This window comes from Adiantum capillus-veneris, chromosome 2 (assembly GCF_014529385.1).
Source record: "Adiantum capillus-veneris isolate H3 chromosome 2, ASM1452938v2, whole genome shotgun sequence".
Classification (NCBI taxonomy): Eukaryota; Viridiplantae; Streptophyta; class Polypodiopsida; order Polypodiales; family Pteridaceae; genus Adiantum; species Adiantum capillus-veneris.
The window spans coordinates 127,531,220-127,675,398 of NC_140932.1; the positions used below are offsets into that span (position 1 = coordinate 127,531,220).

At 43.7% G+C, this 144,179-nt stretch overlaps 1 protein-coding gene, 1 non-coding gene and 1 pseudogene across 2 annotated transcripts; 1 reads left to right on the forward strand and 2 right to left on the reverse strand.

Annotated features, from left to right (window-relative positions):
- Positions 1–29,318: 29,318 nt before the first annotated feature.
- Positions 29,319–30,102, reverse strand: LOC147463588 (reticulon-like protein B2; annotated as a pseudogene).
- Positions 30,103–34,108: 4,006 nt separating this feature from the next.
- On the forward strand, positions 34,109–34,255 carry LOC147463589 (U4 spliceosomal RNA). The gene has a single exon (XR_015186151.1). It is a non-coding gene; the product is annotated as a U4 spliceosomal RNA (small nuclear RNA).
- A 2,113-nt stretch (positions 34,256–36,368) lies between these two features.
- Positions 36,369–111,523, reverse strand: LOC147463590 (uncharacterized). The gene is made up of 17 exons (XM_086489704.1): positions 111,434–111,523; positions 109,717–111,025; positions 109,373–109,633; positions 42,162–42,217; positions 41,913–42,038; positions 41,496–41,635; positions 40,754–41,384; positions 40,284–40,525; positions 40,159–40,194; positions 39,819–40,044; positions 38,208–38,408; positions 38,035–38,115; positions 37,793–37,944; positions 37,605–37,710; positions 37,353–37,520; positions 36,939–37,275; positions 36,369–36,858 (listed from the first exon to the last, which is right to left on the reverse strand). Exons 2-17 carry the CDS (start codon positions 110,993–110,995, stop codon positions 36,680–36,682), a joined length of 4,221 nt encoding a protein of 1,406 aa, XP_086345830.1. The 5' UTR covers positions 110,996–111,025; positions 111,434–111,523; the 3' UTR covers positions 36,369–36,679.
- Between the last annotated feature and the right edge of the window lie 32,656 nt (positions 111,524–144,179).

Below are 144,179 nucleotides of genomic sequence, written 5' to 3' on the forward strand. Positions count from 1 at the left end.
TGTAGCCTTGAGAAAGCATAAACTTGTGGAATTTATGGTACCATGCCCTCGGTGATTGTTTTAAGCCATAAAGACTCTTTAACAACTGGCATACCCAATCTTCCTTGCCTTTCTCAACAAACCCTTCTAGCTGTTGCATGTAAATTTCCACATCTAAATCACCATGCAAGAACGCTGTCTTGACATCCATTTGGTGCAACACCAAATCTAATATGGCAACCAATGCAAGAAAGCATGTCAATGTAGTCATCTTGACCACCGGAGAGAAGACTTCATCAAAGTCAATGCCTTGTGCTTGCTTAAAGCCCTTGGCAACAAACCTTGCTTTGTACTTTGGCTGACTATCATGAGCGGTGATCTTATACCTGTAAACCCATTTACAGGGTAGAGCCTTTTTGCCCCGTGGTAATTTAACTAGCTTCCATGTCTGGTTTTTATGCAGAGCTGTCATCTCTGACTGCATGGCCAATTGCCAATTCCCGGAGTCCTTCATTTGCACTGCTTCCTTGTAACATGAAGGCTCATTGCAATCAGTCAACATGACATAGTTCATAGATGGAACAAACCTATCAGGAGGTCGCGTGACACGTCTAGATCTACGCACAATAGGTGGCTCAGGCTCAGCCACAACCTGTGGTTCCACTCTATCCTGTCCTTGCTCCTCTTGAGCCCTGACATTTTGTCTTGCACGTGCAGGTCCATCTTCTTGGAAGACAACTCTTCTAATCTCCTCAACCCTCTCTGGTTTAGAATGATATTTGGATTCATTAAAGTGAACATCATTGCTGCGGACAACCTTTCTGGATTCGGGATCCCAAAGTCTGTACCCCATCTCACCAGAATTACCATAGCCTAGAAAGATGCACTTTCTACTCTTTGGCTCAAGTTTGTTCCTAAATTCCTTTGGAACGTGAGTATATGCCTCACAACCAAAGACTCTGAGATGCTTGTATGAGGGCATTTTGCCTGACCATACCATCTCTGGCACTGAATCCTTCTGCAAAACCTTGCTAGGAGATCTATTTACAAGATGAACAACTGTTGATACAGCTTCAGCCCAAAACCCATTTGGCAGTTGTGCATTAGACAACATACTTCTGACCTTCTCTTGTATGGTCCTATTCATCCTCTCAGCAACACCATTTTGAGGAGGATTGTAAGGAGCAGTAAGTTCACGTTTTATACCTTTTGACTCACAAAAGTCCTGAAAGGCCTTTGAAACATACTCTCCACCAGTGTCAGTGCGTAAGCATTTAAGCTTCTTGCCACTCTGATTCTCCACAAGTTTCACAAACGTTTTGAAAACACTAAAAGCTTCATCCTTGTGCTTGAGAAAGTAAACCCATACTTTCCTCGAGTAATCATCTATAAATGTCATAAAGTAAGAAGCTCCCCCTAGAGATAGGTTAGGCATAGGTCCACACAAATCACTATGAACAAGTGCCAACTGTGTATCTCTTCTACTGCTTCTATGCTTATGTGGCTACTGTGTTTGCTTACCATACAGACAATGTTCACAGAATTCAAAATCATTAAATGAAAAGCCAGGCAAATAACCAGAACGAGACAAGATTTCCATTCCCTTCTTGGACATATGTCCTAACCGGCTATGCCACAAAGAAACGTTCGGCTGCTCGGTTACATTGATTACATTTTTAGAGACATTTGATACATAAATCATGTAAAGTCCTCCACACTTTACTCCATGTGCTACTGTCATAGAACCCTTGGATATCTTCCACATGTTCTGTCCAAAAATGGTGACGTAGCCAGCATCATCAAGTAAACCTGTGCTGATCAAGCTCTTTGTAATTGCGGGAACATGTCTCACATTCTTCGGCGTGAAAGAAGAGCCATTCTGAAACTTCAATTGAACATCTCCAACACCTAAGATCTCACATGTCTGCCCATTGCCTAGCCGAACATGATCTTTAGTGGTCACATAAGAAGTAAACCGCTCCTTGTTTGGAGACACATGAAGTGATGCCCCTGAGTCTATAATCCAGTCACTCAGTGCATTTCCATCAAATGCTGTAAGAAGAGCTGAATCCATTGTATTCTTCAAGAAGTAGATGTCTCCTGACACTAGATTGTCATCCTCTGCAACAGTGTTTGTCACATTTATTTCTTGAATCTTCACTGAGGACTTGTTCTTCTCACCATGGTCTTCAGCTTTCTCTTTGCCTTTTTCTGCTTTCCATTCTCTGCAGCCTCTTTTCACGTGACCCTTCTTGCCACAATGGTAGCATTCTATGTCACTCTTGCCTTTAGCACTGCGGGACTTGCTACGAGATTGATTCCTCTTTCCACCTTTGTACTTTTCTTTGGTCCTTCCCCTGACAACTAAGGTTGTTCTTTTGCCTTTGTCCATTGTCTTTCTATTGGTTTCTTCAGTAAGCAGACTTCCTTCTACACCTGCTATGTTCAAACCATCTGGAGGTGCAGAATTACTCAAAACTGTGCGAAAAGTGTCCCAACTTTCCGGCAATGTGATCAACAAGAACATAGCTCTAACAGGTTCATCAAACTTGACACCTTGAGCTGACAACTGACTATAGATTGTGTTGAATTCATTCAGATGATTGGACATAGGTGTCCCTTCTTTCATCTTCAAGTCAACAAGCTTCTTAAGCTAGTATACCTGTGAATTTGCACTCTGCTTCTCATAAAGATCACTCAACTTTAACCATGCTTGATAAGCCGACATCTCGTCTGCTACATTGAAGTAAACGCTTTCTGCCAAAGTCAGCATAATGGTAGAAAGTGCCAATTCATCCATTTTTCTCCATTCATCTTCGTCCATATCTTCTGGTTTTATCCCCTTGAGCTTTATAGGTTTTACCTGCTTCTTTTGTACCAACATGTGCCAAATCTGCTTCTTCCACAATGGGAAATTGGTTCCATCCAGCTTCTTGATATTGTAAAGAGCAGTGTCCTGTGATCCAGCCATAGCTACGCTTCACAGTAGTTTACTTTTCTGGGAAAAATTCGGCAGAGTTTCCCTTGTAAACTAGCCTCTGAACCAATATCAACCTGTCAAATGAACCAAGAAAGCTTCAGATTCTGCAGAAATTTTGGCAGAGTCTCCTTTGTAAAATGGCTCTGGTGTACAAAAAACAGCTCAAAAAACACTGTCTCTCTGACATTGTAAGCTGCGGGTAAACCTGTCCTGCACCTATACTGTCTCTCACTGTCCTGTCACTGTCCTATAAGCATAGAATGCGACAATGCCTCAACGGCAGTAAAGCAAAGATGCAATCCCAACTGTCTAACTCACAGTCAATACATCCTAACTGCCTATCTAAGGGTGCTCGAGGGATCGATCCAAGACCTGTATCACCGAAAGGATCTCAACATTCGAGAATCCCCCAACTCAATAAAACCTCACTCGACCCTCAACAAAGGCTGCAGTAAATCTGACAGTACATAGACTTCCCACAAAGTCATACATCCACAAATTTCCCACTGTATGCTGTAACCGTTGCGGCGGTTGTTTGCTGCGTGACTCACAGCTAGCAAACCCTCAACAGACATACATCATCTCTGACAATACATCCCATGTGGAAGTACCTGCAATGTCAGGATGAAATCTGGAATATCAAGCAGCAAACACAAGCTACCTGATGAACTAGTGGATGTCGCCTACAGTCTGTGTGTAGATGCGCCCGTGTCGTATGTGACACGCCTCCAAGAACTGTGAGCCGTCCTTCGATGTGTAGACATCCACAAATCAACACTCTGGGAGTGTCGATATCCTCAGCACCTGCAGTCGTAGGCCGAAAACCCCAAATTTGCAGAGTCAAATCTGCACCCGTCGAGACCACGTAGTCGAAAATGGCCTGCGTAGACCTTTGTCGAAGCCGAACGGTGACCGAGATGACCTCAGAATGAAATTCTAACAACACCAAGCCCTTAGGGCTTACCCACGAGATTTGGGGCCGTGTCTTCGCTTGTCGAATTTCACTCCAATCTGAGTTGGTGACTCTAGCCTCCTGCAGTGCTGCCCCGAGCCTCGATCTGAGCTCTGATACCAGTTGAAGGAGTACGAGCGGAAGTGCGATGCGAGCGGAAGTGTGAACTCGCTCTACTGTAATGTGTAGAGCAAAGTGAGTTCTTATTAGGTTTTTACAAAAGAATATGTGTACATACCTGGCGGCCCGCCCACTTACCTGGGCGACCACATTGGGCTTTATGCCCCAACATCTACCAACCATCGTAGGAGGTCATGACTCAATATGGGCGATGGTAGATAGGTTGACTAAACTTTGTTTATCTCTCTCACTTTCCTCCTCTCTCTTCCCATTTGTCCCTTGACGCATCCCCTCTTGATCTCTCTCTCCACCCTCGTGTTTTTTCTCCTATAAGTTTCACTCTCTATCCCTCTATTTTCATAACTCTCCTACACTTTAAACATGGTCTGCCTACATTTAGCTACTCATAATTCTTGAAAGGTAGGCTTGTTTTTTCTTTCTCTTTGCTCAATTTCTTGCTTTGTCTTACATCTATTTGATACTTGTAGTTTTTTTGCATACGGCCCTCTTTTGATTTTCTTAAAAATGAAAATCTGTTGGAATTTTATTGTTGCTTTATACTTCTCATACTATAGCATTTCTCCACTCTTTACGTAGATTCCTTGCCTTCGGACAATACCTTGGTGTGATCCTTTTCCCAAGGTCCTACTACCTTTTAAATTCTAAAAAGAGGGCTTGTCTTCAGATTATACCTATTGAGTGGAGCTACCATGTGTTTGGTTAAATTTATGAACCTCTACACTTTTGTTCTTCTAGTGCTCACAATCTGTGCATCCATGAATATAGATGCTATATGCTGTGGGCTTTTGACTTGCACAATGCTTTTCTACCTAATGCTTGGGTATCTTGACTAATATGGAGATGGTTGGTGAACTAGGCTTTCTTTATCCAACATTGCCTTTACCAATGCCGTGATGGTATGCTCATATGCTTTCTTGATTTGCTATTGATCCTATTAAGTATCTTTTTTCTACCCTCTCTTGTTTTTGAGTCTATGAAAGGGTCACTAAATCACAATACAATTATGAGCTCATTCATTTCTAGTGTACTGACAACAACAACACTAGTTATGACCATGGTGGGGTAGTGGTGGGATGCATGCCTCTTCATACTTCCCTCCTTTATACTCCCTTTGTGTCGTAGTCGTCTTCCTCATAGTTGTCGTTGTGGTTGATTTTCATGTCATCATCTTGGTTGATGTCCTCTTCATCTTCAACTTCATATTCATATTCATGTTGGTTAAATTCTTTGCGTTGGTTGTGTTCATCTTCTTCTTTGTTTTTTTTTTTTCGTCAATATTTGGTGATTTCTTTTGATGATACCTCTCTTTGCTTGAAGTTCCAAGGAGCTTAAAGTGCTTTTGTGTGTGTAGCCTTGTGCAAATGCCTTGAGAGATGTTACATACGAATCATACGGAGCTTTAGAGCTTGTGGACAAGATGGTTGTATGCAAGGGGGTCTTACCAAGGACTCATTGGCAATCTCTTTCCCTTTTGACAATAATAGAAACACTTTGGTAAGTTGATACTACATACATTTTAATGTTTTGAAGCATTCACTACCTAAGTGTCAAGGCTTTGTAGGAAGCTCCTCTAAATTGTGGCCAGTGGGAAGTCTCTCTTTTCTTTTGAGAAACATCTCTACAGTGGTTGGAGCTCGAGACTTCCTTGAGGATGATAGTTGGGGATAATGGGATCAAGTGGTCATGGGATGGAGCTCTTAATAGGAGAAACCAAGGCCCTTTGGGGTAGGCAAGCCCATGGGAAGGGGACCTCTTTGAGGTGGACCCAAAAGGATTATTAAGAACTCTTAAGCAACTTGGGACAGTCGTCGCCAGTCAGACAGAGTATAAGCACACAACACCGATCATGGCTAGGGACCCAAAAAACTTGCCGAACGGGGTGTTGAATGGCCTTGCAATGCAATCGATCAAGTTTGGTCTACTCGGACCCAAAACGGCATTCTAAAATGGTTGAGTATCCTTTTTTGAAATTTGCCTTGGGTGGCTAGCTGCGTAAGCACCCTTTTGAGCCTTGCTCCTAAATAATGGAATTCTCACCAAGAAATGCTCGCAAAGGGTGGTTGTGCTAAAAAAAGGAGTAAGCATTAAATACTACAAGAGTCACACACACACACACACCTTTTGAACTTCAGTTCTACAAGGATTCCAAAAGCCAAGAAAATTACTAATCTTGCAATACTTAATTGATCAATTAAAGCTCGTATGGAACCCAATTATAGCAAGTGGACAGTTGTCAGCCAACAATTCTCAATACGGATTTTGGAGATGAAGATTTCTCGAAATCTTTAAAGCTTTGAAATGTCTCCATGCATTCCCAAAAGTGAGTACATCAACAATGAGCAAGCCTACATGCTCAAGGTGAAGCTCCAAAGAAATGGAAAGCTTTGAGGATTACTATTATGAAGCAATTCCTTACAAAGTGATGACAAAGACAAAGTTCTCATGGAATGGCAGAGCTTGAAGATGGCCCCATATGAGTCTATTCAAAACTATGTGGATAAGTTTTGGGAGTTACATGTCAAAGCCATTGTCTACAAGAAGATAGACTTTGCAAAACAAAAGCAACAATTTTGTGATGGCCTATCAACTCGCAAAGACCTAAAACTATCTTGGCGGTCATACATCACACTGTGGTTTCCTCGAGGATTCATTTCTACCAAGGGAGTAAGAAGGGCTCAAAGCCAATGAAAGCTAACGAACCTGCTAGTGTGGGCTCACCCTAACAGCTCTAAAAGAGAAAGGCCATTGGAAAGGAGCACCACTCTCTTATGCTTGGGGAAAAGTAAGAGAGCATGATGCTTTCATACGATTTGATCATGGATCCACCCACAAATTTATTTCGGTTGAGCTAGCTATTAAGCTAGGAATTCATGACTTTGAGATTGAGGATATGGTAAAATCAGACGGAGCTTTCAAAGGGAAAGAGGCCTCAATCACTCCATTGATTAAGAATCTAAGGCTTTGTGTGCAAATTTATGTCAACAAACTCAAGCATAAAGATGTTATCCTAGGGGCACCATGGTTTGATCGCATGGTTGCCACTATAAAGTTTCTTCGAAAAAAAGTCCTCTTTTTCTATAGATACAAGGACGTTGCACTTGATGTAAATAGTGAAGGCAACACCATACCGCTTGTACAGACTCAAGCTTTAGACAAATTAATTAAAAGTTCTCTTTCTTGTTACATGGTTTTTGTCAAGGAATCTAAGAAAGATGCATGTGCTCCTAGCGAAGTCAAAAATGAAACTAAAGAGGAGTTAGAATTCTCTAGTTTCCTAAATGAGTTTCAAGATGTGTTTAGGATTACATTCCTAGGGAGATACCTCCCAAAAAGAGGACAAGATGGTCATTCCATAGAGATTCTACCTAGTAGTTCACCTCCTAATAAGCCTCCTTATTGAGTCTCACTTGCTCAACGAGAGGAAGTTATGAGGCAAGTGAATGAGCTTGTGGAAAAAGGGATGGTCCAGACAAAGTTCATCTCCATTTTGTCAGATTTTTGATTCGGGCTCATTTCGGCCTCCGTTTCCACTACAAGCAGTATTGCACAGGCTATTTTTCTATTTTGTGTAGAATTTTTGTCAGTGCCTTTTTCTGCATAACAGGTCCTTTACAGTCTTCTACGGTTTGTCCTATTTAGCACGTGTTATTCTCACTTTGTTTCTCCTCTTTTCGGGCAGTTTTCACATCAGGTGCATGCATTCGCAATGGCCGACAACAACACAGATGTGTTCAAGATGTTTATTGATGAGGACAGATTGGATGGGGACAATTACCCTTTGTGGGCTTACATGATGCAACATGTTCTTATGTCAAAGGGCACCTGGAATATTGTGTAGGGCATTGATGTATGTCCTGGTTCTGAGGATGTAGGCAATGTTGAGGATGTTGCAAGCCTTGGTGCAAGGATTGTTGTTGTTAGAGTTGTTTTGCCTATGATAGAACAAGGTCGTTGGGATGTAAAGGATGCGCATGCTCATGCATTGATTGTGTTGTCTGTGAAGTGCACCATTACTCCTCACATTCGTTCAACGAAATTTGCAAAACAGGCTTGGGATATTCCGGTTGGTCTTTATGCAAGCCACAATAAGGCAAAAAATGTATTGTTGCGTGTAAAGAGTTGGAGTCGAAGATTATGCATGAGGAAGATGATATGGATACTTTCCTTGCTGGTGTCAAGGATATCAATGAGCAAATTATTTTTGCAGGTGAAATCATTTCAGACAGTTTCCTTGTGCATACTGTTCTTGATGCCTTACCAGATTCTTACCAGACTTTTGCTAGTACTTGGAGACTTATGACCCAAGGAAATCCTGAAGTTGTCAAGTTTGATACAGCGTGCAGTTGAACAGGCTTTTATTGTTGCTCAAAGAAAGGATGGTAACAGTAATGCAGGCACTTCTTATGGTTCTTTTGCGAGTGAAAAATCACCTGTTCCTAATGCTTCTGCTAGCAGCAATTTCTTTGGAAATTATGGTGATAAGGGCAAAAAGAAGAGACATTGCCATTATTGTAAAGATAATGATCACATGATCAAGCAGTGTCCTAAGTTGAAGACCAAAGAGGCTAAGAAGAAAGAGGGTGATTCCACTGCAAATGTTGGTTCCACTACAAATGCAGCCATTGTTGAGTCTTCTGTGAAAGGAGACTATGTTGTTGAGGTTGATGCAGAATGGTCTTTTAGTGCAGAGTGCACTTACAATCCTGTTGTCCATGATGCATGCATGTCAGTTGCTGTAGATTCACATGTGTGGTATTTAGACAGTGGTGCTACAAAGCACATTACCTCACATCGTGAATTGTTCACCTCTCTCGAGTCTATCCCTCATGGGAACTTAGTCACTTGTGCCAACAATGTCTCTTATCCGGTTCAGGGAGTTGGAAAGATTGTGCTTACTGCTGCAAATGGCAGTTCTTTCACACTTGTTGATGCACTCTATGTACCTGGGATCAAGAAGAATCTTTTGTCTGTATCTACACTTGCTTGACTTGGACTGGTAGTCAAATTTGTGGATGACAGATGTACAGTTCATGATCTCGGTTTTGGTGATGAAATCGTTGCATCTGGCCTTTTGTGTCGTGGTCTATATAAGCTCACTTTGTATGACAAGTGTGGACAAAATTTTTCAAATGCAGTTGCAGATTCAAGGGCTGTTTTAGATGCAAAAATGTGGCATGTACGTTTTGGGCATCTGAATTTTGTCAGTTTGCTGCGTTTGTAGAAATCTGATATGGTTGCTTCTTTGTCGGCTCTTGAAGCACATGTCAACCATGTTTGTGAAGGTTGTATTTTGGGTAAAATGTAGCGTTCTAAGTTTCCAAAGGATGGTTCAATTAGGGCCACATGTAGGTTGCAGCTTGTGCATAGTGATGTTTGTGGACCCATGCAAATTCCATCCTTGAGAAATTACCTTTACTTCGTGACTTTCATTGATGATTACTCCAAGCATGCATGGGTATTTCCGCTTAAAGCAAAGTCTGAAGTCTCTATGTACTTCAAACAATTTCTAGCTATGGCTGAAAATGTCTCAAAATGTACTATGGGCACCCTCCGTTCCGATCGAGGGGGGGTATAGGTCTCATGAATTTAATGCATTTCTAGCTAGTCGTGGGATAAAACACCAATGTCCATTGCCTTATACATCTTAGAAAAATGGTGTTGCTGAGAGGAAAAACAGGTCATTTACAAAAATGGCACGATGTATGGTCAAAATTCAAGCTTTTTCGTATTCTTTTTGGCTTGAGGCCATCATGTGTGTGACTTAAGTACTCAATAGGTGTCCTACAAAAGCTTTGCACTCTATTACTCCATATGAAGCATGGCATGATAGAAAGAATTCTATTGAGCACATGCGTGTTTTTCGCTTTTTGGTATATGCTTTAGTGCCACAAACACAACACAAAAAGTTGGATGAGACAGCTGTCAAATATATATTTGTTGGTTATAGTCCTGAAAGCAAAGGTTACAGGTTGTATCCACAAAAAAAGTGTTTTTTTGTTTCACCGGATGTTGTGTTAGTGGAAGATTCTGTTCAGTCCTTGTTGTCATGTACTAGAGTCAGTAATGTCAGCTCACAAGACATTTATGACACTTTGTTGCCTCTTTGCAGTGGTGGAAGTTCGAATGTAAATTCCAATGTGGCAAATGTATAGCCTATGGGGGTTTCTAAAAATGTCACAGATCAGCCTATTACCGATACAAATGTACATGATGTACTTTATGAGGAAAGAGTTGAAAATGAGCAGGCTAGAGGTATGCCAAAATGGTTGGTGCATACATTGCGTGACAATAAATTGGATGCACCTTTGTCTAGTCACACTCGTTCAGGCTCTCACCATGCATTTTATGCATGAGATTGTTATGCTTTAGCTGTGTCTAGCCTACATGATGTTGAGGAACCTCTGTCTTTTGATGAAGCACAGAATTCAAAAAATTGGATGGCTGCCATGCAATCAAAATACGATGCAGTTATAGAAAATGACACATGGACTTTATGTGATTTGCCTCTTGGCAAAAAGGCCATTGGTATGAAGTGGGTTTACAAGTTGGAACACAAGCCGGATGGTGAGATTATCGCGATAAGGCTCGACTTGTTGCAAAGAGTTATGCACAGCAAAAAGGCATAGATTATGAAGAGACTTTTACTCCACTTGTCGTATGACTACTGTGCGTTTTCTATGTGCATTGGTAGCTCATTTTGGTTGGGATGTACATCAGTCAGACATTCTTACTGCTTTCTTGAATGGTAGCATATTTGAGAAAGTTTATGTAACGCAACCTCATGGTTTTGTCAAAAAAGGACAAGAGGATAAGGTGTGCAAATGTACCAAAGCTTTGTATGGGTTGAATAAATCTCCTCGTGCTTGGTATGAGAAGGATGACACTCATTGGGTCAAACAAGGCTTTCGTAACAGTCCAACAGAAAGCACATTGTATGTCAAGCGTGAGGGCGATGTACTTCTCATTGTTGTTCTTTATGTGGATGATTTGTCGATCACTGATCCCAATGAGGCACATATTGCTGAATTTAAGGCTGATTTGAATGATACTTTTGAGATGAAAGATTTGGGGCTATTGCATCATTACTTAGACATAGAGTTTAAGCAATGTGATGGTAGTATTGCCTTGTGTCAGAAAAGTTACATAGAGACATTGCTATGTAAGTTTGGACTTGAGGATTGCAAACCTATTGCCACTCCCATGGAAACAGGTTTGAAATTGAGTCTTCATGATGCTGGTGATCCTGCAGATGTCACTCTTTACCAAACTGTTGTTGGATGCCTCATTTATGTATGCAACACGAGGCCGGATATCAGTTTGCAGTCTCACAGGTCAGCAGATTTATGCATAGCCTAGGGTCTAAGCATTGGCAGGCTATCAAGAGGATTTTCCACTACCTTAGTGGCACTTTACATCTTGGCTTGTTTTATCCCAAGGGGGGATCATTGCCGCCAGACTTACATGCTTTTTCGTACTTAGATTGGGCTGGTTGTTTTGACATGCGAGCATCCACAAGTGGTTTTTGTTTCATGTTTGGCAGTTCATGTATATCATGGTTGAGCAAAAAGCAACCTACTGCGACCACTTCTAGTTGTGAGGCTAAGTACAGGGTATTCTTCACAGCTACGGTTATGTGTGTATGGCTCAAACTCCTTATGGGTGATTTATGTGTTGGACAGGACACTGCCGACACTATCTACACTGACTCCTTATGGTTGATTTATGTGTTGGACAGGACACTGCCGACACAGCTACGGTTATGTGTGTATGGCTCAAACTCCTTATGGTTGATTTATGTGTTGGACAGGACACTACCGACACTATCTACACTGCCAACACTATCTACACTGACAGTCAGAGCGCATTGGTAGTTGCGAGGAACCTAGTTTTTTGTGTTGGCACAAAGCACATTGAGGTGCATTACCACTATATCTGGGAGAGGCTCTCAGCAGGAGAGATCAGCTTGGCTTATGTGCCAACACAGGGCAACCTTGTAGATCTTTTCACAAAGGCATTGTCTTGTGAGAAGCTCGAAGCTTTCCGCAAAGCTTTGGGCTTAGTCCCCTTTGTGGATTGATTATGTCCTCAGGGCATGGCACTTCCCTTTACTCATGTTCCAGTTCTCTTCACCGCATCCCTCCAGGGGGGATTTGTTACCATATACATGTGGTAGTGATGTGTGTGAACACACTAAGATCGGCGGGGTATTTTTCCCCTCTTTAGGAGGTTTTTCTCCGTGCATTGTGTATACGGCCATCACTCTAGTGCTATATATCTTTCCATTGCACACTAAGTAATACACTCTCCATTGTGTGCCTTGAGCTTCCTTCATCTTCTCCAAGCTGTGTGTGTTTTCCTGCAACCCTGATTTCAATAGCCGAGCTACAATTGAAAATATGCTTTTGAAATTGCAATGGATATCCATGGAATGTGGGGGTTGGCATTGATGAACTAACAAGCAAATTCGATGTTGTACTTCTTGTTGAAACTTGGGAGCATGATACACAAAGGATTAACGGCTTGAAGGATTACAATGTACATTCTTTGATGTGGTCAAAGAATCTCAAGCAACGAAGATGGCAAGGAGGGGTAGCATGTATGGTTAAGAAACGATTGGAAGATTTTGTATCATTTGTGCAAGATGACAAGTACAAACATTATGTATGGGTGAAAATTGTCACACCAAAAAGAGCACCCATTTTTATAGTCGGTTGCTACATTCCTCATCATGATTCCCCCTTTTATGCTTGCATGGAAAGAGATCATCCATTTTTTTATTTAGAAGAGGACATTGCTTATTTCAAAGGCGAAGTTGACATTATTGTATTTGGGGATATGAATGCTCACACAAAAACATTGCAACATGATACTCAACAATTTGATATGCCATACATTTCAAGGGAGTTGGAGGAAGTTTATCCATTCAAATACGATCATACCAGTGAACTTCCTCCAACTCCCTTGAAATGTATGGCATATCAAATTGTTGAGTATCATATTGCAATGTTTTTGTGGATCATTCATATTTCCAAATACAATAACATCACCTTGGCCTTTTAAATAAGGAATTTTCTCTTGTAAATCAAAAAATGGATGATCTCTATCTACGCAAGCATAAAAGGGGGAATTATGATAAGGAATGTAGCAACCGGCTACAAAAATGGGTGCTCTTTTATTTCAGCCATACATAACGTTTGTACTTGTCATCTTTCACAATTGATACATAATCTTCCAATCCTTTCTTAAACATACATGCTACCCCTCCTTGCCCTCTTCGTTGCTTGAGATTCAATGACCACATCAATGAATGTACATTATAATCCTCCAAGCCATTTATCCTTTGTGTATCATGCTCCCAAGTTTCAACAAAAAGTACAACATTGGCTTTGCTTGTTAGTTCATCAACTCTTTAGGAATTCCACAGATAACAATATTCTTGGAATTCGCTCCCGTTCCTTCAACTCCTCCACATCCACATTCTCAACATTCTTTGTTTGAGCCATAGCTTGCATGAGGGAGGAATTAGGAACCACATTGCTACCACATACATCATCCCAAGACTTGTTTGTGCATACAATTTTCATGTCGCATACATCTCGGCTCATGGTATCAAATTTATCCTCTTTCAATACATGGCCATGCTCTACTTTGCTCATGCGCTCCTTCAAAGCATTCAAGTCCGCAAGAGAGCATTTACATTCCTTGACTTCAACTTCAAGTTGCATCAAACGTGTTGTTTGCATCTCAAGTGTCCTCTTGAGAGTTGCATCAAACGTGTTGTTTACATCTCAAGTGTCCTCTTGAGATTCTCATTTTCAACCACAAGTACCCTTAGCGTGCCATTCTTCATTGCAAGTGCTCGTAAGTCTTTACCTTGTTTGTTTACGATCTCTTGCAATGATACCAAGTATGCCACAATCATGGTTTTTAATGTTGTTGGTTGAATGGTTGTGTTGATATCTCCACACTTAGGAGATTTTGGATCATTCTCTACAATGGTATGGACCTTGTTGAAGAAGAAGAACCCTTGCGAGAGCCGGAAGACATTGTAAAATAAGAGATGAGAGTCAAATTTTGTAAACCTGTTCACTTCAAAAATATTGTTTTAGAAATGCCTTCCATAACTCTGAAAATTTTTGTCTTTATACCAATGTATAGAGGGTATTCTGCTCTTCGATTGAGGCTATAGATCACCCAAATCGGAGTTTGGATAAAGAAGTTATGATCAAAAGAGTGAACTGATGTCTTCCATAACTATGAACATTTATGTCTTTACAACAATGTATAGAGGGCGTTGTGCTCTTTGATTGAAGCTATAGATTGCCCAAATCAGAGTTAGGATCAAGAAGTTATGATAGAGAGAGAGAGAGAGAGAGAGAGAGAGAGAGAGAAAAGAAGAAGAAGAAGAAGAGAATTTTTAACGTTGTGGGAAACTATCCCAAGAGACCTCAAAAATCTAACCGACGAGAGTTGAACTCAAGACTTGTTATTCAAGACTGAAATGCCATAACCAATCTACCACACTTGGGTAATAGAAAGGTTGTACCATTTTTCTCTTTTTATTAACACACACACACTTGAGAAGAAGAGAGAGAGAGAGAGAGCACATGATATACGTGGTTCACCCAAGTGTGAGATATATCCATAGGAAAGCAACCACTAAATGGCTTTGCACTTCAATCTAGAAGTAGATTACAAAGGGTTTAGCAACCCTTAATGAAACTCCCACCTTGTTTCACTCTCTTAGACCAACTCACACACTTCACCACTTTACCACCTTCAATTTGTTTCGTGTGAAGAAGAGGCCTCCTTTCATAGGCCAAAATGGGTTGCCCTCTCTCATGAGAGACACTCGTGTGTAGCTACCCTTATGTAGAAAAGTTCAAGTAGAACTCTCCCATGTGCCCATATGTGCCCAAAACTCTCCCATGTGCCCATATGTGGCCATCCTTAGGTAGACAAGTCCAATTGAAATTCGGCCACCGGCCATAAACTTTCGACTACCGCGCACCGATCGGGCGTTTTTCAATCACTTTTTGGCCACAATCCCACCACATTATTCTAGCATAGTAGTCATACGACAAGTGGGAGCAAAAGTCTTTTCATAATCTATGCCTTTTTGCTGTGCATAACCCTTTGCAACAAGTCGAGCCTTATGCGATCGATCTCACCATCCGGCTTGCGTTTCAACTTGTAAACCCACTTCGTACCAATGGCCTTTTTGCCAGGAGGCAAGTCACATAAAGTCCATGTGTCATTTTCTATAAGTGCACCATATCCTAATTGCATGGCAGCCATCCAATTTTCTGAATTGTGTGCTTCATCAAAAGACAGAGGCTCCTCAACATCATGTAAGCTAGACACAGCCAAAGCATAACAATCTGATGCATAAGATGCATGGCGAGAGCCTGAACAAGTACAACTAGACAAAGGTGCATCCAATTTACTGTCATGCAAAGTGTGCACCAGCCATTTTGACATACCTCTAGCCTGCTTATTTTCAGCCCTTTCCTCATCAAGTACATCATGTACATTTGCATCAGTAATAGGCTGATCTATAACATTTTCAGAAACCCCCATAGGCTGTACATTTGCCTCATTGGAACTTACATTCGTATTTCTACCACTGAAAAGAGGCAACAAAGTGTCATAAATGTCATGTGAGCTTACATTACTGTCTCTAGTACATGACAACAAGGGCTGAACAGTATCTTCCACAAACACTACATCCCGTGAAACCAGAATAGCTTTGTTTGCGGATGACATAACCTGTAACCTTTGCTTTCAGCACTATAACCAACAAAAATACATTTGACAGCCTTATCATCCAATTTTCTGCACTGTGTTTGTGGCACCAAAGCATATGCCAAACAACCAAAAACAGGCATGTGCTCAATAAAAGGCTTTCTATCATGCCATGCTTCATATGGAGTAATAGACTGCAAATCTTTCGTAGGACACCTGTTAAGTACATAAGTGGCACACATGATGGCCTCAAGCCAAAAAGAATGCGGCAAAGCTTGACTTTTGACCATACATCGTGCCATTTCTGTCAGTGACCTGTTTTTCCTCGCAGCAACACCATTTTGCTTAGGTGTATAAGGCACTGTACATTGGTGTTTTATCCCACAACTAGCCATAAATGCATTGAATTCATGAGACATATACTCCCCCCCTCGATCGGAACGGAGGGTGCCCATAGTACATTTCGAGACATTTTCAGCCATAACAAGAAATTGTTTGAAGCACATAAAAACTTTGGACTTCGCTTTAAGCGGAAATATCCATGCATGGCTGGAGTAATCATCAATGAAAGTCACAAAGTAAAGGTAATTGCCCAAGGACAGAGTTTGCATGGGCCCACAGACATCACTATGTACAAGTTGCAACCTGCATGTGGCCTGAACTGAACCATCCTTTGGAAACTTAGAACGCTGCATCTTACCCAAAATACAACCTTCACAAACATGTTTGATAGGTGCTTCAAGAGGTGGCAAAGAAGCAACCATATCAGATTTCTGCAAACGCAGCAAATTGGAAAAATTCAGATGACCAAAACGTGCATGCCAAAGTTTTGCAACTAAAATGGCCCTTGGATCTGCAACAGCATTTGCAAAATTTTATCCCTACTTGTCATACAAAGTGAGCTTATACAACCCACGACACAAAGGCCAGATGCAACAATTTCATCACCAAAACTGAGATCATGAACTGTACATCTGTCATCCACAAATTTGACTACAAGTCCAAGTTTAGTGAGTGCGGATACAGACAAGAGATTCTTCTTGATCCCAGATACATAAAGTGCATCAACAAGTGTGAAGGAACTGCCATTTGCAGCAATAAGCACAATCTTTCCAAGTCCCTGAACCGGATAAGAGGCATTGTTGGCACAAGTGACTAAATTCCCATGGGGAACAGACTCGAGAGAGGTAAATAATTCACGATGTGAGGTAATATGCTTTGTAGCACCACTGTCGAAATACCACACATGTGAATCTGCAGCAATTGACAAGCATGCATCATGGACAGCAGGATTGTAAGTGCACTCTGCGCTAAAAGCCCATTCTGCATCAACCTCAGCAACACAGTTTCCTTTCACAGAAGACTCAACAATGGCTGCATTTGTAGTGGAACCAGCATTTGTAGTGGAACCACCCTCTTTCTTCTTAGCCTCTTTGGCCTTCAACTTAGGACACTGCTTGATCAAGTGATCGTTAGCTTTACAATAATGGCAACGCATCTTCTTTTTTCCCTTATCACCAGAATTGCCAGACAAAGTGCTGCCAGTAGAAGCATTAGGAATAGAAGTTTTGCCACTCGCAGTTGAACCATAAGAAGTGGTTGCATTGTTGTTACCACCCTTTCTTTGAGAAGCAATAAAAGCCTGTTCAACTGCGCATTGTCTAGTTCTGTTTTTTCTGGAAAGTGACTCTTGCAACAGTAATGTGCATAATGCATCAAACTTGACAACTTCTGGATTTCCTTGGGTCATAAGTCTCCAAGTACTAGCAAAAGTCTGGTAGGAATCTGGTAAGGCATCAAGAACAGTCTGCACAAGGGAACTGTCTGAAATGACTTCACCTGCAGAAATAAGTTGCTCATTGATATCCTTGACACCAGCAAGGAAAGTGTCCATATCATCTTCCTCACACATAATCTTCGACTCCAGCTCTTTACGCAGCAAAGTAATTTTAGCCTCATTGTGGCTTGCATAAAGACCTGCTAGAATATCCCAAGCCTGTTTTGCAAATTTTGTTGAATGAATGTGAGGAACAATGGTGCACTTCACGGAAAACGCAATCAATGCATGAGCATGCGCATCCTTTACATCCCAACGAGCTTGTTCTGACGTAGGCAAAACAACTCTAATAGCAGCAATCCTTGCAGCAAGACCTGCAACATCCTCAACATCGCCTACATCCTCATAACTAGGACGTACATCAATGCCCTGCACAATGTTCCAGACGCCCTTTGACACAAGAACATGTTGCATCATATAAGCCCACATAGGGTAGTTATCCCCATCCAACCTGTCCTCAGCAGCAAACATCTTGAGCACATCTGTGTTGTTGTCAGCCATGGTAAATGTTGCACCTGATGTGAAAACTGCTCGAAAATAGGATAAACGGAACGGGAACAACACATGCTATATGGCACAAACCGTAGAAGACTATGAGGCACATGTTATGCAAAAAACGACACTGACAGAAATTTTTCACAAAACGACGAAATAGCCTGTGCAGTACTGCCTGTAGTGGAAACGGAGGCCGAAATGAGCCCGAATCAAAAATCTGAGCAGACTGAGCTCTACGAGCTCACCTGAAATTTTTGTCAACCTGCGAACGCTTGCCAAAGCTCATTGAAATCGAAGAAAGTGAGCAGGCGTGTGCTAGAGCAGTTGGCAACTAAGCCCGAGAGGACGCAACTTGCTCTGATACCAATTGTTGGAATTAGGGTTGCAGAGAAACGCACACAGGTTGGAGAAGAGGAAGGAAGCTCAAGGCACACAATAGAGAGTGTGTTACTTAGTATGCAATGGAAAGATAGATAGCCCTAGAGTGATGGGCGTTTATACAATGCTCGGGAGAAAAAACCTCCTAAAGAGGGAAAAAATGCCCCGGCGGTCCTAGTGTGTTCACACACATCACTACCACATGTATATGGTAACAATTTACCATCTTACTAGTTGTAATTGTGATTGGAGATCATTTATCAAGTAAATTTCTTGAGACTATCTCACAATCTTAGGCTAGCTTTTAATGATTTGATTATCATATGAGAGTGAGTATTGAATTGAAGTGCACATTGACATTTTTCTTTAAAAGCCTAACCAGCTCTTGCTACCTTCTTTTCCTGAATAGGTCTACTATGTCCCTTGTATATGGAAATTAATGTATGAGATTGCAATAAGATTAGAGTGGAGTTAGGGACACCATTTAACACTTTAGCCAAACACATGCAAAGGCCTCTAGCTACATGAATTCAAGAGAAGAGCCCTATTGAATTCCTAAGAGTTTGAGTTCTCCCTCTTTTAATCACTTCCCTTATCTCTGAGTCCTTGCTCTCATTCGATACACTTGGCTTGGAAGCCCCTTTTTATAGCTCCATGGGTGCTATCTAAAAGAAACCGACTTGGCTTTTTCTTTTAAAAACCTCCTTGCATGGAGAACAATCTTAATGATGTGGTAATTCATATGTTCAATTGTGCAAAATTCGATGCTTTTGGTGCCAAAAATATTTTGCCCAAGCACGTAGGTCCTTTCTCACTTTTGTGGCCATGCCATCCAACCCTTGTAGTGGCCGAGTGAGCTCAACAATATCCTCATGCTACCTTCTCTGCTACCACATGTTACTCTTTGTTTTTTACATTACTCAGTGTACATTGCTTATCCTCAATTTTATTAATGTGTGCCCAATAGAGTGGTCAAAGTTGGGCGACCATCACTTGGTCCCAAAGACCAAATACCTTGAGTTTTAAAATTGTGCATAGCCCAAATATTGGGCCCCACAAATTTGGCCCAAAGCTCAAAGACCAAGTTCCCTTAACATTGGGTGGCCTCTCTTGTAATGCCCACAAATGAAACACTGAAACCTCTTCAAGTCCTTCATTATCCCCAATTCCAGTACTATATCCATGGCCAAATCATGTATCCTAGAAAAACCTTAATCCCTTTGAGTCAATCCAAGCAATATTCTTCCTTTTCAATCCCCTCTAAGTCGGCTATCTTGAATTTCTAACATGCTCAATGCTAAGCGGAGACACAACTTTCTCAAACACTACGCCAATATCTACCATCTGTATTAAATCCTAGCTCAATTATTAGCTCTTAGATTATTGTATTTATTCCAAAAACAAGATTAATTGGTGAGATTAATTCATGTGTAACAAATGCATAAAATTTTCATTTAAAATCCATACATCATTTGCTTACACACATGCATTGATAGAAAGAAAGAGAGAAGACTTACACAGATAGAGGTCCGAATTTATGGAGCTGATCCCCTTTCAAAAAATAGATTCTCTCACAAGAGAGCTTGTAATCAATACACTTGTCTGCTTTGTAGCCTTGCTCTTCTGAGAATAAGGAGATTAGTTGCTCCCTAATTCAACATCATAATAGTAGAAAAGAAACTCTTTGGAGATTCTAGAACTCTCAATCTCAAGGCCTCAAACACTCACTAATACTGAGACATGCGGATAATGGGATAGTGTAAAGAAGGAAGAAATATGTAGCATTTATACTTAGTCACTACATAAATATATAGTTTTGCATAATGTTGCAAAGTAGAGCTTCCATCGCTATGGAAGCTTGAAAGGAGATGACACTAGAGAAGAAGAGCCCTAGCAGGAGCCTGCATGCAAGAGAAAGTGACCAAAAATTATCTTGTATGCACCTCCCTCTCTCTCTCTCTATAGGGCAACTAGGCATGCAAAAGTGCAACCTTTTGAGTGAATTGGAGCTCCTTTTGAGGCTATGGAGGTCGCTCGTGAAGCACTCATGTGGGAGGGTGCCCATACTTGCCCTTTTTTCCACTCTTCGCTCCCCTCCAGATCTACTTGGTGACTTGTAGCTCAAACCCACTCATTAGACTCTATTTTTACCTCTATCAGCCAGCCTTCAAGCTCATTTTTGGATGCATTTTCAACCCATCTAATTCCATCTTCTTTGGATAAAAACTTTTTGGCATCCATAAGGAATTCCTTGGGCCCTTTTGAAGATGTCATTACTCTTTTGGCACACCTAGGCCATTAATGCACCTCTTTTGCCGCATTTGCATTGTTCAACCCTTTTTCCTATTTTCACTATCTCTCTTTAGAATGGCCAATTCTAGAGAGAGAAAGACATTACCTTGCCCTTGAAATCATAGTCGTCCTTAACTATGCCATATACAAAAGGAAAGGAGCTAGGTCCATTAACGTTTAATTGTCATTGGTACATGGGAGATAGAAGTATGTAACGTTTTTGGGTGCATACACTTAAACTTTAAAACATTAATGAAGAATGTTGCAATGACAAAAGTAAGAAAGAAAAAAATTCTAGGAATTTCATTAAAACATGTAAGGGTTTTCATTAAGTTGATGGACATAAATCATAGTAAGTATGTACAAGAGGCATGTTATCTTTCAATTGAAGTTCCTGCATCCAACTATCATCTTCAAAAGGATAATTCCTTAGCTAGAAAGTATCTCTTCATCACCTTCAAATTGTAGAGGATCTTTTACTATAGGCTTTATTGGTGGTGTACCCTAGTAAGCCTTAAGCAAGCTAACATGGAATGCATTGTGAATTTCTCAATGGGAAGGTAGCTTCAACTCAATTCCCTTTCATTTATTGGCCTTAAAATGTACTATAATATATGTGTGTCAATTTAGCATAATACTATCAATGCCTTATTAACTCTCCTTGCTAAATTTTGTTCGTTGTATGCCTTGGATGATCTTTGGGAAATTTTAAGAGTACCGAGTCACCTTCTTTGATTTGAAGAGTTCTTCCATGCTTGTCTTTTTCTTTTGATGTGCAATGGATATACTTTTTTTTATCTTAGTGAAAGCATTATTGTGTAAATTATGAATGTATTCATTCACTACAAAGATCTTCCCAGGCACTTTCAAGATAAAAGGGATTCTTTTATTGCATCTAGAATATGGACGTTGTCATTGTACGCATACTCAACAAGAGGTAAATACTTTTCCCATTGGTTACATTGACCTACTTCCGTTACATATGCTTTTAATTTATCAAGTACTATGGAATTCACAATTCACTTTTGCCATCCGTCTGTTGAGGTTGGAAGACCAAAGAGAAATTCAAATTTATACCCAAATTCTCAAATAATCCTCACCACCAAAAACTAGCAGTCATTCTAGGATCTCTATCTAAAACACTTGAAGTTGGTAAACTATGATATTAAATGAAGAGAGTTGCCATGTGATGTGCCTTGATAGTCTTCTTAATAGGTATAAAATGAGCTTGTTTCCTAACTATCATCCATATTCTTGTATTCCCATAAATTGATTGGGGAAGCCCAAAGATAAAATCCATAGCTATACTTTCCCATGGAGAATTAGGAACAGGGAGTGGTTGTAATAAACTAGGTTGCTTTTGTCTATCATACTTTATCTTTTGGCATGTAAGATGTTGAGACATATATTCTTGAATGTATTTCTTTATTGTGGGCCAATAAAAGTATGTCTCAATTGCATTCATTGTAGCTTTAATTCCACAATTCCTAGCATAAGGTGGAGCATGTGATTCAAATATAACCTTCTCCCTTCAAAACTGAGTAGCACATAGCCTTGATCCATAGAGAAGATACCCATCTTATAATGTATGCGGTTCTCTATCTTCTATAATGCTATGGCTGACATGACATCTTTAAAATCTAAATCAATAGTATATTCACATGTCATAGATGTGAAATCATTGAGAGAAGCTATAGACAAACATTAGCATGTGATCTTTGTGACAGTGCAGATCAGCTACTTCATTGTGATTCCTTAAGATGTGAGTAATATATAAATTAAACCGCGAAAGAATATTTGCAAACCTCATTTATTTATCATTTAGCTTGGTTTGTATCATGAAGTACTTGATAGTTTGAATGATGAACGAGTCCCAAGATGATAGTGCTTCCATGTATCCAAGGCATGTAAAATAGATAAAAGCTCTTTTTTTTATATGCCAAGGGTACCCTCTTCAAAGTACAAACAACAACTCTCAAATGCAATACATTGTCTCTCTTGAAGAAGAACTAGTCCAAGACAATCAAACCCATCACAAACATCACAATGAACCTCAAATGGCTTTGAGAGGTTGGGTAACACTAGCACAGGTTGAGATGTGAGTTTTTCATTGAGCATAGAGAAAGCATGTTGCTCCTTAGAACTCCATAGATAGTTAACATGTTTCTTGGTTAAGTCATGGAGTGGATTTTCTATGAAAGAAACTTCTCAATGAACCTTCTATAGTAGGAGCACATGCCTATAAACCTTCTTAGCTCATGTAGATGCTTTGGTTTAGCCCAAATTTTTATTACATCATTGTTTTGAGGATACATATGGATTCCATACTTTGAGAAAATATGACCTAAGTATCGAATCTCTTCTGGGAAGAATTCAATCTTCTAATGATTGATGTAAATATTGTTATCTCTCAAAGCTTGAAAGATTGCTTTGAGGTGCTTCATGTGCTCTCCTAATGACTAAGAGTAGACTATGATAACATCAAAGAATACTCTCGTATAGGTCCCATGTTGCAATTCCACCATTCTATTGAATGTTTTTGGAGAATGTGTTAGGCTAAATGGCATAACCAAATATTCATACAGACCAAAAGTGGTACAAAAGATTGTCTTGTGAATATCTTTTGGTATGATACGTAGTTGATGGTAGCCGTTTTTAAGGTCTATTCTAAGTGGAAAAGTTAGATCCTTGTAGCTTATCAAATAGATTCTCTATCCTTGGTATCAAAAAATGGCTCTTCACTTTCATCCTATTTAGTGCATGATAGTCCACACTCATGCGGGATGAACCATCCTTCTTTTGTACTAATACAATAAGAGAGAAAATTAGTGAAGATCTATGTCTTAAAATACCTTTTTTCACAAGTTCATTGACTTGCAACATGATTTTTTCTTGTTGAGTAGAGAGACTCAATAGGGAGGCTTAGGAGGAGAGCTTCCAGGTAGAAGCTCTATCATATGATCATCTCCTCCCCTTATAGGAGGAAAATCTCTTGGTCTCTCATCTATTATAAAATAAAATTTTCATCAAGAAAACAATTTAGATCTAAATCCTCTTTTGATGAATGAACGTCATTAGTAGAGAGAGAGTTAGCATTGGGAGAATCTTAAATCATGTAAACAAAAATAAAACTCTTTGTTGAGTTGTTAAAAGCATCATGAGATACAATTGGTATAATTTATCCTTTCTCATTTACTTGGAGACTCATATATCTTCCTTTATGATGAATTTGAACAACTTTGTCTGGGAATTTGATAGATACTGACATACAATCAAACCATGGAGCTCCTAGCAAAACTTCTTCATGTTGGAGCAGAGAGATAAATAAATCTTCCTTAATGTATCCTTGCAAATGAATTCCAAGCTTCATGGATAACTCCACAGAAATGAAATTGTGTGTAGAGCCAGGGTCAAGCAAGATTACTGCATCATGCTCACTACCTTCTCCATGCATAGCATAGGGGTGCTCCCTTTGGATAGCCTTCTCTCTCAAACATGGACTTGAGATACTTGAGGAGCTATCTTCTTGGCATGCTTTTGAGGACATGCATGATATGCATGACCTTGCTTCCCATGTTTGAAGCATCAATTCTCTTTGCGATATTGCTCCATCTCTTCAGAAGAGAGCTGATTCTTACCTTGGGAGCCCTTCTTGTCCTTTGACTTATTGTTCTTGGGGGAGACATTGTTTTTCTCCCCTTACTTTGAGAGCCTTAATTGGACATTTTTTTCCTTATTTTCCTCGTCTTAGAAATTAATCTTGGAACCTACCATAGTGTGATGGATAGCTTGTAGATTTTCCTTGGTCTTTGAGCATTAGCATATACTGGCATATCTTTTGAAAGTCCCTCACAAAACTATTGCTTTTGCTTGGAGAAGTCTATCCTTTTGTAGACATTAGATTTGAGATGAAGATCTCAAAATGTGTCAACATAATTTTTAATCTACTTATCCCTAAGTCAGCTTAAGGATTCTCCATGCAATTAGAACATCCTTGGCCTCCCTTGAAAGACATTACTTCATGTTAGCAATTCTACATTTCTGAAGCCTCTCCTTTGGATTGAAGACTTGTCCACCATTGGTGAGCTATTTTTTGGAGGTACATAGACACATGGTGAAGCTTTGAAGATTCCATAGATTCTTCATCACCAAAAGCAACATCAAATTGCTAGATGAAACTGAGAGCCTTATCCGTGTTGCCAAAAGTTCCATCATAGGAGAGAAAGTTTATGCGTTTTCCTCTTTCTTTGAACTTCTTCATGTGGCAAACTATTTTCCAAGCATCATGAGAATGGTGATTTCCTCTATGTTTATGCTTCTCAGAATGTCGCCTCGGAGATGATTCACCTTCATAATCCTATGAGTTTGAAGACAAGGAGACGAAGATGGATAACTTTTCTCCTTCCTTCTTTTTTGAGGTTTCTTTTCTTCTCCCTAGTCATCATGAGGAGGCAAATTGGGACTTGGTGATCTCTCTTTTCTTCATGGGGAGAAGGAGATCTCTTCTTGCAACTTCATCATGGATGAACATTCTCATCATTTGAAGGCTCATAATTTTCATCATTTGCCACAAGAGTTCTCTCTCTATTTTTTAGAGAGTTTGTCCATTTTTTTGGAGATCCATTTGCCTTCTAGGAAGGACTTCTTCCTTGTCTCTTAAGAGAATCTCTCTCCTTCTCAGAGGTCTCTTCAGTATAATCAGGTCAGTAACTATGTTTTTAATTCCATCTACAAAGCACGAATGGCCATAGCTTCTTGCAATCATTGGACAAGAAATTTAACACTCCAAACTTCTTCGGGAGTTGTTGCATCATGATTTAAATCAAGATTAGAACTAACAATCATTTTCTCCTCTTCTCAAATGCTATTAGCCATGGTGTTGATGCTTTGTGGATCTAGAATTCTTTGTGAATGCAGATTATGAGGATCTTGAGTATGCTTAATCTTTCCTAACGTTTGTTCTTTCTTGAGAAAGAAAGAAAGAAAGAACAAATGTGCTTTAATACCAATGTCATATTGTATTTTTAGAGAAAATAAGATGAATTGGTAAGATTAATCCATGTGTAACAATTGCATAAAATTTGCATTTACAATTTATAGGTCATTTGCCTACACACATGCACTGATAAAAAGAGAGAGAGAAGACTTGACACAAATAGAGGGCCGGGTTTATGGAGACTACCCCCTCCAAAAGGATTGCATTAATAGACTCTCTCATAGGAGAGACTTGTAATTAAAAAACTTGTTTGCTTTGTAGCCTTGCTCTTCTTGAATTAATTGCTCCCTAATCCAGCCGCATAACAACACAAAGAAGCTCTTTGAAGATGGAGGAACTTTCAATCTCAAGGAATCTCCAACACTCGTCGAGCCAATAGACATGTGAAGAATGAGATGATGTAACAAAGAAGAAATATGAAGCCAAATATACTTAATCACTGCATAGATACATAGTTTTACATAATACTACGTAGTAGAGCTTCCACGGCTATGCAAGCTCGAGAGGAGAGGAGAGGAGAGTAGAGAAGGAAAGATTTGAGAGGAGCATGCATGTGAGAGAAACTGACCACGGATTAACATTCATGCACCGTCTTCTCTCTATAGGGCAACTGGGCATTCAAAAGTGCCACCTTTTGAGTGAGATGGAGCTCCTTTTGAGGCTTGTGGAGGTTTCTTACGGAGAACTCAAGTGGAAGGGGTGCCCTTATTAGCCCTTGTTCCCAGTCTTCACTCCCCTCGAGCTCTACTTGGTGACGTGTAGCTCAAACCCACTCATTAGCCTCTAGTTTTACCTCTATTAGCCAACCTTCAAGCTCACTTTTGGATGCATTTTCAACGCATCTGATTTCATCTTGATTCGATAAAAAAAATTCAGAATCCATAAGAAATTCCTTGGGCTCTTTTGAAGGTGTCATTAATCTTTTGGCACACCTAGGCCATTAATGAACCTCTTTTGCCGCATTTGCATTGTTTTGCCCTTTTTCCTATTTTCAATATCTCTCTCTAGAATGGCCAATTTTAGAGAGAGAATTGACACTTGAAAAGTGGAGTTTTGAGACAAAAGGTCTCGAAAGTGCCTCAAAGGATCCCGCGAGCAGTTTCCAGATGGAATTTCACAATTTTGGCCACATGGTTGCGTCCAGAATGGTTGAAATCCCTAATTTTGCCTCCATAATACTCGTTCTCAGGGTTTTTGGCCATCTTGGACGCAACCATGTGGCCAAAATTGTGAAATTCCATATGGAAATTGGTTGAAAGGGTCCCGCGTTAGTGTGGGACCCTTTGGCTTTTGGGGTAGTTTTGGGACCTTTTTTGTCTCGAAACCCCATCTTTGGGTGTCAAAATGAGGCATATGGGCAATTGTTTCTAAGGTTTTGGGGCGTTCCGGATGCAATGGTGATCAAAATTGTCAAATTTTTAACAACTATAAAAATTTAGATAAGCTCAAAGCTATTTTTAAGCTTTTTTCTTTATAATAAAATTTATGGATATTTACTTTTAAGGTTTTCAGGACATCTCAATACCACGGTCTTTTCTAGGATCTATGGGCATTTCAAACACAGTGCCAGATCAAATTATCAATATTTATCTCTCTCACATAATATTGTAATAATAAAAACTATATGATTTGGGAGTATGATTTGTCACAAATACGTTGCAAGGTTTTAGGTCATGTCCACATTTCTTTCGTTAAGTGTTAGAACAAAGTGTATCCAGAAAATATAAAAGTGAGATCAAAGTTATAATTTTCTATTGTTAGTTTATATTTCACTAAAAATTGAAGTAAAATATATTTAGAATATACTTTTTTGCAAATTGAATTCTATATTGCAATCTTTACTATCTCTAGAGAGATGGCTTGTAAGTCATTATGCTAGGGATCTCTTCAATGTTAGCACACAAATATAATAGTACAAGTAGTCTCTACTCTCCAAAAAGCAAGCTTCATGATTGGGTTTCATGTCATGATCTCGCAACATCTCTTCAATGGAAGAAATGATCATAAAGTAAAATTGTGTTATATACACCATCTTCCTTTTGTAAAAAAGTGGGCAAATCACGTTTTTTAATCAATCTTTTCCTTGATTAGATGTATGGTTCGCTCAGTATTTCGTTTGCTTGGAAAAGTTTGCTCGATGTTTGGTAAAACTCCGTTGAGCACACATAAATGAGTACACACTTAACACAACTGTGCAAAAGGTGTTCTTAAAAACACCTAACTTAGAACTCTATTATGTCATATTTTTTTGAATATAATATGTGAAATGAAGTTTTATTCAAAGTCATGCAGCATCCTCTAAAAATTTGCAACATCAAATCCTTGCAGGAATAACCATAGAAGGAGGACTCTCATTTGCATCCACCCGAACAAAAGGACATTTGGTTAGCCATGGACATGTTTTGCAAGTGCCAATAGACCCATGAGTTATTATCCATATCACCATAACTAATCTTTATTGATATGCAAAAGGGTTTTTTACATTGTGTCATGTGTTCTCCATCATATCTATTTTATTTTTCCCACAGATAATGTATGGAGCTACCTTAGGATTCCAATATATATATGTAAAGAATAGTATCCTTATCCACATTTCAAAAGTTATCCAATAAAATGCTTGTCTAGGTTTTGATTTTAGTCGGTTAGTTTGAAGAAGATGCATCTTCTTCACAGAGAGAGTGAAAGAGGAGAGGGACAGGAAGAGTGGACATAGAAAGGGAGGGAGAGAGAGAGAGTTGGGATAAAGGTGGTGTTGAGGCAGGTCTACGGAGGATGCAGTCGAAGGGTTGCCATGGCTAGCGTGCAACAGAAAGAATTGAAAGAGAGAGAGAGAGAGAGAGAGAGAGAGAGAGTAGTCGACACAGCAAAAGAACACGCTTTTTGATTGATTAATTGATTGTAATATTAACCTTACATATAAAGGCAAAAATGACATGCATGACTTAACTTACCACTATAAGTGACTTGCATGCTATAGGGCTTGTACCCACGAGCTAGACACCGGACAAGTGGGCTTGCATACCCAACAGCCCCCAAGTCTATGGAGTATGCAGTCGAAGGGTTGCCATGGCTAGCGTGCAACAGAAAGAATAGAACGAGAGAGAGAGAGAGAGAGAGAGAGAGAGAGAGAGAGAGAGAGAGAGAGAGAGAGAGAGAGAGAGTAGTCGACACAGCAAAAGAACACGCTTTTTGATTGATTAATTGATTGTAATATTAACCTTACATATAAAGGCAAAAATGCCATGCATGACTTAACTTACCACTAAAAGTGACTTGCATGCTATAGGGCTTGTACCCACGAGCTAGCATCGGACAAGTGGGCTTGCATACCCAACAAACCCCCCCCTCAAGTCCAAACGACAATGGACTTGACACAGACCATGGCAGAGTTCATTCACCTGAAACCATGAGTAGAAGCCCCCCCCTTGACTATAGCATAGGTGTGTGTGTGTACTTCCCTCAAACAACCATCAGTGTGAGACATACCAGAACTCGACCAAACAACAAGGGCGGTCTTACCATTTTATTTCATGGTAGTGTCTATAACCCGTACAAAATTGACAAGATAACTAACAGTATAAAAATTGACATAGAACTAGGACAAAATAGGTAACGACGTTGACAATCGGCTTTGGAAACCAAACATGCCGATGTAGACTCATCTCGAAGCAAATCCATCTTTGTTGTTGGGACCTTCGATATGTCGTAATCCTTGGACAAGATAAATATTTGCATACATACCAAGACGTGTAGGCATAATACCCACATAGTCGCAAGAGTCCCCACAACACTCCCATGACCTTCACAAATTGCTTGAAGCCCTTTCCAAGTGATATATCATGTGCAACCACCAAAAATCGGTTAACTTCCACTCGCAAAGCTAAGGTAAGGCTGTTGGCTACCTCCTCAGACACATAAAGGTTAGGCAAAGGGGGAGGAGGCCTGTTCAAGAAGATAGTAGCATTGGGCCACACAAACAATACGACAAAGGTCATGAGAAGAAGGTTTGAAATGATTGCCAACAGAGTGTAGCCAGAGTGCTCCAAAATGAAGTACACAATTGTGGCTCCAGCCAGTATTCCCCCTGCCATGAGCTTGTCCTTCCATAAAAGTGTATCCGTAGCTTTTCCACCACCAAGTAAGTCATGCAGCGACCTCTATCTGTTGAAAAGGCATGATTTGACAGGATGAGGAGGCTTGTCAACAGCCTCCGACGGTGTTGAAGCCGGCAAATCACTAAAATTTTCAGCTACCGCGTTCTCAACATACTCCACCCCACTGACATCAGACCCCTCTGACGCTAACATTGAAATGAAGATCAGATTGAGCTATGATGCCATTTGTTGAGGCAGGTCTATGGAGGATGCAGTCGAAGGGTTGCCATGGCTAGCGTGTAGCAAAAAGAATTGAACGAGAGAGAGAGAGAGAGAGAGAGAGAGAGAGAGAGAGAGAGAGAGAGAGAGAGTAGTCGACACAGCAAAAGAACACGCTTTTTGATTGATTAATTGATTGTAATATTAACCTTACATATAAAGGCAAAAATGTCATGCATGACTTGACTTACCACTAAAAGTGACTTGCATGCTATAGGGCTTGTACCCACGAGCTAGACACCAGACAAGTGGGCCTGCATACCCAACAGGTGGCGTGCCTCTTACTCCGATCGGATGCGCTAGAGGTGCTCGACCACCCATCACTTGTACCCACCTTATTCTTTACTAGATACATAATAAGGGACTCTCTCACACACACATTGTGGTTGAGTTGCTCCATCCACATTCTATGTTCTCTCTCTCTCTCTCTCTCTCTCTCTCTCTCTCTCTCTCTATCTCTCTCTCTCTCTCTCTCTCTCTCTCTCTCTCTCTCTCTCTCTCCTTCTCCTTCTCCCTCTCCACGCACGCACTGCACTTGCGCACTCACAATTGGTATCAGAGTCAGAGTGAAGACCTTGCATCATTGCAATGCCATAGTAGAGAATGCAATGAAGCTACGAAATTACTAGATAAAGAATAAGGGACTCTCTCACACACACATTGTGATTGAGTTGCTCCACCCACATTCTATGTTCTCTCTCTCTCTCTCTCTCTCTCTCTCTCTCTCTCTCTCTCTCTCTCTCTCTCTGCACGCACTGCACTTGCGCACTCACAATTGGTATCAGAGTCAGAGTGAAGACCTTGCATCATTGCAATGCCATGGCAGAGAATGCACTGAAGCTATGAAGTTTCTAGATTTATTTTGTAGAAGAGATTTGATTGAGCAATAAGATGTTTTTCAACTTGGTTCCCTTCATCCTTTATGCAGACGATGTATGCATATTGTTGTGATTTAGAGTGCTTTTGGAGATTATTTTCTACATCAAGAGAGCTCAGATTGGCTTGATTTTTCACTTGGATGTGGTTTATGGTTTGAGAGTTTACATTATATAACATTGCTTTAGACGCATGAGGCAACGACATAGACGTATGCACCGTTGATATGCTAGTGATTGTGATGTCATGTTTACCTCTAGTATTCCTCTTGATTTTATGTCTAATATAGATGTCACTTGATTTCAATGGATGTTGATAGATGAGTATACAATGTTCCACAACTCATCACGTCATGGGGGGTTTAACACTTTTGCTATTAGGAGCCTTGGTCATGTGCATCTAGCTGATAGATCAACATATGACATAGAAGGTGCAAGAGATGTATGCTTGTCATCACCCATTGGTGCATCTTATATGCTATGACATGTGCGTATGTTCACGAAATTGTACAGAGCTTGATCTCTATGAGTCGCTTGAGGGACAATGGATGTCGAACACTGCTAAGAAAGTAGTTCTTTCAAATGTGTTCGGTTCACTAGTCATTGCAAGAGGAGCCATGATTGGCTTGGTCTACCCTATGCATGTAGATGAGGTGCAAGACGACATGGTCTCAATTACATTACAGTCATATCAACGAGAGACTAGACATATATCTTTTGTGAATGAGCTCCAGAGGGTTGTGCATGACATGCTTGTAGATGCAGAGATAGAGCGGACATACTTTAATGAGACATAGCAGATTGGTCCTGATGACTTCTACCATAAAGATGACAAATATGGAGTTTTTTGACATGCTGATACTAGAGGCTGATACAGTGATGCCAAGACATGTGGATACAATCCCTATGAACGATGAGGGAGTGATGACTACCTTGGAGTCAAGATTGACACGTCCATGCGTGACTAGTTCTGGCGGTGATGCAACGAGCGTTCAGACACCTACTACAAACAGATTGGCAGAGGTCACTACACATGGGATTGATGGGATTGCCACCAATATGCTGGCAGAGATTACTCATTTGTCATCAACGTTTGGAACTCTCATGTACAATCTCTTAGTGTCGAGACCCGATATAGTAGCTGCAGTGGGAGTATTTGCAGTTGGGATTGTCAATTGTGTGATGACTAACATGCCAGAGGCGTCCGACTACCCATCACTTGTACACACTTTATTCTTTACTGGATAGAATAATAAGGGGATCTCTCACACACATCGTGGTGTGTTTATCTCTTTCACCTTCTCCCCCTCCGCACACGCACCACATTTGCACACTCAAAGAGAGAGAGAGAGAGAGAGAGAGAGAGAGAGAGAGAGAGAGAGAGAGAGACTTAACTAATTACATGGCAATCCATGTGGACTTTGAGTAGATAGATTTGATTGGAATATAGAAATTTGTATTTGGAATGAGATGCCAAGCAAAGAGGGAGAATTTTCATATATTATATTTAATTAATCGCTACTCATATATTTTCTTGTCTTTACAAGTTGAAAAACGATCAAATTGACATAATGTGGCAGTGTTGGTTTTTTATCAGTCTTTGAGCCATGCATGGTGGTTTCCCTTGAGCTATGGTTGTCATGGTGCAATGCATCCAAAAGAAGAAAAAATGATCGAACCAATGATTGAACTAGGTGTAAGTCACGGGCCATGGTAGGCTAAAAATAGTCAGTTATCACTTGTAACCACAATATATGTACATATACATGTTTCACAATACTAAATGATGCAATCCAAAGGCCTGCTCACAAACCCAAGACGCACAATCTCCAAAAAGAATCACGTCAATTGAAGTCGTTTGATGATGGCTCCGGGAATCTCAACACAGCTTCTTCTTTTGCTGCTCCAAGCTCCTCGGACACAATCAAGCTAGAGATAGATAAGGAGAGATCTTGAGCTCTTGCAAGCACACACACATGTAGAGAGATGAAGGCAACCCTTCTACTACTTCTTCTTCTTCTCACTAGCTCAAGATAAGAAGTCTACAAAGCATAAAAGGGAAAGTACAACATAAGTGGAAACTAGTACAACAGTCTAATGTGAACCGCTAGTGAGTGATTTGGACGGATAAGTATGCCATCACTCCAATAGGTAGACCATGTCGATGTAGTCCAATTGTAGTGTCACTGGCCAAGGTTTGTGTATCCACCAAGCCACTCCAGTGATGATGACTGTTGGTGATAGTCATCCAAAAGTAACACATGTTGAGCTTAACATCTCAACAAAACATCTAGACATGTAGGATTTCATGCATGGTTCTCTTCAATCATTACTCGATTATTATGTATTCACTTGGAAAGCATTTGTTGGTGCTTCTTTGCATATATAATTTCTTTTTTTATATAAGTTGTTTGTTGTAAATTTTCCTTGACATTCAAGAAAGTCGAGAATGTTTTTCAAAGCGTTATTGGAGAGAGCGATCCTGAAGCATATACCGGTAGTTAGCAATGATCTTCTATTAAACTCTTAAGTCGGTTTCACACACTACTACGATGTCTTTACTAGATCAACATGGACAATGGTAAGGATCACACTTTTCTCCATGAGAGCTTTTACGGGGATGTTGTTCACATGGAGACAGGGCAAGGTGATCTTAAATAGATGGATAATGGGGTCACTAACAATAGCCGATAGTGTGGGTTGTAGAGTTCATATTGCAAAATGGCTCGAGTGACTACTTGCTACCTATATTGCATGTCATCAAGCCATCCAGCCTATTGCCTGGTGATCAAAAACTCTCTAATGAAGGGTAAATGCTAATTACCCCTTCATCTGGCTATATTAAGGTATTATTCGAAGGGCTACTAAATTCAGGTTTTTTGAAGGGCAATATTTATTCCGCTCTTCTTTGAAGTGTAAAAGTGCCTCAGAAGCCGTCAAAAGCAGGAGCTTTCCGACTTCATTGACCTTTACCACGTGTTCTGAATTCAGGCAACGAAATATCCCACATAGAAACAGGAAAATGTAGACAAGTATACAAACGAGCGGTAGCGGCTGATGTAGGTATCTTTGCGCTTGGGGCAATGACGCAGTTAGTGAGGGTGTCCCGAGACGCGTCAATTGCTGGTTGAAAACTATTTCCAAACCCCCTCCGCGGTCTCCTCTCCGAGGGGACCTCGGAGAATTTTTGGAAGGCCTGCTACCACGCAGGCCTCACAATCAAACAATGTTAATGATGGCTTTGTTCATCCATGCACCATGAAGAGCCTGTGAAACAACTTCCTGGCAAACAGTCTCAACATCTCAGATAACCCCCTTATGCCCTTTCCACCCCCTAGTAATAGTCAAAACCTGCAACCATAAAATCTCAGATAAAAAGGCTATGCCTTCCTCCCAATCCCCCCTTCTGCCCCATCCACTCACTACTCGTAGTCAAAACCTGCAACCCCAAGAACGACAGACCGTTTACTAATATGGGCAGAGGCAGGTTGTGCTGATGACTGAGCGACTCTCCTCACTTTTAAATCATGCTGTTATATGTGCAATTATGAGAAGCTTTGTGGGCTTTCATGTCCTCAATCCCAGAGTCCTTTGTATTGAAATCCTGTGTTCAGATTAAGAACTCACTGTCCTTTTCATTATTAGGAATCAATGGGAAGAACATATAGATATGTGTGTGTTACATAGGGGGAGAGAGAAGGAACGAAAGCAATACGTATAAGAGGGATGAGGGTGGAGCTCTAATGCTAATGGATGTGGAACTATATGCAAATGTGAACACAACCATGATATGCAAAGGTCTAGCTAGCTCCATCCAATACCAAATTGGAGGTGTAGCATGGCATGCATAGGTGGATAAAGAAGCTTTCCCTATGTATAATCTTCAGTTGGATCTCCTACGATTTTACTCTTTGGGCCTGGTATCCTAGTGCTCTGCTGTGTACAGGCTCAAACTATCTCTACCTGCTGCAATGTGACCCCCCTTTGAGAGTCTGCAGGTGGCACTAGGGCAACCCTATAAATAAGTCCTTTGGGACCGCCCTCGATTGGTGATTGGTGTTCGTGGGTGATTGAAGTATGTCTAACCCGGGTGCTGCTCAGTGCAATGTGCGTGAGATCTGGGTGGAGAGTGTGCGCCAAATTCATTTGCAACTTCAAGCTAAAATCTAGACAAACATAATTGCCACCAAATGATGGTAGTGGTAAAAACATCTAACGCATATTCATGGGTGCGAATGAGCAAAATAACCAAATCACATTTTCCTTACAAGTTGACAATTTTATAATAGCAAATACACTACTTTGGAATACCCTTAAAAGTGTCAATTTGAAGTGCCTTGAACACAATCACACTCGGAATTTCAACCAGTTCAAAATTCCAATATTCTAAACGTATACAACAATCCATCCTTGCTCCAAGTCGCGCAAGCACAAACTCTTCCCGGAAAGAATGAGGTGCTCCAATCACTTTCATTGTTTATTATCCACAAATTGTATGTGACCTCAAAGTCTCTCGATACTACGTGCTTTTGTAAAAGTCAAATTTTCTCAAGCTTGCAAGAAATCATTCTTCAAATCCATTTGATGCAAAACCCAACCTTTTGCAACAACCAATCCAATAATGGTATGAATGGTTGCCATCTTAGCTAGGAGCTGAAACTCTCCTCACAAACAATCAGTGCATTGGTCTATGCATAGACCTTTGCTACAAATCTAGACTTCTACGTGCTCGCTGCCTCATTTGCATTATGTTTCACCTTACATCCGGAAATGGCACTAAATCCCACGTCTCATTCCTTGCTGCTACTAATATAGATGGCAAGATAAGTGGAACAATGTTTAAACAAAAGATAATATCTGAGGTTCTGATGCTTAGTGTGGAGACGCACATACCCATCATATATACACATAGTGATTCTCTCAGTAGTAATGAATAAGACAGGAGGAGCTCACCCTCGTCTCTCCAAGTACACTTCTCTTTACCTTTGAAAATTAGTACACGTCCCTCTCTCTCTCTCTCTCTCTCTCTCTCTCTCTCTCTCTCTCTCTCTGCACGCACCATGAGTGCAACAAGTGCAAGTAATAGCCTTGTTGCACTCATGGTGCGTGCAATACAAGAAATTTTCCCATGGCTAGACTTACCAATTTATGTCCGAATTCATCACTTGCATCTCAAAGCACCTCGATACAAAAGTATGGTTCATTGCTATGCAAACCAAAGTAGGTTATTAGGAAATGGAAAGGGTTATGGTTCAAGATGCATTGCTATGCACTTCAAAATAGGTGGGAGATTCAGCATTAAGGTTAGGCAAATGGGAAGAGTCATCCACTAAAAAATGGGCTGACTAACAAAATTAACTGTACATGAATCTGCACTTCCAAGTACGGCCATGATATTTTCGCTACCTCAATCAGAAGGGTACAAATGGTTACAATAGCTTGATAGAAAATCTGCTGATGGCTACCTCATTTTGTTGTACAAATGAAATTCTTTAATTTCTGGTAGGCCTAGCACAGGAGAGATAAGCATGCAATTCAAAGTGAAAAGTAGCTCTCAATAAACACATAATCAACCAATGCCAAGAAGCAACATCTATTTAATATAAGATGCATCAGTGGTTAGTCTAAATCTCTAACTAGTCTTCGCCTTCACCGTCGCCGTCGCCGTTGCCAATGGCTTCATCTTCAGGCACCTTCCCTTTAAGTCCTGATGCATCTGACTTCCTCTTTCCACCTCGTCTTCCTCGATACTTCCTCTTGACCACCACAAGTAGAGAGCCTGCGACACACATTACTTTCGTCGCAGCTCTGGTTCCTGAATACAGGGAGGATGGTTAGTATAACTCGCACCATTTTTGAGAAAGGGAAAATGCCTCAAGGGTGAAAAGTGCCTACCAAGAGCAAGGATTGCTGTCTCCGTACCCTCCTCCCGCCCTAGAGGAGTTGTAGCTTCTCGTTCTACACCCACCATGCCCACAAACCCACCTTTTAAAGAGGTTCGCCATGTATGAACTTTGCCAGATTCTGAAATTCCAGCACATATTCCTGCACCGATTGTCACGTGTTTCAGCTTGTCTCCACTGCCGATACTCGGACGCTGACCATAAACAGGGGTTGCTGGAACATTATAGACCCCAGCAGCAGGATTGGGAAGAGCATGGGTCCACTGATGCACATCCCCATCATTAGTTAGCGCAATGAAATCTTCACCATAGCACCCAACATCGACTACCTGCAATGCAACAAACGCATTTATAAAACCGCACTATTCTGCTGAGTATTGACAATAATGATCGTCTGGCAAAGTACCTTTCTGCCAACTAGTGTACCTACGGCAGGCTGGCAAACAGAGAAGGGTGATGGCCACTTGCTTGCAAAACCAGCTGAATGCACGTTTGAACCAGGATAATAGCCTTGTCCCCACGTCCAAGCACGGCCATCATCCGTCAGGAGGATAGCATGATACACCCTGCCACACTAAATCAAAAGCAGAAAACTTTCCAAATCAAACTTCACGCTAACAGCAGCTTTCTGGAATGCACTAAAGAGGAATGTTAGTACCTGGATCTTTAATGGCTTCCCAGTGTAGCCAGTAACAAGGTTAACTTCTTCCATGAAATCCCTTGTCGCTGACCGTATAAAAACGCAGTCTGTATCGGTGATGTAACTGCGCATAGCAGCCCAGGTATGCAAAACTAATCACATGTGCAAAGCTCAAAAACCTCTTTAAAACGATAACACTTACATACCCTACAAAGGGAGACTCATCAGCAGCTTCCACCATTCCAACACTCACTTGAACAATCCGACCCATATTCTCTAACCAATCCGGATTGGACTGCAAAACAGCCTCTCTCAAGCCTGGATGCTGCGGCTCACCATTGCAATTATATGTGTGGACCTGATAATTGTGCAGAAACATTAAAATCCTTGTCAACTCACAAATGGTCTTCCAGGAAAAATACAAAAATCTCAACTCTCGGTAACGTACAGACTCATGAGGCTGAGAACCTTGAAGAATAATGTCCTCCCCATTGCTACAAACAGCCGCTAAGTAAAACGGATCTGGAACCTAAAGTAGAAGGCACCCCAGTCATCTCTCTCACATTCATTACCACACATTGTCAAGTGTGCATATATGCTTATGTTGTACATAAAAGGCACCTGATCCTCTTGTTCGGGCTGATAGCCAGCAGAAGCTCTGTCAACATCTGGCCCTGAGATATCAACCAAAATGACATTTCGATTGTCTAGTGCGGCCACATGCTCCCATTCATTACACCGAGTGTGAACATTTCCATGCTTGCAACGCCAAACCCACACTTGACCAGCTCCAGTAAGTGCAACAAGATGATGGCGGCTTGCCTGGACAAAGAAAGGAATGCAATTTTTACTCCAGATGAATATAACATATATTAAAATCTCAATTACACCATCTTTATGCAGATTATAGCTATGGACTCCATAACATAACAAATATACACAAAAAACTGGCATACTTAGCAGAGAAACCTTACTCTTGACACCCAAAAAAATAAGTTCTTCAAAGCTTATAAACAACAAAGCCAGCCACTCTGATGAACACTATTCAACACAAAATACAGGTCTATTAGCAGCGCATTAATGGTTGCTAGGATGCATAGAAACAATCAAACAAGAGAGATATCTTTGAAGATTACAGCAGCAAAGAAAGTTATTCCTAGCACCTAAGAGGCAAATGAAAACACAAAATCAAACACAGTAAATCAGGTAGCGTGTCCTCAATAACTGTTTAATAAGACATAAACAGCCTTCTTTGTCCTCACTGAGCTTACTTGATATTGTTGCATACTTTATTGAAGAGCTTAAAAGTTATTGCATCAAAAACAGTTTCGATAAAAAAAGCAAGTGCAAATTGTTTCAACGCTGCCTATAATCCTTGTAAATGTGGTCAAATCAAGGGAGCTGAGCATAAAGATTTGTGTTGATCCGGAAACTTCATAAGGAAAAGACCAAACAAAATTCACATGATAATAAGGGAGTTCATTCATGATGCATCATAACGTGCACCTCCAAAGAAGACGTACTTCCCAGTAGAGTTTTTGATAGCTTGCGCTGGGTGACAACACTGATTTATGTTATTACAGGCACTTGCAAGACAGACCACCGATTTTGCACAGCCTCGGCACTTCCCAAAACATAAAAGTTGAAACACAGCTTAAGAGCCAACTTTCCCCAGGTCAAGAATCAAGATTCACACCTACCAGTTGATCATAATTTGATTTAATGGTACTGATAAAACTTCTTGGACCACAAACCATGAGCACACAAACAACTTGCACCTCATTTTGCTCAAGATACATTGTGGCCAAGAGGATGCAATCATCATCTTGCTTCAACCTAGCCTCCAAGTTCCAATCGAGGGAAGAAAGCAAAAGAGAGAATGAACTAATGTCCTAGGAAATTTTAGAGACTCCACAATCTACTGGAAGCACGTGACCAAGTCTACAACGTGTTAGAGCTCCCTTTATTTGATAAACTATAGTTAATCTTTCTTCCACCGTGAAACAGGAAAATTAAAAGGTAGACATTGCAAGTGATGCAATGGTCATCATTTTAAATACATTTCAAAAGAAGTCAAAGAAAGTTCGCTTGACAGGTGAAGGTTGCACTTGAGCAATATATCTTAGAATCAAGTCTAGAAGGCCATAGAAATAAAATCAGCCAGATGCGTTTCTCACTTTTAGAAGCTACATTTTTTCATCGCTTCACAACCCTGAAGTCAAATGTACTTACTGCTAAATGCACCACAGGAGAGGATGTAGGCAATAAGCGTGTGGCCCGAAGCTCTGGGCATTTAGATCTATCAAAATTCACTGCTTCACCCCATCCAAAATATTCGAAAACATCTGCATCACTTGCTGATGCAAAACGAACTGCTGCTAAAGGACGAGGAGGTTCAGGAGCTGTAGCTGCAGACGTAGAAGCAGCATTCCAGTTTTCCGTTCCCTTCATCATCACACTGCACTTATAAATTAATCAACTTGACACAAACAAGGAAAGCAAAGAGAGGAGAATAAAGAAGACTTGTAGCATGTAAGTTCCAGAGTACCACCAGATTGATATAAATACATACCTAACTGAAGCAGTGCGTACTTTTTTCCTCCACTTCCTGCAGCAAAATGAATGCTCAAGCTGCTACAATTGCTACAGCATTCAAAAAAATTCAACTATTTCTTTATATACGTAAAGGGCAAAAACCTTGTTGAATTTGTAAGATCACCATTGTTTGCCCCACCGTCGTACGGAACAATGGCTCCTTCTTTGCCCTTCACTGTTGAGGCCCTTTTAGAATGATCTTTTGTGCGTGCCTGTGAACTTCTGCTTGCAGCCTCTTGGGACGTTTCGACGATAGGTAGAATGTGAGCTTTCTCTTGAGGTAGTAGTGTCGGTGCCAGCTCAGCCCATTCCAACTCCTCCTCATCTCCATCTTCATACCGCACCTGTAAATCCCAAACGGGTAACTAAACAATGCTAAAAGGTCAAACAGTAAGCGAAAGCACATCTAAACTGAGAATAAGTCTTAGACATCAAATGAGCACAATGTTCTGACAGAAAACAGGAGATTTCAAACATAAAGTGAGAGCAGATCAAGGAGATTAACAGCTCTGATCAGATGAGGGCACACAAATCAGATTCTAAGAACACTTGGTGCTTTATGGAACACTAACCTTATAATATTTTACCCTGTTATCATAATGTATGATCTCCCCATAATAAAATTCTCCACCAAAATCTTTCTTTGTTTTCCTACCGACCAGCTTTGCTCCTCCACCTAAAGGAGTATGTGCCTCGGAACTAGGCTTGTGATGTGAATTGGTGTGTGTCTTCTTATGGCTTGACAAAGAATGATCATCGGATGAGGTCAACTGAGTACTCAAGGCTCCAGTTGACCTTCTTGTTGCGATCCGATGCTCTGTAGAAGTCTCTTGACTCTTCTCCTCCTTGGCTTTATGTTTAAGCCTGGCAGTGAAAACTTTCTCCTCGTCAAATTTGTTGTCCGTTTTTCTCCTCCGTTTCCCACTGCGAGATTTTCCTTTCGGCTTCTTTCTAGAACGGCGCTTTCCACCTACTGTCTCGTCATCATCTTCGTCATCGTCATCTTCCTCATCTGAAGACTCTTCTGAAGTAGGAGAAAGTTGATCATCACTATCTGGTGAATCAGCATTGACATCATTTGATGTGTCTATCACGTGCCTCCTTTTCAAACTCCCGAGTCTAACTCTTTCTTGCAGTTGACCATCTTCCTCCATCGCACCATCAGATGCTGCTGGACTCCTAGATCTTGCCTTACCTACATTCCTGTTTCAAAGTAAAGCCATTATTGTTGCATAAGTAGCCAGCATGATCTACTGAAAAACAGGAAATTTTTGTAGCTTGAATTAAAGTAACATCAAGAAGCTGCATACAGACCTCTTCAGACTATTGGTACTGTCACTAGCTTGCCAATGCTGCTGCTTATCAGCAGATTGCTCGTCATCGTCTACTTCAGACACCAACTTTCGAACCTCCTTGAGATCGAGCTCTTCCTCATCCCCATCTTCATACATAACCTTACAACCACACCAAAAAACTGAATACATCAGTGTCAGGTAGCCCAAGCAATGTAGAGACTTCCACATGTTTAGAACATAGCAGTCTCTCAAAAGCAAGCACATCTGAATAAGGTTTTGCACAAATCTAGCAAAAATCAAAAGTACTTGTTCCTTGAAACTAGGATTCCGTTGAGAACATCACCAGAATGTGAAAGCCAATCTAGTGCTGGCTAGAAGAAAAAATACAACATATAGGATATGGGAGCGAATGCAGTGGAGAGAAAACTTCCAATACCTTGTACCAATTCAGATCTGGCTCATACTCCACTACTTTTCCTTCAAAAAACTCATTTCCAAACTTCTTCTTGACCTTCATGCCAACCAGGTCTTTTCCTGCTTCAAGCATGCTCTCTAGATTCACCTGATTTATGAACTGTTTAATTCAGTCAAGACATTGTTTCATCTTTGGAGAGAGAGTTCTTAGTACTGAAAGAAAGTAAGATTAACAGTCATATGTTTTAAATTATATACAGCATCCACTCACTTTCATTCCTGCTTCCATTCGTTGTCCATCACCCTCACTAGCACCACCTGTTGCACCTTCATGGAAAACATCAGCCCTGTAAACTCAATTTAAACTTTACTGTAGCACATTAGGAAATATATCCTATAAATAAACCCTGTGAGTGCACAGACCCCAAGGTCACAAACAAACCAGTTGCAAGCAGAGGAGAAAGCCCAAAAAATATGTACAAAAAACATATATACATTAACGCTTCAATTTCCATCTATCAATCTCTTGATTCAGCCAGAAGGAGAGATTGATCCTCAAAAGAGGCCACTTTCCTTGTGCAGACACTAGCAGTAGGTAGCATACTCTCCAATGGACCTAAAGAATGAGAAGTACCATGGGTGAGTACAAGTACGGGTGTTGGTGTCCAGGGGATATCTACAAGATGGTTGCAAACAATAATCTGCCCAGTCACCTCTCATCCTCTGTCTCCCTAGCTCTCCTCCCATTTGCCCCTTCCTCTGCTCTTACCTCTCATCTATGCTTTACCTGGAATCACTTGTATACCTCAATATCCAATCTTTGTTCCTCTTGTATTGCTGTCAAATTTGCTCTTCTAACAAAAGGTAATCTCTTGAAGGAAGAGGCTGGTAGAAACATATCCCAAAACCTCTGACAATAGTTGTCTAGCGTATCTTCTTTGGTTATCCTAAGATGATTCCAAGTTGTGATACATCTTCTTCATATTCTTCGGTGAGCCATGCGGAAGTGAAAACACGTTTAAATTTTATCCACGTTGTAGGTGCTTCCTTGTGCAGAAGTAGCGTCGACCACCACGCCTAGGCATTCCCTTTCAAATAAGAAGACGCTCTTCGTACTTTAGAATGCTCGAAGAAGCATCCACCCAAGAAAACAATGTCAAACTGTTGTATAAAAGCAAGAGCTATGTGGGTGTCTTTACAGCCTGAAAAGGTGCCAAATTTGAGTGCTTGCCCACCCTCTTGAAAATCCTTGGTCTTCCCGCCCTTCTTCTCAAGATGGTCAAACTGGTTCAGTCGGTAACCATGTCTCCGCCTCTTTCCAAACATTGACTCGTCCGAATCAAAACTATCCAAGGACAACGTATCCTCCTCAGAACTATCAGAATGTTTTCGATGCTTCCAGGATCCTTTATGTGACGTGGCAGTCCCAGATGACATGGACAGCTGTACGGACGCCCAAAAAACACACTGACATGCTGACGTGGCAGGACGTACGGATTTCCACAAAATGCGCTGGTGGGTGCTGACGTGGCGCAGCGTATGCGTTTTCCGCTGGCAGCTTTTCGGCTATTAGCTTTTGATGTACTGCTTTGGAGAGGCCATGGCCTTTAAATATGTACTGAGAGGGCCTCTGCACTCAGTTTTGCTGACGAGCAAGCTGAGTAGAGAGGACCCTTGGACTTTGTAACTTTGCACAAGCATTAATATAAAAATAAATACTGAAAGGGGCAAAAAACTTTGGGGCACGGAACTACGCCGTGCCGTGTCGACTGAAGTGAATTGTGATTAAATTTGTGAAGTGTTTTTAAGCGATTCTCTTGTGTGTCGTGCTAGATTCCCGACTTGGGGTGTCCAAGTCTGTTACACTGGTATCAAAACTCAGTCAAATTTTCCTTCCACCGGGAAAACCCGATCCCTTTTACCGCGACACACATGGATTCTGGTGACGAATCCCGCAAGAATCAGACGAACCCACCCGACAATTCTGGATCGGGTGAAAGCACGGAAAATTCTAATGGAAAAGCAGACAAAGAGTATGGGCCACCCCGGCCTACGGAGTATGAACGAATGGAGATGCAGCGTCAACAGCAAGTTTATGCTTGTGCGAAGCAGATGCTCCAGTATTCGAAGGATCCCCAGTACGCGACATTTTAGACCCGGCACTTGATTGATGAGATGCATTCGCGATGGCGTACGGCCATCGATTCACTATTAAAGTCCGCATTGAAGAAGCCACTTGTCCCACAGATGTTCACCGAAGATGAACTCGACGACGTTGTCGAAAGACAAGTCAACCAACTTCTGGGGACCACAAAGCATTCAAATAGTCCTCAATCTTCCTTAGCAAATGCACGAAAACAGAAATAGCATGTACGTTTTTGTGAGAGTGAGCAACAGAGGGGTGTGAGCCACGCGCGCCGAAAACGCTGGAGAGAGAGAGAGAGAGAGAGAGAGAGAGAGAAAGAAAGAAAGAAAGAAAGAAAGAAAGATTTTTAACGTCTATGTCAGGCCGAAATCGGCCTATGAGACAAATCAAATGTACATTGTGTGTATGTCATCCGTCTATCGGAAAGACAAATGAAACAAAATTGATACAAAACTGAGCTGAAAGTAGGTAGTGGAGTATCTGAGGAGGGATGGAGCTCTATCTCTAGGGGTATATGCATGTCTGTATGCTCAAGGTAGTACAATCATGAGAATGCATCAAGCTATCTAGCTCCATCCTGTACTAATGGGGGGGTGTAAGATGTGGTACATGGGTGGGTCTGGTGCCAAGGCTACCCGGATGAAAGCTGTCGGGTCAGCCCTCGTCTGAGCCACTCGCTCCTCAGTGGCACGGCGCTCCCGGGCTCGGATCTCCTCGATCTGTCGGTGGTGGGAGCTCGCGCCCCTGTAGCCTGTGACTCGTGGTCGTCGTCTAGCTCGGTTCACCTCCGCCTGTGGGAGTGTCACTCCCCTCTGAGTGTCTGGTGAGGGGGGGGCGGAAATCCTCTGAAAGAAGTCTGTGAGCTGCGATTGTCTCCCCTCTGTCTGTGTAGCTGTGTGTGGCTGTAGTAGTGTGTCCCGATGGCTCTGTATCTCTAGTAAGAAACGTCCGAGCTGTCTCTGATCTCGAGATTCCATGATCTCTCGGAGAGTGGGCTGTCCTCTAAATAGGGCCTCATACCTGCCTCTGATCTCAGTGTATGCTCTGCATCTACATACAAAGTGCTCCTCACTCTCCACCTCCTCTGTGCAGGCTCTGTAGATTCGCTCCCCCCTCGGAACACCAGTATGTCTCCCGATCTCAATCTCTAACCTGTGTGAAGCCACTCTCAGCTGACCAATCGCCACCCGTGAGCTATGTGGCATATATGTGTCCATGTAGCGTGGTCTCTGTATGAACCCCCCAGATAATATGGTGAGAAACTGGTCTCTGTAATCTGACATCCTCGTCCCCAAGCTAGGTGCCGCCCAGACTCTCCTAGTGTATAGCTGCCACAGATCCTGTCTCAATACCAAGTTCCTCTCACTGCGAGAGAGGTGAACATATGGTGAGTGGGGGTCGTACTGGAATGGTGGTAGGCTCTCCATGTCAAGACCGTGTCCCTCAAACCATGCTCTGACCTGTGAGTACCATGCTCTCTCATGTCCACTCTCTGATAGCTGTATAGCTGCCTCAAATGCTCTACGGGTAAGTCTGTCAGGAGGTAGCTCTCTCATCCTCTGGATGAAGCAAACTGTCTGGAATAGTGCCTCTACAACCATAGGTGGTGTGGCGAGCTCGGCTCTAATAATGTCGTGTGGCACTGTCTTCTTGCTGCGGAGCAAGCGTGAGATCATATATACCTGTGGTCTCTCAAGTTGTGTCCACTGGTCAGCTGTCAATCCTGGTGCCCATACTGCCGCCGAGTACATCAAGGCCGGGGTGACTAAGGTGTCGAAAAGCCACCCCTTCGTGCGGGGCTCCTGAAAGTGTGCCTGGTGGCACCTCCGCTCTAGCATGGCCAGAGCTGCATATCCTCGGGTGAGCCTGTCAACAGCAGCCTGCCTCATAGTGAAGGGTCCTGGTAGGCTGGTGAATGTGATGCCAAGGTAGACATAGGAGGTGACTACATCAACCTGTCCTCCTGCTGCTGTGAAGGTGGCGGCGCTCCTCACTGCACTGGATGTGTGAAAGATCATAACCTTGGTTTTGCCAAGGTTCACAGTCAACCCCCTGTTTGTGCTGAATTCGTCCAAGGCCTCAAGATGGCGTTGCAAGCCCTCGGGTGACTCTGAAATCAACACAATATCATCAGCATATAACATGATGTGGACCGGAGTACCTGCTAAGTCGCTCCCCTCTCCCCCTGCTCGTAGTATGTAGTCGGAGATCTCGTCGATGTATAGCCCAAAGAGTGTCGGGGAGAGTGGGCATCCTTGCTTAACACCAATGGTGCTAGCAATGGTCTCTGAAAAACCGCCTGGGCAACGAACCCGACCCGCCACCCTCTCATATAGAGCATATATGGCCCAAATCATCTCTGTTGGTACCCCAATGCTGTGAAGGCGCTGGAAGAGTCTCTCGCGTGGGACTGTGTCAAAGGCCTTGCGGAAGTCCACAAAGCAACAGTAAAGCCTCTTCTTCCGCGCCTTTGCCCCATCAATGAGGCAGCGCAGAACGAAGATGTGGTCAATGGTGGAGAAAGCTCGTCTGAAACCTGCTTGGCCTGGAGCTCGTAAACCCTCGATCTCTGCGTAGCAGCTGAGCTGTGCCTCAAGTACTGCTCCATATAGCTTGGCCATCGTGTGGCCAATCATGATAGTCCTGTAGTTCCCTGGGTCCAGGGTGTCGCCAGATTTGTGGATAGGCACTATGGTGTGCTGTGTCCACTCCTCTGGGAAGCCCTCCCCTATAGCCCGGTTGAAGACATGTGCAATCAACGGGGCTATAGTGGAGGCCGCATAAATGATGTGCTCACTCTGTAATCCAGTATGGTCAGCTGATCGTCTGTGCTGCATGCGGCGTATGGCCCTCTCTACCATCTCTGCCGTAAAGAAGGAGGAGCACGTGGGGCGAGGCTCGTGTGGTTGTGGAATAGGAGGCTGCCCTGGCACTTCATAAAGTCGCTCTGCATAATCATGCCATATCTGTGGATCCTCAATAGCTGTAGTCGGACGTGGCTCGCGTAGGGTGCGCCATGCCGTCGCGCTATCCATGCTCATGAATAGGCGGTATAGCTCAAGCTCCTGTGCCTCTTCGAATGCTCGCCGCTTTTGGCGTGTCAGCGTCTTCATATGCCGTCTGGCCTCTCTCTCTGTGATCTCTCCTAAGGCTTGTCGTGCCTGGAGGCGTCGGTATAGCTCTCTGCACTCATCATCATACCAGCGGTTCTGAGGCATAGCCCCGGGGGGGGGAGTGCGTCCTGTGTGAGTGGTGTGTGGAAAAGAGCTAATAGCTGAAGTGTGGAGAACGGAAGAGATATGTGATGTGAGAACTGAGAGTGGTGTGGATGGGTGGAGGAGACATAGGCCATGTTCGACCTTGGCCGAGTAAATAGAGGCTAACTCATGTGTGAAATGGATGGTGGTGTGTGGAGTGCGTGTTGTGGAGCTGTGTGTGATGGTATCTCCGGTGATAGAGAAAGAGAGGTATGTGTGGTCGGCTCCGATGGGTATGGGTGGAATGGTGAAGGATGTGATAAGGTGTGTAGCCTCCCTGGGTCCCAGAATATAGTCGACTGTACTCCCCCCACCTTCTGCAACTCCATGTGGCATACAAGTCAGGCCCCCTGAGGTGGGCCACTGGACCATCCCGTTATAAATAACGAGACGGTGCTGGGAGCCAAGTCGGAGTAGATGTCGTCCATAAGCTGTGACTGGAGCTCTGTCTGCTGTGTCTCTCCTAGTAGCCTCCTCATCTAGAGTGTGTAGTGTCTCTGGGTCCTCATGGTCATATGTCTCACACTGCTCACTGCGTGTACGAGCATTGAAGTCTCCCATAAGGAAGACTTCACCCAGTGTGGAGTACTCCATAATCTCCTCCGTGAGGCATGCGTACGGTGACTCCTGCTCAATAGGGGCGAATCTGGAGCCTGTGGGAGCAAAATAGCAAAGGGCAATGTAGACGATCCTGTCTCGTGAGAGCTCGAGGCGAATCCACATGTAGCGGGCCTGTGGGACACACGAGGAGATTCATGTCACGGTTTGGAATTGCAATGGAGACTTATGGACACACCCAGAGAGAGAGAGAGAGAGAGAGAGAGAGAGAGAGAGAGAGAGAGAGAGCACAAGTGCTCTGCAAATGATGCTCTCAATACACGATGTATGACTTCAAGACCCTAACCGTTCTATTTATAGAATGTTAGGTTGAGGTAGGGCAAAAAAAAAAAACTAGTGCAAAAAACCTAAAAGCCCAAAAATGGCTAAAAATGTGTGCATTCAGCCAGGCTCAAAAAATGACCGGCCGGACACGTGCTAAAAGTGTCCGCTCATGCAATCTACATGATATGCGATGGGTGGCCAACCCGGGACAATCACTAGCCATACAAAATGGCAAAACAACAGTGGTGTAACTCTAACACCCCCTCTCAACACCAGATGCTGAGACAATACAGATGAGTCGAAGGTGAGAAGCCAAGGTCCGCTGAGGTACAGCCTTCGCGAAGATGTTTAATGCATTGTCCGTTGTAGGCACATACTCCAAATGAAGATCTCCAGCCAAAACCTAACTCTAAAACCCCCTCTCAACACCAGATGCTGAGACAATACAGATGAGTCGAAGGTGAGAAGCCAAGGTCCGCTGAGGTACAGCCTTCGTGAAGATGTCTAATGCATTGTCCGCTGTAGGCACATACTCCAAATGAAGATCTCCAGCCAAAACCTGCTCCCGAACATAGTGGTACTGCACCTCAATGTGCTTTGTCCGAGCATGAAAGATATCATTCTTGGCAATAGCAATGCAACTCTGATTGTCGCACAAAAGACGAGTCATAGCGTCTGGAGAAAACACAACTCTCCCAATAATCTCCGTAGCCATATGGCCTCATAAGCAGCATAGCAAGCTGCTATGTACTCCACCTCTGTGGAAGATAGCGCAACGGTGGGTTGCTGCTTACTGCTCCATGAAATGGGTGCCAAACAGAGTGTGAAAACTACTCCTGTAGTAGAGCGCCTAGTATCTTGATTTCCTGCCCAATCTGAATCGCGTCAACCAAGTAAGGTGCAACCCTTGGAGCGACCATAGAACACACCCTGGTCCAAGGTGCCGTTGATGTACCGCAAGGTACGCTGGGCACACTGCCAATGTCATTGTGACGAGGTCGGGTGTTGAAGGAACCGAGGACAGAAATTGTGTAATAGATGTCTGGTCGGGAATAAGTCAGCCATATGAGGTAGCCAACAACATTCCTGTACTGTTTCAGGTCAATCCGTGGGGAAGGATCGTAAAGCGAGATGTTCTCTTCGGGCTCAAGAGGAGTGTCAATCGGTCTGCAGCCTGTCATCTGCTGGAATCTCTCCAGGATAGCCTTCGCATACTTCCGCTGCGAAAAGAAGATGTCGTCTGGTGTCTGAAAAATCTCGAATCCAAGAAAATAGTGAAGCCCAAGATCAATCGAGATGCATACTTCCGCTGAAAAAAGATGTCGTCTGGTGTCTGAAAAATCTCGAATCCAAGAAAATAGTGAAGAAGCCCAAGATCAGTCATCTCGAAACGTGTCTCCATAGCTTTCATGATTGACTTGATCGTGCTAGTCTATGAGCCTGTGAAAATGAGATCGTCCACATAGACAATCACTATCGCAACCAAAGAGCCATTAGAGACAACATAACAGTTCGAATTTGATGAGGTACGTCGTAACCCAAGCTTCACGAGAAACTGGTCAAGTGTGAGGTACCACTGTCGTCCAGCTTGCTTTAGTCCATACAATGCTTTCCGCAACCGATAAACCCAATCCTCCTTGCGTGGTATATGAAACCTAGGAGGTTGCTCCACAGAAACTTCTTTAGAATCTCCGTTCAGAAAAGCACTTTTGACATCCATCTGGCAGATAGGCCAACCAAAGTTGGCTGCAAGAGCAAACATTGTGCGTATGGTACTCATGCGTGCAGTGAGAGCAAAGGTCTCGTTAAAGTCCACGATTGGTCGCTGTGTGAAACCCCGAGCAACAAGTCTGGCCTTGTGTTTGTTGAGGGAGCCATTGACCTTGTACTTTGTCTTGAAAATCCATTTCGTAGAACCCACCTTCCGCTTGTTGGGCCTGGGAACCAAAGTCCAAGTTTTATTCCGCTTGATAGCGTTCAGCTCTATCTGCATGGCATGCTTCCAACAATCATGCTAGAGTGCTTCCTCCACCGAGGAAGGCTCAACTGGTGAAGCCTGAATCTGAGACATGAGTGCAAAGTTCAAGAACTCTGCACCGTCATAAACTTGCCTCTGTTTGAGACGTGCAGAACGTCGAGGCTGTCTAGGGTTTGGCGAGTCTGGTAACTTCGTGACTCCAGAGGAAGAAACTGTAGAGTAGAGCCAACCGGGTACTAACTTCTCCTTGCGAGGTGGGACCACCTCCACCGGAGGAGAACCATCATCCACATCAGGATCAGAATCTGACATGGCATGATCAAGTGAAGTAATTGGTTGCGGTGTAGAGGGAGCAAGAACAGGGATAGGGGTAGGATCAGGGGTAGGAGGTGGCGAGGAGGTGGCGAACGTATAGGCTTGGATGTTGCCCCCTCTGCAGGTGTGCTGAGCTCCATGAAAGTCACATCACGGCTAACTGTGGTGGTCTTGGCGTCAGGATCATAAAGCCGATATCCATCAGACTCTCATGAATAGCCAGGGAGATGAGCTTCTTCGCCTTGAAGTCTAACTTCTGTCGCTTACATGGACAAAGGCCGGACACCCAAAAACTTGAAAAAGTGTGAGACCGAGGGCTTGAGCCCATAGTAAGCTTGATAGGGAGTCATGTCCTGCAAAGCATGGGTAGGAGAACGGTTCTGGATGTAAACAACCGTGTTGCATGCCGCCGCCCAGTAAATCTGAGGTAAAGAAGCATGTGCAAGCATCGCACGAGCCATCTCCATGATAGTCCGATTCTTCCGCTCAACAACCCCGTTTTGGGAAGGAGTGTAGGGAGTAGTCTGAAACCGGCCCGTGGGGCGGTAGGCTTTGGCTTTCACCCGAAATTCTTTACTTTACTTTAGACACACAGGAACTTTACGAATAAGCCTGTGACTGGAATTCAACACTTCAAGACAAACCACGGCCTGGCAGCTAGTGCGCTACCAAGCAGACAACGACACCCTGTTGGCCCCAAAGACTTACGCCCCTTTCGGTATTTCTTTATTCATATTATACTTGAGAAAAACCTATAAACTTCTACAAGCTGTCCCACTTTTATCAGGCTGAATTCCTCTACTCCAACCCAATTTCCGCAACATAACCACAATAAAAGTCTCCACGGACAAAATCCCAAGCAAACATAGACTTTCAACGCACTTTAGAGCTCTTTGCAAAACCTGGCAAGAAATTGCAGCTCGCTGAATTCTCTGTTTTGCGCTTCGATCCGCGTGCCGATCACCTTTCTGGGTAGCCCTCGAGCTCTCGCACCTGTAGGGTCACTTGCCCCTTGAATTAGACGAGATTCCTCGCGGGAAATCTCTCTAAATTTCATGTACAAGCAGCCAATGCTTTCACAAGATTCCCCTGACAAATAAACGATCCCAACGCTTGCACCTAACCCTCACCTAGCTGTCCAAACCTATCCATGGCTGTAATTGCAGGTTTTTGACCCCATTTCGCCAACATAACGGCGCAAAAATCCCTGTAGGTCAAACGTACACGTCAAGGACACTTTCCCTTGCGGTATGGAAGTTTTCTAGTGAGCTGCAGGTCAATTTCAGCATGCTGTAATTTTCTGTTTTGCCACTTTTAGGTGCCTACTGCCCTATATACGCATTCCAAGGCCTTTCTGAGGCTCCCTTGGCGATTCCCTGCAGTTAAGGTGCGAAACCCTAAACTTGCAGAAAAACACAATAGGCTGTAATTCTCTGTTTTCGACCGTTTCGAGCGGAGCGATCTCAGGTGCTCCCGCACGCAATGGGACAGTTCCCCTGTAAATCGGACGAGTTTTCAAGCGAGAAAACTCTCCGTTTTTCCATTCCTTCGCGATGGAACTGTGCGTACCTAAAGGGGATTAGCAATTAGCTACAGAAGGCTCTTGCCTTAGCAAACGCCCATAAAACCCCCATAATTGTACATATTCACCTGAGTAGCCCAACTAGTGGGGCATTACCGTATGTGCCAAAGGGGGAGAGAGATGCACGAGAGCAAATCGTCGCGCTACATAGAGCAAGGGAGAAGGCAAGCTTTCCATTAAAGCTGTGATCACTTGCACCCACTACTCACACACACTTTAGCACACACTGCAAGTCAAATCAGCCCCCCCTCTCTCAATTTGGGCGCCCCCTCTTCATGCAGATCTGACAGATGCATCTGGAGCCGCCATGTGTCCAGCTTGCCTCTTTTGGGTTAATTTCATAGTACCCACCAACTTATAAATGTCACAAGCGGCCTAAATGACTTTGAACTGAGCCTAGACACCCTTTTACTGCTCGGATTACAATGCCAATTAGCCCGACCAACTCGTGGTGACATGTCCTTCCCGACTGCGGGTGAAACTCTCGGCCGTTTGCAGTTTCACACTGGCCACGCAATGTCCGGGCATTTGCAACTTCAAAAAGAGGGTCTCCAAAATTAAACAAAAATCATCGGAAAGAAACCAACAACTCAAGTTAGCAATTGCCACGACTTCGTGACAAGTCAGTTGTGGCTGGATGCCCTCTGACTTGCACCACTGTACAAAGTCCTTCGAGGTAAACTCACCCCCTCTGTCTAAGCGAATACATTTGACGTGCAAGTCCATCATCTTCCAATTTCGAATGAAACTAAAAGCCCCAACTTGAGCTTTAAGAACAAAGCCCAAGTGTACCTGCTGAAATCATCCACAAGCACAAGCAAAAACTGTGAGCCAGAAAATGAAGGAGTACTCATCGAGCCACATAGATTAATGTGAACCAGTGCAAGTGGTGTCGAAGCTCTATTGGATGCTTGCTTTGGAAAGGCAACCCTATGTTGCTTGCCCATCTGGCAAGCCTCGCACACGCATGATGATGAGCGTATCACAGGTAAACCCTCCACCATAGAGGTCCTAGAAGCCTGCTGAAGCTGCTGATAGCATAAATGCCCAAATCGTGCATGCCATAGAGAAGAAGACTCTGTGGTGTGAGACAGAAGAGCAGTGAGGCGGCATAGGGAACCATCGCGCTCACCACGTGCAAGAACAGTACCTGTTATAGAATAGAAAATGGTCACTGTGTCACTCCCAAAGTGTATGTCAGTTCCTTGAGAGTCCAAACTCGACACAGAGAGGAGGTTAAAGGCCATGTCCTGAACATAAAGCTGTCACAAGACGGGCACCACGTGCCAATAGAAAAGAACAGACTTTTAGCACTTTAATAACAACTGAACTGAGAGAGAGAGAAAGAGAGAGGACACGGAGTGGCGGAATTCCACACCAAAGAGTATTGGCCCCAAACCTTGGCGCCCCTTTCGGTATTTCTTTATATTGCATCAACACAGTACAAGCCGGTACTCCAGACTCTGGACCTTCTCTAGGAAGCATGCCAGAGAAAGAGCCCTAACCTCGTATTTAAAGGCCCTTCGCCCGAAAAGCAGTCACAGTGAAAAGCCTTCAAAACTCAAAAGCTTCTGGTCCCAAAATCAATGCCAAAAAGCTGCCAGCGCAATTTACGAAAATCCGTACAGTCTTGCCACGTCAGCACCGCCAACGTGAAAAGCGGAAATCCGTACAATTTTGCCACGTCAAGAGCCATCTGGTACGTCATCAATAGCTACGCAATTTTCAGAAATTTGTTGTTGCTTTTGCTTCTTCTAGAATTTAGGCCCCTCGACCGATAGCTTCGTTCTTCAGTAGGTCGACACGTCAGCAGTTTGTTACATCTCCCCTTCTTGAAAGAGAGTAATCGTTCGCGATTACAACTTATCTGCAAAACAACTCAAGTTAGCTCAAAAAAATAAAATTTCCAAGGGTCATTCCGAGGGACATTCCGAGAAACATTCAGTTTGCTCTTTTTGTTAGGGAGTTAGCTTGCTCTTTTGATGAAGGAGTTAGCTTCTCCTTTCAGCTCTTTTGATCAAGGAGTTAGCTTCTCCTTTCGTCCAGATCGGAACTCTTGATATTCCGGCGTAGTAAAATTAGCCATCACACCCAGACCGTACTGATCTTCCACAGGTGTCTTGATGCACTACAATTACATACCCAGGCAATCTCATCCAATTAGGAATATTCAGTAATTGGCACATCACAATGCAACACAAATGCTTACATATGCATGTTACAAGACACAACAAACAGCGCCGCTGAGCACTCTCCCGAGACAAACGGTCTGCGGTATGAAGCTACTCAACGACTACCTCCTCACTCCCACCGCAAATAACCTAAAAAGGTCCAGGCCATGAGCTCAGAGGACTATACAACCAAACAGTCCCCAATCTGCGTCGCTTGGAGGTTCAAGCATACAACCAAACGCTCTCTAGGCATCAGCCTGCGTCGTTTAGAGGTTTTCTAGCATACAACGAAACGCTCCCCAGGCATGGGTCTGCGTCGTTCCGAGGTTCAAACAATACCAAAACGGTATTGTTTGAACCTCAGAACGACACAGGCCAATGCCTGGGGAGCGTTTCATTGTATGCTAGAAAATCTCCGAACGACACACGTGTTTTGGTATTGTTTGAACCTCGGAACGACGCAGACCCATGCCTGGGGAGCGTTTCATTGTATGCTAGAAAATCTCCGAACGACACACGTCAATGCTTGCTTCTCCACCCGGGAGTAAAATCACCAATTACTGAAACCAGTATTTAAAACGAGAGTCAAACAACACTAAGACAGGTATAAAACAGATAGCATCCATTTCAAGCAAATTTCAAACAATACTCTCAAACAATGTTCAAAAGTATCCAACTAGAAAACAACTAGAGAGGTCCTTCAGGGTGGACAACCGAACTTTGAGGACAACGGGCTTGCCCTTCTGCATCACGGTGATGGTTCGGTTCCGGACCTGGAGAGTTGCATCATTCTTATCGTGCCAAGGCATGCCCAAGAGAACGTCGCAATTGCCCAACTTCATAATGTGGAAATCGGCTTTTCCATGATAATCTTGTATAGTCACTGGAAGTGCACCAATGAGCGGTACCACTTTCTGAGTTTGCCCCGTGGCTACCTCAGCTTCAATTTCTCCACCCTCTGCATCATAATCAAAGTGCATCTGCTTCAAGAATTCTGGAAAGATGATTTTCTCCATAGCTCCGAGGTCAAAGAAAATAAGGGCTTTCAAGCCGTTGACTTTTCCATAAGCTCTGCATAATTCATTGAAACTTTCGAGGTGTATACCATAAATATTGGGTACTAGTCCAATAGCAGGTCTAGCCTTCTTGGCCGGAGGTGGCCCTAAGGATCTGTTTGACGTGGAAGCAGAAGGTTGCACTGAGGACGTCGAAGCTCGCTCAGGACATGTATTGAACGTATGCCCTGTTTGGAAACATTCGAAGCATCTGCCTTCTTGTAACAAGGCGTCTCGTTGACGGTTGTGTCAGACGAGGCCGTTACGTTGGTTTTCACGAGGTTCCCAAGAATTTGTTTGTTGTTGCCAGTGTTGGGTTAAAACTTAAAGGCCTAAATAACCCCTTTATGTACATTTTTATACTTTGTCCAGGTTCAATATGAACCTGGACACATTTTTTAAAGGTCGCTTATAATAAAAGTGGGAAAACCCAAAACTCACTTATTCAGTCCCCAAAAACGTGAGCTCTCTCTCTCTCCCTCTTCGTTCTGCTAGCGCTTCCCTTTTGCAGCACAGAGCCTCCGCTTCAAGCCTCAAGGCCTACACATCTTCACGTGCTCTATCACTTGCACACACCACCGCGCGCTCATCAACTGGTATCAGAGCCCAATTAGGGTTTGCTCCCAAACCTGCAAACGCTGATTTTCAGCCAAGGAGGTCAACTTTCACGTGAGATTTTGTAAAAAGGACTCGTCCCGGACCACTAGAGAGCTCCCGACAAGTCAAATTGACCTAAAACAGGCTGAAATTACGTCAAAACCAGCAAATTACGGGTTATGACAACAAAATTCAGGTTTTGCAAATGATGTATTAGGGTGTGGGAACACTTTTGCTAAGTCCCCGCTACCCGAAAACACTGAAATTGCCGAAAAACAGGTCCTAAAACAGGTGTTTTCAGCAAATTTCAGATTTACGCAGGTTTTTGCAAGTGTTTTTTTTATGCGACTATATTGGGGGAAGTGCAAATTGAAGCAATCTACGCACGTTTGACAAAGTTTGGCTATGTATGACCATTTGTGGCTCAATTTCATACAATTTGATGCTACATATTGGGGCTTTGGCTCTTACATGCTTCTAAAGGCTGTGCATTAGCCTTATGTATGTTCTGTGAGGTTAAAAACAACTAAAATTGTTGTTTTTGAGCACAAATTCGCTCGCTGAAATTTCCTGCGCATAAATTTCAGAAATTGATTTTTGTGCCCAAATCGACCTATTTTGCCCCAAATTGCTCTTGTGACCATTTGGAGCTGTAGTGCACACCTCTGTGAAGTTATACTCCAGTTTTTGTGCATTTTGCCCAAAAATTCAGCGTATTAGCCCTCTTATTCGTGCAACTATGGCCTCATCTTCTTCGGATGTGAAGAATCTCTTCGAGATTAAAAGGTTCGATGGAACAGGTTTCGATCTTTGGAAAGACAGGATCCGGGGAATCCTATTTCTTAAGGATTGTGAAGGGGCACTTGAACAGGTAAAGCCATAGAATATGACGGATGAAGCATGGGTTAGTCTGAACAGGAAGGCTGTTACATACATTAAAATGGCCATGACCGATGAGACAGTCATTGATGTGAAAGGTCTCACAACTGCTTTTGATGTGTGGGAGAAGTTAAAGGGAATGTATGAGAATACAACGCCTGTCAACCAAGTGCATTTGATACGAAAACTTGTTGGCATGCAACTAGATGAGTCCAAGAGCGCTACAGAGCACTTGTCGTTGTTCGTAGGTACTTTGTCGCAGTTACAGGATTCAGGCTTGCCCCCTTTTTATGATAAGCTGAAAGCTATCTTCTTGCTTATGACCTTACCTGAGTCATGGGAAACATTGGTGGTTTCATTGTCCAATAACCCCAATTTGACCTTTGATGGTATTAAGGGTTCTATCTTGAATGAGAAAATCGGGAGGAAAGCAAGTGGAGAGGGAGGCAGCTCTGCCAACATGGTTAGAGACAGGACAGAAAAGAAGAATGCCTATGCACAAAGGAGTAAGAGTAAGAGTAAGGAAAGGAGAAATGGCAGCAAAGGCAAGGGTGATGTGACAAGGGTGATGTGACTTGCTATCAGTGTGGCAGGAAAGGTCACAAGAAACCCGATTGAAGGTACTACAAAGCCGAGTTAGAACGAAAAAAGAATGGCGGAGACAAAAAGAAAGAGAAGAAGGAAGTCAAGACAAATGCACAAGATAGCTCAAAGGACAAAGAGAAGGCCAATGTGGCTTCTAGTGTTGTGATTGAGGAGCTGTCAGATATAGAGGACATCTTGTGTGCCACTTTGTCAGATATGATGCTTATGACTTTGATGCCTCTCTTAATGTTCATTCACAGGACATTGTAACAGACTTGGACACTCCAAGTCAAGAATCAACCGCAACAGCACCAAATAACCACTTCAAAACAATTCACAGATCACAATAGATTTGCACTGGCCCGGCGGAGTTCCGTGCCTAGAGATATTGGCCCCAAAGACTGGCGTCCCTTTCGGTATTTCTTTTTGTATTAATCAATCATCAAAGTACAAGAGAGCGGTTAGGGTTTCACTCTCAGACTCTACGTCCAGATGCTTTGAGAAGTGAGGCCCTCACCACTAATTTAAAAGTTACAAGGGATGCCCAAAAGCAGAGCCCCAAAAGCTTGAAAGCAAAAGCAGATTCTCTCTCTCTCAATGAGAGTCAGTAAAAAGCAAGTTCTCTTTTTCTCTTTCTTTCTCCCAAATCAAAGCGAAAAGCTGAGATTTGCGTCGCTCAAAATTTCCCCAAAAAAAAAAACCACCTCCGCGATTTCCGGAAATTAGGGTTTTTGGCAGAAATTAGGGTTTGCAGGAATTTTAGGGTTTCTGGCAAAAAATAGGGTTTCTGTTGTCCGCCACGTCATCACTTTGTGACATACCCCCCTCTTGAAAGCATTGTAATCGACCGCGATTACGCCTGCAAAACCGACAAAAGCCATAAACCGTCTTAGCAGACACTGACTGTTAGTACCTACGTACTAGGAACACACATCTAGCACATGCACAAAATCGACAGTCACATCACACGACATCACAGGACATCACCAGACATCATAGGACATCACATGACATTCAACATTCATTCGGATCTTAGACCATGATTTATCGGCAATGTAGCTAGCAATCACATCTAGGTCCAATCGGGACCTCATCGATGTCCGATTGACTAACCCCTATTGCAACCATGTCTATTCGAGATCAATCACACCAAAATGCTGCAGTCATTTCGGCTATCAATTCCTACACTCAAAAGAAGTCAAGAACAAATCAGTATCATTATCAGGAATTCCATTTCATAAAGTCATCCAGCAGAATACTGTCAACTCTCAGTATCCCTGAAGCTCAAAGAGACATCAGTGACTTTAGTATCAAAATTGAGGCATCTGTTGACAAGGGAGCGGAGTGACTCCCCTCTTGTGCATCCCACTGCACCAGATCTCTGGCCAAGCTGAATTCTGGGTTCTATTTGGAGTAGACTATGCTAAACCAAAACATCGAGGTAAAGTTTCACAATCCGAGGAGTATCTGCTAGGTCCTCCTCCATCCACTTCGCATCAAATGCAGGAAAGTTCTTGAACTAAACCAAGAACCGCCTTCGGACTTTACCTTTCTTCGTATCATTATGTGCCAAAATCTGTTCAGGAACAGGATCTCCTCGTTTTCTTCCACTGCGGGTTGCTCATCAGGCTCCCCATCATCAGGCACATCACCCTTAACAGGGTTCAAGAGACTCACATGCAATGCATTGTGAATCCTCCAAGTATCTGGCAGTTTCAATCGGAAGGAGACATCATTTATCTTTTCAGTTATCTGGAAAGCTCCGTAGTATCGCATACTAAGCTTTGGAAAAAGCCTCTCCTTTCCCTTTTTCTTTCGTAGGCGTGCCTTCTCAAAAGTAAGAGCACCCAATCATCCTCCTTCAGTTTCAAGTCACGACGATGGCGATCCGCTGCCTTTTTCTGTCGTTCTTGAGACTCCTGCAAAGTCTCGCGAACCTTGGCAAAAGCCGTATCCAAATCTCGCGAATATTCATCCGCTTCAAATATCTAATCTTCATGCTCAGGAAGGATGGAACCTTCGCAGCACTTTCAACAATCTCACATGCCGTCTTTCCCGTCGAAGAGTGTATCGTGTTATTGTAGGCAAATTCCACCAAAGGTAAGTTCTTTTTCCATTGAGTCTTCTAATCCGAGATACAAGACTTCAATAAATCTAAAATCACTGAATTGGCAATCTCAAATTGCCCGTCAGTCTGCAAGTGGAACGATGACCAAAACTGCAACTGCGTGCCAATGTTCTCCCAAATTGCCTTCCAAAACAAACTCATCAATCTGGGGTCTCTGTCGGAGACAATCGTCTCAAACGTGCCATGTAATCGGAAAATCATCGTGATCATTCTGTGTTCTCGGGAGATCAAAAATGAAATCCATTGCAATACTTTCCCAAGGGTGGGTGGGTATGGGTAAAGGCTGTAACAATCCCTGTGCCTTATGCCTGTCAAACTTGACCTTCTGGCATACCAAGCAACTGCGCACAAACTCTTCCACATCCTTTTTGAGTCTCGGCCCAAAGAAGTATCTCTCTACCCCTTTCATGGTGGTAGCAATGCCGCGGTGACCCATAAAAGGTGGACAGTGGCATTCAGTCATAACCTTTTCCCTGAACGGTTGTGTAACGCACAACATAGTCTTTTTCATCAAGTAGCCTTCCCAAAGGGAGTATCCAGCTATTGTCTCCGCATCCCGTATCCGTGTGAAAATATCTGCAAAATCTGTACCTGTGGCATACTGATCGACCATATCCTCGAAGCCCCTATGATGTATCGCGGAAACAGCGAGAACCAACGGTTTCCGAGACAAAGCATCTGCCACCACATTCTTCTGTCCCTGCACATGGACAATCTGGAAGTGGAACTGTGACAAGATGTTCGCCCACCGCATCTGCTTTTTCGAAAGCTGCTTCTGTGAGAAGAAGTAGCGCAAACTCTGATGGTCTGTAAAGACAGTAAAATCAGCTCCGAGTAGGTAATGCCGCCACTGAGTAAGAGCCTGGATAACCGCCAAAAGCTCTTTCTCATAGATCTTTGCTGTCATCTCCGGCCTAGAGAACAAACGGCTCTCGTAAGCTATGACATGGCCTTCTTGCATCAAGACCGCACCCAGACTATGACCACAAGCATCACAATATACTTCAAATGACTTCTGCAAGTCCGGCAAAGTCAAAATAGGTCCCGTAGTCAATTTCTCTTTCAATGTCCGGAAGGCAGTCACCTTTGTGGGTCCCCACGAGAAAGGTACTCCTTTCTGAGTCAAGGTATGCAAAGGGGAAGCAACCTCTGCAAACTTTCGTATGAACCGCCTATAGTACGAACACAGTCCCAAGAAGCTTTTAACTACATTCCTCAAATCGGGCCAATCACGGATAGTCTCTATCTTGGCCGGGTCCATTTGCACTCCTGCTGCTGCTGACACAATGTGTCCCAAAAAGTGTATCTCTGGTAGGAAAAATTCACTTTTCTTTGCATTAATCACTAACATGTGATCTCGTAATGCCTGAAAGACTTGAAGCAGATGATCTCTGTGTTCTGCCTCATTCTTGGAGAAAACAATGATGTCGTCAAAGAAAGTGCCAACAAATAGCCTGTACTCTCGAAAAATCCTGTCCATCATCCGGTTAAATGTCGCAGGAGCATTGGTTAAACCAAAAGGCATCACCAAAAACTCAAATAACCCAAAAGTCATTCGAAAAGCTGTCTTGTAGACATCTCCTGGCGCTATCCTGATCTGATGATATCCACTCTTCAAGTCGATCCTGCTAAAGCACGAGGATCCCTGTAACCTGTCAAGTATATCATCGATCCTAGGAATCGAAAATCTGTTCTTGATGGTGATTTTGTTGAGAGCGCTATAATCGATGCACATTCTCCAAGATCCGTCTTTCTTCAAAACCAACAACACTGGAGAGCAATACGGTGAAGTACTAGGCTGGACAAGACCCTTTTCCAAGAGGTCTTTCACTTGGTTCATAATCTCTTCATTCTGTGCTCGGCTCACACGGTAGGATGGCCGGTTCGGTGACGTGCTTCCAGGTATCAGATCAATGGTATGATCTTCAGGCCCTCTGAAAAGCAATCGGCATGAGTGTGGAGAAAAATCTTGGCGTTCTTTTGATAGGTCAAAACATATTCAACCTTTATCCAGCGTTCAGTTCTCTCCCAAAAGAATGAGTAAGAAACTAAAGTTCATCAAGTACAATCTCTAAGCCCTTCATTTATCAAAGTCGCTTTCTCGGCCCGGTAGTCAACCACGGCGTAGTTCTTGTGGTACCAAGGGATCCTGAGTAGAACGTCACTCGCGTGCCCTGAACACCCCTGTCATTGCAAACAAAGTTTGTTAACGCTCGGTGTAATGGCAACAAACCATCCGGGTGCCAATCGAACTACCACCGCCTGTGGCGTTAGTCTGTTGGGCATAATTTCCAAATCGAGCCGCCAATTCCAAGTGAAAAGAAGTTGGCCTTGGCTCCTTCAAAAGAGCTTCCTGATCCTTTACTTTGCCCCAAAAGCGGCAAAGTTTGTACTTTCGTTCATTTGATTTGGTTCAGGTCCCACGCCATGTGGCACCAGTTCTGCTTTTCTATTTGCCTTTTCTGCCACATTCCTCAGCTGCTCTCGAACTCTCAGGCCTGTCGTCGTCTTTATCATTCTGTTCTTTCTGTGCCTTTTTAGGACACTTCGCGGAGATATGTCCATGTTCCCTGCATCCAAAGCACTTCCCCTCTCTGATGAAGCGAGCTCTCTCCTCAGGAGTAAGCTTGGGTCGTGCATCCTTTTTCTCTGGGTTGCTCTTTTTTCTTTCTACTTTCATTCCCAGAAGTCTGTTCGGCTCGTTGTGTCATGGCCTCATCTGTGGGGTAGGTCAGACTACCAGAGTGAATGGCAAAGCCCCGCTTCGCATGACTCATCAACTCCTAAATAGAAGCTGACTTCTATTCCAAGCAGTGATCTCGGATCTCTGTAGGTAGACCCAAGGTAAACCGTTCAATCTGTTCTCTGAACAAGATCTTCTTGAATGAAGAGGCGGGTAGAAAGAGCTCCAGAATCTTTCACAGTAAGTATTTACTGTATCGCTCTTGGTCATCCGAAGATGGTTCCAAGCAGCTCGTATATCTCGTTCAAACTCTTGCATCAACCAAGAAGAAATAAAAAGCCTCTTAAATTTCAGCCATGTAACTGGCGCAGTCTTGTTTAAAAGAAGCGTGGACCACCAAGTACGAGCATTCCCCTTAAGGTAAGAGGTAGCTCTCCGAATCTTGGAGTGCTCTGAATAGCGTCCTTCCGCGAAAGCGATGTCAAACTGCTGTATAAAAGACAAATCCTTCGAAGCATCTGAGTATCCTGAAAAGTATCAAACTTGATCGAGTGGCCACCTTCCTTAAACTCTCGGACTTTCTTGCTTTTATCTTCGAGAAAGTCATACTGATTGGCTTTGTAAAAATTCTTCTTGTTCGCATAAAAATTTTCGTCATCGGAATCTGAGCTGTCTGTAGGCGAGTCCTCAGTAGAACTGTCAGTCTCTGGGCGAGATGTAGCCTTCTTTGCCTTTTTCTTGCCCTTTTCGAAGCGTTGTTACTGGCTTCGCTTTTTGCTTTTCGTGTCTTCTTCGCTCGAGTCCGAGGAGCTAGAAGAACTATCAGAAGAAGAAGAAGAAGAAGAAGAAGAAGAACTGGGTACTCCTTCAAATCGAACACGCTTCTTCTATTTCTTTGCCTTTTCAAAAGTCGACTGACGACCCAAATAACCTGGAAAGTCGGTGCTTTTCTTTTGCTTTTTGCCGTGCTTTTTGGCTTTCTTTTGCGTGTCAAAAAGCTGAGCAATCCGTGCATCAACCACGTTCTCCAGTTCCTTCTCTGTATATTTTCTTGGAGGCAGAAGGTTTCTTGAGAGCGGGTTTCGAGAGTGGTGTTGTGGTTCTCTGCCACTTTGTTTGTACCTCTTCCAAAGAGGTCTGGTTCATATATTTTGCCATCTTCGGATCCTTGGCAAAATTGAGCATCATCTTTGTTGCATCGCCGATCAACTGGCGACGCTCCATCTCTCGCCGCTCCGCCTGAGTAGGCCAAGGCGGGCCATACTCTCTGCCTGAATCTTCGTTGTGATCCCAGCCCGCATCTCCAAATGCAGAGGGAATCGACTGATCATTGCCTGAAGCCATAGGTGCCGCGGGAAAAAAAATTCGAGGATCGGATTTCCCGTAGAAGAGAAATCGGCCGTGCTCTGATACCACTGTAACAGACTTGGACACTCCAAGTCAAGAATCAACCGCGACAGCACCAAATAACCACTTCAAAACAATTCACAGATCACAATAGATTTGCACTGGCCCGGCGGAGTTCCGTGCCTAGAGATATTGGCCCCAAAGACTGGCGCCCCTTTCGGTATTTCTTTTTGTATTAATCAATCATCAAAGTACAAGAGAGCGGTTAAGGTTTCACTCTCAGACTCTGCGTCCAGATGCTCTGAGAAGTGAGGCCCTCACCACTAATTTAAACGTTACAAGGGATGCCCAAAAGCTTGAAAGCAAAAACAGATTCTCTCTCTCTCTCAATGAGAGTCAGTAAAAAGCAAGTTCTCTTTTTCTCTTTCTTTCTCCCAAATCAAAGCGAAAAGCTGAGATTTGCGTCGCTCAAAATTTCCCGCCTCCGCGATTTCCGAAAATTAGGGTTTCTGGCAGAAATTAGGGTTTGCAGGAATTTTAGGGTTTTTGGCAGAAATTAGGGTTTCTGTTGTCCGCCACGTCATCACTTTGTGACAGACATGCAGATCACCAAGAGTGATCTTATTGATGCTTTGTTGACTGTCGATGATGCATTATCCCAGACTTGGATCGTTGATTCCGGTGCTTCATTTCATGATGCAGGCAAGCGTGGCCATGTATACCTTGGAAACAATCATGCATGTTCTATTGAGGGTATTGGCACTGTGCATCTCTCCATAGATGGCACAAATGAGCTTGTCTTGCATGATGTTAGATATGTGCCAGGAATCAAGAAGAGTCTACTTTCTGTTGGTCAGATGGATATGCATGGTTACAGTATCTTGTTTGAGAGAGGATCATGGAAAATGACTAAAGGCTCAAAGCTGATTGTAAAGGGCACAAAGAACGGGACACTTTACTGCATGCATGGAAAGGCCGTGTTGGGCAAGTTTATTGCATTGGCTGAAATTAACTCACATGGAGTTGTGGCACAAGAGGCTTGGCCATATGAGCCAAAAGGGCCTTTCTAAACTTTGTACTTTGAACAAGCTTGATGCTAAAGGCACAAAGCTTGACTTTTGTAATGAATGTCAATATGGCAAGCAAATAAAGCGTTCCTGTTACTCTGGTGTCTCTCGTAAATTTTGTGTGCTTGATCTTGTACATTCTGATGTATGTAGCATGCCTACTAAGTCTATGGGAGGTGCATGCTATTTTGTCTCCTTTGTTGATGATCATTCTAGAAAAATTTGGGTTTATTTGCTTAAATCTAAGGATGAAGCCTTTGTTGCGTTTAAGAGATTTCATGCATTTGTGACCACCCAAACAGGTAGAAAGCTAAAATGCTTGCGTACGGATAATGGGGGGGAGTTCACAAGAGCTGAATTTAACAAATTTTGTGAAAATTTGGGCATTAAGAGGGAGCTTACTGTGCTATACAACCCCTCTTCTAATGGTGTGGCTGAAAGATTCAATAGGACACTTTGTGAGAGGGTGAGATGCATGTTGTCCACAGCTTATCTCTCTCGTGGATTTTGGGGAGAAGCTTTGAAAACTGCAGTTCATATATGCAATCGATCCCCTCACATGTCTTTGAAAGGTGACATCCCTGAGAGGTTTGGTCTAGCAAACCTGCTTCATATGATCACTTACGCATTTTTGGTTGCGAGGCTTTTGTGCATGTCAGACCCCGAGTTGAGGAGTAAACTAGATGCCAAATCCATTGAAGGCCTTTTCATGGGATATGGTGAAGAAGGCGAAATGGGTTACAGGATTTGGTTACCTCAACTCAAAAGGGTTGTACGCAGCCGGGATGTTGTTTTTAATGAGGCAAGGCTGCTTCAAAACAATTGTGCCTCAAAGCATGACCATAAAAGGGTCAAATTTCAGCATGACCAGCCACCTGTTAGGCCTATTTTTGACCCTCAGGATGCACCACATATGGCTGAAAATGTAGATGATATAGTAAATTGAGGCTCCTAAAGGCCATTTGCAACCACGAAACAATGTTGAAAATGGTGCTGAAAATGATGTACAGCAGCCCATTGTTCATGATTTTATTATGCCACCTAATGTAGACCCATTACCGGATAATGTGGATCATTGGGTGAGGCGGTCTACTCATCCAAGACAGACTGTGAGTAGATATGATCCATCTTTGCATTACATTATGTTGACAAATGAGGGGGAGCCTCTTACGTATAAAGAGGCAAAGACATGTGAGTCAAGCAGTAAGTGGGAGCTTGCAATGCAAGAGGAAATGAAATCCTTGTATGCAAATGATACTTGGGATCTTGTGCCATTGCCTAAAGGGAGAAAGGCTCTTCCTAACAAATGGGTATACAAGATTAAGATTGTGGTTGAAAAACCCAAGTACAAGGCAAGATTGGTTGCAAAAGGATATGCACAGAAAGAAGGAATTGATTTTCAAGAAATCTTTTCTCCCGTTGTAAAGCTTACAACTTTACGTGTCCTTTTTGCTCTCGTAACGGTGCCTGATTTGGAATTGAATTAAATGGATGTAAAGACAACGTTTTCACATGGTGACATTGAAGAGGACATATATATGAAACAACCTAAAGGTTTTGTAGTTCTTACACGTGAGGAACTTGTATGCAAACTGAAAAGGGCTCTGTATGGTTTGAGACAATCATCACGGTAGTGGTATAAGAAGTTTTGACACTTTTATGCTGTCTCAAGGCTTTAAACGCAGCCATGCAGATCATTGTTTGTATACGAAAAGGGATGAAGATGGTAGTCCCATCATACTTGTTCTCTATGTTGATGACATGCTGCTTGCGGGAAACATAAGACTTGTCTTGATGCTCTGAAACGTAAGCTAAATTCAACATTTGCTATGAAGGATTTGGGTGATGCAAAGCATATTTTGGGCATGCGTATTAAAAGAGATAGAAAGCTGAAATTGCTATTTTTATCTCAAGAAAGGTACATTGCAAAAGTACTTGACAGGTTTAATATGGCTGATGCTAAGCCTCTTGGAGTACCTTTACCTCCATACACTAAGCTTAGCAAAGCAGATTGCCCAAAGGATGAGGTGACATTGAAAGCAATGAAGGGAATCCCTTATGCATCAGCTTGTGGTTCTCTTATGTATGCTATGGTTGCCACTCGTCCCGACATTGCTTATGCAGTGGGAGTTGTTAGTCGATACATGTCGAATCCTGGCAAAGCGCATTGGGAAGCTGTCAAATGCATTCTGAGATATTTGAAAGGTACACAATCAAAGTGTATTTGTTATGGCAAAAGTGACTTAAAGTTGCAGGGAAGGAAATCTACCAGTGGATATGTATTTACCATTGCTAGTGGTGCAGTCTCTTGGTGTTTTAGGTTACAGAAAATTGTGGCATTGAGTACTACTGAGGCTGAATATATTTCAGCCGCAGAGGCTTCAAAAGAGGCCATTTGGTTGGGTAGACTTGCAAAAGAACTTGGCATGCCTGCTCATACACCTCTGTTGGGTTGTGATAGCCAGAGTGCTGTCTATTTAGCCAAAAATGCCATGTTTCATGCGCGTACCAAACACATAGATGTGCGGTACCACTTCATACGACAAGTATTGGAGGATGGTCTAGTCACCTTGACTAAGATCCATACACAGGATAACCTTGCAGATGTTCTCACCAAGAGTCTTGCTAAGGCTCAATATGAGCATTGTATACAGCTGGTGGGAGTTGGTTAACTTAAAGGCGTCATTTATGCCTTTAAGTGGGAGGTTGTTGGGTTGAAGGCCTAAATAACCCCTTTATGTACATTTTTATACTTTGTCCAAGTTCATATTGAACCTGGACACATTTTTTAAAGGTGAACTCACTTATTGAGTTTTCCCTAAAAACGTGAGCTCTCTCTCTCTCTCCCTCTTCGTTCTACTAGCGCTTCCCTTTTGCCGCACAATGCCTCCGCTTCAAGCCTCAAGGCCTGCACATCTTCGCGTGCTCTATCACTTGCACACACCACCGCGCGCTCATCAGCCGGGAGTTTTGGTTAGTGGCTGGAGGTTCTTCTATGGTAAACTCCAACTTTCCTTTCATGAGCTTGTAGCCGACCGCGGCATGGTCTATAAGCTCTTGCATGGTAGAGACTTGCTTGGAGAGACAATATTCCTGCAATGGTGATGGTAGTCCAATGGTGTAGCGCTCGCATTGGTCCTCCAAGGGAATGAACTTAAAGAAGGACATCGGAAGGTACACGTCGAGAAACCTTTGGTTATAGTCGTCCATAGTTTCGGTGGCAAGCATTTTCAAGTTGCCCCACTCTGCCAAAATCCGGACTTCAAACATCGAAGTCATGTAACTATGTGCAAAAACTGTCTTGAAAGCTTGCCAAGTCCTTGGAGCATACGGTTGTGTTGCAATTGAACCCCACCATTGCATAGCATTATCTTTAAGAAATCCCACTGCTCGAGAAATCTTGGATTCTTCTGTATAGTTCCCCCAAAGCATAGATGTTGTCAAATTGCTGTAGGAACTGCAATGCTTTCTTGAGATCTTTAACCCCGGAAAAAGTGAAAAATTTGACTGTCGTGGCGCCATCTTTGAAATCTTTGGGTTGGTTAGGCGCATATCCCGGGTATGGATAATAAGGGTATCCATATGGGCTCCAACCATTGTAGCCTGGTGGCAGTGGTGGCAGTGGAGGTGGGGGCAATGGCGGCGGCAAAGGCGGTTGCACTGGATCAGGGTCAGATGGCTGCACCATATTCCTAAAAACTCCCCCGATCGGAACAGACAACTGAGAAGGTTGCCGGTTGGAAGCTCTCGTACTTTCTGATGCCGGAGGAGGAGGTACCACCTGGGGCATCAGAGGGGGTAACATGTAGTTCAAAAATTGTTGAAAACTTTGCAGCATCGGAAGATTCTGTTGAGGATGCCGCGAAAGAATGTCGTGAAGTTCGTTGAGCAGAAACTACAAATATTCTGCTGAATCCATGAATTCCAAGTCTTGGGTTCTTTATGGCTTATGCCCTGTAAGACACAGCGATAAAGACGGGAGCACGCCCGATGCGCAATGATTTAAGGGTGGGAGTGTCTAATAAGTCCGGGGTCGAAGGCTGAAGATACCTCAAATAAAATTCCAATAGCTCTGTCTGCTCTTTTGTAGGACCGGTGTGCTTTCAGAAAAGCACACGCCTGATGCTCTGATACCACTGTCACAAGGCGGGCACCACGTGCCAATAGAAAAGAACAGACTTTTAGCACTTCAATAACAACTAAACTGACAGAGAGAGAGAGAGAGGACACGCGACACGGAGTGGCGGAATTCCACCCCAGGGAGTATTGGCCCCAAACCTTGGCGCCCCTTTCGGTATTTCTTTATATTGCATCAACACAGTACAAGCCGGTACTCCAGACTCTGCACCTTCTCCAGGAAGCATTCCAGAGAAAGAGCCCTAACCTCGTATTTAAAGGCCCTTCGCCTGAAAAGCAGTTATAGTGAAAAGCCTTCATAACTCAAAAGCTTCTGGTCCCAAAAGCAATGCCAAAAAGCTGCTAGCGCAATTTACGGGAAATCTGTACAATTCTGCCACGTCAGCACCACCAGCGTGAAAAGCGAAAATCCGTACAGTTCTGCCACGTCAGCAGTCACCGTATTTTTCGAAAATCTGCCACGTCATTAACAGCTACACAATTTTAGGAAATCTGTTGTTGCTTTTGCTTCTTCTAGGGTTTAGGCCCCTCGACCGGTAGCTTCGTTCTTCAGTAGGTCAACACGTCAACAGTTTGTTACAAAAGCGCCTCCATTGAACTGAACTTCAGGTCTGAGGTAGAACGAAAGAGGGTAATCTAGCATGTGCCAGACACTGGAATCTCATGGTTGTCACCCATAGTGACGGTATGCCTGTGAGTCTCCCTGAGAGAGCTAAACCAAGACTGTTGGGGAGTCATGTGAGTGGTGGCTCCACTGTCAACAACCCAAGTACCTGACTACGATGTAGCAAGAGCGTGGTCCGTCATCGCGACAAGAGTGGTCCCCTCTGTCTCGTGAGAGGCTACAGCTGGAGTCGAGGCTGTCAGTTTCTCCTTGTTGGCCTCTTCTTGCTTCTTCTTTCTGCATCCTGATTCTTTGTGCCCTTTCTTGTGGCAATGGTAACATTCGATGTCCTTGTTCTTCTTCTTCTTCTTACCTTTACCTTTCTTGTTGCCCTTTCTTGTGGCAGTGGTAACATTCGATGTCCTTGTTCTTCTTCTTCTTCTTACCTTTACCTTTCTTGTTGCCTCCTTGAGTTATCAAAGCTACTTCTTCATCGACAGCACCTCCAGATCTGAATGCGAAGTGCACCTCGATATATCCGAGGGAAGGGAGAATCTCGTCCAGGTAGGAAAAGAGGTACGTCCAGATGCGAGCAAACTCTGAAAATAGGGATCAAAGCATGGGGGAAGCTTGAATAGTAAGAGGCCAGCCATGCGTGCCGAGGTGATGTCGCCTCCGACAGAGACAAGGTAGTCCCAAAGCTCCTGCATGCGGCCATCGAGTGAGTTGAAATCCTTGAGCTGGACGTTGTACAACTCCCGTTCAAGTGTGATCTGTCTGGCAAACGAGATCTCCACAATGGATGTACATGCTCCTCTTTAGAAACTTCCTTCGTGATGGGGTCCGAGAGGTTCATCATCATAAGAAAGGTGAAGACTCGTATGTCCCGATTTCGTCGATCTGGTCCTGAGTAGCGGTGGGAAGGGAAGGCTTCGTAGCCGAATGGGTGAAATCATTCAACCGTTCCCAAAGTCGATGGTAGGCAATGATTGTGCGGACTCGTGTCCTCCACACAGAATAGTTGTGTAAATCCAACTTCTCCTCAGCAAACTGGGTCAGGGCATAATTGTTGGATGTTGCGTTGGCAGATGCCGACCTAGTCGTAGAAGTGGAAGTGGTAGTAGTCGCACAAGACGTGGTGTACCCCTTCTGGGATTGTTGTTGTCCCTTCAGCTTCGGAGTCAACATGTAGCGTGCTCAAAGAGTAGTCCCAGAGGTAGATCGATAAGATCGCGTCGCTGACAAAGGTACGGTCTCCAATGTTGTAGCAGTTCAAGATAACCGCTCAGCCAACCACCGGATTGTGTCCTGACGAGCAAGGGAGAGATCAACCGCACAAAGGGTGAAAATTCAGCTTGATGTCCGCCCAAAAACTGCTGCAAAGGGTGATGAACACGCTGCTGTAATAGAGATTTCAGCGTACTTGTACACCATTGATTGGTATGGGAGCGCCGCAGAGTGTCCGAAGAGGGGGTTCTCACAGTTCTCAGCCGCCGAGGGGCTGAAAACTGAGAAAAAAACAGCAAGTAATCAAAGCCAAAATAGTGCCAATTGGGTGTAGATACCTGACCAAGGTTTGCAAGTGCCAAGCGGTAGCAGGGTCTCCCGTCCAAGTCTTGGTGTCACAAACGGGCACCACGTGCCAATAGAAAAGAACAGACTGAACATACTTTTAGCACTTCAATAACAACTGAACTGAAAGAGAGAGACGACACGCGACACGGAGTGGTGGAATTCCACCCCAGAGAGTATTGGCCCCCAACCTTGGCGCCCCTTTCAGTATTTCTTTATATTGCATCAACACAATACAAACCGGTACTCCAGACTCTACACCTTCTCCAGGAAGGATGCCAGAGAATGAGCCCTAGCCTCATATATAAAGGCCCTTGGCCTAAAAAGCAATTACAGTGAAAAGCCTTCAAACTCAAAAGCATCTGGTGCAAAAGCAATGCCAAAAAGCTACTAGCGTAAATCACAGAATTTCCATACAGCAGTCAGCGCAAAACGCGGAAATCCGTACAGCTTGCCACGTCATCATGCCAGCGCAATTTTTGAAAACTGCCACGTCATCAGCTACGGGTCCTGCTTTATTTTAATCTTTATGTCACTTGGGGCCCCATCGGACGGGGTCCCTATAAGTTGGTAGGACTTCTTCTTCTGTTACTTGTTCTTCTTAGGGTTTAGGCCCCTCGGCTGGCATCTGCAAGTTGGCTCCATTCTTTAGGGCTTTGACACGTCAGCAATTTGTTACATCTCCCCTTCTTGAAAGAGAGTAATCGTCCCCGATTACACCATATCTGCAAAACAACTCAAGTTAGCTCAAAAATTTTCGAGGGTCATTCCGAGGGACAATCAATTTGCTCTTTTTGTTAAGGAGTTAGCTTCTCCTTTCGGCTCTTTTGATCAAGGAGTTACCTTCTCCTTTCGTCCAGATCGGAACTCTTGATATTCCGGTGTAGTAAAGTTAGCCATCACACCCAGACCGTACTGATCTTCCACGGCTATCTTGATGCACTAAAATTACATACCCAGGCAATCTCATCCAATTAGGAATATTCAGTAGTTGGCACATCACAATGCAACACAAATGCTTACATATGCATGTTACAAGACATAGAAACATAAAGCTGCCGATGAACACTCCCCCCGCAAATAACCATCTAGGTCCGGGCCATGAGCTGTTCAACGACTCCCTCATCACTCCTCCCGCAAATAACCTAAAAAGGTCCGGCCCATGAGATATAGAGGCCTTTTACAACCAAACGCCTCCCAGACCGCAGCCTGCGTCGTTTGGAGGTGTTGAGAGTAACCACTACTCAAACTTCTTAATACTCCCCCCGTAAATAACCATGCAGGTCCGGGCCATGAGTAATAACACTTTTCAATCATTCAATACTCCCCCCGCAAATAACCACAAGGGTCCGCGCCATGAGTATGCACAAGCATTCTCAAACATCATTTCTCACTACTCCACCCGGGAGTAAAATCAGCAATCATTGAAACCAGTATTAAAACCAGAGTCAAACATTTCAAATCGGCACCAAAACAGGTTCCAAACAAATACCATCCATTTCAAACAGGATCACCAAACAAGTTCTCAAACAGATTTCAAACTTAAAAAGCAATCTCGACATCAGTAGAGCTCGAAAAGTCGACTGACTTTCCATCCTGAAACCTGTACCAAAAAAATTTAGGGTTAGGTTCATTCCATAAGGTCGTAGCCGAGCACAGCATGGTCCATCAACTCTTGGACAAACAGTGTTTCTTTGGCGGCGATGGTAGTTCCAAGATAGCAATCGCACTGGACCTCCAAGGTCATCTGCTCGTGAAGAGACGTCTACTAAGAGATGTCGAGAAATTCCAAGTTATAATCTGCTCCATGGCAAGCATTTCAAAATACCCCACTCTGCCAGAAGTTGCACTCAAAAGGAAGATGTCAGAAACTATATAACTGCGGGCAAAATTTTTCTTGAAAGCTTGCCAAGTCCTTGGAAGTGTGCGGCTTGGTAGTTATAGACATCAACATCTGCATGGCACTGCCTCTGAGAAAAACAACAGCTCGAAACAAATCTTGGATCTTCTCTTACAAGTGATCTTTATGGCTTATGCCCTGTAAGACATGAGCAGGGAAGACGGGAGCGCGCCCGATGCGCGATGAAGTGGAGTGGTCCGGGTTGGAGGGCGGAAAACCTCGAATAAATTCCAAGAGTCTCTCGTTTGCTCTGTCTGCTCTTTTGTGGGACCGGTATGCTTTCAGAAAAGCACATGTCTGATTCTCTGATACCACTGTCACAAAACGAGCACCACGTGCCAATAGAAAAGAACAGACTGAACAGACTTTTAGCACTTCAATAACAACTGAACTAAAAGAGAGAGACGACACGCGACACGGAGTGGTGGAATTCCACCCCAGAGAGTATTGGCCCCAAACCTTGGCGCCCCTTTTGGTATTTCTTTATATTGCATCAACACAGTACAAGCCGGTACTCCAGACTCTGCACCTTCTCCAGGAAGCATGCCAAAGAATGAGCCCTAGCCTCATATTTAAAGGCTCTTGGCCTAAAAAGCAATACATTGAAAAGCCTTCAAACTCAAAAGCATCTGGTGCAAAAGCAATGCCAAAAAGCTGCCAGTGTAAATCACGGAATTTCCGTACAGCAGTCAACGCAAAAACGCGGAAATCCGTACAGCCTACCACATCATCATGCCAACGCAATTTTCGGAAACTTCCACGTCATCAGCTGCGGGTCCTGCTTTATTTTAATCTTTAGGTCACTTGGGGCCCCATCGGACGGGGTCCCCATAAGTTGGTAGGACTTCTTATGTTACTTGTTCTTCTTAGGGTTTAGGCCCCTCGGCCGACATCTGCAAGTTGGCTCCATTCTTCAGGGCTTTGCCACATTAGCAGTGTGTGTTACACTTGGCCGCTCCTGAACGTGCAAGAGGCTTACCGTTTGCTGAAAACGCAGCAACCACAACAAACGCAAGGGAGCAAGAAAACGCAGATCTGGCCTCGGGAAACGCTAGGCAGAACTGGTGTTGCTAGTGTGTTTTTGTTGCAGAGCAAGCGCGCCAAGGGGGGGAACTGCAGATCAATGCCTTGAATTGCAAAACGCAAGGCTGGTCCAAAAATGATAGTTGAGGTTTGATGAAAACAATAGGGCTGAAAACGCTAGGTGGCATTTTGCAGTTTTTCCGCGATGGCATGGTGCACAACTGATAGCGCTAGGCTTTGGAGGTGAGGTCGATCAAGACGCTCCACAACTTCGCGATTGATACCATGTGAGAGTGAGCAACGGAGAAGGTGTGAGCCATGGGCGCCGAGAAAAGCTGCAGGGGGAGAGAGAGTGTAACAAACTTGGACACCCCAAGTCAAGATTCTACCGCGACACAACAGAGATTCACTTCAAGACAGTTCACAAAGATGACACGGCTCAGCGTAGTTCCGTGCCAATTGGCCCCAAAGACTGGCGCCCCTTTCGGTATTTCTTTTTATATTAATCTGTGTTCAAAGTATAAGAGTGTCGGCGAGCGCTCACTCTCAGACTCTGCGTCCAGATGCTCTGAGTAATGAGGCCTAACCCACTTATTTATTGGTGCAAGGGATGCCCAAAAGCAGAGCTCCAAAATCTTTTAACTCAAAAGCTTTATGCCCAAAGCAAATCCTTAAAAATCTTCCATCCAAAAGCTGCTAAAACTGCCAGCGTCATTTCTGAAAATCCGTACTCTCTACCACGTCAGCAAGTTGGCGCAAAAAACCGGAATTCCGTATGGCTTGTCAATGGATTTTACGGAGCGTCTGTATAGTATCGCCACGTCAGCAAGTCGGCGCAAAAAGCGGGAATTCCGTATGGCCTGTCAACGGATTTCACAGAGCGTTTGTATGGTACCGCCACGTCAGCCTGTCAACACGTTTTGCGGACCCGTACCTTGCTGCCAGCCTGTGTGAGTGTGTCCGGGGGCCTGCCACATCACCAGTTTGTGACATACCCCCCTCTTGAAAGAATTGTAATCGCCCTCGATTACACCTGCAAAAACAGACAGAGGCCATAAACTATCTTAGTAGACACTGACTGTTAGAACCGATGCACTAGATGTAACAAACTGCTGACGTGTCAAAGCCTAAAGAATGGAGCCAACTTACAGATGCCGACCGAGGGGCCTAAACCCTAAGAAGAGCAAGTAACAAAATAAGTCCTACCAACTTATGGGGACTCCGTCCGATGGGGCCCCAAGTGACATAAAGGAATAAAATAAAGCAGGACCCGCACACACACAAAAACTGATGACGTGGCAGATTTTTGAAAATTGCGCTGGCATGATGACATGGCAAGCTGTACGGATTTCCGCGTTTTGCGATGGCTGATGACGTGGCAGCTATACGGATTTCCGTAAATTACGTTGGCAGCTTTTGGCTTTGCTTTTGGCCCAAATGCTTTTGAGTTTGAAGGCTTTTCACTGTAATTGCTTTTTAGGCCAAGGGCCTTTAAATATAAGGTTAGGGTTCATTCTTTGGCTTGCTTCCTAGAGAAGGTGCAGAGTCTGGAATACCGGCTTGTACTGTGTTGATGCAATACCGAAATGGGCGCCAAGGTTTGGGGCCAATACTCTCTAGGGTGGAATTCCGCCACTCCATGTCACGTGTCGTCTCTCTCTCTCAGTTCAGTTGTTATTGAAGTGTTAAAAGTCTGTTCAGTCTGTTCTTTTCCATTGGCACATAGTGCCCGTCTTGTGACACTAGACACAACACATCTAGCACTAGTACAAATCGACAGTCACATCATCGGACCTCACAGGGCGTCACTTGACATCACAGGACATCGCATGACAAATCACATTCAAATTCATTCCAAATCTAAGATTATGATTAATCGGCAACGTATTTAGTGATCATATCTAGATCCAGTCGGGACCTCACGAATGCTCGATTAACTAATCCTTATTGCAATCATGTCTATAGAGATTTATGACACCAAAATGCTGCAGTCCTTTCGTCTTTGAGTTCCTGCACCCAAACAAGTCAAGTACAAATCAATCAGTTTCATTTTCAGGAACTCCAATTCATAAAGTCAATCAGCAGAATACTGTCAACCCATCAATATCCCTGAAACCCATCAATCAGCAGAATACTGTCAACCCATCAATATCCCTGAAACCCAAAGGGCCATCAGTGACTCTATATCAAAATCGAGGTAATCCGTTGACAAAAGAGCAGAGTGACTCCCCTCTTATGCAAGCCCGCTGCACTAGATTCACCCATGCTGAAATCGGGGTTCTATCGGAGTAGACTATGCTAAACCGAATGCTTCAAAAAAAGGTTCCAAAATCTGAGGAGTATCTGCTAGGTCCTCCTCCTTCATCCACTTCGCATCCAATGCAGAATAGTTCTTGAATTTAACCAAGAACCGCCTGATCGCCTTTAATCTTTCAATCCTTGTGTGCCAATATCTGTTCTGGAACGAGTATCTCCTCGCTTTCCTCCACTTCGGGTTGCTCATCTGGCTCCCCATCATCGGGCACATCGCCTTTAAAAGGCTTCAAGAGACTCGCATAAAAATCATTGTGAATCCTCCAAGTATCGGGCACCTTCAATCTAAAGGAGACATCATTTATCTTTTCTTTTATCTGGAAAGGTCCATAGTATCTCATGCTAAGCTTTAGAAAAAGCCGCTCCTTTCCTTTTCGTTTTCTTAGATGTGCCTTCTCAAAACGTAAGAGCACCCAATCGTCTTCCTTTAATTTCAAATCGCGACGGTGTTGATCTGCTACCTTCTTATGTCTTTCCTGAGATTTCGCTAAAGCCTCCCGGACCTTGGCAAAAGCAGGTCAAATTTCCTAAATGTATCGCAAAACCCCGTTTCGCATGACCCATCAATTCTTGAATAGAATTAGACTTTTGCTCCAGGCAGTAGTCTTGGATCTCTATAGGGAGTCCGCAACAAAAACGCTCAATTTGTTCCTTAAACCAGACCTTCTTAAATGAAGAGGTTGGTAGAAAAGAATTCAAAAATTTCTGGCAATAAGCGTCCAAAGAATCTCCCTTGGTCATCCGAAGATGATTCCAAGCAGTTCATATATCTCATTCGTACTCCCGAGTCAGCCAAGAAGAAATAAAGAGCCTTTTGACTTTCAACCATTTAACTCGAGCTTCCTTCCTCAGAAGAAGAGTGGACCACCATGTTCGAGCATTTCCCTTGAAGAAAGATGTACCCCTCCTAATCTTGGAGTGCTCTGAGTAATGCCCTCCAGAGAAAGCTATGTCAATTTGCTGAATGAAGGCCAAAGCCCTCGGAGCATCTCGGAACACAGAAAAGGATTCAAATTTAGGCGACTGTCCACCTTCTTTGAATTCTTTGACTTTCTTGCTTTTGTCTTCGAGAAAGTCATATTGGTTGGCTCTGTAAAAATGCTTCTTCTTTGCATGAAGCATGTGATCGTCGGAGTCCGAACTATCTAAGGATGACTCCTCTGTAGAACGGTCAGAAACTGGGCGAAATCTGGGTTTCTTTGCCTTTTTCTTGCCCTTTCCGAAGCTTTGCTTTTTGCTTCGCTTTTTGCCTTTTTTGTCTTCCTCGCTCGAGTCAGAAGAGCTAGAAGAACTAACAGAAGAAGAAGAAGAAGAAAGAGAACTGGGTAATCCTTCAAATCGTACACGCTTCTTCTGCTTTCTTGCCAATGCAAAAGAAGATTGACGACCCAAATAACCCAAGAAGTCAGTCCCTTTCTTGTGCTTTTTCTCTTGCTTTTTGGATTTGTTGTTTGCGTCCAAAAGCTGACTAATCTGTGTCTGAACCACCTCTTGTAAATCTTGCTCTGTAAACATCCTCGAAGAAGGAGGTTTCTTGATTGCCAGTTTGAGGGTGGTTCTGTGGCTTTCTGCCACTGGGTGTGCACTTCTGCGATGGATTGCCGAGACGGATCCTTCTCAATTTTAATCATCTGCTTTGTGCACTCGTCAACGTTCTGTTGACGTTCCACCTCTTCAAGTTCGTACTGAGTAGGCCGAGGTGGCCCATACTCTTCCTCTGTTTGATCATGAAAATCTTCTTCGCGATCTCCTCCCGCATTAGCAGATGCAGAAGAAGTCGACTGATTCTTGTTGGAATCCATAAGTGTCGCGAGAAAAGGATCTGATTTCCCGGTAGAAGAGAAATCAACCGCGCTCTGATACCACTGTAACAAACTTGGAAACCCCAAGTCAAGATTCTACCACGACACAACAGAGATTCACTTCAAAACACTTCACAAAGACGAAACGTCCGGTGTAGTTCCATGCCAAGAGGTATTGGTCCCAAAGACTGGGGCCCCTTTTGGTATTTCTTTTTATATTAATCTGTGTTCAAAGTACAAGAGAGTCGACAGGCGCTCAATCTCAGACTCTGCGTCCAGATGCTCTGAGCAATGAGGCCCAACCCACTTATTTATTGGTACAAGGGATGCCTAAAAGCACAACCCCAAAATCTTTTAACTCAAAAGCTTTATGCCCAAAAGCAAATCCTTAAAAATCTTTCATCCAAAAGCTGCTAAAACTGCCAACATAATTTCCGAAAATCTGTACGCTCTACCACGTCAGCAAGTCAGTGCAAGAAGAGGGATTTCCGTATGGCCTGTCACGGATTTTACGGAGCATCCGTACGGTACTGCCACGTCAGCTTGTCGGTGCGTTTTGCAGGCCCGTACCCTGCTGCCAACGTCACCAGTTTGTGAGAGAGAGAGAGAAGACACAAGTGCTCTACAAATGATGCTCTCAATACACAATGTATGACTACAAGACCCTAACCATTCTCTTTATAAAAAGTTAGGTTGAGATAGGGCAAAATGTGTAATTGGTGCAAAAAACATAAAAGCTCAAAAAATGGCTCAGAATGTGTGCACCCAGCCAGGCTCCAAAAATGACCGGCCGGACACGTGCTAAAAGTGTCCGCCCATGCAATCTACATGATGTGCGATGGGTGGCCAGCCCGGGACAATCTGAAACCAGCCTCTTCAATCCAAAAAGGGCGGTAGACTTTACTTTAAACCTTGATTAGCTTTCACCCATTTAATTTGTCATCCACTTTACCTGTACTTTCAAGACACAACAAAGGGGAGAGGGATACAGGCTGCTAGATTGCACCTATATGAGTAGACCGACACCAGATTGGCCCCTAACTTAGGCGCCCCTTTCGGTATTTCTTTATTGTTCAAAAGAGGGAATAAACGCTGTGGATCCCTACAAGCTGCCCCGCACAAACTTGGCTGAATTTCAACTGTTCCGGCCCGATTTCGGCAACATAACTGTACTAGGACCCCTCACAGTCAGTATTCCCACGCATTGACTGACTTTCCCGACGCATACGGACACTTTGCAAAACCTGGCGAGAATCTGCAGCACGCTGAATTCTCTGTTTTCAGCTCCGAAAATGCGCCAGATCACCTATACAGCGATCCCCTCGCGTCCCCAAACCTCCTAGGGGTATTAGGGACCGTTTAGGGCCAAAACCCTAAACCTGCAAAAATACACAGCAGGCTATAATTTACTGTTTCGGGCTCCTTTTCACGTGCCGGTCGCATCCGTAGCAAGTCCTCGAGCTCCCGCACCTGTAGGGCTACTTGCCCTTTGAATCGGACGAGATTTCTGGCGTGAAACCTCTCCGAATTCACCTGTACCTGCGGGGGATTAGCCGCTAGCTAATCCAGTACCTGTGCAAGAGGCTCTTGCCTCGGCAATCGCGCATGAACCCAAAGAACTGTACATTGGTCAAATGAAAAGCCCACTAGAGGGGCATAACATACTGCCATAGAGGAGAGAGAGGGCAGTGCGTAGCGTGCAGGGCATCACTCCTCGCACCGCACTGTACATAGGAGGGAAAGCAAGCACTCCATAGCTCTTAACCTGTGAAGACAGACGCTGAAAATGAGCCTCTCCCAATTTAAAAATCAGCGCCACTTCTTGTTGCATGAGGAAAGTGCACCAAAAGGTGCCACTTGGCACATTTATAAGCATTTTCCCGTTTCGGGGTTGCCGCCTAAAAATCTCACAACCGGTCGCCCAATTGACTTCACGGCAGAGTAAGAAAATGTTCTCCTTGTCATTCCGGAGGTAATGACGCAAACACATTTTCAAGTCCCAAAATAGCAGTTCCCTAAATTTTAGGAGATGCTGCCATTGTATCTTTCTAGGTCATCTGACCCTCTTTGTACACTGCAGCCACACCCAGAACTGAAATGTAGCCTCTGTAGCAAAGGATTCCACTTTGGCCAGTCAATGACCCCACTTTGGCTAACCATAGTCCTTGTCCAACCTTAGTGCTCTCTTGCCCTCAGGCCTGGACTCCCTCTGGACAGTTCCACACTAGCTATGCAATGCAGGGCAGTTAGATTTCCCGAGGTGTGTTTCCAAAAAGTGAAAGTAAATAGATAATAAGAAAGAAATCAACAAAAAGGATAGATAGTAGTCACACGCTACCCCCCTCTTGAAATCTCAAACGTCCTCGTTTGCATCTATGTCGTACATGCTCACGGTCAACACAGATGTATTCAACACTTGTCGACACATGTACGACACATACATGCTCATTGTCAACCCTGGTGTATTCAACACCTCGTCGACTCATGTATTGCCTGCGTGTGAACCCTGTCCCAATGACATAGTGGTAGCTTCGCACTCTGCCATTGCTTTGAGTCACTAACTTTCCAATGACAAAATGGTAGCTGCACATTTTGCCACTATCTTATAGTACACGTTGGATCCCGTAACACTTTCGAGCATACCCAAACCGACAGTTTAAGAATGCAGTTACACATGTACTCTTTAATAGAAGCAATTAGTGTATCCTTGACAAACTGACAAGAAATACTCACTTCTATAGCACTAACCACACTTTTGGACATTCCATAAGAGCAATTGCCAAACTGACAATCTGTACAGCTCTAACATTCATGTAACAGGTATTTCATTTGAGCTCACTTTAAATACCATGTACATCATTTGTTTCAAAAGCCATTGTCACACTGACAATCCATGTAGCTCTGAAACTCAAGGGGTCAAGGTAGGTTGCAAACCGAAGACTTCAAGGTAAAGTGATAACACAGTTGGTGACTCTGCAAGTTCACCTTCTTCCATCCACTTAGCATCCATTGGTGGATAGTTTCTGAACTTTACCAAGTAACGCCTAGCAACCTTGCCTTTCACTTTCCTTTCTTTGTGTGCCAAAATCTGTTCGGGGACCAAGATCTCGTCAAGTTCCTAGACTTCCGGCTGATCTTCAACTGGCATATCTTCTGGCACATCACCCACATAGGGTCTGAGAAGACTCACATGAAACGCATTGTGAATCTTCCAACTGTCAGGCAATTTCAGCCTATATGCAACATCACTGATTATGTCGCACACTTGAAAAGGCCCATAGTAACGCATGATGAGCTTTGGAAACAGTCTTTCCTTGCCCTTCATCTTCTTTAACCTTGCCTTTTCAAAGCGCAAAAGCACCCAATCACCAAGTGAATATACCACTTCACAACGGTGACGATCAGCTGCTTTCTTTTGCTTTGCCTGAGTCTTTTCTAAGGCCACTTTGACCTTCTTGTACATTTCATCCATGTCCTGAACATACTTATCTGCTTCAAATATCTTGTCCTTTGTATGCAGTATGGGAGGAACTTTCTTGCCACCTTCAACTATCTCAAAGGGTGCCTTACCAGTTGATGAATGCACTGTATTATTGTATGCATACTCCACCAATGGCAAATACTGCTCCCACTTTCCTTTATGCTCTGACACATAACACTTCAGCAGATCTAGGACAGTAGAATTTGCCTCTTCTGACTGCCCATCTGTTTGAGGATGAAATGACGAAGAGAATTTGAGCGTTGTGCCCATATTCTCAAACAAGCCTCTCCAGAACAAACTTGTCATGCATGGATCACAGTCGCTAACAATCGACTGTGGCATGCCATGATACTTGAAAATATTGCTCATAAACAAGCGTGCCATCTGATCTGGATTTATCTTCTTCCTGACAGGAATAAAATGAGCCTGCTTGCTGAATCTACAAATGATAGTCCAAATACCATCGTTTCATGTCTGCGTTCTCGGAAGATCAAAGATAAAATCCATAGCAATACTTTCCCATGGTTTATCTGGAATAGGTAGTGGTTGCAATAACCCTGGTGCCTTTTGCCTGTCAAACTTGACCTTCTGGCAAATTAGGCATTCTCGCACAAAGGCATCCACATCCCTTCTCAATGTAGGCCAATAGAAGAATGTCTCAACCGCTTTAACCGTAGCATCTATACCACGATGCCCTGCATATGGTGGGACATGACTCTCTTCCATAACTTTGCGTCGCAATGGCTTTGTGACACACAATCTGCCATGCATCATCATGAACCCGTCTTTAAGAAGATAGTGTTCATGACGTTGTCCATCCATTAGTTGCTCGAAGACCCTTGCAAAATCTTCATCATTTGCATACTGTTCTCTCATATCATCAAGTTCATGATGATAAGGAATCGACACAGCTGAAATTTGTGGCTTCCTTGACAAGGTGTCAGCCACAACGTTCTTTTTGCCTTCCACATGCACAATCTGAAAATGGAATATGGACAAGATATTTGCCTATCGCATATGCTTCTCAGATAACTTTGTTTGTGTCAAGAAGTATCGCAAGGTTTGATGGTCCGTTTGGACAATGAAATCTGCACCTAGCAGGTAGTGTTTCCAACTTAAGAGCGCATGAATCACAGCCAGTAACTCTTTCTCATAGACCTGCATGGTCATCTCTGGCCCTTGCAAAATTCTGCTCTCATAGGCTACTACCCTGCCATCTTGCATTAGCACTGCACCAATGCTACTACCACAGGCATCACACTGGACCACATATGACTTCCTAAGATCTGGCAACACAATGACTCGATCCGAAGTCATCTTTTCCTTTAAGAGATTAAAAGCTGAAATCTCTTTCTGTGTCCATCTAAAGGTGACTGCCTTCTTTTGAAGAGCATGTAAAGGTGAAGCAATCTCAACGAAATTTCGGATAAACCTTCTGTAATAGGAGCATAGTCCCAAGAAGCTTCGGACATCATGCACCGTCTTCAAATCTGGCCATGACTTGATCGCTTCAACTTTTGCAGGATCCATTATGACACCATCCTTTGAGACAATGTGTCCCAGAAAGTGAATCTCTTCCAGAAAAAACTCACTTTTCTTTGCATTGATGAGCAACCTATGACTGCGTAGCTCTTCGAACACAATGGCCAAGTGATGCCTATGCTCCTCTTCATTCTTTGAGTAGACTATCATGTCATCAAAGAATGTACCAACAAACTGCTGGTGTGGACGGAAAATTCTGTCCATCATCCTATTGAATGTAGCAGGAGCATTTGTGAGACCAAAGGGCATCACTAAAAATTCCTAAAGACCAAACGTTGTTCTAAAAGCAGTCTTGTGCACATCCTCTGACCTAATGCAGATCTGATGGTACCCACTCTTTAGATCTATCCTGCTAAACATAGCTGCTCCTTCTAATTTGTCCATAATATCATCAATTCTAGGTATAGGGAACCTATTCTTGATGGTATTCTTGTTCAGTGCACGGTAGTCGATGCACATACGCCATGAGCCATCCTTTTTCTGCACCAACAACACTGGAGAACAGAATGGAGATGAACTGGGCTGAATCGGCCCCTTTTCTAACAGCTCCTGTACTTGGCCCATTATCTCTTTCTGCTGAGCCGCACTAACCCTGTACGGAGGCTTATTTGGTGGGCTACTGCCTGGCACCAAATCTATCGCATGGTCCTCGGGTCTCTCTGGCGGTAATTGAGACGGTAATGAATCAAAAAAACTGTCACTATACTGTTGTAAAAACATTGACCTTTCTTTATCTAGCACAGATAAATTTGATTCATCACAATCTGACACTTCACGTGCAAAAACCAAGTACGCAGAAAGATGCTTTTTCATTACAGAAGTAATAGCAGAAGCTGATACAGTGGGAATAGACTCCCCTTTAAGCTTTACATCCAGAATGTGAGTCTTTCCCCTGCTCTGTACAGTGATCTTTTTGTTGTAGGCATCCATGATTCCCTGTACACGAAATAACCAAGGAATACCTAACAACACATCACATCCGTCCAGTGGCATGATGTAAAATTCTTCAGCATCTACATAGGACTGGATATGTAGACGTAACTTTCCAATGATGGGTGTCACAGTCTCTGTATGGCCAGGACATGCCAAACCTGCCTCTGCCTCTTCAGATCTGATTCCCAACTTTGAAGCCAATTCTAGGGAAATGAAGTTGGCTTTGCCACCTGGATCAAAGAAGATAAGCACTGTTTGATCCCTGACCTTTCCCCATGCTCTGCAAAGCTCACTTGCATCTGAATTTGGCTTGTCGCCCACCATGACCATCCATGGGCTTCTTTCCTTTCTTGTCCTCCTTGTCTTCAGAATCAGCTGGCCTTTTCTTTGTAGGACAGTTGTAAGCAATGTGGCCAGGCTGCTCAAAGATAAAGCATTTGTTCTCTGACCTCAGGACCTTCTTTTGCTCTTCCGACTTGCAAGGAAAACGTCTTTTCCATTTCTTCGCTGGTCCCTTTTCTGATTCAGCCGTAGCTTTATCTTTCCCTGCGTTGGCTGGCTCCTAAGTCCCTTTCGGAGCCTCCTTGGGAACATACTTCATCGCTGAAATTTTCTTGGCTGATCCTTCCTTGACGCCAGTATTGAATTCACAGTCTTCTCCCTTGAGCAAACCATTGCCAGTGTTTGCTACCTCGATGAGCTGCGTCAAAGTAGTGACTTTGATCTTCGTGCAGTATTTTCTCAATCCTTTGGGTAGGCCACAACAGTATTTTTCAATCTGTTCTGTCAATGGCACAAACCTATAGGAAGTTACTGGAAGTACAGCTTTCCAAAACTTCCGATTGTAATCATCCAGATTCTTGCAAGTAGCAGCATTAAGTTGGTGCCATTCTGTCATGACCTCTGCTTCAAAGTCATCAGATAACCATGCTGCTGCAAAAATCTGCTTGAAGTAAATCCATGTGGACGGAGCTTGCCCTTGAAGCAATAAAGTTGTCCACCATTGTCCCGCATTCCCTGTCAAGAAAGTGGCTGCCTTGTGGACCTTTGAAGCCTCCCTACATAGGCCTTGTCAAACTGCTGGAGGAATGAGAGAGCCTTCTTCCTGTCATCAAACCCTGTAAAGGTCGTGAAAGTCACACCTTTGCCACCTTCTTTGTACGGAGTTGGCCTCTCCAGCGGCGTTAAATTGTCATATGGAAGTGACTGAAACATGGGAACACTGTTACTGTTAGGGTTCATTTGTGTTCCCTGACCGCAATTAAGTTGACCTGGAAATGCCATATTTGGCTGTTGATTTGTAATTCCAGCCATACCAAAATTTGCCTGTGGCATCCCAAATTGGCCCTGAGTGCTTTGAAACCCTGGTAGCATGCCCGTGACACCATACATGGGGTTAGGCATCATCGTTTGAGCACCCCCGAACACTGTTCCTGGCGTGTAAAACTGATTTCCAGGTGCATGACCAATCGTGCTCTAGAATACCGATCCACCTCCAAAATAGCCAGGGTGTTCTGAAGGTGGTGGGAAGACCTGTTGCATAGCCTGTAGGTTGCTTCCCTGCCCATTAGAACCAGCTATAGGCTGCTGAAAGGTGGCGGGCTGAATTGGTACAGCTTGAAAGACTGGCATCTCAGCCACCTGTTCTTGTGCCTTAGGGACAGGTTGTGGAGACTGCATGTTCTCCGTCAAGTGTACAGGTGTTTCCATTGACTGTGGAGTATGAATCACCTGTGCTCGAGCCTTAACAGGCTTCTGAATATGATCCAGTGACCCAACTTGCTGAGACGGAAGAGGAGGTTGAAGAAAGGCTAAAAACCTCGGGTTCTGCATTACTTGTGTGAACATAGCCACAGCAGTAGCCAACTGGGTCCTGAATATATCATCATCTGACTGTGGTGGTCTTGAGGACTCACCCACTTCATGTGTCTGTTGACCCTGTGAAGAGGAAACCTCTTCAGTTACATCATCCGGTCTGTCAGCCATAATTACAATTCCCTGTGTCTGGTCTATGATCCCCTGTGTCTTCAAGTCCTAACTGACCAAGGCTCACTTCTATGGGAAAAAGTGATTTAATCCCGTCGATGGAACCATGAAACCGGCCTGTTCAATCCAAAAAGGGCGGTAGACTTTACTTTAAACCTTGATTTAGCTTTCACCCATTTAATTTGTCGTCCACTTTACCTGTACTTTCAAGACACAACAAAGGGGAGAGGGATACAGGCTGCTAGATTGCACCTATATGAGTAGACCGACACCAAACTGGCCCCTAACTTAGGCGCCCCTTTCGGTATTTCTTTATTGTTCAAAAGAGGGAATAAACGCTGTGGATCCCTACAAGCTGCCCCGCACAAACTTGGCTGAATTTCAACTGTTCCGGCCCGATTTCGGCAACATAACTGTACTAGGACCCCTCACAGTCAGTATTCCCACGCATTGACTGACTTTCCCGACGCATACGGACACTTTGCAAAACCTGGCGAGAATCTGCAGCACGCTGAATTCTCTGTTTTCAGCTCCGAAAATGCGCCAGATCACTTGTACAGCGGTCCCCTCGCGTCCCCGAACCTTCTGGGGGTATTAGGGACAGTTTAGGGCCAAAACCCTAAACCTGCAAAAATACACAGCAGGCTGTAATTTACTGTTTCGGGCTCCTTTTCGCGTGCCGGTCGCATCCATAGCAAGTCCTCGAGCTCCCGCACCTGTAGGGCTACTTGCCCTTTGAATCGGACGAGATTTCTGGCGTGAAACCTCTCCGAATTCACCTGTACCTGCGGGGGATTAGCCGCTAGCTAATCCAGTACATATGCAAGAGGCTCTTGCCTCGGCAATCGCGCATGAACCCACACAATTGTACATTGGTCAAATGAAAAGCCCACTAGAGGGGCATAACATACTGCCATAGAGGAGAGAGAGGGCAGTGCGTAGCGTGCAAGGCATCACTCCTGGCACCGCATTGTACATAGGAGGGAAAGCAAGCACTCCATAGCTCTTAACCTGTGAAGACAGACGCTGAAAATGAGCCTCTCCCAGCTTAAAAATCAGCGCCACTTCTTGTTGCATGAGGAAAGTGCACCAAAAGGTGCCACTTGGCACATTTATAAGCATTTTCCCATTTCGGGGTTGCCGCCTAAAAATCTCCCAACCGGTCGCTCAATTGACTTCATGGCAGAGTAAGAAAATGTTCTCCTTGTCATTCCAGAGGTAATGACGCAAACACATTTTCAAGTCCCAAAATAGCAGTTCCCTAAATTTTAGGAGATGCTCCCATTGTATCTTTCTAGGTCATCTGAACCTCTTCTGCAGCCACACCCAGAACTGAAATGTAGCCTCTGTAGCAAAGGATTCCACTTTGGCTAGTCAATGACCCCACTTTGGCTAACCATAGTCCTTGTCCAACCTTAGTGCTCTCTTGCCCTCAGGCCTGGACTCCCTCTGGACAGTTCCACACTAGCTATGCAATGCAGGGCAGTTAGATTTCCTGAGGGGTGTTTCCAAAAAGTGAAAGTAAATAGATAATAAGAAAGAAATCGACAAAAAGGATAGATAGTAGTCACACGCTGGTAACACAATCACTAGCCGTACAAAATGGCGAAGCAACGATGGTGTAACTCTAACAATTTTGAAGATGTTTCCAGTTCATTCTCATCGTCTTTCGACAGTTCAGATAGCTCTTCTGATTCAAATGATGAAGACCCAGAGACATGGTAAGAATAAGAAGAAGGCCAAGAAGAGCAGATCCCACCAAAAATCTCAGAAATTTTTTGAGAGCTCTGAGGAGGATTCATCCTCGTGAGTGTTCGGACTTTGACGATCAAATGTTCTGTTCAGAGAAAGCATTTTTATGGAGGGTGGACAAGCACTAAAATTTGATACCTTTTCAGGTTTTCGAGATGCTCACGGGACCCTTGCTTTTATTCAACAATTTGATATAGCTTTTTCTGGAGGGCGCTACTTAGAGCACTCAAAGATCAGAAGGGCAGCATCCTATTTGAAAAAATATGCACAAACATGGTGGTCCACTCTTCTGCTACAAAAAGCACCAACGACAAAGTGCCTAAAATTCAAGCGACTCTTTATTTCCTCTTGGCTCACTCAGAAGTACGAACGTGATGTGATCACAGCTTGGAATCATCTTTGTTTGACCAAGGGAGATACTTTGAATCTATATTGCGAGAGAGATGCTTTTCTGTCTACCTCTTCTTTTAAAAAGATCAGCTTTAAGCAGCAAAATGATTATTGCTTACTACAGAAGTCCGAGTCCGACAGCAACTGATGGGACACGCTAAGCAAGGGTTTGCTATGCATTCGGTTAATCTGACTTATCCGATGGATCAATTGTCGACACCAAGGACCGAACAAAATTCGACAAATAACAACATAAGAAAAGAGAAGTTTCAGAAAAAGAAAGATACTCGTCCCCGACTGACAGAGGAAGAAAGTCGAGTACCTCAAAGTGGGGAAGTGTTTTGATTGTGGGCAACAAGGACATATATCTGCACGGTGCCCCAAAAAGGAACCCAGTGGACAATCAAAAGATAGGCCAGAGAGGTCCAAAGCAGCCGAAGAACGAGGAAGAAAAGGAAAGACCAAAGCAAGACTAATACCAGGTTGCATGGGGACCGACCCAGATCAAATGGTGGGAAAGCACTGAACTTTGTCACGCATGGGGCAAAGTACGAGATCAAGAAGCCCTCATCTTCTTTGACGGAGGAGCCAAGGCCAACTTCATTTCACTTGAATTGGCGACTCGACTTGGAATTACGGCCGATCAAATGGGGCCACAGGCGGAGGCTGTTTCTAGCGGCACCCGGACGGGATGTTGCCATTACACCTGCCATTGGCAAACGTCGTTTGCATTGTAAGGGGTATTTAGGGCACGAGGACTTTTACATCAAAGGGTGCGAGAATCCCTTGGTTCCACAAGAACATTGCCATGGTTGATTATAGGGCCTAGAAAGCAACTTTGACGAATGAGAAGGGCACAAAAATTGTACTTTATGTAAAGTTGAAGGGCGAGTCCGTCCCACTTGTATCGGCTTCGGCCATTTCTAATTTAATGAAATCCAGTCTTTTTGTTTACTAGATCTTCTTGAAGGAACTGAATGATGCACAAAAGTCAAATATGTCTGATTTAGAAAAGGAACGACATTAATTTCTACATGCACAGGCAGACTGTTTCTTTGAAGGCCTACCACGCAAGTTACCACCTCCTCGTCCTGAGGATCACACGATTGATTTGATTCCTCGGTAGTACACCACCGATCGACCACCTTATCGAGTTAGCCGAGCCAAAAATAAAGAAATAATGAACCAAGTCAAAGAACCAAAGTTACCCAGAACAGGAACAGGGAACGAGAACAGGAACGGGAGGGTGCGGAACGGGATGGGAACAGGAGGGGGGGGGGGGGGGGTCGGAACGGTAGACTATAGAAACTATATATATTATATGTATTATAAGCTCATATGCTAGTAGAAAACTATAAGCTAAACTTTTGAACTCAAACACTCTAACTAGAGTCATATTTAGGCATGTTTTACGGAGACGGAGCTTGAGGGAGAGGGATGAAGTTTGAAGAGAGAGAGAGAGAGAGAGAGAGAGAGAGGGGAATGGAGCTTGAGACACGAGAGGGAGGGATAGAGCTTGAGAGGTAGAAACCACAATTGTTCCTTGAGGGTAGTGTGCTTTCCGCAAAATAAAACAACAGATAAAGCTAGAGCTCCATGTCCAAGCTGAAAGCTTTTGCAAGGAGAGTAGCTCAATAGAGAAAGACGTTGAGAGCATAGTTACCCGAAACGCGGAACAGGAACGACGACGAGCCTCTCTGCGGAACGGGGGAATGGGAACGGGCCCGGAACGCGGAACGGGAAGCTTAAAAAACACCCAAATAATGCAATTTTTAGCGTTATGTGTTTGAATATAAGTAATACTAGAGTCCTTTGACTCTAATACCCATAAAAAACATGATTTGAAGACAATTCAACCTTATTTATTATAACTTGAATGTGTTGTGCGGCGCCACGGTCATGGTACATACACAATGCCCATACACGATAACACATGCAATTGCAGATTAGAGCTCTCAAATAATTGCAAGAGTAGAAGTCGCAGATAAGTGAAACCGGCCTGTTCAATCCAAAAAGGGCGGTAGACTTTACTTTAAACCTTGATTTAGCTTTCACCCATTATTAGTCGTCTATTTTACCTGTACTTTCAAGACACAACAAAGGGGAGAGGGATACAGGCTGCTAGATTGCACCTGTATGAGTAGACGGACACCAGATTGGCCCCTAACTTAGGCGCCCCTTTCGGTATTTCTTTATTGTTCAAAAGAGGGAATAAACGCTGTGGTTCCTACAAGCTGCCCCGCACAAACTCGGCTGAATTTCCACTGTTCCAGCCCGATTTCGGCAGCATAACTGTACTAGAACCCTTCACGGTCAGTATTCCCACGCATTGACTGACTTTCCCGACGCATACGGGCACTTTGCAAAACCTGGCGAGAATCTGCAGCACGCTGAATTCTCTGTTTTCAGCCCTGAAAATGCGCCAGATCGCCTGTACAGCGGTCCCCTTGCGTCCCCGAACCTCCTGGGGGTATTAGGGTCCGTTTAGGGCCAAAACCCTAAACCTGCAAAAATACACAGCAGGCTGTAATTCACTGTTTCGGGCTCCGTTCCGCGTGCCGGTCGCATCCGTAGCAAGTCCTCGAGCTCCCGCACCTGTAGGGCTACTTGCCCTTTGAATCGGACGAGATTTCTGGCGTGAAACCTCTCCGAATTCACTTGTACCTGCGGGGGATTAGCCGCTAGCTAATCCAGTACCTGTGCAAGAGGCTCTTGCCTCGGCAATCGCGCATGAACCCACACAACTGTACATTGGTCAAATGAAAAGCCCACTAGAGGGGCATAACATACTGCCAAAGGGGAGAGAGAGGGCAGTGCGTAGCGTGCAGGGCATCACTCCTGGCACCGCACTGTGCATAAGAGGGAAAGCAAGCACTCCATAGCTCTTAACCTGTGACAGAGACTTGCAAAATGAGCCTCCCAGCTATAAATCACGTTTTTGCCTTCTCTATAAGTAGTAAACTGGCCTCAGAGTGCCAAGTGTCACTCATTTGTGCATTTTCCCGCTTTAGACCCTCGGGTCTAAAAATATCTCACCTGCAGCCTCTGTTGACTTGGCCACAGAGTAACAAAATGATCCCCATGTCAAACTGCACGTAATGACGCGAAGACATTTTCAGGTCCCAAAATAGCAGTTCCCTAAATTTTAGGAGATGCTGCCATTATATCTTTCTAGGTCATCCGACCCTCTTTGTACACTGTGGCCACATCCAAAACTGAAATGTAGCCTCTGTAGCAAAGGATTCCACTTTGGCTAGTCAATGACCCCACTTGGCTAACCATAGTCCTTGTCCAACCTTAGTGCTCTCTTGCCCTCAGGCCTGGACTCCCTCTGGACAGTTCCACACTAGCTATGCAATGCAGGGCAGTTAGATTTCCCGAGGGGTGTTTCCAAAAAGTGAAAGTAAATAGATAATAAGAAAGAAATCAACAAAAAGGATAGATAGTAGTCACACGCTGGTGACATACCCCCCTCTTGAAATCTCAAACGTCCTCGTTTGCATCTATGTCGTCCATGCTTACTGTCAACACTGATGTATTCAACACCTGTCGACACATATACGACACATACATGCTCATTGTCAACCCTGGTGTATTCAACACCTCGTCGACTCATGTATTGCCTGCGTGTGAACCCTGTCCCAATGACATAGTGGTAGCTTCGCACTCTGCCATTGCTTTGAGTCACTAACTTTCCAATGACAAAATGGTAGCTGCACCTTTTGCCACTGTCTTATAGTACACGCTGGATCCCGTAACACTTTTGAGCATACCCAAACCGACAGTTTAAGAATGCAGTTACACATGTACTCTTCAATAGAAGCAATCACTGTATCCTTGACAAACTGACAAGAAATACTCACTTCTATAGCACTAACCAAACTTTTGGACATTCCATAAGAGCAATTGCCAAACTGACAATCTGTACAGCTCTAACATTCATGTAACAGGTATTTCATTTGAGCTCACTTTAAATACCATGTACATCATTTGTTTCAGAAGCCATTGTCACACTGACAATCCATGTAGCTTTGAAACTCAAGGGGTCAAGGTAGGTTGCAAACCGAAGGCTTCAAGGTAAAGGGATAACACAGTTGGTGACTCTGCAAGTTCACCTTCTTCCATCCACTTAGCATCCATTGGTGGATAGTTTCTGAACTTTACCAAGTAACGCCTAGCAACCTTGCCTTTCACTTTCCTTTCTTTGTGTGCCAAAATCTGTTCAGGGACCAAGATCTCGTCAAGTTCCTCGACTTCCGGCTGATCTTCAACTGGCATATCTTCTGGCACATCACCCACATAGGGTCTGAGAAGACTCACATGAAACGCATTGTGAATCTTCCAACTGTCAGGCAATTTCAGCCTATATGCAACATCACTGATTATGTCGCACACTTGAAAAGGCCCATAGTAACGCATGCTGAGCTTTGGAAACAGTCTTTCCTTGCCCTTCATCTTCTTTAACCTTGCCTTTTCAAAGCGTAAAAGCACCCAATCACCAAGTGAATATACCACTTCACGACGGTGACGATCAGCTGCTTTCTTTTGCTTTGCCTGAGTCCTTTCTAAGGCCACTTTGACCTTCTTGTACATTTCATCCATGTCCTGAACATACTTATCTGCTTCAAATATCTTGTCCTTTGTATGCAGTATGGGAGGAACTTTCTTGCCACCTTCAACTATCTCAAAGGGTGCCTTGCCAGTTGATGAATGCACTGTATTATTGTATGCATACTCCACCAATGGCAAATACTGCTCCCACTTTCCTTTATGCTCTGACACATAGCACTTCAGCAGATCTAGGACAGTAGAATTTGCCTCTTCTGACTGCCCATCTGTTTGAGGATGAAATGACGAAGAGAATTTGAGCGTGGTGCCCATATTCTCAAACAAGCCTCTCCAGAACAAACTAGTCATGCGTGGATCACGGTCGCTAATAATCGACTGTGGCATGCCATGATACTTGAAAATATTGCTCATAAACAAGCGTGCCATCTGATCTGGCTTTATCTTCTTCCTGACAGGAATAAAATGAGCCTGTTTGCTGAATCTGCAAATAATGGTCCAAATACCATCGTTTCCTGTCTGCGTTTCGGAAGATCAAAGATAAAATCCATAGCAATACTTTCCCATGGTTTATCTGGAATAGGTAGTGGTTGCAATAACCCTGGTGCCTTTTGCCTGTCAAACTTGACCTTTTGGCATATTAGGCATTCTCGCACAAAGGCATCCACATCCCTTCTCAATGTAGGCCAATAGAAGAATGTCTCAACCGCTTTAACTGTAGCATCAATACCACGATGCCCTGCATACGGTGGGACATGACTCTCTTCCATAACTTTGCGTCGCAATGGCTTTGTGACACACAATCTGCCATGCATCATCATGAACCCATCTTTGAGAAGATAGTGTTCATGACGTTGTCCATCCATTAGTTGCTCGAAGACCCTTGCAAAATCTTCATCATTTGCATACTGTTCTCTCATATCATCAAGTTCATGATGATAAGGAATCGACACAGCTGAAATTTGTGGCTTCCTTGACAAGGCATCGGCCACAACGTTCTTCTTGCCTTCCACATGCACAATCTGAAAATGGAACATGGACAAGATATTTGCCCATCGCATATGCTTCTCAGATAACTTTGTTTGTGTCAAGAAGTATCGCAAGGTCTGATGGTCCGTTTGGACAACGAAATCTGCACCTAGCAGGTAGTGTTTCCAACTTAAGAGCGCATGAATCACAGCCAGTAACTCTTTCTCATAGACCTGCATGGTCATCTCTGGCCCTTGCAAAATTCTGCTCTCATAGGCTACTACCCTGCCATCTTGCATTAGCACTGCACCAATGCTACTACCGCAGGCATCACACTGGACCACAAATGACTTCCTAAGATCGGCAACACAATGACTGGATCTGAAGTCATCTTTTCCTTTAAGAGATTAAAAGCTGAAATCTCTTTTTGTGTCCATCTAAAGGTGACTGCCTTCTTTTGAAGAGCATGTAAAGGTGAAGCAATCTCAGCGAAATTTCGGATAAACCGTCTGTAATAGGAGCATAGTCCCAAAAAGCTTCGGACATCATGCACCGTCTTCAAATTTGGCCATGACTTGATCGCTTCAACTTTTGCAGGATCCATTCTGACACCATCCTTTGAGACAATGTGTCCCAGAAAGTGAATCTCTTCCAGAAAAAACTCACTTTTCTTTGCATTGATGAGCAACCTATGACTGCGTAGCTCTTTGAACACAATGGCCAAGTGATGCCTATGCTCCTCTTCATTCTTTGAGTAGACTATCATGTCATCAAAGAATGTACCAACAAACTGCTGGTGTGGACGGAAAATTCTGTCCATCATCCTATTAAACGTAGCAGGAGCATTTGTGAGACCAAAGGGCATCACTAAAAATTCGTAAAGGCCAAACGTTGTTCTAAAAGCAGTCTTGTGCACATCCTCTGATCTAATGCGGATCTGATGATACCCACTCTTTAGATCTATCCTGCTAAACATAGTTGCTCCTTCTAATTTGTCCATAATATCATCAATTCTAGGTATAGGGAACCTATTCTTGATGGTATTCTTGTTCAGTGCACGGTAGTCGATGCACATACGCCATGAGCCATCTTTTTTCTGCACCAACAACACTGGAGAACAGAATGGAGATGAACTGGGCTGAATCAGCCCTTTTTCTAACAGCTCCTGTACTTGGCCCATTATCTCTTTCTGCTGAGCCGCACTAACCCTGTACGGAGGCTTATTTGGTGGGCTACAGCCTGGCACCAAATCTATCGCATGGTCCTCGGGTCTCTCTGGCGGTAATTGAGACGGTAATGAATCGGAAAAACAGTCACTATACTGTTGTAAAAACATTGACCTTTCTTTATCTAGCACAGATAAATTTGATTCATCAAAATCTGACACTTCACGTGCAAAAACCAAGTACGCAGAAAGATGCTTTTTCATTACAGAAGTAATAGCAGAAGCTGATACAGTAGGAATAGACTCCCCTTTAAGCTTTACATCCAGAATGTGAGTCTTTCCCTTGCTCTGTACAGTGATCTTTTTGTTGTAGGCATCCATGATTCCCTGTACACGAAACAACCAAGGAATACCTAACAACACATCACATCCGTCCAGTGGCATGATGTAAAATTCTTCAGCATCTACATAGGACTGGATATGTAGACGCAACTTTCCAATGATGGGTGTCACAGCCTCTGTATGGCCAGGACATGCCAAACCTGCCTCTGCTGTATACCCCATCTCTTCAGGTCTGATTCCCAACTTTGAAGCCAATTCTGGGGAAATAAAGTTGGCTTTGGCACCTGGATCAAAGAAGATAAGCACTGTTTGATCCCTAACCTTTCCCCATGCTCTGCAAAGCTCACTTGCATCTGAATTTGGCTTGTCGCCCACCATATCTGGCACTAGACCAGCCATGGGCTTCTTTCCCTTCCTGTCCTCCTTGTCTTCAGAATCAGCTGGCCTTTTCTTTGTAGGACAGTTGTAAGCAATGTGGCCAGGCTGCTCACATATAAAGCATTTGTTCTCTGTCCTCAGGACCTTCTTTTGCTCTTCTGACTTGCGAGGAAAACGTCTTTTCCATTTCTTTGCTGGTCCTTTTTCTGATTCAGCCGTAGCTTTGTCTTTCCCTGCGTTGGCTGACTCCTGAGTCCCTTTAGGAGCCTCATTGGGAACGTGCTTCTTGGCTGAATTTTTCTTGCCTGATCCTGCCTTGACGCCAGTGTTAAATTCACAATCTTCTCCCTTGAGCAAACCATTGCCAGTGTTTGCTACCTCGATGAGCTGCGTCAAAGTAGTGACTTTGGTCTTTGTGCAGTATTTTCTCAATCCTTTGGGTAGGCCACAACAGTATTTTTCTATCTGTTCTGTCAATGGCACAAATCTATAGGAAGTTACTGGAAGTAGAGCTTTCCAAAACTTCCGATTGTAATCATCCAGATTTCTGCAAGTGGCAGCATTAAGCTGGTGCCATTCTGTCATGACATCTGCTTCGAAATCATCAGATAACCATGCTGCTGCAAAAATCTGCTTAAAGTAAATCCATGTGGACGGAGCTTGCCCTTGAAGCAATAAAGTTGTCCACCATTGTCCCGCATTCCCTGTCAAGAAAGTGGCTGCCTTGCGGACCTTTGAAGCCTCTGTAAAGTTTCCCCCTGCATAGGCCTTGTCAAACTGCTGGAGGAATGAAAGAGCCTTCTTCCTGTCATCAAACCCTGTAAAGGTCGTGAATGACACTCCTTTGCCACCTTCTTTGTACGGAGTTGGCCTCTCCAGCGGCGTTAAATTGTCATATGGAAGTGACTGAAACATGGGAACACTATTAAGGTTCATCTGTGTTCCTTGGCCGCTATTAACTTGACCTGGAAATGCCATATTTGGCTGCTGATTTGTAATTCCAGCCATACCAAAATTTGCTTGTGGCATCCCAAATTGTCCCTGAGTGCTTTGAAACCCTGGTTGCATACCCATGACACTGTACATGGGGTTAGGCATCATCGTTTGAGCACCCGCAAACACTGTTCCTGGCGTATAAAACTGATTTCCAGGTGCATGACCAGCCATGCTCTGAAATACCGATCCACCTCCAAAATAGCCAGGGTGTACTGAAGGTGGTGGGAAGACCTGTTGCATAGCCTGTAGGTTGCTTCCCTGCCCATTAGAACCAGCTATAGGCTGCTGAAAGGTGGCGGGCTGAATTGGTACAGCTTGAAAAACTGGCATCTCAGCCACCTGTTCTTGCACCTTAGGCATACGTTGTGGAGACTGCATGTTCTCCGTCAAGTGTACAGGTGTTTCCATTGACTGTGCGGTATGAATCACCTGTGCTCGAGCCTTAACAGGCTTTTGAATATGATCCAGTGACCCAACTTGCTGAGACGGAACAGGAGGTTGCAGAAAGGCTAAAAACCTCGGATTCTGCATTACTTGTGTGAACATAGCCACAGCAGTAACCAACTGGGTCCTGAATATATCATCATCAGTCTGTGGTGGTCTTGAGGACTCACCCACTTCATGTGTCTGTTGACCCTGTGAAGAGGAAACCTCTTCAGTCACATCATCTGGTCTGTCAGCCATAATTACAATTCCCTGTGTCTGGTCTATGATCCCTGTGTCTTCAAGTCCAAAACTGCCCAAGGCTCACTTCTATGGGAAAAAGTGATTTAATCCCGTCGATGGAACCATGAAACCGGCCTGTTCAATCCAAAAAGGGCGGTAGACTTTACTTTAAACCTTGATTTAGCTTTCACCCATTATTAGTCGTCTATTTTACCTGTACTTTCAAGACACAACAAAGGGGAGAGGGATACAGGCTGCTAGATTGCACCTGTATGAGTAGACGGACACCAGATTGGCCCCTAACTTAGGCGCCCCTTTCGGTATTTCTTTATTGTTCAAAAGAGGGAATAAACGCTGTGGTTCCTACAAGCTGCCCCGCACAAACTCGGCTGAATTTCCACTGTTCCAGCCCGATTTCGGCAGCATAACTGTACTAGAACCCTTCACGGTCAGTATTCCCACGCATTGACTGACTTTCCCGACGCATACGGGCACTTTGCAAAACCTGGCGAGAATCTGCAGCACGCTGAATTCTCTGTTTTCAGCCCTGAAAATGCGCCAGATCGCCTGTACAGCGGTCCCCTTGCGTCCCCGAACCTCCTGGGGGTATTAGGGTCCGTTTAGGGCCAAAACCCTAAACCTGCAAAAATACACAGCAGGCTGTAATTCACTGTTTCGGGCTCCGTTCCGCGTGCCGGTCGCATCCGTAGCAAGTCCTCGAGCTCCCGCACCTGTAGGGCTACTTGCCCTTTGAATCGGACGAGATTTCTGGCGTGAAACCTCTCCGAATTCACTTGTACCTGCGGGGGGATTAGCCGCTAGCTAATCCAGTACCTGTGCAAGAGGCTCTTGCCTCGGCAATCGCGCATGAACCCACACAACTGTACATTGGTCAAATGAAAAGCCCACTAGAGGGGCATAACATACTGCCAAAGGGGAGAGAGAGGGCAGTGCGTAGCGTGCAGGGCATCACTCCTGGCACCGCACTGTGCATAAGAGGGAAAGCAAGCACTCCATAGCTCTTAACCTGTGACAGAGACTTGCAAAATGAGCCTCCCAGCTATAAATCACGTTTTTGCCTTCTCTATAAGTAGTAAACTGGCCTCAGAGTGCCAAGTGTCACTCATTTGTGCATTTTCCCGCTTTAGACCCTCGGGTCTAAAAATATCTCACCTGCAGCCTCTGTTGACTTGGCCACAGAGTAACAAAATGATCCCCATGTCAAACTGCACGTAATGACGCGAAGACATTTTCAGGTCCCAAAATAGCAGTTCCCTAAATTTTAGGAGATGCTGCCATTATATCTTTCTAGGTCATCCGACCCTCTTTGTACACTGTGGCCACATCCAAAACTGAAATGTAGCCTCTGTAGCAAAGGATTCCACTTTGGCTAGTCAATGACCCCACTTGGCTAACCATAGTCCTTGTCCAACCTTAGTGCTCTCTTGCCCTCAGGCCTGGACTCCCTCTGGACAGTTCCACACTAGCTATGCAATGCAGGGCAGTTAGATTTCCCGAGGGGTGTTTCCAAAAAGTGAAAGTAAATAGATAATAAGAAAGAAATCAACAAAAAGGATAGATAGTAGTCACACGCTGGTGACAATAAGACTTGAAAGTTGAGCCATAACATTGAGCAAAATACACTTTTCGCTTAATTTTGGCTAACAAGGCCCGCCAAGGCGCTACAAAAAAACCAAAGGTGACATATACCATATGGCATAATGAGACTATAAGGGGGACAAACCGGCGAAGTTCAAACCACACTACAAAAAGACCAAAGGTGACATATACCATATGGCATAAAGAAGCTACAAAGAGGGCAAGCCGCAATACAAAAAGGTAAGGATAATGGATTATGGAAGTCCTAAAGTCTCAACTCTCGAGTCTCAAGACTCAAGAGCCACTAGCCTGAGAAGCCTCCCAATTCATGGTAGCCGGCTGTACGTCATGCACTTCCTCCCATTCCTCATCATCGAGCTCTAGGCCCGGCTCGACCTCAGCCATGGATGAAGTACCTGGTGTCGGTGCCTCTGTATCTCCACCTGCCTAAGGAGCCTCTTGCTCCATCTCCCACTGTGTAAAAGCATCTGTCTGTTTACCTGCACTCTTGCATAGCATTTTCAAATTTGCGCTGACAAAGACAAGATCATTTGCCTTCTCCACTCCAAGTCGATTCCTCTTCTTGGAAGCAATGTGGCTAAAGGTACTCCACAATTGCTCCAAGCATGAGGTACTCACTGACTGGCTGAGAATACGGATCGCCAATCTCTGAAGATAAGGGCCATCATAGCCATAGTCCTCCCACCATAGCACGGAACCTATCTTCCTGCGATCAATCTGAGCATTTGGACTGCAAAATGTTAGGTGCAGCGGAATGAATGTTGTATTTTCTCAAGATTAGTGATCTTTACTGCTCAAGGTTCCTTTTAGTTCTTAGGGAAAGAGAGAGCTTTCCGTCTTGTAGAGTGCTATGATCACGAACAAAGTGAGTGGATATTGTGCGTGCAAATGAATGAGACTGAGAGAAGGAGAGAGAAGAGATACGACACCGAGAGGTTTGTAAAACCCTCCTCCGAAGGCCCCACTCTCGTCAGCAAGAGTGGTCTTACTTTGATTGCACAAAGGTGTACAATGCGAATGCAATGGACTGATGCAATGGGACTATGCCGATGACGACGACGGCGATGACGACGGCGACTTGACGGCTGAAATCTGAGATATTCTAATCGCTGAATTTCGGGACTGTTTCGGTGGCTGAAAATGACTGTTTTGGCTTTGTTTTCTTGGGCTACAGATGGGGGAACTTCTGCAAACGTTCTGGGATGTATCTGCTAACTTGCTAAAGGCTGAAAATGCTGTGTATCTGCGGCAGGTTGGGGCTGAAAGTCAAAACGCTGCAGCAAGGCAAAAACGCTAGCTTGGCTGAAATTGCTGATGTCAAAACGCTGATTCTGCTAATGCTTTGCAATCCCAAAAACGTTGGGCTTTGAGGGCTGCATGAAGGGGTCACAAACGCCAGGAAATGGACTGATCTGGCGATGGCTGATTCTGGACAAATACGCCAAGAGGAGTGGGAGGTATGGCGATGGGGGGTCATGAGGGGGGGTACTACTGAGAAGTTGCCTGTCGAGCGGAAAGCTCCTGCTACCTCTTCTGCCAGAAAGTGTGAACTTTGGTTTGCTTATATATTAACTTAGCAAAATTGCCCTACCTACTTTTGTAGGAAAGTCACTTAAAAATAATAAGTGAAAATACCAAAAATAGGGAAAATAGGCTAAATGCACTGGAAAATTCCCCTAACTGATGCTAATGGATTCTGATGGGAATTCCGATGATCATGATGTGTGCAACCGGAGGATATGCATCTATGCTAAGTGACTGGGCATGCACGGTCTACGAATAGACTCACAAAAGTGCTAGATCACTGCTAATCTAATCTAACTTGATCGAAGCAAATGGACCACCGGTTTTAGTTGTGCGTCTAGACTCTTGAGCTCCTTCCAAAACTCAAGATCCTCTGCCTTCTCCTTACAAAAAATCCTTGCAACTGTCTTTCCACAGGGGGAAGTGGTGAACTCATCACTGATGAAGACCTGTCGGACTGCATTTTGACATTCAGACAGCCTGCGCACAAGAAGAAAGTTGAATGCGAAGCAGGTGTCGGAATACTTTAGAAGCACTTTGCCGCTCAACCTCTTGAGGTACTCGCTCTGAACCACGTTGTGATTGTTGATGAAAGTAACAATCTTCACTGTATCAGCAATGACTTGAGCGATCCATTCTAGCTTTCCGGTGTCTTCTAGAAGGTTGTTCAAGCAGTGTGCCATGCAAAAGCACACTATCACATGCGGATAGTGGCCCTCTACAATAGCTGTTGCTGCCCTGTTTGATGCCTCCCCATCTGCGACAAAGGCCACCACGTGTTGCTCACCGATCGTTTCTATGGCCGTTGTCCACTCTGCAGAGAGGGCATCAACGGACTTGCCACTCTCGATGGCATCATGAGAGTGCACAAAGTACATCTCTCCACTCGAGTATACGACAAGGCCATGGATAGATCTCTTCCTTGTATCGCTCCACCCGTCTGCAATGAGAGAAACGCCATGTTTTGCCCAAAGCCATTGAATATTGAGTGTTGCTTGCTCCACAATCGCCTCCTCTCGATCGAGCAAAGTGGTTCGGAGGGCCTCTAGAGACGGCTGCACATAACTTTCCAATACTCCGACCTATTTCAAATTTCAATCACATTGAAGAGGTTAGAGATGTAAACGACGATAACGGAAGAAATGAGAGAGAAGATTGATAAAGCATACCTCACCGCGACAAATGGGATATGGTCGTGATAGAAAAATCGGGCCACGGTGGCATCCACCTCTTCCTTCTTCTTTGGGTCCCAAGAGGTGGCAATGGTCATTTGGCGACGAATCGGACCCGATGAAGGTCCATCGCCACCGGCACCGGGTAGAGAAGAAGAAGGGAAAATGAGGGTCTTTGGGTCGATACCTTTGCGTGCGGGCTTGGCTTTATGGTTGAATTGCCGATCCTTTTCCTTAAGCTCCTTTCTCTTCTCATGGTTACGTTGGTGCAAAATCTCACCTCATGTCCCGACACTCGAAGAAAGTGTGCCCTCACTTTGTCATGCCCCCCTTTCCGTGTGTAAGAGCATAGCTTGCATTCCCATGCACGAGAATCTCCAGCCCCGCTGACAAGGTGCCCTCTGAGGTCACTTCGTCCCACCGCGACCATTCCTTTGTCTTTTGGGTGTTGCTCGCATGAGAGGAGGGGGTTGACGAGAAGAAGAGGCCATGGATTAATTGGATTATCTGAGAAAGAGAGCTTGCTCCTTGAGGGTTTGAAAATTGAGAGGGAGAGAGCTTGAGAGAGAGGGCTTGAAAGTTGAGATTCGGAGCGACAAGCTACTGGATGTTGAGTTTGCAGACGACTTAGCTTTGCACTTGGAGGGCCAAGAGGCCAACCTTCACAGGTGTGAGCAGGCTCTTGAGACTTTGTTGTGCATCAGGCGCACTGATCAACTTGTCACAAACTGCTGACATGTCAAAGCCTTGAACAATGGAGCCAACTTGCAAATGCCGGCCGAGGGGCCTAAACCCTAAGAAGAACAAGTAACAGAAGAAGAAGTCCTACCAACTTATGGGGACCCCGTCCAATGGGGCCCCAAGTGACATAAAGAATTAAAATAAAGCAGGACCTACACACAACGGCTTCCGCATGAGCTGATGACGTGGCAGTTGTACAGACACTGCGGATTTTTCGTTGGCTGATGACGTGGCAGACTGTACGGATCTCCGCGTTTTGCGCTAATTGTTGACGTGGCAGTTGTACGAATTTCCGTGATTTATGCTGGTAACTTTTTGGCATTGCTTTTGGACCAGAAGCTTTTGAGTTTGAAGGCTTTTCATGTAAACTGCTTTTCATAGGCCATGAGCCTTTAAATATGTGCTAAGGGCTCATTCTTTGGCATGCTTCCTAAAGAAGGTGCAGAGTCTAGAGTACCGGCTTGTACTGAGTTGATGCAATATAAAGAAATACCGAAAGGGGCGCCAAGGTTTGGGGTCAATACTCTTTGGGGTGCCACTCCATGTCGCGTGTCGTCTCTCTCTCTCAGTTCAGTTGTTATTGAAGTGCTAAAAGTCTGTTCAGTATGTTCTTTTCTATTTGCACGTGGTGCCCGTCTTGTGACAAACTGGAGAAGGACAGTGGCTTCCTCAGTTGGCGGTGCTCCTACGCCTGATTGGCTGCCAGGTGACGGTTTCAGATAAATTCCCCCAGGTACTGCAGTTCGATACTCGGGCTGTCACGTTGGCTTGGACTTGTCTCCTAAGCAGCAGATTTCTCCCCTCCTCCTCTCCATCAGGAGGAAGCTGTTACATTGGAGCCCCGCACGACTTTCTCTGGCAGGCAGAGTTGTAGTGGCCAACCAGGTGTTGTTGGCTACTATGTGGTACATTACATCTTGTTGGATCTTTTCGAGTTCCTGCATCAGCCAGGTAGAGAGGCTGATCAAAAATTTCCTTTGGTCAAGGCGCGACACTCGGATAGCCCGGGCCAAAGTGGCCTGGCAGGCCATCACTCTACCTTGTTCTCAGGGGGGTTGGGGATCATAGACCCAACACAGCACAGCACAGCAAAGCCCTTCTTGGGAAGTTTGTTGTCAGAGGATTGCTTCCAAGGGAGGAGCCTTGGAAGGAGTTTTTGCTTCAGCGGCTTAGTGCTAGAGTGCCTCAGGCTGGACGCCCTTGGAGACCTTCGACTAGATGGATTTTGACAGATATGCGCAGAGTTAGCCTGAGCAGGAGACTGGAGGACCGTTTTTCTATGAGTCAGCTCCGCTCCTAGAACAGCTGCGGAGTGGCCTGGAGCAGCACCAGCCTACTTGCACGGAGGAGCGCCTGAGACAGCCCCTTGTTTGGAACCCCATGGTTAGCACTCAAAGAGGCCACTTGGTTGGTAGTAGGCCTCATGTTTCTTGGGATCCCAGGACGCACTTTAGGTGACTAGCTACAGTTCTCAGGCTTGTCAGAAGAGCTTCAGAGCATCCAACTACAGGGCATGAGAGGGGTGCAGAGCATGTGTCAGGACATCAAAGAAACACTACCAACTGAGTGGCTCACACCTCTCGAGTCAGCGACGCCCAGATGGATGGGGCCTTCACGTGACTGGAGGTCCTCATCGCAGTTCGGGCTTGCTTAGAGACTGTACCCTCCCTGTTTTTCAAGCTACAGGGTGACGGTCGTTTACACCAAGTTTCAATAGAGGCCCCACAGGTTGCAGAGTGTTGTTTTCAAAGGATCCGAGTTGTGGCCATCGGTGGGAGGACTTGTGCTGACCCAGCAGTTCGAGACTGGCCACTGGAGGTTGTGGGCTTAGGAGAGCTGTCCACTGGCACGAATGCAATGGGATCCTGGAGAGTGGTTTTGGAGGGACCCTTTCGCCTCAGCCAACCATCAAGGTGTCCCTTTCTTTCAGTACACTGTTTGACTGGGACGCCACATACTGGCAGCACGAAGAGAGGCTCGTCCTGCTGCAGCACCTCATTGGCAGGAGGAGTGTCTCACAGCTAAGTTCTTGTTAGCTTTTTGGGCGAGGTTGTGGGACGCCAGACAACCGCGGCGAGTCACTTTGTTCCAGTGGCTTGTTGCACATAGAGCTACAGCAATGGGAAGCTTGCTTGTACATAGTGGTCTCTCGGCAGCATGCGCACCTTGTGACCATCCTGCGGAGAGTCGGCATCATTGTCTTTGGAACTGTCCTATGGCACAACAGGTTTGGCTTCATGTCCTTCGGTTGATGCCAGCTCTTTCTACAGCAAGGTAGTACACTTGGGGGGCAGCTGCTTGGTCCACTCTCACGGGCTCGACACTACAATTTGAGCTATCCTCCACCAGCAGGATGATAGTGATACAGAGGGGTTGACCTACACTCTAGCCTGCTACAAAGCTTACTCCACAGGAGTAGTGCAATGAGAGAGGAGTGTTTGGAGCTCGTCTGCGGCCTGACACTCTGGTTCATCCGGCGGGCCCGCTGCTTCAGCACCTTTGAGGCTCGCCCTGTACCCACCAGCAGAGACAGTTTGAGATCTTTGGCTAGAGCTGATCCATACTCTCAGGGGAGAGTTTGAGAGACTCCAAGGCAGCGCTGACCGCATGCAGGAGCATACAGAGGCTTTCCTTCGACTCTGGCGCCCTGGGCCTTTCTTCACCATGGTCCACGGTGTGCTCAGATGCCACTATCGTCCACCTGCGTGGCTTTTCCCTCCTCCCATCTCCTGATTTAGCCTCATTGTACATATGTTGTTTTTTCATTGGGAGAGTCTCCCCTTATGTTGTTGTAGCCCTCTCTAGTAGAGAGAGAGAGAGAGAGAGAGAGAGAGAGAGAGAGAAACGTCTTCTGCTATATTTTATGAAGAGCTTTTGATTTTCAGCTTTTGGGGCTTTGCTTTTAGCATCCCTTGTAAACAATTAAATATGTGGGCAGGGCCTCACAACTCAGAGCATCTGGACGCAGAGTCTGAGAGTGAGCGCCTACCTACACTCTGGTACTTTGAACACGGATTAATACAAAAAGAAATACCGAAAGGGGCACCAGTCTTTGGGGCCAATATCTCTAGGCACGGAACTCCGCCGGGCCAGTGTCGAATCAATTGTGAACTGTGAACTGTGAACTGTTTTGAAGTGATTATTTGAGGTGTCGCGGTAGATTCTCGACTTGGAGTGTCCAAGTCTGTTACACTAGCCCAGCCAATGTGTGTCCTCTCACCTAGCTGACGGCCTTTTGAATCTGTCACATATGCATTCCATACAAGTGGCTGCCTCGCTCAACACACAAAGGCAGGTGGCAAATCAAAGCAAGATGTAATTACTTCCAAATCTGCAGCAAGCAGCGCATAAATGATGACAAATGAGACATATCCAAGGGTGCATCTGTAAAGATGAATCTGATGGTCGGACACCAAACGCATATCTAGAGATCCAAATCAAGAAGAGGTATGTGACAAAGCATGGTGCAGAAACTCTTTCCAAGGCTCTTCCCCTGGAAACAATCCGCAAACTATCAACTTCGCAAGCAATGCCTTGCTTTGCATCTCTAGATAAATAATCCCCAATCCTCCCTCCTCTCTAGGCAAAATGATTGTGTCCCAAAGGACTCGTGGTCGAGTGTCAATAGAGCTATCTAGGCCACGCCACAAGAAGTTGCGCACAAGGTGCTTCAAACACACCATGATGCCTAAGTGAAGAGTCATGCGGGATGTGGTAAACCAAGCCATCGTAAGAAGACCCTGATTCACCACAAGGGCTCTGCCAGCCATAGATAAATGCAAGGATTACCAATGGCAAAGTTTCTTTCTAATAGACTCCAATACAGGTGCAAACTGCTGCTCAACTGACACATCAATGCCGACATGGAAACCCAAATATCTACAAGACTGCCCTCTAGGTAGCCAGGTGCACCCCACTGACAATCCGCATCCACTCCTAGAAGGAAACCAAAAGACTTGTGCCAATTTATGAGCACCACTGGCCAAGCAAAGAGTACCCCCACTACTACCACTCCCACACCAGCAGTTCTAAGACACCGGTGAAACAGTGTGGTTCACTCACGAGGTTTCACACTCAGAGAGGCAGAGAGGGCACAAGCACGCCGACGGATACAAATACCATGCCCCCATCACAGGCATTGGACCATCAGACGTGACGACGAGATAGCAACGACAAGCAGACCACAAAGGGAGGACGCATTCCGCCAGTGCCTTTTTCAACAGCACCCCGTAGGCAATGGCTCCACCGACCTTGATGGGGACTGGAGTTTCTCTATAAGATGAGGGTAGTTATAGAGCATATATGATGTACTCGCATAGCATGCTAGTAACTATTCTTCTGGAAGCTCTACCCAGCATTTTACCCTTGTACTTTCATTTTCATAATCTTTTGTTCCATGATGATACATATGGACATGGACACCATTGTACAGCGGGGAAAACAGCCGAGTCCTAAAACAAAACAAAAACAAAATTGTACACAGTTTTGTCTCACCGGCCAACATGGCCTTTGGAAGACGCTCATATCTCTCTCTCACTCATGAGCTGTCCCCCCCCCCCCCCCCCCCCCCCCTGCCATTACCTCTACAGAGACTTGGGGTCAGTATGCATCATCTTTGTACACAGTTTTGGGACAGCCACCCCTTCCTGACCCCCCCGACCCATGCCCACACACATGTGCTTTTTTCACCGTTGAGAAGGTGAAGAAGGCTATTGACAGGATAAGCACTGGGAGAGCATATGATCATGATGGCTTGGTGGCTGAGCATTTCATGCATGCCAAAGATCTACTAGGAGAGCTTCTAGCAGTCATGTTTAACCGTGCCATGTGCGAGGGGCTTGCCTGATACCTGGAGCCTATCTACGATTGTACCTATTTTCAAATCAGGAGACCCTATGGAGCCTGGGAACTATCGCACTATCATGATTGGACACACATTGGCACGGTTGTACGCATCCAGCAACTGAGTAGATGGGCAGAGAGAGAGGGAATGCGTGCAACTGGGCAGGTTGGGTTCAGGAGAGGTTTTTCTACTCTTGACCATATCTTGACACCCAGGGCCATCATCAAGGAGGGTAGACCCCGTGGGAGACGGATCTATTGTAGCTTTGTGGACTTCTGCAAAGCATTTGACACAGTACCCAGAGCCACACTGATGCGCAGATTACAGGAGATGGGAGTACCCACAGAGCTCATTTGGGGGATCATGGCATTGTACAGATCAGTAGTAGGGCATGTACGCACCTCAGAGGGTCTATCTACACCGGTTCACTCCACTATTGCAGTGAATCAAGGCAGCCCGCTTTCTCCTACTCTATTTGGTATGTATGTGGATGAGGTTTCTGACTACATTGAGAGAGATGGGGATAATGATGCACCGTTGGTGGGGACATGGATCCCGCTATTGTTATACGCTGATGATATTGTGTTGATCTCCGACTCTCCGGAGGGGATGCAACGTCATTTGGATGCTTTGCATAGGTTTGCCCATGAAAGTTGTTTGTCTGTCAACCATGGAAAAACCAAAGTCATGATATTTAATACCACCCCACAGTGGATCAGGAGGTCAACACCCGCATTCACATATGACCAGGAGATGGTGGAGTATACAGATGCTTACATTTACCTTGGAGTGGTTTTTAGTGGACCAGCATTCTCATTAAGGAGAGCAGCAGAGACTAGATTGACCAAAGCCCATTCGGCATTGCGTAGATTGGAGAGGATGTGTTCACAGGTTCAGTTTCAGGAGCCTCGGACGAAGCTTTGGCTCTTTGACACATTAGTGCTTCTACATTGCTCTATGGAGATCTAGGGGCCTTCTTTGGATCATCACGGGAGGACAGGTCGCACCGATGGATGGGGAGACATGGAGAAGCCCCTGGTCTCTATGATCTCGCGACTCATTAGAGCCAAGGCTTCAGTACCACGTGCCATTATCCGAGCAGAGCTAGCTGCCCCCCACTAGTGGTTGAGGCGCTCACCAGATCTATCTCGAGAACTTCCTAGAGACAGATACGCATGCCTTGCACTTGAGTCCTCTCGACAATTAGCCATGCAGGGAGATACAGCATGTTGGTATGGGGAGATGACATCCTGGTTCCAGGCGCATGGGTTCAATATAGACAGATTGCCCCCCTTCCAGTACTCATTGGACGCACCCTCCATGACTCTTACACAGTCTGAGATCACCGGGCTCATCCACCAAGACTTGACTCAGCTAGACACTAGGAGGACATGGATACAGCCAGCACAGGAGCTGGGCACGAAGATGGCTTTCTACAGAGAACATCTTCTCCAGCTTACGGCGGACGGTTTTGTGACGAGGCCTAGATACATGGACACCCACTTGTCTCATGGGATACGGTGTGCTATTGGCCAGATACGCACATCTTCACACCAACTGCGGATCGAGACTAGGAGATACGGCCGAGTACCAACAGTGGCCATGACATGCCCCCTGTGTGACATGGAGCCTGAGACAGAGTTACACTACACATGCCACTGCCCCGTCTACTACGAAATACGAGGCCGCTTCCACTGCTTGTTCAGAGAGGGCTTTAAACCACTCTCCAAAGTCATGAGATACGAGGATCAGAGATGCATGGGTTTGTTTCTGCTCGAGCTGTGTAGACACAGAGAGAGCCTGCTGAGAGGAGAGGCCAGCCAGTCTCAGAGACATCACAGACTTCTTTAGAGCAGACACTGGACACCCAGAGGAGCTACTAGCCTACCACCACAGCAAATCTTGTCGCCTCACACCAAAGGCACGTTGATCGACCAAGCGACTGAATTGAGGAGATCCAGACGCCCACGATTGCGGAGGACTACTCAGCATCGACGGAGGCTACATCAGTGGATCCGGATCACTTTGGCCCGACATGCACGATGCCCGGTCAGACTGCTGACCATGGAGGAGATTGATGAGATCCGCCAGCGACCAATGTTGGATCTCTTATGACTTGTGGTTTAGCTATCCCAACAAGCTGCTTAGTTCACGCTGCCAGTTTAGGATTTCATAATATTCATAGTATTTATATTCCATCATTTTTGTCATTTCATTTTGTTACTCTGACTTTGTATCAGATCCACCACATTGTAAGGCTCTGGTCTCATAGGTCATTTTGGCCTTTTGAAAACGTTAATATAACATTTCATTTCATTTCATCTCTCTCTCTCTCTCTCTCTCTCTCTCTCACACACACACACACACACACACAATTGTTTTTTAGAACATACCAGACAGAGTATTCTCCAGCTTTGTGGTCGGTAACACACCTAAGCTCTCAACAATCAACACAGTCTCCCCTTCGACTGAGGAAACCATATTCTTGCAGAAATCATTTTCAATATGGAAACAGGATGCTTCAATCAAATTGGAGGCTTTGTCCATAGCTCTGTCCACTTCCACAGTAGATGAAGAAGATGAGCTCACACCAACTCTGCCCAAGGGAAAGTTTGCAAGCATGTTAGAGGTTGCAGCTCTTCCTTGAGCCGACTCTGCAAAAAGAATTGATGACATTTTAAAATCCATTATATGAATCTGATGTATAAATACTTGCGACATTAGAGGGCAGCATCACCAGTAAGTTCAGCTGTTTCAGCAGCAGCAACTGGCTCCAAAGTTCCTTCTGAAGCAAGAGGTTCTTGTGCAATTTGAGTTTGCGGCATAGACTCAATAAACTGAGGTGCATGTTGATCAGACTGTGACTGTAGAGGATAAACTGCTGCTGGGGATTGGGTGTGCTTTGCTTCATCCGCTCTACCTTGTGCCTGAGAAGGGGAAGCCCGTAGTTCGTTGGGTGGCACAACCTTCTGCCCTCCTCCTCCTACTACTGGCAATGGATCTTTTGTAACTAAACCCAATGTCTTCGAAGCACCCTCTTGTTTATGTGCTGTGATTTCTCCTTTTTCTATCTTACTCTTGGAATCGATTCCCTGCTGATTTGATTCTTCCCGTGCTGCTTGAGACAAGTCCAGAGGGGGGATCTCCGTTCCCATGTCTGGCAAAGACCGCCCCTCATCCCCTGCTTTTGTCATATCACGTTCCCTGGCCTCCAATGCATCAAGCTCCTTTGTCTCAGGTACATCATCAGCATTTCCAGTTTTCTGTTCATCTGGCTTCTCTGCTCCTGAGACATCGGTCTGCCCTGCTGCTTCTGACGCGCCAAGCAAAGGAGCGCTTGGTAAAGTCTCTGTACCTGGATCTGCTTTGAATGGGTAAGTACTTGACATTTCGAGTACCTCCTTTCCTGTCCCTTGTGAAGGTATTTCTGTTTGGACTGGGTCAGTACTTGACATTTCAACTACCTGCTTTCCTGTCCCCTCTGACTTTATGTCTGCAGTGAAAACCTGTATTTGCGTCCCTAAAAGGGATATTGGGAAATGTTTATCTGTGCCTTCCATAGAAGTTCCTAAAGAAGGAGCTCGTTCCTCGAGCTGTTCTTTGCATACTTCTACTGCTTTCCTGGACTCTCGTTTAGGTGTTTCTACATGAGCATCTTGTTCAACGGTCCCTTCCATGCTTGCTTCTGCAACTACGGATGTGTGTACAGCTTCCGCATTTTTTTGCAAGGATTCTGAGACGGTAGCATCTATTGACAAAGGAGCTGCTGTCAAAATTTGTGAAGCATCTACTACCACACTTGTCTCCCTCTTCAAGCTTGATCTCCTGGGAGATGCAAGCTCCCGAATTGGTTCGGGAGCCTTCTCCTCAGCTGCTTTTGTAACAGTCGGTGGCGTTTTATTAGGTTCCTTACCCACTGCAGAAGACCTCTCTTCTCCTCTTCTTGCTGCTGTAGAATTGCGTGTCGCGGATCTTTGTGTTACAGGAGTCTTTGAAGCGTCACTTCGCTTTCTCATCTTTACACATGGGGTACTTACATGTGTTAGCTGCATGAAGGTGCCACGCACATGGATAAGCAACTCATGTCAGGAATTGCATACTTGTGCCAAATCATGTGCGTAAATGCAAGAAAATCTTAGCCAACTATGATCACAAAAAGATTGCTGCTAGACCCTGTCTCTAGTCGCTCTCTTTCTTTCCCTTCATTACTGAGGAGTGTATCGAGCATGCTGGAACAATTTGCACTAAAAACGCGGCTGATGAGAAGATTAAGCAGCTGTAGCTTCCATGAAAGATGGAAAGAAAAAGGACAATTTGCATACCAAAATGGATGGGGCAGCAGCGTGAGCCCTTCCGCGGGATTTGGTGAGAAAAGAAAAACACACAGGAAAAAAAAAGAGAGAGCAGGGGAAGCACCTGAAGCCCAAAACATCGCGACAGAATTGAGTACTGACCAGGAAATGCGCAGGCCACTCCCACCCACCAACGTCTCGCTTCTTTCGTCGGTCGCCCTCTGCGGCAACAGAGTACTTTATAATTTTACCATTTCTATCATAAATCTTAGGGAAAATTACCAAAATACCCCTCTAATTTGTGGAAATTCCCAAAATACCCCTCAAATTTCAAAAATTCCCAAAGTACCCCCATAATTTGTCATAAATTCCCAAAATGCCCTTGAAATTTTCCAAAATTCCCAAAATACCCCTGGTTGTGATAGTAAATTTCTCGAAAAACAAAAAAATTTGTAGCTTTTCATAAGAAGGGTGATTGTCTACCATACAAGATGCTAAAACTGAAATTTGAGTTGGCTATGTAGGCTTTGGAGATGAATTCCTTCATTATTTTTAGACATAATTGCCTTTTTTTTGGGAGGTAATTTGAAAAAACTCACATGCTAAGCACTCAAAAACCGAGCTCAATTCTCAAACAAGAACAAAGATTAGAAAATCTTGAAGATCCAACGAAAATAGATACAAGGGTATTTTGGGAATTTTTGAAATTTGAGGGGTATATTGGGAATTTCCACAAATTAGAGGGGTATTTTGGTAATTTTCCCTAAATCTTAATATCAAACATAGATTTCCAAAAGAAGAAAACATCAAACATAGATCTCCAAAAGAAGAAAATATACAGATTTAATGTTAATATGTATTTTTTTAAGTCACAAAAGTGACTGCCCTTTCGCCGAAACGCACAACTCTCTTTGGTCTAGAGCGATTGTTCTATTTCAAACACACTACACAATATGTTTTTTTTTGGGGGGGGGGGCAAAATTGCCAAAATACCCTGATGTGTGGTTAAATAGGATACTATGGGTAAATTGCTTGATAAGTTTTTTTCTCAACAAAAAAGATAACTCACAATAAACATAGAAGATTTTGTGAAACACATTTCTAAAATGGAAATCCCATCTTTTTTGTAAAGCACCCATGCAATCTTTCCATCAAAATAGAGCATTAGCCTTACAGAGTAATGCCTTCAATCGAACAAGTTTGTAAAATAAAAATCTTGCCTTTGAGGAGCCGAGAAAGAAAAAGCAAGACATCATTTAAATTTTTCGTACTAATAAAATTTTTAAAATATCAAAGAAAAAGATAGTGCAGTTTATGTGAGTGCCATATGGAAGTATGGTGGAGAGTCAACATAGTGTTTCTCCAAAATTCATAAGAAATGGAATCCATGCCCTCCCCCATGGTCCATTTCCTGAACGAAAGTCGTGCCCTACCCATTAGTCCATTTCCTACTACAGTCATTGTATTCAAGAACAAGATAACACACTTGAATTTTTCTCTGAAATTTAGTATTTAGGAACCCCTTCTCATCACCAGCCCTCCATCTTGAAGAACACCCATGCCACCTCATGAAGCACACAGAGCGTAATGCTCTGAAGGTCCTTTTAGTATTAAAGTACAGAGAGCACAATTGTTACCACCAAGCGACCACCTTTTATGTAGCCATGGGCCGGGCTTGTCGGGCCCGCTAGTTGTGTATCATGTTTGTTGGTCAGGCTTGTCGGTCAGGTAGGAATGGTTAAGAGTGATCGCCGATGGGAGGCGCACTCTAAAACTGGAACCCATAATGCTTAGGTAAGATTGGCTAAGTGTGGACGCCCAAATGTGAAAGGGCAAGCCCATATAAAAGTCAATCTAAACCTAAAATACCCCATTCTCTCATTTTTGCGATGCAAGAAGCGTGCTCTTGCTCAATCTCCTTCTCTGTCTCCTTTGTGTACTAGTGTGTGTGTGTGTGTGTGTGTGTGTGTGTGTGTGTGTGTGTGTGTGTGCGTGTGCGTGTGCGTGTGCTTGAGAGAGAGCGAGAGAGAGAGAGAGAGAGAGAGAGAGAGAGAGAGAGAGAGAGAGAGAGGGAGGGAGTGTGTGTGATCGAGCATTGCAGCGGCACGACGGTGGCAAGGCGATTGAGCGCGGCGCAGCAGCAGCTCCTTCTTCTTCGGGGCGAGGAATCCTCCACGACAGCAAGTGTAGAGCGGTGAGTAACACACCATCGTCATATTTGAGCTTACTAGTTTAGGCTAGTTGCATGCTTGGATCCATATGTGGCTCGCACACAGTGTTAGGCAAGGCCCTTGCTTCGATACATGCGGCAAAAGCCCACATTTTTGGCGTCGTTGCCGGGGAATCGCCCTACACTAAGCTCAAGAGGAACTTTGTGCTTCTTCTGTGAGTGTTTGTGTTAGGAAGGAAGAGGAAGAAGAAGAAGTTATTTTTTGCAAGTTTTAATTTCCTGTGTAATCTATGTTTTCTGCCAATGTCTGCTTTTACACAGTTTTTTATTAATTTGCACAGTTAGTAGTTAGTGTGTTAGTAGTAAATGAGTGTTTTGTGCCACTGTCTGTTTGCACACAGTCTTTACATAGTGAGTGAATAGCTTGTTTTCTGCCAATGTCTGCTTTTACACAGTTTTTATTTGCACAGTTAGTAGTTAGTGTGTTAGGTAGTGAATGAGTAAGTAGTTAGCAGAGTAGGAAGCTGCACTGTGAGTTAGCACTTAGCAGAGTAGTTAAGCTTAGTTAGCAGAGTAGTTAGCTGTAGAGATAAATTTAGGTTAGTTAGGAGAGTAGGTAAAGGTGTAGTTTGTGTGTGGTCCAAAAAGGCCACTGCAACTGCACGTGCGGCGATCTCCCAAAAAAAACCAAAAATATTTAAGCGTGAGGCGTGAGTGTGCTCTACAAAAATTTTGGATCGGGATCGGGATCATTTTCCCAAGCCCAAGCCTAGGCCCAGGCGTCAGTCTTCAATCTTATGATATATACTAGACTCACTCTTATATATATACCCTACCCCCATAAGAGGGAATACCCTCTTATATATACCCTACCCCCATAAGAGGGAATTATATATATACCCTACCCCCATAAGAGGGAATGAGGGCATGTGGGACAAGTTCCTCAAGTCCTCCACCGTCCCCTTCACACTTACCCTTTGGACTTACTAATTCTAACCCTCTCCCCACCTAGGAAAAGACTAGTTTTAGGATTATGAGGGCTGTACGTAACCGAATCGGAGGCTGTAAAGCACCGCATGTCCCTCTAGCCAAGACGCTCATTTTGAGCTATCGCATGCCATAATATTATGTGGCTCAGTTAAAAAAAGGGACCAAAAATACCCAAAAAATGGGTTGTAAACACCTAAAAAACTAGGTGAGCGGCCTTCACGGGCACTCACTGACACCTCTAGAGTATCGAGGTCACATGCACCTATGCTATGGTCGTGTGCTTGAGGACGAGCACATTAAGAGTGTCTCCGTTTACGTGGGCACTCATTATTCCTCTACCGTAGGCTCTAGGCCCTCAGCGGGAACCCAAGGTAGTACCACTTAGGACCCGCATATAGCGTCTAGTGACTCTTCCTCTGACTACGACGTCATGGAGGGTTACCCAATGCCAATCCTAATAGCTCAAGCCAAGACATGGATTCCATGGGCCCACAGTCCGAGCCGAGCGTGCTTAGTCGCTTGAAGAAAACTTGTAGTAGAGCCACTCGCTCCGAACATGGAGCTAACGATGTAAGTGAGGGGGGTGGGGAAGTAAATACTCCTATGCCCTTAGAGAGTGTGCACGTGAATACTCCATTCACTGCACCCCCTGACTCTTCAGAGCTATTCCCCTCCGAGGTTATATTACTTGATAGTAGAAGCCTTGCCGAAGTGCAAGAGGTTGAGCGATATATCATTGCGGCTAGGGAAAAGGAAATCGAGAGCTTACGCAAGGAAGAGCAACGAAGAGAGTTAAAAGCGAAAGCCCCTATGTCAATATCCTTGCTAGGAGAGCAATCGAGTGCTCCTGAATTAGCGACCGCTAAGGGTCAACCCATAGAGAGCCACATTGCATTTAGTTCAAAAGACACCCCTAGCACCTCAATCCTAGATGGAGCGTTCCTAAATGAGAACTGGGAGTATGAACTACAATTGGAAACTCTAACCGACCTATACACATGTCACACCTATCACGTGGGTTGGTTAGATGTCCTAAAATCCACAATGGGTGCCACTAGTGTAGAGGATCAACAACAAAGAGTTTGTGAGGTCATCCATAGGGTTATTGAGCTAGAGAGACAGAACAAGGGGATCCACATGCCTTCAATGGGTCTCATGAGATTCTTGGATACAGGGAAGGCTAAACAACCAACCTTATCGCAAATGGAGACTCCCTCAGTAAGTCCGATGGATCCTCCATATGTGTTTCGCCAGGGGTCTCAGTGCAATCTGAGCCCACAAGTGATAGCTTTACCTTTCCAAGTCTAGCTCAACTTTCCCTTGATGACACCACGGCTTCCATGCCTACCCCAATAATGGGCATGCCAAGAAACACGCCACGGACCTCATTTGTTAGTAAAGCACCGCTACATGGTAGCTCAATGCATGCAACAGTACCTACAAGTGTGTACCAATCGTATACACCTGTAGATCCTCGTACTCATGTAGCCCCTACCCCTCCCATTGTTTCAACTTATGCTCCACAACCGCAACATCCAAGCTCTTATTTCCATGGGACCATACCGGCTAGCATTAGCATGTCATATCCGACCTCTGCTATGCCTAGGGCCACACATATGAACTTTGGGCCACCACATGGCACAACACCGTACTAAACGTGGAACCCAAGGACTTCCTATGCGCCAAGCCCAATGCCAATACCTACTCCACATGTAATCTTTGGAGCACCTCCACCCACGGTGCCTGCTCACTTAGGTGACTTGGCAATGGTTGCTCAAGCTATCGGTCGATCTATTGCTGAGAATATGCGTAACACGCCTGATAGAGAACCTAGAAGTAAGGTAGTACAAATAGCCAAGCTCACACAAAAATTTAGTGGAGACGGGGATGTGAGAAAGCATATCGAAGTGTTTGAACAAATATGTGATTCTCTAGGAGAACGCAATGACCTACATAACAGTAATGCTTTAAGCCTAACCTTAAGTGGGAAGGCTCGGGATTGGTATAGAACCCTAAGGGTGGAAGAAAAAATGATTTACCCTACTCTTAGGAGAATGTTCTTGAAAGAATACATACAAAACGGAGTGCTTTGGGGTGTAGCCTCTCAACTCCAAAAAGCCCAACGAGAGGAAGGAGAGTCGGTGAGAGACTTTATTAGTCGCTTGAAGCATTTGAATTCTCGTTGTAATCCAAATGAGCGCTTCAATAATAATCAATTGCTTGATAGATTCATTAGGGGATTACGACATGAGGGTATCTACAATGGCCTAGTCATTAGAGGTATCACCACTTGGGAAGCAGTCACCACCAATGCAATCCAATTGGAGGATAATTTAATGATTCAAGGAGAAAGAGTGTCTATTGAGCCTAAATCTATTAGCTCGCAAACATCGAGGCATCAACCAATGACCCTAAAGCCTATTGCTAAGGAGCCAAAGATATCTGAGATGACTTTAGCAGATCTCACCAAGGCCATTCAAGAGAGTCTTAGAGACAGTCATCATGCTCCGCAAAACAATCATATGTATCCAAGAAGGGAGCAACAATGGTGCTCAATATGCTATGGTCCGCATAGTACCAGTGAATGCCTACTTTTAGAGTAAAATTCAATGGGCATTGCAATGCGTCTGTGGGAGTTATGGTCATCAAGCTAAGGATTGCATAGTATTTAAGCGCACGATGGCCAATAGACCAACCTTAGCATGGACAAACACACCTCGAGTGCCTGCATTGATGTCGGCTCCACCTCTTGAAAAAACGTCACTACACATGGTCCTAGGGCCCAAAATGTTGTTCAAACAACACCCTTACCACCTCCAGTGCTAGGATCACAACCACCACATCCGAGAATCACTCATGTGAATCAAGTGGGTTATGAGTCATCTATTGCTTGTTTGGAAGACTATGAGGAAGATATAGACCCTAATATTGCCTATAGGATTGATGGGCTTGAAGAAAGTATACAATACTACATGGAGGACTATTGAGGACAAGTCAAACATGTCTATCAAGTAGCTGCTCTTGCTGCAAGAGGCCAAAATATCAAGTACATTGCTAAGAGACCACCTCTTCAATGCTATGAGTGTGGAGGTCCACATCATGTGGCCGAGTGTCCTATTAGGCTATAAAAGAATGCCACACTAATGCAAACCAATCAAGCGAGCACGTCTATAATACCGATACTCATGTGTTATCGATGTGGCATAGATCATTTGATTGTCCAATTTCCAAATAATCAAAATGCATCGAAGATCACGCCATTAAACTTAATTGAGGTTACTGAGGAGCCATCACAAAGTACACCTGTGGTACCAGTAAACGTACTCACACAATCGATGCTCCAAAAACAAAATTATATTCTGGAAGAAAGAGACACGGCATCAATTTCCCAATCTCGAAAGAAGAAGAAAACACGAAGGAAGAGATCGCAAAAGCAGCGAAGTCAAACCCCAGTTCAAAGACCAACATAGGGACTTGTGACGACTGCGTATATATGAACGACGCTGAAGAGGATTCTGATTTAGGTGAGACCATGGAGACCAAAATGACCACTAGGAAAGAAACCAACAAGGAAGATCGTCATGAGCCGCAATGTCCAGGGTCCAAGAAGAAGATAGGAACTTATCCAAACCCTACAGAGGAGATCGAGCGGGTCAAGCAATTAAGGAGTTTGGTAGAAGATACCCAAAGGGATCTAGAGCCAGCACCTAGGTAGATCCAGATTACAGACACAGTGTTCCCTACGCAACAACAACCTCATAAAGTCCATAGAACCCTAGCCATACCTAGTGTCATCCAAGGAGAAAGTGACTTAAAGTCATGGGAAAGTGGGCGTACTCACTTCTTGTTGGAAAGAATGTTTACAGAGGGACTACCTGACCCTATTGAAGAAATGGAGATCCCATCTTCCCCATGTCAAGGGACTGAAGCCCAAAAGGTGCCGTTAAATATTGTCAAATTGATGGATTTCATGGCTTCCGAAGTTAGAACCACCATCATGTCCAAACTATATGGAGACCCTGAGCTATTCTTAGCTCTTCGAGCTTTACTCAATGGAGAACTAAAGGTCGGGCTACCACAATTTGCACAAATGGATGGAGTTAGGGAGATGCCAATAGAGGAGGAACACTTAGATCCACAACCCAACCTAGATGAGAACCATATTGTAGAAATACTTGTTAACAAGTTGGGACAATACTTTGAGGGAGATGAATCCAATGCAATCATACCAATCACTACCAAGGGTTTAACTGTGAAGGGAATCCTTGATGGTGGCATTGGGGTTAGCATTGTGACTAAAAATTGGTGGAAAACTATGGGAAGACCTCACCTTGCAACCACAACCATAGTAGTAAAGATGGCCAATGGGTCTATTGTTAAACCTATTGGGATGCTAGAAGATCTCAAGATCAAGGTCTTTGGACATAAAATAAGAATTACCTTCATTGTTATGGATTTCTCCAAGCACACTATGGCATCTGAGATGATCTTAGGACGTCCCTTCATGAGGAAAGCAAAAACGACGCATGACTGGTCTAAAAACCATGTCTACTTGCAGTTCCAAGATTCTGTCATTCGAGTGGATCTTGAAACTGGTCAAGCATATCCTTTAGGAAACAGGTTTATAATTGATCATAGATGTGACACCATAGTTCACTCGGCCCCATTACAATATTGTTACACGTGTAAAGCTGACATTGATGTTGGGGAAGATTCTCCTTATATGGATGTACTAACTGGGATGACTGAGTCGGACAATGTGGATTGGGTCCACCTAGTAGCAACCATAGACACTTGGGGAAACAGGGGGACGACCTGGGTAAGACCTGAGGGGGATGAAATGTCACGACTCGTACACTTAAATATGCTAGAAGCAATGCATATAGCTTTCGATGACCTACAAGATGAATGTTTGACTGGCATTGGAACCAGTAGCGTCTCACAAGACTATAGCCCACACGATTTGGGGTCAGAATCATCAATTGAAATTGACTCTGAGGACAAATAATCTGAGTTAAATCTTAGTGCAACCATTCAGGGCCCAGTGGTATCCTAGATAACAATCTATCCAAGGGAGCAGAAGACACAAGTAGCAATTCATCTAGTGACTCTTCACTAGAGATCGGCTGTAATCGAAAATTAGGAAAGAAGAGTTAGAGATATAAGAGGCGACGATATCGAGCAAATGTGCGTGCTAGAATAAATGAAAAGAAATCTACCGTAGAATGGCTTAACTATATAGGGGCATGTGATGCTCATCGGAAGTTGGCAGATAACTGGGATGAATACCTTTAAAGCGTTATGTGGTGTAGTCCACAACCCATTGACATCGCACAACTAGAGGCTACAGAGAAGCCAAAGTTGAGTCGTACCATGAAAAGACGACAAAATCGAGAATTAGCTCAACAACAAAAGGAATCGGAAGTGAAATCACAGTCCACCGAACAATAGGACCCCACAGACTTACACCCTGCATCTGAACATTTCAAATCCTACACCACAGAGGAAAGTAAGGTTGTGTATACAAAGGCTCAAAGAAAACCTATCGATGGAAGCAATGGAGTCTATGATGATCCAGCGATAGTTAAGGAAATAGAGTTAGCAGACCCAGGAGAAGAGTCCAAACCTGTTTTCATTGCCCAAGATCTGGCAGAGACTAAGGAGTGTGTACTTAAAGAACTTCTCAAGGAATCCAGGGATATATTTGCTTGGACATACCATGATATGAAAGGTGTTCCACCTTCCGTGGTGCAACGCACAATCCCCATGAATAGCATGGTTAAACCAGTTCAGCAACGACCCTACCCAATGAATCCTAAATATGCAAAGATCGTTCAAGAGGAGATTGAAAAGCTTGTGAAATGCGGATTCATATACCCTATTGAGCACTCCAAATGGGTGTCTCCAATAGTGATTGTGCCAAAAAAGAATGGGAAACTCAGAGTGTGCGTGGATCTCAAGAAGGTCAATGTCGCCACTAGGAGGGACCATTACCCCTTGCCATGTTCAGAACATGTGCTTGAAAGAGTTGCAGGGAAGGAAGCTTATAGCTTTTTAGATGGGTACTCTGGCTACAATCAAACCATAATTGCGGTAGAGGACCAACCTAAGACAGCCTTTATATATAACCGAATTTGGAGTGTTAGTATTTTGTGTTATGGCTTTTGGCTTAACCAATGTCCCTGCTACCTTTCAAAGATTAATAAACACTGCTTTTAAAGAATATTTGAGGGAGTTTTGCGAAGCTTTCTTAGATGACCTTTGTGTTTATTCCTCTTGGAAAAAACATTATCATGCTTACGAAAAGTGTTTGAGAAGTGCAGATTGTATTGCATCTCCTTAAACCCTTTCAAATGCCAATTTTGGGTTAAACATGGAATCATTTTAGCGCATATATTGTCCAAAAATGGGATTTCCACAGATGATGGCAAAATTAAAGCCATTGCTGAATTGCCACCAGTTACAAACTATAAAGGAGTTCAAAGGTTCATGGGCCATGTTGGTTATTACCGACGGTTTATTTTAAACTTTGCCGAGATAGCTCGTTCATTGTACAAACTTCTTATCGAGTTTCACTAGACCGCGGAGTGTGACCATGCTTATGAGTCATTGAAAAAGACCTTGACTAGCGCTCTTGTTCTACGAGTGCCCGATTGGAATGTAATTTTTCATGTGCATATTGATGCATCGAACTTTGCTATTGGGTGTGTCCTAGCTCAACCAGGAGAACATAAATTGGACTACCCCATTAGCTTTGCAAGTCGCCAATTGAATGATGCCGAGAGAAACTACACCACTACAGAGCGAGAAGGTTTAGCTATGATTTATGCAGTAAAGAAATTTCGCTACTACTTTCTTGTCAACAAGTTTGTTTTCTATGTGGATCATCAAGCCTTGTTGTATCTAGTAAATAAATCGTAATGGAATTGGCCTATTTAACTTGAGAGTAGAGGAAATTAATGAGAGTACTTTTGAGAAATGACTTTGTGAGCATAGAGGGTGAACATAGTTGAAGATAGCAACATAATCATAGAAATTAGTTAACTTGGCATGAACAATACTTTTGCAAGAGAGAGAATTTAGAGAACATGACAACAATTGAGGACCGGATTATGTGGAGCCGGTCCCCCCTCCAATAGGCATTTGTATTACGATTTCTCCCATTAAGAGAGACTTGTTACAATACAATCTTTGTGTTGCTTGTGACCTAGGTGATGCAATGAAGATGGAAAGCTTCATGCATCACAAACATAACATAAAATTGAAGAAAGCTTTAACTATCCCAAGCCTCAGTCCCAAGACCTCAAACACCTTCGAAGGTGGAGAGAGCTAGCAGGGAATGAGGGTAGGGAAGAGGAAGAAGAAACATTTCGTAGGAGAAAGAATTAGTTCCTCACTTATCATAACTCTTGTTGCTAGCATACATAATATCATAGTAATGAAGAAGAAGGAGATGGAAAGCTTAAGCATTGAAGCATGGCTCTTGGTTGGATTTGCACTCCATAGCCAAGAGTGTTGGTGTAGGCTCTCAACCTCTACTTGCTTGCAGAAGGAGAGGGACCTCTTGCACTTTGCATAGCACACAATGAGAGTGTTTGTGAGTGTGTATGGGTGAGTATACCCCCTAAGCAACCCCCTAGCTTGCTTGGGTCGACCCCCCCTTGTAGCTCATGCTTGAAGCTCATTGGACCCCTCCAGGCCTAGCCAATCACAAGCAGGAGGCATTACAAGCAGCAAGGGTAGCCTTGAGACAAGTGTCCCCCTTTCCCCTTTGAGAGAGAGGGCTAGATAAATGCTAAATCAATTAATTAAATCTCCTAAATTATTATTGGACCCCTTGGGTGGCCAACCAATAGGCTTCAGGCACACCATGAGGGCAACATGAGGAGGAACTTGACAAGTGTCCCTCTTGCTTTCTTTGTACCATGCATGCCTTGTGTGAGTGTGTGGGTGTTCTCTCTCATCCCCCCTCATGTAGGGCTCGCCCCCTCCTTGTAGGGATTGAATCTTTGACTTTTTGACACCTCAAGCCCCTCATGCATAGGCCCAATTCCCACCACAAGCTTGGCTCTTAAGCACTTTAAGCTTGGGCTGGGTTCTCACCTCAAGTGCAACCCTAGCATCTCAAGCATGTGAAGCACCTCAAGCATCTCTATCATTAAGTACCTCAAGCATCTCAAGCACCTCAATCATCAAGCACCTCAAGCACCTTAGTCATCAAGCAGGACAAGCATCTCGAGCTGGGTCGGGTTCCCGTGCCTCAAGCTCAGCCCTAGCTTACCTAAGGTCAAAGGACTTTTACACACATTATTGGAGGTCTTCAATGAAGCTAACCCTAAGGTCTTATGCTCCATTGGTTAGCCTTGCTCTTTGATAGACCATCTCTCATTTGGGCCCCTTTACCATTGGCCCCGTGTTGAGATAGATCTATAAGCACATGTCTATATCTTAACATTTGTTCCCGTTTATTCTCCCCCATTAAGTGATCAATTTAATATGAGAACATCATTTGGGTTGGTTAGATATTAGATATTAGATTTTATGACATTACCTCTCTCTTGAAATCATAGTCGTCCTCGACTATGAGGTAGAAGAGATAAAGCCTTAGTCATTAGTCAATTTTACTTAGCGGGTAGAGGATCCCTTTTTACCCTATGACATCTTTCCAAGATGGATGATTAATCCATTTGGTGCTTGGGAGACATAGCTGCCGCAAGCATGCCTGCTCTTTAGTCCATTTCATTCTCCCAAAGTAGAGTGACAAATTCTACTTGGTGTTTGAGAGACGTCGTCATCACAAACATGATTCTAAGCATGCATACTAGTTAAATTTGTGCATAATTAAAAAGAGGACTAGTCTTATAAGACAAAAACATGAGTCATTTAAAAGAAATTTGTACATTTGCCTACTCTAATGTGGCATTGTAAGCATTGACAAGGTTCATACTATCCTTAAGCTGTATTCCTTGCATCCACCTAGCATCTTCAAAAGGATAATTTTTGAACTTAATAAGATATCGTTGGATAATCTTACCATGTCGTAGTACCTTGTCTTCATGCCGAAGGACAACTTCGGGTTGTAGCACCTCTTCTTGGTCTTCAACTTCGGGAGGGTCTTCAATAATTGGTTCAGTTGGTGGCTCTCTTTTGTAGGGCTTAAGTAGGCTTACATGAAAGGCATTGTGTATGAGCCAATGGTTGGGCAACTTGAGTTGATAAGTCGTCTCATTGATGGGCTTCAAGATTTGGAAAGGACCATAGTATCTTTTTGCTAGTTTAGCATAATACTTTTGAGGGCCCGTAGGATTTTTGCCCGTCGTTTGCCTTAATCGAGCCTTAGGAAACTTGAGTAAGACCCAATCATTTTCTTTGAACAGTAAGGCTCTTTTGTGCTTATCAGCAACAGCTTTTTGCCTTTGTTGAGAGATAGATATAGCCTCCTTAATCTTTTGAAAAGATTTTTGTAGGTCACGGCTATACTCATCGGCGGCGAAGATCTTCCCATGTACTTTGAGTAGCAAGGGACTTTTAGGGCTTCCCTCAATGATCTCAAAAGGTGCTTTTCCCGTAGAAGTATGCACAGTATTATTGTAAGCATACTCTACAAGAGGTAGGTACTTTTCCCATTGTGAGCGTTGATCTACTTCGGTAGCATAAGTCTTGAGTAGATCGAGTATCGTAAGATTGGCTATCTCACTTTGGCCATCCGTTTGTGGGTGATAGGCCAAAGAGAAATTCAATCTTGTTCCTAGATTTTCAAAGAGACCTTTCCAGAAATTACTGGTCATTCTAGGATCTCTATCTGACACGATGGATGTGGGTAATCCATGGTGCTTGAAAATCTGAGATATGAAGAGAGTTGCCATTTGATGTGCCTTAATAGTCTTTTTGACAGGAATAAAATGTGCTTGCTTGCTAAACCTGTCGACTATTGTCCAGATTCTTGTATTCCCATGGATAGACCTGGGTAATCCAAAGATGAAATCCATGGATATACTTTCCCATGGTGAATTTGGGATAGGCAATGGCTGGAGTAATCCAGGTTGCTTCCCTCTATCATACTTGGTCTTTTGGCATACTACACATTTTGAAACATACTCTTGTATGTCCACTTTCATGGTAGGCCAATAGAAGTATGTCTCTACTCCTCGGAGAGTAGGTTGAATACCTCTATGCCTTGCATATGGAGGAGCATGGGATTCATACATAACTTTCTCACGAAGGGAATGGGTAACACATAGCCTATTGCCGTGGAGAAGATAACCATCCTACAAGGTGAATGGTTCCTCTTCCTTACCCAAAGCAAGGGCTAACATTATGTCTCTAAAGTTAGGGTCGGTAGCATACTCATCTATCATAGAGGATAGATCATTGTGAGTAGCTATAGACACCGCATTAACTTTGGGTCGTCGTGAAAGTGCATCGTCCACTTGATTGTGCTTACCAGCTATGTGAGCAATATGGAAATTAAATTGCGAAAGAAAATTTGCCCACCTCATTTGTTTGTCGGAAAGCTTGGTTTGCGTCATGAAATACTTGAGACTTTGGTAGTCGGTTTGTAGGATAAATGGAGTCCCCAATAGGTACTGCTTCCATGTGTCTAGGGCATGTAGAACAGCTAAAAGCTCTTTCTCATAAATGCCCAAGACTCGTTCATCAATATTGAGCCTTCGACTCTCATATGCTATGGCATGCCCTTCTTGAAGCAAAACTGCTCCAAGGCAATCACCACAAGCATCACATTGGACCTCAAATGGCTTTGAGAGATCAGGAAGCACGAGGACTGGTTGGGAAGTAAGCTTCTCTTTGAGATTTTCAAAAGCATTTTGCTCCTTAGCAGTCCATACAAACTTAACGTTCTTCTTAGTTAAGTCGTGTAGTGGTCCTGCTACTTGAGAGAATTTTGCTATGAAGCGTCTATAGTATGCGCACATACCAACAAAGCTTCTTAGCTCATGTAGATTTCTTGGGTTAGGCCATGCTTTTATTACCTCTAACTTTGATGGATCCATTCAGATACCATCTATAGAGATAATATGACCTAGGTATTGAATCTCTTGAAGGAAGAATTCCCTTTTCTTTTGGTTGAGAAAAAGCTTATTCTCCCTCAATGCTTGAAAAATCACTTGGAGATGTTGCTTATGTTCCTCCAAAGACTTGGAGTAGATGATGATATCATCAAAGAACACTCTAGTGAATTTGCGGTATGGTCTAAAAATTTTCTCCATCAAACGATTGAACGTAGCTGGTGCATTGGTCAAGCCAAAAGGCATGACTAGATATTCATAAAGACCAAACGTTGTGCGAAACGCGGTCTTTAAGATATCTTCATCCACTATCCTTATTTGATGATAGCCACTCTTAAGGTCAATCCTACTGAAGTAGGTAGATCCTTGTAGCTTATCAAACAGATCTTCTACCCAAGGGACGGGAAATCTGTTTTTCATAGTGATATGGTTTAGTGCTCGATAGTCCACACACATACGGTATGTACCATCTTTCTTTTGTACTAGAAGGACTGGAGAACAAAAGGGAGAGGAACTAGGCCTCACCGTCCCTTTGTCTACCAGCTCTTGTACTTGCCTCATGATCTCCTCTTGTTGAGCTTGTGAGACTCGATAAGGAGGTTTGTTAGGTGGTGACAATGGGGTTGTAGCTCAAGACTTTTTGGTCATGCCTACTGGAACTATGGAGGGCAACATAAACCTTGGATGCACGTGGATGTTGGCAACCAAATGCACTATTGATTGGGGTATTGATAGTGTCACGACGTGACCACTGACTCTTACCCCTATCCTTGAAGCAAAGTCACCTACGTTGCAGACTCTAGCGAAGTTGCAGGATAGCCAAGATTCAAAAGTGGTTAACTCGTCCTTGTCGGCTGCCCATGAACCTAGCACTTCAACCCTTGTAGTTGCAACAAGCAGTAATATTGCAAGTACTCAACCTGCACGACCTAAAAGTACATATCAATGGGTCCCCAAGGCCTTCCTTCTAGATACCTCAACCCTTCCATCCATTTCAAGAAAAAATTCTCGTGGAAAACCAAGAGCACACTCTAGGAGAGTCAAGAACAAATCACAATGGATTCCAAAACGACTATTAGAAGCCCAAGGATACTATGATGGAAATGATCAAATTTGGGTACCTAAACATAAAATGTGTCTTTTCTTATCACCTACAAAACCATGTGAGTCAATCAGTGTAACTCCCAATCCAATGATAGACCATGGAAAGGAAAATATCAAAGAATGCTACACACCTATTCCAGAGCTAGTTTGGGTTCCAAGGCAAAACCAAATTATTCCACCTAGCTCAGGAAGGGGGGAGTCCCATGAAGATTCTAGCTCCTCATGTAATGCATCCATAGAAATAAAAGCTTCTCCACAGCCTCCACCTACAATAGTGGACCTCCATGAAGCTACAAAGGAATCCACACCTCCCAGTATTCAAGAATCACCTGATGAACCACTTCAAGTTCGATCCTGGGAGAGTACCTTACCACCCTTGCAACTCGATGAGGCACCTAAGGTAATAGAAAACTAATGGAAAAAATCCTCACCTATTACCAACTAGAACAATTGGTTTCAAAGGGTGACGAGCACATTTTAAACAGTATGACCTACCCAAGGAAGGGGGGAGTCCTCACTCACGTCAATATTTTGCATCCCCATCCTCCTAAATTTTCTTCCCTGACATCTGAACTTTGTAATTGAGGGACTGTATATACATAGCCTTATACTAGTTCTAGCAAACAAAAAAAAAAAAAAAAAAAGTGAAAGAGCAAGAGCGACTAGCAACAAGAGAGCACCCTATCAGATCCTACACATAAGTCCAAATTCCCCATGTTACATCAAGCAACACACAAAAACAACTCTATGTTTTAAAGACCTAACCAAATGTATCTGTGATGGTGGCTAGTTCACCAGAGGCATGCGCTTCTGTTTTTTATGAAAGGTACCCTTTTTAATTTTCTCAAGTGTTTCACATCTCGTACCCTGTACTTTCTTGCAAATGGGATTTGGTAGAGAGACTTTTGCGTGAGAGAAATTTTGAGGAGTTAGAATGGCTGATATGTCTATGGATAACTAGTGATCCGTACCTAGTAGTGAATGTTTCTCCAGTGGCACATGCAAGATGAGTATCCATGCATAGCGAGGTTCTTGATTAACACGCTTGTGCAAGAGGACGATGAAGAAGAAATAATAGAGATCGAGGAAGACTATGGCCTCACAGAGAATGATTTTATTTATCTAGATGATGAGGATAGAGGCCTAGCCTTAGGGATGCCACTCGGTTTATATAATATCCTCTTTCCTTGATTCTAAAAGGGACGACAGATAGGTAGGTTAGGGGCCTGGATTGTGTTTTGAGTTTGTTTTCTAGGAGTTTTAATTTTTTCCCACTGACATGCCTCCTCGAGGTATAGTGCCTTGTTGTTTGATATTGTTATGTAGGACTTATATGAATTTTCATCCACATAGTTGAGGACATCGGCTTCGACGAAATGAGCAACTCCATACCTCTAGGTGTACTACTTTCCATGATTCATGCTGGTGGATACGTATAATTGTTAATTGGTTTTTCATGGTTTGTTTGAGTGCAATAGTTATGTTTGTTATCTGCCATTATAGATGTATAAATTTGTATTTGCTTAAGTTGATGAACTAGAGTTTAATCTTATAGATGAGCCTTGAGATTATGAGACCGTGACTTTAGGTTAACTCATTTACTTGACCACATAGTTCTAGTTGATAAAATTATCTGAGTGTTTGAGACCTTAAGAATGTTTTAGGCATAGAGAAGCTTTCTCACTTAAACAACAAAAGACACTAGTGAGAATACCAAGGAAATGGAAGCAAAAAACATAAGTGCCACAACTGAAAAATCTTACGCTGGAAAAGAAATTCTGGCTTGATCTGGTACTTCACTCACCTATATTTTGTATGGTACTAAAGCCCCAGAGGTTCCCAGTGTGGGCACTTTTACTTGAGAAGCAAAAAGCCCCGGACATACAAAATAAGCACACACGTCAAATGATTGTGAACCAAAGTAAAAGAAAAAAAATGACATTTAAAAGACTTCCATCGAGCTTACAGTTAAAATTTCAAGCTTTTGCTTGGAGTTGTGAGAGCTAGTTGGCTAATCAAAGCTGAAAAGCACAATTAGGGAATCTTGCATTTAGAGAATCTTCTTAGCTTAGCTATTACTAGAGTAGTTGTTTTAACCTTAGTCATAGCTAGCTAATTGATAAACTCACCCATAAGCCCAAAACTCTTGATTACTTAATTTCATCAAAGAGCAATTTATTTGTCCTTAATGGCAGTCTAGCATTTCATAGATCTTTCAATTACTCATTTCCACATGTACTTTACATTCCTCTTATGATTTATTGCCATATAATTCTGCTTGCATAAAACAGTGACTTTGCCTTGTAGATTCAAATCCAGATGCTCTACAACATGGACCAAACGGGCTTTCTCTCACTAGCTTCCGAGGGCGGAATCTACATTAGGAAGGGGGGCATGTTACCACCAAGTGATCACCACCGGAAGCGACCACCTTTTATGTAGCCATGGGCCAGGCTTGTCGGACCCGCTAGTAGTGTATTATGTTATTGGCCGGGTTTGTCAGTCAGGTAGGAATGGTTAAGAGTGATCGCCGATGGGAGGCGCACTCTAAAACTGGAACCGTTAATGTTTGGGTAAGATTTGCTAAGTGTGGGCGCCCAAATGTGAATGGGCAAGCCCATATAAAATTCAATCTAAACCTAAAATACCTCATTCTCTCATTTGTGCAGTGCAAGAAGAGTGCTCTTGCTCCATCTCCTTCTCCGTCTCCTTTGTGTACTAGTGTGTGTGCGTGTGTGTGTGCTTGAGAGAGAGAGAGAGAGAGAGAGAGAGAGAGAGAGAGAGAGAGAGAGAGAGAGAGAGAGAGAGAGAGAGAGAGGGAGTGTGTGTGATCTAGCATTGCGGCGGCACGACGGCAGCGAGGCGGTTGAGCGCGACGCAGCATCGGCTTCTTCTTCTTCGTGGCGAGGAATCCTCCACGATAGCAAGCGTAGAGCGGTGAGTGACACAAAATCGTCATCTTTGAGCTTACTAGTTTAGGCTAGTTGCATACTTGGAGCCATCTGTGGCTCACACACAGTGTTAGGCAAGGCCCTTGCTTCAAAATGTGCGGTAGAAGCCCACAACAATGTTGCAAAGGAGGACAAAAATGGATCTCCTAGGGGACCACTAAAGAGAATGAATTCACTCAAAAGATGGGAAGCTAAGCAGCTAATTAGATGTGAGGGTTACCCCAAGTATGATGCTGATTGATTTGGACTCTTGTATCAAGACGAACGTGCTGAAGAGGCGCTTGAAATTGAGCCCAACAAGGATGAACTAGCCTTCTTAGAGGAGAGAGTTGCAAGAGCAACAACAAAGGACTATGCTTGATTCCATCCCAAAGGACCTGAATCATCCTAGACATGCCAGAAATATGAGAGTGGAATCTCACTCAGGAGCTTCATGGTGTAGGACTCTATGTGTATGACATGCCAGAGTGCAAGAAGGATGCATTTGGTAAGGCACCCACATTTGACCATGTGGTTGATTCTTAGTTGTCAAAACTTCTTAATTTACTTCAATCGTGACATGTAGAGCCTCTACTTCTCTATTTGAAGCTACCTCAAAATCCCAAAATGCCCCTTACGACTCTTGATGGGTTATTCATACTAGACGAATTAGACTCCTCATCCAAAGAGCTTCTTTTCACCAGTAAAAGACCTTGCCCTTTTGATCCATATCCCTTATGAAAAGGCTAATTTCATTTTCATTCTTGGAAACAACCTTAACCCATACCTCTTGATCTCTTTTCACAACATCTTCTGCATTACCAATCATATGTATGGCAATTTGCACACATGCACAATACCTTCCTTTCAATCACAAAAGCGTGCAAGTTGCATGAAGTAGCCATGATCCATGAAACATGAAACCCTACCTTAGTAAACATTGAAAAGCTCAAGCTCATGTGGTCGATGCCCTTTTGAAGAATAAGGATTTCTATCATCTTGATTCCTTGATTGATTACGTTCATCATCATCGTCGTCACTTCCAACATATCCATTGTATTGTATCTATCTCTAGTCCTTTGATCATTATTCTTGTGGCTATAATCCCTTCTATATTCATCCTCAGTATCATAGTCTCTTTGTCTTTCATACCTTCTCTTTTCTAGCGTGATCTCCATCAGGTTTTTGAAAGAAGAAAATTTTCAAATGTGAGTAGTATTTTTAAAACAAGGGTCCATGGGCACTAGAAAATATAGAAAGAAAATGCAAATTATTAGCATTGTCAGGGGGTGCTTGAGAGTCAGTCTTCACAAGTTTCCTACAAGAAAGCATTAAGAAGATTCTAGAAAGTCCTCAAAGATTCTAGAAGAAAGTTGTGGAAGATTCTAAAAGATCAACGAAAGTTTTAGAAGGTTCTAAAAGATTCTATAAACATCTAGTAGATTCTACAAGGTTCTAGAAGTATCAAGAAGATTCTAGAAGTAGCTAAAAGAATCTAGAAAGTTCTAGATTTTCCTAGAAGCTTAACCTCCTTAAGCTTGAGGAAGAACCTAGAAGGTTCTTAACCTCCTTAAGCTTTACGTATAAATAGAGGTCTTGGGCTACAAGCCCCTCAATCTTGCCCACACCAATTGTGAGGCTCATGCGAGGTAAGTCCTCTCCTAGTCCTTTTCTTGTATTCAAGTCTTGTTCTTATAATCAAGTCTTGCCTTGTACTCTAGTCTTGTAATCCAAGTCTTGTCTCAAGTTCTCCCAATCAAGTATAAAGGCTTGTAGTTAAGATTAAGTTTGCAATCAAGTTTCAAGACCTTGTGTAGCCTCCTCTCGCTCTCCTCTAGCTTGATTCGCACTCACAACAATTTGGCAAGACTCCACTTCTAAAACTTGCCTAGCCACAGTAGTCTGTTTTGGAAGGCATCGTGTCCAACTACAAAAGTTGCAGTAACAAATTTAGGAGCTACATGCACGATGGACAACGGAGCAGCCACACTTGCCAAGTTCAAGGGTGGAAGAACTTCAACACCAAGTCCAAGAACCACATAAGGCCAATATGGATCAAAATCCATGCATGCTTTCAGCTAGTCCAGTGAGGCAAGTAGAGCAACCACACTTGCCGTCTAGTGGTGCAAGAGCTTCAACCCCCATCTCAAGAGCTTCACCCCCCATCCCAAGAACTTCAAACCCTGTCATGTCAGGGTTCAGGAAAACTGGCGGTTCGCCCATCTCTAACGGCTAACTTATTCTTTGGTTATATTGAAAGAATAAGGAGTTGTGAGTAACCTTCTGACCGAGAGCTCCAACAAACATCATGTCTCTACCACACTACATCACGCATTTGCACTCACATGCACTCTCACAAGTGGTATTAGAGCAGGGTGCTTTCTCCATTCACTTCCTTGGCACGTGCACAAACTCCAAAACAAGATAATGTTTGGGAATTGATGTGCAATGGATTTTTGAACTTCACTGTGAGCAGTAAGTAGATTAGAATCAAGAGCTAATACAATAGTGTTGGATTCTTTGCGAGTTTTTTGGCAACACTAGTAGCATTGGTTTTTGGGCAAGCAGTAGTGCTGATCAGTTAGCGTTGCAATTTTGCAACACAGAAAGTGTTAAAGCTCTTCATTATAGAGATGGTGATATGTTTGCAAGCACATCGCTAAGTGAGCAAAACAACATAGCATTGGTTTTTCTTGGGGCTCTTGTGCAGTAGCACGATAGAGAGACAGAAGAAGGAGAAGCAGCGGGAAGAAGAAGAGTGCGTGTGTCACCCACGTACACATACGCGTCCACTCACAAGTTCTCTCGAATTTGGAAAGCGTGTGTGTGTACACACATACACACACACCTTCAACAAGTGAGAGAAGTGAGACCAGAGAGAGGGAAGCTCTCATCCGGTCCATCTCTCGTCATCGGCATGGGAGAGAGACGGAGGGCTGATTCGGTACACACACAGATCAGCCTGGAATTCTTCCCACATGCACACACACTTTCTTGGCATCGACACTCTTGGCATCAACATCAACATTGGTGCTCTCAGCAACGGCGTCAGCATTGGCACTCTAGACAATGACTTTGGACAAGCATTTTTTGACACACGGAGCAGTGCACATTGATGTATGCTCTTTGTGGTCCAGAGATTGATTTTCTCTAAGTTTTTTGCCATAGTCATGTTGACTTGTATGTATAGGTGGAGATAGGTTCACAAGTCTTTACCTCTTCTTTACTTGCTACAGGATTTGCACCCTTTTTGTAGTTTTTTAGAGAGTTTGTTACTGCATGTCTGGTTTGGCACATGTATGGCATCTATGGTTACTTATTAAGGCCCTTCTTTTGGTTTTGTGAGTCATTTTACCATTATGCTATCAAAACTCTGCTGAAATTTGCATCTTGTGTCTATCTCTTTATGTCATTGATAGATTTGCCTATAGATTTGTGCTCTAATAGAAGTTTTATGAGTTGTTTTATGCGTGATTAGCACTTGTGGTGCTACTGTGCTCTGCCAGAGGGGTTTTCACTCCTCGCATGGAGAGGTATCAATATAGATTGCTTGCATCTCTTTTGGCGCTTGTTTATGCGTGATCCTACTACACTAGCAGAGATTTCCATTACATGCACGTTGAGTTGTGGATACAGCCTTTGGTAAGACCCTGTGGAGTCATTTTTTGGCTTGTTCTTGGTAATCCCGACCATTTCCAAGACTCGGTCCGGAAGAGCCCTTTCTGAGACTATGGCTAGTCTTTGTGTCTACATAACCTTTTGTGAGGGTCGTTGCGTGAGGTTTTTTGAAGTCGAGCATTGGCGGCTGGGTTACCTAGTGTGAGGTGGATTAGGTTGCTGGAGATCCCTTTTATGGCCTCGCCATAGATTATGGATAGACGGGTATAGGTGCTTTGACATCGAGTTACCAGTCATTCCCAATAGTTTATTTGAGCAGTTCAAGCCAGTTTATGCCCAATAATTACACTTTGTTGGTTTATGTGCTATTTTTGGTTTAGTTTCACTTGAGATTTTGATCTCCAAATATGGAAGACTCTGTCGGATTTTTCCCGCGAGTCGTCCATATGCGTTCTTGGCACACTTGATTGTTCACATAGTGATATCGCTGTATATTTTCTTGAGGTTTTGCTCCTGTTACAGGGGAAACTCTGTCGAAATTCTCTCAAAAAAATTTCCATAATATTTTGGTCACTTTCTCTTTAAATATGGCTACTACTTGTGCTTCATACAAGGATGAGTACTACATTAAGAACTTTGATGACACAAACATTGCAATCTGGAAGCAGCATATGTGCAATTTGTTGATCAATCAGGGTTTGATAGCGCCATTGCGTGAAAGAAAAGAGAATGCCTACATTGATGATGAGTGGGAAGATTTGAAAGAGCATGCTATGGAGACCATTCTCCTACACCTTGGTGAATCCATTTACTTCACAGTAATGGATAAGACTGTTGGAATTAGGGTTGCAGAGAAACACACACAGCTTGGAGAAGACGAAGGAAGCTCAAGGCACACAATAGAGAGTATGTTACTTAGTGTGCAATGGAAAGATAGTTAGCCCTAGAGTGATGGGCGTATATACAATGCACGGGGGAAAAAACCTCCTAAAGAGGGAAAAAATGCCCCGGCGGTCCTAGTGTGTTCACACACATCACTACCACATGTATATGGTAACAAATCCCCCCTGGAGTGATGCGGTGAACGAGAGCTGGCACATGAGTAAAGGGAAGTGCCATGCCCTGAGGACAGGATCAGTCCACAAAGGGGAGTAAGCTCAAAGCTTTGCTGAAAGCTTCAAGCTTCTCACGAGACAACGCCTTTGTGAAAAGATTTGCAAGGTTGTCCTGTGTTGGCACATAAGCCAAGCTGATCTCTCCTGCTGAGAACCTCTCCCTGACATAGTGGTAATGCACCTCAATGTGCTTTGTGCGAGCATGAAAAACTGGGTTCCTCGCAACTGCCAATGCGCTCTGACTGTCAGTGTAGATAGTGTTGGCAGTGTCCTGTCCAACACCCAAGTCAGCCATAAGGCGTCTGAGCCATACACACTCAACCGTAGCTGTGAAGACTGCCCTGTACTCAGCCTCACAACTCGAAGTGGCCACAGTAGGTTGCTTCTTGTTCAACCATGATATACATGAACTGCCAAGCATGAAACAAAAACCACTTGTGGACACTCGCGTGTCAAAACAACCAGCCCAATCTGAGTCCGAAAAAGCATGTAAGTTTGGCGGCAATGATCCCCCCTTGGGATAAAACAAGCCAAGATGTAAAGTGCCACTAAGGTAGCGGAAAATCCTCTTGACAGCCTGCCAATGCTTAGACCCTGGGCTATGCATAAATCTGCTGACCTGCGAGACTGCAAACTGAATATCTGGCCTCGTGTTGCATACATAAATGAGGCAGCCAACAGCAGTTTGGTAAAGAGTGACATCAGCAGGATCGCCAGCATCATGTAGACTCAACTTCAAACCTGTTTCCATGGGAGTGGCAATAGGTTTGCAATCCTCAAGTCCAAACTTACATAGCAATGTCTCTATGTAACTTTTCTGACACAAGGCAATACCACCATCACACTGCTTAAACTCTATACCCAAGTAATGATGCAACAGCCCCAAATCTTTCATCTTGAAAGTAGCATTCAAATCAGCCTTAAATTCAGCAATATGTCTCTCATTTGGTCCAGTGATCAGCAAATCATCAACATAAAGAACCACAATGAGAAATACATCATCCTCACGCTTTACATACAATGTGCTTTCTGTTGGACTGTTACGAAAGCCTCGTTTAACCAAATGAGTGTCAGCTTTCTCATACCAAGCACGAGGAGATTGCTTCAACCCATACAAAGCCTTCTTACAATTGCACACTTTGTCCTCTTGTCCTTTTATGACAAAACCGCGAGGCTGCGTTACATAAACTTCCTCAAATATGTTACCATTCAAGAAAGCAGTAACAATGTCTGATTGATGTACATCCCAACCAAAATGAGGTGCCAATGCACATAGAAAACGCACAGTAGTCATACGACAAGTGGGAGCAAAAGTCTCTTCATAATCTATGCCTTTTTGTTGTGCATAACCCTTTGCAACAAGTCGAGCCTTATGGCGATCGATCTCACCATCCAGCTTGCGTTTCAACTTGTAAACCCACTTCGTACCAATGGCCTTTTTGCCAGGAGGAAAATCACATAAAGTCCATGTGTCATTCTCTATAAGTGCATCATATTCTGATTTCATGGCAGCAATCCAATTTTCTGAATTCTGTGCTTCATCAAAAGACAGAGGCTCCTCAACATCATGTAAACTAGACACAGCCAAAGCATAACAATCTGATGCATAAGATGCATGGCGAGAGCCTGAACGAGTACGACTAGATAAAGGTGCATCCAATTTACTGTCACGCAAAGTGTGCACCAGCCATTTTGGCATACCTCTAGCCTGCTCATTTTCAGCCCTTTCCTCATCAAGTAGATCATGTACATCTGCATCAGTAATAGGCTGTTCTAAAACATTTTCAGAAACCCCCATAGGCTGTACATTTGCCTCATTGGAACTTACATTCGTATTTCCACCACTGAAAAGAGGCAACAAAGTGTCATAAATGTCCTGTGAGCTTACATTACTGTCTCTAGTACATGACAGCAAGGGCTGAACAGAGTCTTCCACAAACACTACATCCCGTGAAACCAGAATACGTTTTGTTTGCGGATGATACAACCTGTAACCTTTGCTTTCAGCACTATAACCAACAAAAATACATTTGACAGCCTTTTTATCCAATTTTCTGCGCTGCACTTGTGGCACCAAAGCATATGCCAAACAGCCAAAAACACGCATGTGCTCAATAGAAGGTTTTCTATCATACCATGCTTCATATGGAGTAATAGACTGCAAAGCTTTCATAGGACACCTGTTAAGTACATAAGTGGCACACATGATGGCCTCAAGCCAAAAAGAATGCGGCAAAGCTTGACTTTTGACCATACATCGTGCCATTTCCGTTAGTGACCTGTTTTTCCTCTCAGCAACACCATTTTGCTGAGGTGTATAAGGCACTGTACATTGGTGTTTTATCCCACGATTAGCCAGAAATGCATTAAATTCATGAGACATATACTCCCCCCCTCGATCGGAACGGAGGGTGCCCATAGTACATTTTGAGACATTTTCAGCCATAGCCAAAAATTGTTTGAAGCACATAAAAACTTCGGACTTCGCTTTAAGCGGAAATACCCATGCATGCCTGGAGTAATCATCAATGAAAGTCACGAAGTACAGGTAATTGCCCAAGGACGGAGTTTGCATGGGCCCACAAACATCACTATGCACAAGCTGCAACCTACATGTGGCCCTAACTGAACCATCCTTTGGAAACTTAGAACGTTGCATTTTACCCAGAATACAGCCTTCACAAACATGTTTGACAGGTGCTTCAAGAGGCGGCAAAGAAGCAACCATATCAGATTTCTGCAAACGCAGCAAACTGGCAAAATTTAGATGACCAAAACGTGCATGCCAAAGTTTTGCATCTGAAATAGCCCTTGAATCTGCAACAACATTTGCAAAATTTTGTCCACACTTGTCATACAAAGTGAGCTTATACAGCCCACGGCACAAAAGCCCAGATGCAACAATTTCATCACCAAAACTGAGATCATGAACTGTACATCTGTCATCCACAAATTTGACTACAAGTCCAAGTCTAGCAAGTGCGGATACAGACAAGAGATTCTTCTTGATCCCAGGTACATAAAGTGCATCAACAAGTGTGAAGGAACTGCCATTAGCAGCAGTGAGCACAATCTTTCCAACTCCCTGAACTGGATAAGAGGCGTTGTTGGCACAAGTGACTGAATTCCCATGAGGGACAGACTCGAGAGAGGTAAACAATTCACGATGTGAGGTAATGTGCTTTGTAGCACCACTGTCGAAATACCACACATGTGAATCTGCAGCAACTGACAAGCATGCATCATGGACAACAGGATTGTAAGTGCACTCTGCGCTAAAAGCCCATTCTGCATCAACATCAACATCACAATCTCCTTTCACAGAAGACTCAACAATGGCTGCATTTGTAGTGGAACCAGCATTTGCAGTGGAACCACCCTCTTTCTTCTTAGCCTCTTTGGCCTTCAACTTAGGACACGACTTGATCAAGTGATCATTGGCTTTACAATAATGGCAACGCATCTTCTTTTTGCCCTTATCACCAGAATTGCCAGACAAAGTGCTGCTAGCAGAAGCATTAGGAACAGAATTTTTGCCACTCACAGCAGAACCATAAGAAGTGGCTGCATTACTGTTACCACCCTTTCTTTGAGAAGCAATAAAAGCCTGTTCAACTGCACGTTGCCTAGTCCTGTTTTTTCTAGAAAGTGACTCTTGCAACAGCAATGTGCATAATGCATCAAACTTGACAACTTCAGGATTTCCTTGGGTCATCAGTCTCCAAGTACTAGCAAAAGTCTGGTAGGAATCTGGTAAGGCATCAAGAACAGTCTGCACAAGGGAACTGTCCGAAATGACTTCACCTGCAGAAATGAGTTGCTCATTGATATCCTTGACACTAGCAAGGAAAGTGTCCATATCATCTTCCTCATGCATAATCTTCGACTCTAGCTCTTTACGCAGCAAAGCAATTTTAGCCTCATTGCGGCTTGCATAAAGACCTGCTAGAATATCCCAAGCTTGTTTTGTAGATTTTGCTGAACGGATGTGAGGAATAATGGTGCGCTTCACAGACAACGCAATCAATGCATGAGCCTGCGCATCCTTAACATTCCAACGAGCTTGTTGTGCCGTAGGCAAAACAACTCTAACAGCTGCAATCCTTGCAGCAAGACCTGCAACATCCTCAACATCGCCTACATCTTCAGAACCAGGACGTACATCAATGCCCTGCACAATGTTCCAGACACCTTTTGACACAAGAACATGTTGCATCATATAAGCCCACATAGGGTAGTTGTCCCCATCCAACCTGTCCTCAGCAGCAAACATCTTGAACACATCTGTGTTGTTGTTGTCAGCCATGGTAAATGCTGCACCTGATGTGAAAACTGCCCGAAAATAGGAGAAATGGAGCGGGAACAACTTGTGCTATATAGCACAAACCGTAGAAGACTATAAGGCACTTGTTATGCAGAAAATGGCACTGACAAAAAATCTGCACAAAATGACGAAATAGCCTGTGCAGTACTGCCTGTAGTGGAAACGGAGGCCGAAATGAGCCCAAATCAAAATTCTGAGCAGACCGAGCTCTTCGAGCCGTCCCAAAATATTTGTCGACCTGCGAACGCTCGCCAAAGCTCACTGAAATCGGAGAAAGTGAGCATGCGTGTGCTGGAGCAGCTGGCGACTAAGCCCGGGAGGACGTGACCTGCTCTGATACCAATTGTTGGAATTAGGGTTGCAGAGAAACACACACAGCTTGGAGAAGACGAAGGAAGCTCAAGGCACACAATAGAGAGTATGTTACTTAGTGTGCAATGGAAAGATAGTTAGCCCAAGAGTGATGGGTGTATATACAATGCTCGGGGGAAAAAACCTCCTAAAGAGGGAAAAAATGCCCCGGCGGTCCTAGTGTGTTCACACACATCACTACCACATGTATATGGTAACAAAGACCAATGCCAAAGATTTATGGAATGCCTTATGTTCACCATGGGATGGTAAAAATGCCTTGAACAAGGTCTTTCTTATGACGAAACTTATGTGCATGAACATGAAAGAAGATAGCAACATTAGCTCTCATTTGAATGAGTTCAACAATGCCTTTTACAACTGACTTCCAAAGGTCTTAACTTTGATGATGACATGAAGGCCATCTTCTTGCTATGTTTGATGCCATCATCATGGGATACATTCAATACAGCCATAAGTAACTCAACACACCTGGCGAGAAGCTAGTGTTCAGTGACGTTACTAGCGTGTTGCTCACTAAGGAGATTAGACGCCATTATTTTGATGCAAGTGGGAATGGTGATGCGTATATGGCCAATGGCAGTCGTGACAAGACAAGGCACTGTGGTCATTCTCAAGACTGCAAGAACAGTTGTAGCAAGAGTCATGGAAGAGACATGAGAAATGTTGAATGTTATCAGTGTCATAAAAAGGGACACGTGAAGAAGGATTTTTGTGCATTACAATGTGAAAAAGGCAAAGAAATAGCAAAGTTTGACACACCTAAAAGCACCATGAAGATAGAAGAACTTAATGTTGTCAAGTCTCCAATTGTTGAGAATATACTTGATGTGAAGAATCCATCAAATGTGTTGATCTTCACCTCAAACTTGAAACCTGATGCATTGTTAGCTCTTGAAGAGTGTTATGCTTAGAATTGAATATTGGACTCAGGTGCTAGCTTTCATGTGACTCCTCATAAGGAGTGGTTTTCCACATGTACTACTACACATGGTATAATGACATTGGGCAATCCTTGCGAGCTCGATATATGTGATATTGGGGCCATAAAACTTTGTATGCGTAATGTCACTGACTTTATGTTGCAAAATGTCAGACATATACCCAAATTAACAAAAATTTTGATGTCAATTGGCCAATTAGACGATTTGGGTTACACTACTATCTTTGCACATGGTTCTTGGATCATCAAGAAAGGAAAGTTGGTCAAGCTCAAAGTCCATAAGCTTGGCTCATTGTATTCATTCTACAATGAAAAATAATTCTACTTGTGTAGCCGAGCTTCCATCTACAGAGTTGTGGCATAGTCGGTTGGGACATATGAATTAGAAAGGAATGAAGGTATTGCAGCATTCTAGCTATATCCCCGTGTTAGATTACTGTGATTTTTCTTTATGTGAGCATTGCATCTATGGAAAATAGACTAGATTGACCTTAGCGCCTTCAGACAAGGAGTTAGGAACCCCACTAGATCTTTTTTGTAGCGACTTATGTGGACCTATGCATGTTAAGTCTCTAGGGGGGGACACTATACTTCCTTACATTCATAGATGACTCTACTAATAAGGTGTGGTTTATCTCTTGAAGTAGCAGAGCAAAGTCTTTAGTGTCTTTCAAAAGTTCTTAGCATTACTCTGATTTGTCTTTATGTGAGCATTGCAACTATGGAAAATAGACTAGATTGACATCAGTGCCTTTACACAAGGAGTTAGGAATCCCTCGAGATCTTGTTCATTTCATGTGGACCTATGCATGTTAAGTCTCTAGGGGGTGCACTATACTTTCTAACATTCATAGATGAATCCACGAGGAAGGTGTGCTCTTGAAGCAGAAAAGCAAAGTCTTTAGTGTCTTTTAGAAGTTCTTAGCCATGGTAGAAAACCAATAAGGTAGAAAGCTTAAAGCTTTATGAATTGACAATGAAGGTGAGTACATCTCCTCTGAGTTCAAGGACTTCTCAAGTAAATGAGGCATTAGAAGACACCTCACCACGCCCTAAACACCCACTCATAACGAAGTGGTAGAAAGGACTATCCAAGAACGGGTCACTTCTATGTTGTCTACGGCCACTTTACCTCAGGAGTTTTGGAGGGAAGCTATTATGATAGTTGTTTACTTAGTAAACCATTCACCTCGTACATCATTGAAGTATAAGATTTTGCCAAGAGATATGGACAAGCAAACAACCTAATTGTGATAGATTACATGTATTTGGGTGTGAGGCATTCTCACATGTGCCAAAAGAGCTTAGGCAGAAGCTAGATCCCAAATTACACAAGTGCATCTTCATTGGATATGTTGTGGACAAAGAGATGGGATATCTCTGGCACACAAAATCTAAGAAGGTTATACGCATCTCACAATTGATATTCAAGAGTCTAAGATGCATAGACAACCACCAGTGAATGAGATTGAAAATCACAAAGTAAGGTTTGAGGATGTTGCCTCACCACCAATTACGCAGAATGTTGGATGTGCTAATGATGCAACTTCCACTAGTACACAAAAAAATGTTGCTCCCAAGAGAGAAAAATCCAGTAGTCAAGCACTCAGAAGATCAATTCGTGTATCTCGTGCACCTGAGCATTTTGAGCCAGCATTGGAGTATTTGTTAGTCACTGTGGTTAGCCCACTTGTTATAAAGAAGCTATTGAGATGAAAGATAGCGTGAAGTGGGAACAGGCTATGCAATCTGAGTGTAACTCAATTTTAGCCAATGAGACTTGGGAATTGATAAAGTTACCAGAGGGTAAATAAGCATTGCCTTGTAAGTGGTGTACAAGAAGTACACGGTAGACGATCCCGAGCCTAATAAAGGATTCAAGCAGAAGAAAGGCTTAGATTTTGATGAGATTTTTCCTCTAGTAGTCAAGATGACTACACTCCGTCTTGTGCTTGGTTTAGTAGCCATAGAGGACATGGAATTGGTCCAAATGGATGTGAAGATGATGTTTCTTCACGGTGATCTCGAAGAAGATGTCTTCATGAAGCGATCAAAAGGTTTTGAGATTAATGACGTAACTAGTGTGTAGACTCAAGAAAGCTTTGTATGAACTAAAGCAAGGATCAATGCAATGGTACATCAAGTTTGATAAGTACATTCAATCCCAAGGTTATGTACGGAGCCAAGAGGATCACAATTTGATACACAAAGAGGTCGATGAACAATGCTTCCCTCATCATTCTAATCTTTGTGGATGATATGCTTATAATCGAGAAGTCAAAAGATGAGATTGTACTTCTCAAGGACGCCTTAATCAAGCAGTTTGCCATGAAAGATTTGGGCAATGCACATCATTTTCTTGGTATACATATAAAGAGAGATCGTAAGTGTGGAATACTTGAACTATCACACAAAGAGTATATTCACAAGGTCTTGCAACATTTTAACATGCAAGGGGGGAAAACATTGAGTAATCGAATCGATGCATATGTAAAAGTTACCTAGAATGATTGCTCCAAATCAGATGCTAAAAAGGTGGAGATGGAAAAGGTGCCATAATCTTCCACAGTTGGCCACCGTCATGTTCGCCATGGTTAGCACATGATTAGACATTGCATTTGCAGTGGGAGTAGTCGGCAAGTATATGGAAAATTTGGGCAAAAAGCATTGGGAAGCAGTGAAACATCAAGGGCTCAACTAGCAAGTGCTTACGCTTTGGGAACAATGATGCATCCATAGTTGGGTACACTGATTCTAATATGTGGGTTGTGTGGACAATAGGAGATCCACATCTGGCTACATTTTCTTATTTGCTAGAACGATAGTCGTCTCTTGGTGATCGTGTCTCCAAAATTGCACTTTGTCTTCCACCACTACGACTGAGTATGTTGGAGTTTCCATTGCCAACAAGGAAGCTGTGTGGTTATCTTGTCTGGTGGGAGACCTTGGTATACATGAGACTCTAGTGTTAAGCACGAATTGTTGTAGTGCCAAAAAGATGGGATATGTAGAGAAAGGAATCAAGCATTAACAAATCAATCAAAACATTGAAGGCTTAACTCATTGGTATCATAGTAGGTGGCAAAGTAATTAGTACATCTAGTGTGATGGACTATTGTACAAAGAGAGATCTACCAAGCTTTACTTTTGGTATGTCTCAATCTTGGTGTAGTGAGGCACAATGTGTAAATGGTATCCATTTGTGAGGTAAATGTGGCAATACACAAGATGGAGAGTTACAAGAAAAATGAGTAAATCCCTAACTTGATGATCCCAATGATACAAAACAATCATGTGACCTTCGGGTTCATGCTTTAGGATCCCAAAGGTGCAAGCATGAGTGAGCCAAGATTTTGTGTGTGTGTGTGCACGTGTGTGCATACACGTGCATGCGTCTGGCAGTCAACGATGACACACTTCAATTCCCCATAAGGTTAAAGCAATGGAGAAAATGGCATTCAATATAATAAATATGCCTCTCTAAGCCATGTGTGCCTCCTCTAGGATAAAGCTCCTTTTATAGAAGAGGATTGGGTTTTTAGCCTTGAATATTTGTCCTTTAATTCTCTAATGATCAATTGGAGATGAGGTAAGTTTTTGCGGTGTATCCCTCTTGGGAGGTGTCAAGTACAATATTCCTAGAAACATCCTTTCAAAATATTAAGTGACATGTTTATGTTTGACCACAATCTTGTCACTAATCATATGCACCAAACGACACTAGAATTCATTAATGGCTACCTCAATGTTGAGAGGGTGTGAGGGAATATGATTCAAAACTTTTGCAGAGCTATCCGATAACTAATGCATATTTAATAGCTTTAGATCAGAGAACACTCTCATATGCTCCTTGTTGTAGCCAATAGAAGACAAATTCCAATGGCATTCATGTGACGATGAGGACAAAAAAGAGACTTAGAATTACCTTGCCACTTTAAATGGTTCATGAAATGTCCTTGAAAAGACAAGTTGATTCCAAATTTTGGATGTTCCAAGAAATAACTACTCAAAAAAGTGTCTTACATTGGGCACATACACAAAAGTATTGTGAACTACTCGAGAGTAGTATAACAGACCTGTAGCTTTTTCTTAGGACACAAAAAAAGTTATTCCTACAACATCTTGAGAAGTTTCTCTTACAAATTCAGCAATACAAAATAATCTTAGCACTATTGAAAAGTCATAGTTAAAAGTTGTTTGGGTCCTAGGGTAGGGACTGATTAGAGACAAATGTTGGTGTCCTTGTTGTGGCTGAGCTATAAGGGGTATAGCTAGTTGTAAAGTAACTCTCTATGAGGTTATATTTTTAAGCAAG

What these genes read in the sequence shown, in the direction of transcription:
- LOC147463590 (XM_086489704.1), bottom strand. Translation starts at nt 110,995, where the DNA reads ATGAGAAAGCGAAGTGACGCTTCAAAGACTCCTGTAACACAAAGATCC. An exon ending in GAATGGAAGCAGGAATGAAA is followed by an intron (nt 42,039 to 42,161) that starts GTGAGTGGATGC and finishes TTCATAAATCAG; the next exon opens with GTGAATCTAGAGAGCATGCT. An exon ending in GATGAGTCTCCCTTTGTAGG is followed by an intron (nt 37,711 to 37,792) that starts GTATGTAAGTGT and finishes TGCTATGCGCAG; the next exon opens with TTACATCACCGATACAGACT.